Source organism: Thalassophryne amazonica, chromosome 9 (genome assembly GCF_902500255.1).
Source record: "Thalassophryne amazonica chromosome 9, fThaAma1.1, whole genome shotgun sequence".
Taxonomy (NCBI): Eukaryota; Metazoa; Chordata; class Actinopteri; order Batrachoidiformes; family Batrachoididae; genus Thalassophryne; species Thalassophryne amazonica.
The window spans coordinates 46,332,353-46,473,110 of NC_047111.1; the positions used below are offsets into that span (position 1 = coordinate 46,332,353).

At 41.6% G+C, this 140,758-nt stretch overlaps 2 protein-coding genes and 1 long non-coding RNA gene across 3 annotated transcripts in view; 1 reads left to right on the forward strand and 2 right to left on the reverse strand.

Moving 5' to 3' along the window:
• LOC117517074 (solute carrier family 22 member 5-like) overlaps window positions 1–2,348 on the reverse strand; it is an 8,797-nt gene extending 6,449 nt beyond the window's left edge. The window contains exon 1 of the mRNA XM_034177991.1: window positions 1,924–2,348. Coding sequence (XP_034033882.1) covers window positions 1,924–2,322 — 399 coding nt within the window. The 5' untranslated portion in view covers window positions 2,323–2,348. The remainder of the gene's footprint in view (window positions 1–1,923) is intronic.
• Window positions 2,349–20,461: 18,113 nt separating this feature from the next.
• On the reverse strand, window positions 20,462–118,130 carry slc22a21 (solute carrier family 22 member 21). The gene is made up of 10 exons (XM_034177990.1): window positions 117,653–118,130; window positions 116,980–117,083; window positions 104,533–104,687; window positions 104,235–104,406; window positions 99,279–99,405; window positions 72,758–72,855; window positions 56,670–56,884; window positions 29,112–29,294; window positions 25,437–25,572; window positions 20,462–20,681 (listed from the first exon to the last, which is right to left on the reverse strand). The coding sequence occupies exons 1-10, from the start codon at window positions 118,127–118,129 to the stop codon at window positions 20,588–20,590; spliced, it is 1,761 nt and encodes a 586-aa protein (XP_034033881.1). The 5' UTR covers window position 118,130; the 3' UTR covers window positions 20,462–20,587.
• Window positions 92,436–93,487, forward strand: LOC117517078. Its single transcript, XR_004562643.1, has 3 exons — window positions 92,436–92,594; window positions 92,852–92,944; window positions 93,081–93,487. It is a non-coding gene; the product is annotated as an uncharacterized LOC117517078 (long non-coding RNA).
• Window positions 118,131–140,758: the final 22,628 nt, after the last annotated feature.

Below are 140,758 nucleotides of genomic sequence, written 5' to 3' on the forward strand. Positions count from 1 at the left end.
TAAGAAATTCATCTTGAACAAAAATAATCTAATTACTTGTAACAAAATTACATCAATTTTATTCTTTTTTTTTTCAAAGTAAAAAAATCAATTTGTTTACATGGAGCTAAAAATATTAGATTTTTCCAATTTGAAAAAATTGAAACAAAGTAAATTAGGTGGCATATAGTCTTTAATACAACTTATCTTTTTAATTTGTGTGAATGTACATTTTTGTCTTGTGGGAATGTAAGATTTTGATTGACATTAAATTAAAATTTATGGTTTCAACCAAAGCTTAAATATAATTTGAGATAAGCTAAACTATTCAACTTATTTTATAAATTTCAAAGTAAAATCTTTCATTGGATTTAATTGTAAATCTCCATTTTATCAAAATGAAATAATTTGGTTGTATCAAAGTGAAAAATGAACCTTGTTCATTGAAACAAATAAACTTTTTTTATTTGAACTAATGCAATTTTTTGTGTTTGAGAAAACTAATATTTTTGGTTGACATTAAATCGAAATGTATGGTTTTAACCAAATCATAAATATACATTATGAAAAACTAAAAAAAATTAGCTGTAACAAATTACATCAATTTTTTTTTAAGTTGATCCAAAGTATCTCAGTATTTCAGTGTATGTTGATCAGCAAAATGCGAGAATTTTACTTGGAAACCAAATTAAAGTTGTATTAAAACCAACCATGTTGTATTTGTAGACAAAAAGCAGCCCATATTTCATCATAACAGACGGAGGAAGTGAGTGATCAGAGCACCGCGGCTGCACGAGCTGCTAGCTGATACGTTCATTGTGCCTCAGTCATTTCAAAGCATGCCTCGTTTCTGCTTAAAACAGCCTCATTTCTGCTTAAAACTGACTTCAGAATGATTTAAGAGGTTTTACTTTGTCATCTGATGGTTAATAATCCCATTAATCCATTTGATTGCTTTGGGTGAAGAGAATTCATCACTGTCGAGACAATCAGTGTCGAGATGGATGTGAAATTTGTATAAGTGCCCCCACGACTGTGAAGTTGCCAAGTTCACATGTGGCATGCCAGAGTGTCTGCTCCCCCCACAACACATGTGCATGTGGTTTGTGCACCCACCCCAACACATGGCGTGCATGTGGTTTGTGTGCTCTCCACAGGCGAGGCGCTGCTCATCTGATCACAGAGTGACACCTTGGTACCGTGTTTTGACAGACATGCGTCTGTGTGTGCTTGCTGTCTTCATGTGGAAATACATAAAAGCATATATTGCTTTTGCGATGGGCTGGAGAGCATGCACAGCGTGCACATTGACAGGCTGCCCCAGGTGATATGGACCATCACATCATGACACACAGCGGACTGAACACGCAGCGGTCTGGACACGTGGGTGGGGCGGCTGGACACACCGGGTTCAGTAGATATGGACATGATAGGAGAGCACTGCTCCATTCATGTCATTTCATGACTGTATGTCTGTGACCATGGGTCATGGGTCATCTACAGAGGAACAGATGGTTCATACTTGAATTGTCAGCTTGATAAGAGGGATTCAATAAAATGCGGTGTTTTTTATGGTGTGTGGTTTTATTTTTTTATAAATACGTCCATCTCATTATTGATTTCAGGCATTTTTCCGCACCTTTTACAGGCCAACGATGGTAGCGCAGTGATGAAGTTTCTGGCTGGCAATCAGAGCTTTTGCAAATTGCAGGTTTGAATCCCGTGGGAGGCATGTATTTTTTTTTTTTTCACAGCAGCTGCGCGATGTGATTACACATGCTCCAGCTGCACTCGTGCATGAAACCGTCGTTCAGACCTGCCTCCTTTCGGCTCATTGTTTTCGTGGTTTGCTCATACGAGCTGTTCCGCTGTGATTCTCCTTGATTTGTACCTATTAGTACTATGTGTGAAGGGACCCTTAAATAAGTGCAGAACATCACAAACCTCTGACACAGTGGTAGAAATGTAGATGCTGTGGTCGTATTCCCAGCCGTCCAGACAGCCTTCTTGCTGCACATTAGAAAGGTTCACATCAACACTGGGGATCAGTCCTCTGTCTGAGAAATTCTGGATCAGATCTAGTTTGTATCTGAAGCACTTGCTGGGCACCAGATCTCCGGTCTGACTGTCCTCCTCCAGCGGGATGCTGACATTCTTCCAGGCAGCAGTGAGGTTGGAGTGTGCGGGAATGATGCACCGGTGGAGTGGTGTGTCACTGACAAATACAACAGAAACTACATTGAGTCCATGTGAGAGGATGATTAAACCGAGGAGGAAAAACACCTGCAGCTGGAAAGGTCCCCACTCCCCGAGGAAGGCTGTGGCAGCCTCATAGTCCGTCATGTTTGCTGTAGGAGGGCAGTGAGGAGAGGAACACTGGAGTTTATATGGACATTCACCCCACCTCCACCCGCGACACATTACTGATGAATTTTAATGTATGAGCAATGCTTGACAAATGATTAACAAACCATTAATTAATAGCTTATAAATGCTTAAGAAATACATGTATCTATTACAAAGTACTCTCCATTCCAGTAGTATGTTTGCGCACAAAATGTTTGTTTATCAGTGACAATTCTGTCTGGCCAAGAGTGGTTTATACATGTGAGCTTTGAGCCCATTGTACTGTGTTCCTAAAGCTGGCAATTATTCATGAATTCAAGGTTAAGTGGTTCATTTCTATGTCCATATTTAGTTGAGCAAAACAAAAGGACGTTTCTGGAGTTGGTACATGTGTAAACAAGATACATTGTTCTTTCACATTTTGAGAATTAGTTCTGAGTTGACAAGGATAAGGATGGATTTCTTGTGTAAAATTCATGCTTTTCAATAACAGGTACAACTATAACCAAGGATAGCATATTTTAGTACAAATACACTTATTTTCAGTGTGGTCCTCTATAAAGTCAAATGCAAGATTAAAACAACACGGTTAAAAAAAAAGAAAAAGAAAAAACAAATGTGAACACAAGCGACATTACACAGTGGGTCAAATAAGTACTGAAAACATTACCATTTTTCTCACTAAATATATTTTGAATGGTGCAATTGACATGACCAGGTGTTAGTAACTAACGACCCAAGTAGTCCAAAACTGCAAAGAAACTAAACCATAGATGTCCATAAACTAGGTTTTGTGTAAAAATGTGAGAAAAAGTATTGAACACCTGAAGAAAGGGAGGTGCAAAAAGGCATGGCAACACTGTTGCCAACTCCTCAGTAAGGAAAGTCACTATTGGCTGTCATAATGGTTGCTAGAAGTTGCAAATTAATGTCATCACCTTAATGTGCATGTAATTGTTCTTGGCCATAGGAGAGAGGAATAATGTTGGGGGCGGGGGGGGGCAAAAGTGAGCAAAAAACACCCTAAATATGTTTAGAACTACAAATTAAATTTCTTCTGTTGATTCTTGGGCTTGGAACTGACAAGTGACCGAAAAAGTTACTTGAGGGTGGGAAGGGAGTTGTTTTCTTTTGTATTTTTTAAAGATTTTTTTCTTCTTTTACCTAAGTTTTCTTATATCTGGTATTTAATGCAGTGATTTATTTTTGACAAAGAAAAAAATCTGTCCAGAATTGATGTGACACACAGTCAGTCGGGATATTTATTTATTATTTTGCTGTTCTGCTTTAATTTTGTTGTGTCAGTGAAAAAACATTTAACACTTGGTTAAAAACAATTTATGAATTAATTTTATGTGGTTAAAAAATAAACATGCAACCAGCCTGGAACCAGCCTGTCTTGCATCTGTGTGAGACAATCAAAAGCACTCAGTGCAAAGGGCTGTCAGCCAAAGAAATGGAGTAACTCGCTGCTGGTTGGTGGCCTCCTGCTCCATCCAAAGCATCCCAAAGCACTCATGTCTGTTCCCATCCCAAAGCATGAGTGCTTTGCCCAGTGCCACAGCAGCTTTCACAACAGAGCCTTCAAAAATCACTGCATGGAAAGCCAAGGCACCAGCTTAAATCTATCAATAATTAGAAAGCAATCCTGCCCCTTGTCAGTGCAACTTAATACTGTTGTTTCAGTCTCAATTGATGGCCTATAAAAAGGTGTCTCATTAACATGTGTTACACAAGCAACATCTCATGATGGGTTAAAGTAAAGAGCTCTCTCAAGACCTTCATGTTATTGTTCCAAAACACCTTGATGGCATTGGTTACAGCAGGATTTCTAAACTTCTGACTGTTTCATGAGTATTGTTGACCACTGTTGGGGCCATAATCCCGAAGTGGAATGAACATCATTTCACCATAAATCAGCCATGACCAGGTGCTCCTCACATAAGAACATAAAAGAACATAGTCTGGTCAAATGAGATCAAAATTTAAGTCTTTGGATGCTATAATACACACAATGTTTGAAAGTCAAATGGCGCTGCACATCACCCCCAAAACACCATACCAATGGTGAAGTTTGGAGGTGGAAACATCATGGTGTGGGTCTGTATTTCCGCATCCTGCACTGGCAGACTTAATATAATTGAAGGAGGAATGGAAAAATGTACCAACACATTCTTTATAAAAATCTACCATTAATGATGAAAATTAAAAGAGGGTGGACATTTCAGCAAGACAATGTAGACTCATGGTTAATTGTACCTCGAAACTTGGGGCACCATCTATTGACCGAATGATTTTATAACAATGTTATAATATCAATATTTTTAGGATCATGGCAATAGGAATGGGTTATTGCTTTCGTGGTATTCCTTATTTGTGTTCTGATTTCATGTGGTTGGGTTTTCTTTTGATGGTTATGTTGTTGGGGCCTTGCTATTTGTTTTCATTGCACCTTTGATTGTGATCACTGTTTCATTTAGTTCTGTATCCCACTGGCCATTCGGTTTCCTTTCCAGTTGTTCTTGCCCTGAGTCACCACTGAGTGTCCCCCTGTGATCCTGTTTTATGTTGCACTTCACTCGACAGTCACTTAACGTTAATTAATTTTCTGTACATTGTTTTCAGTATGTTTATTCCTGTTATTTTCGGGGTTTCTGTTGTAGTATTTTCTGAGGGTTTCTTTCTTGGATCAGTTCTGGTTTTACAAATTTGGTTCTGTAGTCTATTTGGATTTATGTCATTTTCTGTTTCTTCTTTTACTGTGGTACTTGAGTTAGATTTACGTTATATTTATCTTTAGGCTCAGGTTTCATTTTCAGTCACCTTAGGTTCAGTGTTCACATGCTTTTTGTCCTTCCTCAGTTTCCTTAGTTACTGCACTTGTACTAAGTGGCTCGATTGTTTAAGTCCTCACCTGTGCTCGGTTCTTTGCCGTCTGATTCTCTCTCATGCTCTGAGATCTCTGTTGTTCCTGTGTTTTTGTGTTATTGCTTTCCCAGCCCCTCATCAGGTTTTTTCTTTTTCCCACTAAATGCCTTTCCGCCGTGGGTGTTGAATGCTGTTTTTTTTTCCTCTGTGTGGATTTTTTGACTATTGGATTTTCACCTGTAAATAAATCACTTTGGATTGGAACTAATCCTTTGAGTTTTTGCTGCCTGCATTCTCGAGCTTGTTTTCTGACTATTTACAATCATAACAGAATCAGACGGCCAAAATAATTATGAGCTCCGCAGGTAGCTTCCCTGACTTGGTGACTTTTAAAGCCTTTGGGGAGAAGTTCAGACTTTTCTTCAACTTAGTTGCAGGAATTTAAGAATGAATTACATCCTAGTCAGCAGGGGATTTATTTTGGTGTTGATTAATGAGAGATATTACTAATGACAGGGAATAGAATTAAATAAAACCACTCCACTCAGACTGTGACAAAACCGCAGCTTACTTTTGCCAGTGTGCAGGGTATTTCTCTCTGAAGTCAGATGCTAGCAGCCACCTTCTTCCACAGTCGATGACCCGTCCGTCTCAATGGCTCACTTGATGGACCCTGACAGAGGAACTCTGCCGGTCACCGCACGACTGGTGTAGCTGGTCACCAGGAGTCGTTTATGCGGTCAAAGCTTGTTGATCTTCTGATGGTGTTTTGAACCATTGCACGTGGCTCACGAATTTGCGAAACGTATCATGGTAGGGGAAGGTTCTGCCCTTTTTGGCTCTGATTGGTTAGAAGATGAGCAGTAGTAGAAGTCTGTTTTGAAACATTATCTCATGCTTGAGTGGACTGTATGTAGTATCACACCTGGCACATATTGTCACTGATGACAATATGTGCCGCAATGTGGCCATGAATGTCAACTTATATTGTTGTGGCAACAATATATGCCTGTGATAATATGTGCTGTAACACACACAAAGACTTGAAACATCTGGTGAAGAAAAGAAAATAAACAGAAAATTTAACAGAATGAAAAAGGTAAAAACTGCAATCGATCAAAACGTTATTTTCCTCCCAAAATGAGACGTCCTGCACTGACGTGCAGCAGCTGCCTGAGCTCAGCTCAGATGTATGGAGAGACATTCATGCCAAAATGTCTGAAAGGAAATGCTTTTGACAAAAACTACAGATTTTATTTTTATTTATGTCCAGAGATCATGGAATCCAGTGACCAATTTCAATAAATTTTTTTTGACATAGAAAACCTGTAAAGCCTACTTTTAGTACACAGATAATTCACAAGAGATATTGATAAGGAATCGGATCGATAAGCAGAATCAATAATGGCATCGATATTGATAAAATCTTATCAATACTCATCCCTATTCCTGTCCCAGGTCAGTTTCTCATCGATGTGAACTCCCAGGAAACGGAGGTCCCTGACCCTCTCCACACAGGTCCCCCCCAATGATAATGGGCTGAATGTCTGTTTTGTTTCTCGACTTCAGGAGATCTCAGATTGAAGACAAACAATGCACTCTCACGAGGATCCTGGAGGGGGCCTGGGAGCATGTCCATTCAGTCTGCATGTGCTTTGTGGACTTGGAGAAGGCGTATGATCGGATATCCCAGGAGATGCTGTGGGAGGTGCTGTGAGAGTATTGAGTGAGAGGGTCCCTTCTCAGGCCCATCCAATTTCTGCACTCACAAAGAGAGTGCTGTTTTCGGGTCCTCAACAGTAAATGGAGGACAATGGAAAAATGTTTCACTTTCTTCTGTCATCCATGTATTTTAAATGTATTTACAGTTATATGCAGTTACACACACACTTTAATATCAAGGTGATTTGTGTGTGAGTCCAAATGTAATTACCAAAGTTAGCTAATATTCGTAGCTTTTCCAAAAGTATTAGTCCTGTCAATGTTCCATTTTGGTGCTGTTCATCCTTGACCCAAAATACATAAGCATACCAAACACCAAATGTCAGCACACACACGTACACACTGCTGTAAACATGTGCTTTGAATTTGACAACCAAAGACAATGGCTGAAGACCTTAAAAGCACTACATATTTCACTCGTACAAACATGAAACTTAAGTCAGTCAGTCAATAACACTGTAAAACTAACCTCAACCACAGCAACATTTAAAACCTTAAAACCCTGAACTCCCATGGTGCATTGCAGCACAGCATCCATTGTTTATTGGTTATCTAATATTGTAAATTTCTCCAAAAATATTTATCCTATCAACTTTCCATTTTTTGCAGCATTCTTCCTTGACCCAAAATGTCAGCTCTCCCCGTTTTTTGCGAGATCTAAGCCATATTCACGCACACATACATACACACACACACGCGCGCGCACACATAGAAGCCACTTGGCTGTTATAATATAGATTAATGGTGTATGTCAACAGAATCATGTTATATTTTTGTAAATTGAACAAAACTGGATCTGGTTTGTTAGCTATTTGAAAGTATTACATTTATTTGTGAACTTTAAAAATCAGTTGGGGTTGTAATTTGCACCATCAAATTATATAAAGAGGTTACGACCAGGGGACCCTAGGACAAGTGAGCCATCCCTGCAACAAGTAGTGTTAATTCATTATGGGAATAACCCTTGAAAGTATTTCCGCAGTCCTACCCAGTTTATATAAAAAAGTAACTGTGTATATTTTATTGTTTTTGTTCATAAATGTTACTCATTATTTGTCAATTGTCCTCCAGACTTTTCTGCCAGATCTAATAATAGAATGTTATTAAAAGTATTTAAATCATACCTTGTCAACTCAGTTCAGTTCCTCAAAGTGACAAAGTTCAATGTCATTCATGCATTAACACCAGAAACTTTCTTCTCTCTTGCTAAACAACATTTCATGAACCTGAAACAGCAAACCTTAAATTAATGGTTAACTAGACATACAAAGTGAATCACAGTACAGGAGGCCAAAACTGACTTGAAACTTATAACAAGTATGAATTGTACGTATGAGTTTTGGTACGTGGTATTGCTGTCATGAATATTGGTATATTGCCCCTTGCATCAGTGGTCTCTGACCATTCACTTATTAAGTTTACATTTACATTACCGCGTTTAGTGGAGCAAAAACCTAGCCTATTACTGCGGCAATGCATTAAACCTTCAACTAGGACTGAACTTGAAGCGAGATTGCCTGGTCTTTTAGCTTCAACTTTGCAGAATGCTCAATCAGTGGACAGTCTGGTGGATGGTTTGAATTCGGTACTCAAAACTACACTTGATGAGATTGCGCCTCCTTTATTAAGGCCTTGCCTTCCCAAAGTGCAGTCGCCTTGGTTTAATGGTTTCTTGCGGAACCTCAGGCAGAAGGCTAGAGGTCTGGAACGGAAGTGGCGTAGCTCTAAATTAGAGGTGTTCCACTCTGCATGGCATGATGCAGTTGCAGAGTATAAGCACACACTATGGACTACAAAGCAGACTTACTATTCGGATTTGATCAGTAAAGATAAGCACAACTCAAAATTTTTGTTTGATACTGTAGCATTTCTTATCCATGGTCGGTCACCTGTTAGTCCTTCTCCGTTTATAGCTCAACCTTCTTGGAGTACTTTGAGAAGAAAATAGAAGACATTAGATTGAGCATATCAAAACATGCTTTGGCTAAATCACTGCACCCTGCTGTGGAGGTGGGTGTTAAAAATGAGGTGACATCTAGATTTACAGAATTTGATGCTATTTCACTAGACGCGCTAGCAAAGCTCGTGACATCTACAAAAAGCACAACCTGCCTATTTGATCCTATGCCAACAAAATTGTTTAAGGACTTGTGGCCCATTCTTGGGCCGACTGTGCTGGAAATGGTTAATCTTTCATTAAGCTCTGGTTCTGTGCCTGGGTGTTTTAAATCTGCAGTGATTAAACCAGTGCTTAAGAAATCTGGTCTTGACCCTGGTGTATTGAGTAATTACAGGCCGATATCAAATCTGTCATTCTGTTCGAAAATTCTGGAAAAAGTGGTCTCACAGCAGCTTGTAGACCATCTTACTGAGAATGATCTTTTTGAGCCACTTCAGTCTGCTTTCAGAAAACATCACTCCACAGCGCTTACCAGAGTGGTGAATGACTTTCTGTGTGCAATGGATTCGGACACCGCAATGGTTTTAGTGCGCTTGGATCTTAGTGCTGCGTTTGATACTGTGGATCATCGTGTTTTACTTGATATGCTGGAAAATTACTTTGGGATTACTGGAAGTGTTCTTGCTTGGCTGATGTCATACTCCCGGTCTGATTGATGTCCCCAATCAGACCGGGAGTGACATGTTTAGCCGCATGTTCTCCTTGAATTGCTGGCTGTCTGAGTGGTGTCCAAAAAATGAGGTGGGCTTCATTGATAATTGGCAAAGCTTCTGGGGAAAACCTGGTCTTGTTAGGAGAGACGGCATCCATCCCACTTTAGAGGGAGCAGCTCTCATTTCTAGAAATCTGGCCAATTTTTTGGGATCCTCCAAACTGTGACTGTCTAGCGTTGGGACCAGGAGGCAGAGCTGTGGTCTTATACACCTCTCTGCGGCTTCTCTCCCCCTGCCATCCCCCTATTACCCCATCCCCTGTAGAGACGGTGCCTGCTCCCAGACCACCAATAACTAGCAAAAATCTATTTAAGCATAAAAATTCAAAAAGAAAAAATAATATAGCACCTTCAATTGCACCACAGACTAAAACAGTTAAATGTGGTCTATTAAACATTAGGTCTCTTTCTTCTAAGTCCCTGTTGGTAAATGATATAATAATTGATCAATGTATTGATTTATTCTGCCTAACAGAAACTTGGTTACAGCAGGATGAATATGTTAGTTTAAATGAGTCAACACCCCCGAGTCACACTAACTGTCAGAATGCTCGTAGCACGGGCCGGGGCGGAGGATTAGCAGCAATCTTCCATTCCAGCTTATTAATTAATCAAAAACCTAGACAGAGCTTTAATTCATTTGAAAGCTTGTCTCTTAGTCTTGTCCATCCAAATTGGAAGTCCCAAAAACCAGTTTTATTTGTTATTATCTATCGTCCACCTGGTCGTTACTGTGAGTTTCTCTGTGAATTTTCAGACCTTTTGTCTGACTTAGTGCTTAGCTCAGATAAGATAATTATAGTGGGCGATTTTAACATCCACACAGATGCTGAGAATGACAGCCTCAACACTGCATTTAATCTATTATTAGACTCTATCGGCTTTGCTCAAAAAGTAAATGAGTCCACCCACCACTTTAATCATATTTTAGATCTTGTTCTGACTTATGGTATGGAAATAGAAGACTTAACAGTATTCCCTGAAAACTCCCTTTTGTCTGATCATTTTTAATAACATTTACATTTACCCTGATGGACTACCCTGCAGTGGGGAATAAGTTTCATTACACTAGAAGTCTTTCAGAAAGCGCTGTAACTAGGTTTAAGGATATGATTCCTTCTTTATGTTCTCTAATGTCATATACCAACACAGAGCAGAGTAGCTACCTAAACTCTGTAAGGGAGTTAGAGTATCTTGTCAATAGTTTTACATCCTCACTGAAGACAACTTTGGATGCTGTAGCTCCTCTGAAAAAGAGAGCTTTAAATCAGAAGTGTCTGACTCCGTGGTATAACTCACAAACTCGTAGCTTAAAGCAGATAACCCGTAAGTTGGAGAGGAAATGGCGTCTCACTAATTTAGAAGATCTTCACTTAGCCTGGAAAAAGAGTTTGTTGCTCTATAAGAAAGCCCTTCGTGAAGCTAGGACATCTTTCTACTCATCACTAATTGAAGAAAATAAGAACAACCCCAGGTTTCTTTTCAGCACTGTAGCCAGGCTGACAAAGAGTCAGAGCTCTATTGAGCTGAGTATTCCATTAACTTTAACTAGTAATGACTTCATGACTTTCTTTGCTAACAAAATTTTGACTATTAGAGAAAAAATTACTCATAACCATCCCAAAGATGTATCGTTATCTTTGGCTGCTTTCAGTGATGCCGGTATTTGGTTAGACTCTTTCTCTCCGATTGTTCTGTCTGAGTTATTTTCATTAGTTACTTCATCCAAACCATCAACATGCTTATTAGACCCCATTCCTGCCAGGCTGCTCAAGGAAGTCCTACCATTATTTAATGCTTCAATCTTAAATATGATCAATCTATCTTTGTTAGTTGGTTATGTACCACAGGCCTTTAAGGTGGCAGTAATTAAACCATTACTTAAAAAGCCATCACTTGACCCAGCTATCTTAGCTAATTATAGGCCAATCTCCAACCTTCCTTTTCTCTCAAAGATTCTTGAGAGGGTAGTTGTAAAACAGCTAACTGATCACCTGCAGAGGAATGATCTATTTGAAGAGTTTCAGTCAGGTTTTAGAATTCATCATAGTACAGAAACAGCATTAGTGAAGGTTACAAATGATCTTCTTATGGCTTCGGACAGTGGACTTATCTCTGTGCTTGTTCTGTTGGACCTCAGTGCTGCTTTTGATACTGTTGACCATAAAATTTTATTACAGAGATTAGAGCATGTCATAGGTATTAAAGGCATTGCGCTGCGGTGGTTTGAATCATATTTGTCTAATAGATTACAGTTTGTTCATGTAAATGGGGAATCTTCTTCACAGACTAAAGTTAATTATGGAGTTCCACAAGGTTCTGTGCTAGGACCAATTTTATTCACTTTATACATGCTTCCCTTGGGCAGTATTATTAGACGGTATTGCTTAAATTTTCATTGTTACGCAGATGATACCCAGCTTTATCTATCCATGAAGCCAGAGGATACGCACCAATTAGCTAAACTGCAGGATTGTCTTACAGACATAAAGACATGGATGACCTCTAATTTCCTGCTTTTAAACTCAGATAAAACTGAAGTTATTGTACTTGGCCCCACAAATCTTAGAAGCATGGTGTCTAACCAGATCGTTACTCTGGATGGCATTTCCCTGATCTCTAGTAATACTGTGAGAAATCTTGGAGTTATTTTTGATCAGGATATGTCATTCAAAGCGCATATTAAACAAATATGTAGGACTGCCTTTTTGCATTTACGCAATATCTTTAAAATCAGAAAGGTCTTGTCTCAGAGTGATGCTGAAAAACTAATTCATGCATTTGTTTCCTCTAGGCTGGACTATTGTAATTCATTATTATCAGGTTGTCCTAAAAGTTCCCTAAAAAGCCTTCAGTTGGTTCAGAATGCTGCAGCTAGAGTACTGACGGGGACTAGCAGGAGAGAGCATATCTCACCCGTGTTGGCCTCCCTTCATTGGCTTCCTGTTAATGCTAGAATAGAATTTAAAATTCTTCTTCTTACTTATAAGGTTTTGAATAATCAGGTCCCATCTTATCTTAGGGACCTCGTAGTACCATATTACCCCATTAGAGCGCTTCGCTCTCAGACTGCGGGCTTACTTGTAGTTCCTAGGGTTTGTAAGAGTAGAATGGGAGGCAGAGCCTTCAGCTTTCAGGCTCCTCTCCTGTGGAACCAGCTCCCAATTCAGATCAGGGAGACAGATACCCTCTCTACTTTTAAGATTAGGCTTAAAACTTTCCTTTTCGCTAAGGCTTATAGTTAGGGCTGGATCGGGTGACCCTGGACCATCCCTTGGTTATGTTGCTTTAGACGTAGACTGTGTTTCATAATTATTGTATGGCCTTGCCTTGCAATGTGGAGCGCCTTGGGGCAACTGTTTGTTGTGATTTGGCGCTATACAAGAAAAAAGTTGATTGATTGATTGACTTGTCCAGTCGTTCTTATTGTGTTCTGTTTAATAACACTACTTCTGGCCTTGGTAAAATTAATTTTGGGATGAAGTTGAGAAGTTGGTTGTCTAGTAATTTCCTACTCTTGAATTCTGATTAGACTGAAATGATGGTTCTTGGTCCAGCCAGACATTGGCATAATTTTGATCAGTTGGCGCTTAATTTTGGTTCATGTGTTGTGCATCATATGGACAAAGTGAGGAATCTTGGACTACTTTTCGATCCTACATTGTCTTTTGGCCCCCACATTAAAGACATTACAAGGACTGCCTTCTTTCATCTGCAAAATGTGGCGAGGATTCGTCCCATCCTGTCTATGGCTGATGCTGAGACTTTGATACATGCATTTATTTCTTCCAGACTGGATTATTGTAATGCTTTATTTTCTGGCCTGCCGCAGTCTAGCATTCGAGGACTTCAGTTGGTACAGAATGCTGCTGCCAGACTTTTGACACAAAGTAGAAGGTTTGACCACATTACTCCCATTCTGGCATCCCTTCATTGGCTACTGGTTTCTGCCAGATCGGATTTTAAAGTTTTATTGTTGGTTTATAAAATTGTTCATGGACTGGCACCTTCCTACCTGGCTGACTTGGTTAAGCCCTACGTACCTGAGAGGCCCTTGCGTTCACAGGGTGCAGGGCTTCTGTGTGTTCCGAGGATGAACAAAAAGTCTGTGGGGTATAGAGCCTTCTCCTACCGTGGTCCGGCTCTTTGGAACGATCGACCTGCTGTTATTCGGCAGTCTGACACGGTGGAGGTTTGTAATTTCTTTTTATTCTACTGTGTTTTACCTTTTTATTGTGCTTTTCTTGCTTTTAATTTTGATTTTAGATTAATTTGTGTTGTTGTGAATTGTGTGAAGCGCCTTGGGGCGACTTTGTCGTGAGTTGGCGCTATATAAATTAATAAATTGAATTGAAATTGATGAATTGCTTTTGGCAAGAGTGAAGGAATGTGGCTCAGCTGAAAGAAACCCAACTATTCCCCCCTTCTGGAAGGGAGGTTTTTTTCCGAGCTTACCACAATATTATGCACAAATATATGATTGGGCTTATTATTAATAAATCACTTAGAATAGCACACAGTCTTGAAATGTGAAAGAACGTATTCATACTCACCCTCAGCTAGTCATGCCCCACAATATGAAACCTACAGAATGATGTGATATGCTTTCTAATCTCCAACATTTATGTCTAAAATCTGATAATTTATCCAGGTCATCTTTGTACAGTGCATCTGGCAAGGATCACAGTGCTGCAGGGTTTTTTTTTCCCACATTTCCACACAATACCCCATAATGAGAATGTGAAAAAGGTTTTTTGAGTTTTTTTTTAAACTTATATACAGTAGTGTTCAGAATAATAGTAGTGCTATGTGACTAAAAAGATTAATCCAGGTTTTGAGCATATTTCTTATTGTTACATGGGAAACAAGGTACTAGTAGATTCAGTAGATTCTCAGAAATCCAACAAGACCAAGCATTCATGATATGCACACTCTTAAGACTATTAGTAAAAAAAAAAGTAGAAAAGGGGGTGTTCACAATAATAGTAGTGTGGCATTCAGTCAGTGAGTTCATCAATTTTGTGGAACAAACAGGTGTGAATCAGGTGTCCCCTATTTAAGGATGAAGCCAGCACCTGTTGAACATGCTTTTCTCTTTGAAAGAGGAAAATGGGACGTTCAAGACATTGTTCAGAAGAACAGCGTAGTTTGATTAAAAAGTTGATTGGAGAGGGGAAAACTCATACGCAGGTGCAAAAAATTATAGGCTGTTCATTTACAATGATCTCCAATGCTTTAAAATGGACAAAAAAATCAGAGATGCGTGGAAGAAAATGGAAAACAACCATCAAAATGGATAAAAGAATAACCAGAATGGCAAAGGCTCACCCATTGATCAGCTCCAGGATGATCAAAGGCAGTCTGGAGTTACTTGTATGTGCTGTGACAGTTAGAAGACACCTGTGTGAAGCTAATTTATTTGCAAGAATCCCCCGCAAAGTCCCTCTGTTAAATAAAAGACATGTGCAGAAGAGGTTACAATTTGCCAAAGAACACATCAACTGGCCTAAAGAGAAATGGAGGAATATTTTGTGGACTGATGAGAGTAAAAGAAGAATTACGCACTTTGTGACCAGTTCTTGAAATTTTGCATGGTGATAGGTATGGGCACAAGGTTCTCAAAAACCATCGCAAGCAAGTTGAGATCACTCTCTGGAGACCTGTTTGCATGAAATTCAACATGGCCGCTGCCAATAAAAGTGAACAGTATACTGCAGTTCCTATTTGCACTAGAACCATGTGTAATACCACTTTTCCAATGTTCTTTTTTGGGGGTGGGGGGGGGGGGGGCAAGGATTCCACTTCTGGTGTCATTTTTCTGTTTCAAGGTCAAAGGTCAAATTTAAGGAAATTCAGACAAAAATGACCCTAAATTACACTTGCATAGACATAGACAGATGATGTTGGGTTCAAGACCAGTGCTGGACACCAGAGAGTTTATCTTTTAACTTCTGGTTAACCTTGTTCCCACTTTGATTCCCACTTTGACCTTTGATATTTTGTCATCAGGCCAGTTGAGCTGATCTGTTTTAGAGATGCTTTGGGGGCACCTTCTGGAGATGTGAGATGCAATAAATTGATTAGGGAGTACTTGATATTGTTGATATTTCCTGGCATTGTTTTAACAATGGTCCTTGATCAACAGTGACTGTTTGTTGAAGCTTTCCAGGGGCATCATAAATTTTGGCCGGGAAATATTTTGAAGACTTATCGCTGTGTGAAAAGTCCTTTAGTCCTGGCTCTGGGGGTGTTTTCGTGTACATTTGTCTTTGAGAGCCAAAACTTGCATTTTCACCTTACCTATAATGAGGACATTCAAAAAAGCTTGGTTAAAATTTTTGTCTGTGGTACGCTTTTTTCTGCAGCGCCCAATTTTCAATTATGGTTCAGTGCTATTTGGCCAAAATTCTAGAATTCATATCTTACGGAATAACTAACAAGACGACAGTGGCATAGTAAATAAATTACCTTTACCTGTCATGTTTATATGTAGCATATACATTTGCACCATGTCTAGATGTCATTTAGAGAATATTTTGACAGCCTCCCTAGATACTATTTGTATACAAAAATAAGCCAGCTTTTGTGAAAAACATCCTTATGGGGTCCTTTTAATAAAAACACTTTCAATTTTTATTTTCAGTATACTGCAGGATCATTGAGGGAGTTAATGTGACCCAAAGTTTCCCCTACCCCCAAAAAACGGTATTTACCAAATTAGCTGACTAGTTCTAATTCATGGAATAATTGATATTGAAACTTGATTTTGCTATTAGGGTACAGGGTGTTGTTATCTGGAAGTTCACTGACACCATTTTAACCCCTTTCAATTTTGCCTCGTTTGCATTATTTCAAAATGGCTGCCAAAATGTCCTCCACATGGCCCCAGGAGACATGAAGTTGGTCTATGTCTAATACATGCATGTAAGGCCTAAGTTCCCCATCCATTTCCCTAGAGCCAAGCATATCCAAGACTATGCTGCCATCTATTGTTCTTAAAGTGACCCACATCTTGTAACCTTAAGCCATTCTATTTTTAGGAAGAAGCCATTTTCTTCTCTTTGTTTTGAAAGTGAAGTGACCTTGTCACCTTTCTCTAAGCTGTTGTATGTGCTATTACAAAGTAGATCTGATAGGTAAGTTTCCAAAGTAATAACAGATGATCTTATCTACATCATCACAGTCTGTTCTGACCTTTATGTATTTGTAAAGGCCTTCTTAGGATTCACAATGGCCTAAGTGGCCAAGAAGTGATTTCATGGATGTCTGGTGTGTAGGCCTATCGAACCCAAGCATATTTCACTAGTAGCCTACAACAGAAATAGATTATGTTTATGTCATTAGTGTATGGACACAGTGATCTCATCTAAATCAAGAACTGTACTTTTATTTGATTTCATAACAAGAAGGGATTCTAACAACTAGTGCTGCCCTCTTTTTTTGAGCTTTTGTACTAAAATTCCAATGGTTGGTATACAGTAGGAAACTGAGTGTGAGTCCACATCTTCAGTCCAACTTTGAAGAAGCTGACCTGCGCATCCCTGTTCATGTCCTTGACTGTCTTGAGAATGGACACAGAGTATGTATTGTGATTACGAGCGACACTGATGTGATTGTTGCCCTTTTGTACCAAATGCCTGTATTTCTAAGGAAAAACCTTCTGGAGCTGTGGGTACCTGCAGGAGTTGGAGACACTACTCGCTATGTGCCCCTTCATACTCTGTATGACAAACTTGGAAGTAACCTTTGTTCAGTCCTTCTGGCTGTGCACAGCCTTACTGGATGTGACATCATGAGCAAAATTGATACTAAGAAGGCTGTCTTAAAAGCTACACCTGAGGAGCTGCTGAAGCAATTTGGGGAGCTGCAACACCTTTCTGCGCCCATCATCAGTGATGCAGAACAGTACTTGGTGAAAGCGTTCAGACCAGGAAGTGACGCAAAGGATTTCTCAACTATGCGGGCAGAGGTTTTCCACCAGAAAAAGGATACTTCTCATCAAAATCTGCCTCCAACCAGCCAGGGACTTCTTCCACATATCAAACGAAAAAATAATGTTTTTGGATACAAAATGCTGTTAATGACATTAAATCATGTAGCAAATGTGTATGCTATGCCTAAACATGATAGATAAAGGTGATTTTTTCATTCTGATACTGTCTTCTTGTTAGGTATTCTGTCAAACCTGAATTCTTGAATTTCGACCCATTAGCCATGGACTGTGATGGCATAAATGGTGCTGCAGAAAAAACATACCACGGATGAAAATCTTGAATGTCCTCATCATATGTAAGGTGAAAATGCAAGTTTTGGCTCTCAAAGAGAAATGTACATGAAACCCCCCCCCCCCAGACTCCTTCAACTTAAGACACTCCTGACAGAGAAATGTCTGGAGAGTCAGTTCTTTGATAAAAGTGGAAAATTAAGGCAACTTTTGATTCTGTAAAGATGTGTCTGTGGCAATATTCATGACAGCCTTGAAAAAAATTTGATTTCAAATATTTTAATTGGGGGCAGCACTGTGGCTTAGTGGTTAGCACTGTTGCCTCACAGCAAGAAGGTCATGGGATTGATTTCCAGCTGTGGCGTTTCTGTGTGGAGTTTGCATGCTGTCGGGTCTTTATGTGGGTCGACTCCGGGTGCTACGGCTTGCTCCCACATCAAAAGACACGCAGGTTAAGTGGACTGGAAAGTTTAAATTGTCCATATGTGTGCGTGTGGGCGTGAATGTGTTTGTATGTCTACAACCTCAATTCCAATGAAGTTGGGACTTGTATAAAATGTAAATAAAAACAGAATACAATGATTTGCAAATCCTCTTCAACCTATAGTCAATTGAATACACCACAAAGACAAGATATTTAATGTTCAAATGATAAACTTTATTGTTTTTGTGCAAATATTTGCTCATTTTGAAATGGATGCCTGCAACACGTTTCAAAAAAGCTGGGACAGTGGTATGTTTACCACTGTGTTACATCACCTTTCCTTCTAACAACACTCAATAAGTGTTTGGGAACTGAGGACACTAATTGTTGAACCTTTGTAGGTTGAATTCTTTCCCATTCTTGCTTGATGTACGACTTCAGTTGTTCAACAGTCCGGGGTCTCTGTTGTCATATTTTGCGCTTTATAATGCGCCACACATTTTCAATGGGTGACAGGTCTGGACTGCAGCATGTGTTGCATGTCTAAGCATGTGTTGCTCCAAAACCTGGATGTACCTTTCAGCATTGGTGGTGTCATAACAGATGTGTAAGTTGCCCATGCTATGGGCACTAACACACCCCCATACCATCACAGATGCTGACTTTTGAACTGCTGGTAACAATCTGGATGGTCTTTTTCCTCTTTTGTCTGGAGGACACGATGTGCATGAATTCCAAAAACAATTTGAAATGTGGACTTATCAGACCACAGCACACTTTTCCACTTTGTGTCTGTCCATTTCAAATTAGCTCAGGCACAGAGTAGGCGGTGGCATTTCTGGATGCTGTTGATGTATGGCTTTCGCTTTGCATGGTTGAGTTTTAACTTGCACTTGTAGATGTAGCGACGAACTGTGTTAAATGACATGAAATGGTTTTCTGAAGTGTTCCTGAGCCCACGCGGTAAGATCCGTTACACAATGATGTTGGTTTTTAATGCAGTGCTGCCTGAGGGAACGAAGATCATGGGCAATCGTTGGTTTTTGGCCTTGCTGCTTACGTGTAGAAAGTTCTCCAGATTCTCTGAATCTTCTGATTATATTATAGACTGTAGATGATGGAATCCCTAAATTCCTTGCAACTGAATGTTGAGAAACATTGTTCTTAAACTGTTGGACTATTTTTTCATGCAGTTGTTCACAAAGTGGTGATCCTCACCCCATCTTTGCTTGTGAATGACTGAGCCTTTTGAGGATTCTCCTTTTATACCCAATCATGACACTCACAATTAGTGTCCTCAGTTCCCAAACACTTATTTAGTGTTGTTAGAAGTAAAGGTGATGTAACACAGTGGCAAACATACCACTGCACCAGCTTTTTTGAAATGTGTTGCAGGCATCCATTTCAAAATGAGCAAATATTTAAACAATAAAGTTTATCAGTTTGAACATTAAATATCTTGTCTTTGTGGTGTATTCAATTGAATATAGGTTGAAGAGGATTTGCAAATCATTGTATTGTTTTTATTTACATTTTACACAATATCCCAACTTCATTGGAATTGGGGTTGTATATGTGGCCCTGTGATAGACTGCCGTCCTGTCCAGGGTGTACACCACCTCACACCTTATGAATGCTGGGATAGGTTCCAGCCTCCCCATGACCCTCAATTGGAGTAAACAATTGAAGATGAGTGAGTGAGTGGGTTTGATTCTATGGATAACAATTCAATAGGTGGCCATAATTCCAGGTGGATCTATCTGCCATAAAATAAGTCAATGTGGATGTAAAAATGTCTGATATGAAGTTCTGATACAACTACAGAACATTAAATTTTAAACTCAGTTTTTTAGTTTCATAATTTCAGCATAAAGTGGGGTGGCAGGAATTTAAGCATGTTGGCCACTTCGCCCCCTGGCCACCACTTTGAGGCACCTTTGCAAATTTAATTTTGAGGCGTTATATACAGGAACAGCAGCACCCGCAGAGGGATGGACACACTGATGGAAGAAGTATAAAGAGGCTTCAAAAAAGAAAAAACAGCCACTCTGAGCACGGGACGAGCCTCATTGTATTCAACATGAGCAACATATGGATGCAGAAATCAGCAACTCTAATTGGTGGGATCATGACAATGAGGAAAAGGCTGAAAGCCACATGGGACAGCCCAAAAGGACATGGAATGATTTGGACAGTTCCCAGCATGGCGTGCGTGCAACAAGGGTAAAAAGAGGAGGAAAAAAATTTTCAAAGATTAATGTTAATTAACATCCGTTTCCTTCCTCTCTTCAAATTGCTGATATTGGACCATTTAGCAGAAATGCAGACATGGTGTTCGTCCAGCGATTGGCCTCAACTCAAAGTTGTGTTCTCCTTCTTGCTCACTGAAGACATCTCTTCATCATCTGTGGTCTGAGTGGTTTTGTAAGGTCTTTTCTTGGAACAGCTGGAAGAAAATAAACCACAAGTTCAAAGTGTGAAGGAATTAATCAAGTGTTTTTCTTAATGAACAGCAACAGATAGATATATAGATTATAATACTGCATTCATATATTACTGGTGAAAATAAGTAATTAAAAAATGTTTGTCATTATTGCAGGATCACCATCATTTGGAGCAGCAGACAACAGATAAAATGAAATGAGCCACAGTAATTTTGCACTGTTTTTAGTGAGTCAATATTTCGCGAAAGAAAATACAATGTTTTTAAGGTTTTCACAATGTTTGTTTAAAAAGAAGCACTTGCTCTGATTAATTCAAAAAATGTTAGCTTGTGATATTACAGCTTAATTTCACTCACAAATATCATCCTTTTTGGGGGGCGGGAGGGTTGAGCTGTTTTAAAAAAGGTTGGGACGAGTAATGAAAATTATTACTTGAATAGTTGTGTATCTACTGGGCAACTAAACTTAACAATAAATTAAAAATTGAAAGCAGTGGCATCTTGAAGCATTTAAATGTAGTAGTAAAGTCAAATTTAATCTTGAACAAAAACAGGAGCTTGTTGGTATTTAAAACTGATTTTAGACTTTTGTCTTCAAGATAATCACATTTCCATTATTCCGAATTAACCTATATAAATTCTATAAATTCAGCCACATGGGGTGTGCAGCCAGTACATTCTGAGTTCAGGTCCCAAGCCTGGATAAATGAGGGGGATTGCGTCAGGAAGGGCATCCGGCGTAAAACAAGCCAACCTAACCACGCAGACTAAGAATCGACGATACATCTGCTGTGGCGACCCCAAACAGGAGCAGCCTCAAGAAAGAGACAAAATTTTAGCTTCTTTGTCTTTTGACTGTTCCCGTTAGGGGTCGCCACAGCAGATCAATCGTTTCCATCTCACCCTGTCCTCTGTATCTTCCTCTGTCACACCAACCACCTGCATGTCCTCCCTCAGCACATCTATAAACCTCCTCTTTGGCCTCCCTCTTCTCCTCCTGCCTGGTGGCTCCATCCTCAGCATCCTTCTCCCTATATACCCTGGGTCCCTCCTCTGCACATGTTCAAACCATCTCAATCTCGCCTCTCTGACTTTGTCTCCAAACTGTCCCACCTGAGCTGTCCCTCTGATATGTTCATTCCTAATCTTGTCCATTCTCGTCACTCCCAAAGAGAATCTCAACATCTTCAGCTCTGCCACCTCCAGCTCTGCCTCCTGTCTTTTTGTTAGTGCCACCATCTCTAAACCGTACAACATAGCTGGTCTCTTATAAACTTTCCCCTTCACTCTTGCTGATATTCTTCGGTCACAAATCACTCCTGCCACCTTTCTCCATCCACTCCACCCTGCCTGCACTCTCTTCTACACCTTTCTACCACACTCTTCATTACGTTGAACAGTTGATCCCACATATTTAAACTCATCTACTTTCATCACTTCTACTAAGTGTAACTGCACTATTCCACTGGGCTCCCTCCCATTCACACACATGTACTCAGTCTTGCTTCTACTGACTTTCATTCCCCTGCTTTCCAGAGCATATCTCCACCTCTCCAGATTAGACTCAACTTGCTCTCTACTCTCACTACAGATCACAATGTTACCTGCAAACATCATAGTCCATGGGGACTCCTGTCTGATCTCATGCGTCAACCTGTCCATCACCACTGCAAACAAGAAAGGACTCAGAGCTGATCCTTGGTGTAATCCTACTTCCACCTTGAATGAGTCTGTCATTCCGACTGCGCATCTCACCGCTGTCACACTATTCTTGTACATGTCCTGCATTACCCTAACATACTTCTCTGCCACTCCAGACTTCCTCATACAATACCACAGCTCTTCTCTTGGCACCCTATCATAAGCTTTTTCTAAGTCCACAAACACACAATGTAACTCTTTCTGGCCTTCTCTGTACTTCTCCAACAGTATTCTCAGAGCAAACATTGCATCTGTAGTGCTCTTTCTCAGAATGAAACCATATTGCTGCTCACAGATCTTTACCTGTTTTCTAAGCCTAGTTTCTACTACTCTTTCCCATAACTTCATGCTGTTGCTGATCAACTTTATGCCTCTGTAGTTACTGCAGCTCTGCACATCACCCTTGTTCTTGAAAATAGGAACCAGCAAACTTCATCTCCACTCCTCAGGCATCCTCTCAGTTTCCAAGATTTTATTAAACAATCTGGTTAGAAACTCTACTGCCATCTCTCCTAGACATTTCCATTCCTCCACTGGAATGTCATCTGGACAAACTGCCTTTCCACTCTTCATCCACTTAATAGCAGCCCTCACTTCTTCCTTACTAATCTCTTGTACTTCCTGATTTACTCTCACCACATCATCCAGCCTTTTCTCTTGCTCATTTTCTTCATTCGTCAACAAGTCCTTTTCTCCTTCCTTACTATTCAACATCTTGTACAGCTGGCAATAAGCCTTTTCCTTCACTTTTGCCACTTCTCTTTTCGCCATACGCTGCATCTCCTTGTACTCCTGTCTACTTTCTTCAGCTCTCTGACTATCCCAAAAATTTTTCACCAACTTCTTTCTCCTGATGCTTTCCTGGACCTCTTCATTCCACCACCAAGTCTCCTTGTCTTCCGTTCACTGTCCAGGTATCATACCCAGTACTGTCCTAGCTGTCTCCCTCACCACATCTGCAGTACTTTTCCAGTTGTCCAAAATTGCTTCCCCTCCAACCAGTGCTTCTCTCACCTGCTCGCTAAATTTCACACAACAGTCTTCCTCCTTCAGATTCCACCATCTGATCATTTGTTGAGCTCTCACTCTCTTCTTCTTCTTTATCTCTAGCCATCCTACAAACAACCATCCTATGCTGTCTAACGAGACTCTCTCCTGCCACCACCTTACAGTCTCTGATTTCTTTTAGCTTGCATCGCCTATAAAGAATGTAGTTCACCTGTGTGCACCTTCCTCCACTCTTATATGTTACCCTGTGCTCCTCCTTTTTCTTAAAATAGGTATTCAAGACAGCCATTTCCATCCTTTTTGCAAAATCAACTACCATCTGTCCTTCCCCATTCCTATCCTTGATACCATATCTACCCGTTACTTCCTCATCACCTCTGTCCCCTTCACCAACATGCCCATTGAAGTCCGCTCCTATCACCACTCTTTCATGCTTGGGCACACTCTCCACCACCTCATCTAACACACTCCAGAAATCTTCTTTCTCCTTCATCACACAACCTACCTGTGGGGCATATGCACTGATGATATTCATCATCACCCCTTCAATTTCCAACTTCACCCTCATCACACTGTCAGACACTCAACCTCCAACACACTTTTAACATACTCTTCCTTTAAAATGACCCCAACACCATTTCTCTTCCTGTCCTCACCATGGTACAACTTGTACCCATCGCCGATGCTCCTGCTCTTACTTCCCTTCCACTCTTGCACACACAATATGTCTACCTGTCTCCTCTCCATCATATCAGCCAGCTCTCTCCCTTTACCAGTCATACTACCAACATTCAAAGTCCCCACTCTCATTTCCACCCTTCTAGTTCTCTTCTTCTCCCGCTGTTTAGAAAAGTTCTCCTCCTCTTCTTCGTCGTCTTCACCCATTATTATTATTATTATAATCGATTTTATTATCATTTATGTTCTTTTTGCTTAATTAACCAATCAAAACAGGGGGAGGTACAACTCCAATCCAACTGAAATTCAATTTATTATTGTAAAATTTTCTGAAGTCAAAATGAAACATTAAACTGAAACTGTCATTAACCCTATGGGGTTGAAGCCGTTGTACACGACGGCTGAGACCAAGCTTGGCTAAATTATAAATAACTTTTGAATGATATGAGATAGAAACTTACTTTTTTTTTTTTGCTGAAAAGTTAACTCCGCTGACTTTAGAGCCAACCATCGGCCATCTTTATACTCCTCATAGAAGCTGTGTGATGATGTGCGCAATGTGAGTGTCCAGTCGGAATTGGTTCACCGTCACATGGTTTTCCAAAATCCAATCGTAGGGCAGATTTACCTCACATGAAAAGCCAAAGATCGTTTTCAGGAGTGATATGTTACTAATTGGCCCCTTTGAATAGCCCCTGGGTGCTCCAATGAGTACATACTATTAGTATATATTCAGTGTGCCCTGCGCCATTATGCACAGCGATCAGTGAAAGCAGGAGCACAGGGAGAGCCCCTGATGACAATCTCACATGCTCAAACAAAGAGTGTGTAACTATCAGGATTGCTCCACTAGTTTGCATGTGAATGTTGCTGGATAACACTGTTGCTTTGTCTGCACTGTTTACCATATCAATGGACAACAAAATGCATAGACCATTTTGTATATATTGTTCAAAATGTGCATTTGTGTTTATTGTTTGAACCTTTTGTTGTATAGTCTTTGACACAAGACCTCAAATTACCTTTATAAAGTGTCAAAACAATTGTTATTATAGTTTGCTGTGTTTTGAATAAATGTGTGTGGAAAATTATTTTTAGCATTATTTTTTTCCTTGCCTATTTTTAATTGTAAACCTTTATTACACTTATAAAACACATCAAAAACATATATATTCTGAAAGCACAGGTTGTCCTGAAAAAACAGACATAAAACTTGATTGTGGGATGCAGGGAGAGCTGTTAACAGCAATAATAAAACATTTATGCCAGGCGAGTGAACTGTCCAAAAAATGCCCTGGGACCCAAGACGGCTAAATTCATACACAAACTTTAAAGCTAAGCTGTAATAACACTGCTGTCTGGGCCACTTACCTGGGAAACTGTTGCATGTGACTAATGGTCTCTAGCAGTGGCATTCCAAAGGTTTCAGGCAGCAGGAGAGTCAGCAACCCTGACAGAACTGTAAGGCTGCCGATCAGGATGTAGGGCAGCGAGACAGAATAATTTCCTGACACATGAAGATTGAGAAACCATCAATTGCATTCATTATGTCCTGTTCAGTGAGATTACTATTCAAAATAACAAAAAATAAGTTTTCACTGACGTGTGTGAATGTTGACAAGATAACTCATGTTACTGACTGGATGGATTTCTTTGAAACTTGTTGGGAATATTATTTGAATAGATATCTTGAGCTGATTAGTGTTGTGGTTCACATCCCTGTTGTTTGTCGGTTGTGTGTTTTAGTATCTAGTGGTGTGTTCTCAGTTGTTTGAGTTCTATGTTCTTGAAATACTTTCTGGGTTCATCCATGTGACTCTTTAGTAGTTTTATTTCTGATTTATTCTTTAAGTGTGTATCTGGTTTGGGTCTTGTTTCTAAGTTTTGTTGAGGTTTAGGTTTATTTCTAAATGTCCCGCTTTGGTTTTATTCTGTTGGTCTGTCAGTTTCACTGTACTTCCTGTTTCACTTTGACAGTCTTATTTCTTCTTGTTTGGTTTGCTTTCTTCCTGTCTGCACTCACGCTTAACTCATTCAACCATCAGTGCACCTGCAGTCAATTGGGATCACCTCCCAGTCTACTTAAACCCTGCTTTTGAGGTTTCTGGTTGCTGGTAGTCAGCTGTCTTTGCTATGGTATTTTTGTGTTTTAATGTCCTCCCAGTCTGATTTTGGGGTTTTGACCTGATTTCCTTTTGTGATGTTTGGCTCACCTGTTTCATTTAAATTTTATTTATTTAGTTTTTTTTTTACATTTGTGTTTTGAATATTTTGATCACCTATGTATGACCCTGGACTGCAAAAAACATCTGATTGGTTCCCTGCATTGGGTTCGCTTCAGAATGTAATCACAACAATTAAATTTTGGTATAGTTTGGTCAGGAAATCCTGGACCAAAAAAGAACTGGACCCGTATTCACAAAGCATCTCAGAGTCCTCTCAGAGAGCTCCCAACTTAGCCTAAAGATTCCTAGCAAGGAATCTTAGTCTAAAAGTGATCCAGGAAGTGTCTCAGAGCAACTGTGAGCAAGGAGTGGGCAGAAACGTTTATCTTAGTGAGGAGGCAGGGTTGACCCCATTGCTTGGTATGACGCTGTCTTCTAAGAGCTGTGATTGGTTGTCACAAAAAGGGAAGTGCATTCCACATTCATAGTTATGAACGTACAGTCTGAACTGTATTAAGAAATGGTTAATCATGAAAATAATTTGTCACAATGATGAAACTCAGCAAAATTAAATGAACTGTTACACAGTTTCAAAATGTTTGAACATACCTCACTCGCATGCTGATTATTATATTAATCGTTTATTGTTATGTTTACTCTCCATGCTGGTAATTGCACACAAACGATGTGTGAGAAGCCCTGGTATCTGCTGAAATCAAAAGAGAGAGCAGAGATTGCAGCACACAAGCAACATTCTCCTCAAACAGGTGAGTTTTAGGTTATGGCTGCTGACATTGTTTACTTTGATTGCATACTTTCTGTATGTAATTTGCATGTAATTTGCATTTTTCCCATAACCAGGTATCACACTGTTGTGATGACCTTCATCTTGGGCATTATTACATTGCTAAGCTGGGTGGGAACAGTAAGCTCATTCCTGATGAGATCATCCACAAACGCTATCCCTGCATGATCAAGCTGGTAGCATGTTACTGAATCACTGCCAGTCAACATACGGAGAATGTCTCTCCTTCTTCTCTGTCTTTCTGCGGTCTTGTCTGTTTCAGACACTCTTAGGCTTCTTAAAAGTCCTCCCTCGTCTTAAAAGTATTGCACCTTGGGAGCTCCATTAATGCCTAAGATGCTTTGTGAATAACTTTTATCTTACCAAGAGAAAATTCTAAGAAACTCAAGGAATTCTAAGATTTTCTTAGAATTACATCACTAAGAGCTACTTTTAGCTTTTTTATTTAAGAGCTGACGTAACGTGAATTTCTCCTCTGTGAGATCAATAAAGTTTATCTTTACCTATGCTTTGTGAATATAGGCCCTGATCTTTTGAAATGTTTAAAAGCTCCTACAGTGAAATCTGGTGGCCAAATAAATTGATTTTTTTCTAATATTATGCTCAAACACTGGAATTTTTTTTTCTTGTAACGTTTTGTGTTGATTGTGTTGATTTATAGTATCACATTATGGAGAAATATATTAAATTTTTATTCTATATTATTCCAATTATTGGAACACAAAATTGCTTTGGTAAGCTCATTCACCCTTGACCTCCTTACACAGGTGAATCCAATCATGACAAACGATATTTAAGGTGGCCATTTACAAATGTTTCCCATCTTTGCAACTCTCATGAGTGGCAACATAGGAGCCTCTAAACACCTCTCAAATGACCTGAAAACAAAGATTGTTCAACATCATGGTTTATCATGGCTATCTCAGAGATTTCAGCTGTCAGTTTTCACTGTGAGGAACAGAGTGAGGACACAGGCACACAGTACTAGTTAAGGCCTGAAGTGGCAGGCCAAGAAATATCTCAGATAAGCTGAAGCGAAGGATGGTGAGAAACAGTCATAGTCAACCCACAGACCTTCTCCAAAGACCTACAACATGATCTTGCTGCAGATAGTGTCTCTGTGCATTGTTCCACTATACAGAGCACATTGCACAAAGAGATGCTGTATGATGCTGTAATGCAGAGGAAGCCTTTTCTGCGTACACACCACAGTCGCTTGAGGTATGCTAAAGCACTTTTGGACAAGCCAGCTTCATTTTGGAATAAGGTGCTGTGGATGATGAAACTAAAATTGAGTTATTTGGACATAACAAGGGGCGGTATGCATGGCTGAAAAAGAACACAGCATTCCAAGAAAAACACTTGCTACCTACAGTAAAATTTGGAGGATGTTCCATCATGCTGTGGGGCTGTGTGGCCAATGCAGGTCCTAGGAATTTTGTTAAAATTGAGGGTCACATGGATTCCAGTCAATATCAGCAGATTCTTGAGAACAATGTTCATGAATCAGTGACAAAGTTGAAGTTGCGCCGGGGCTGGATCTTTCAACAAGACAACGACCCTAAACACTGCTCAAAATCTACTAAGACACTCATGCAGAGGAACAAGTACAACGTTCTGCAATGGCCATCTGAGTCCCCAGACCTGAATATTATTGAAAATCTGTGGTGTGATTTTAAGAGAGCTGTCCATGATCAGAAACCAACAAACCTGAGGTGTTTTGTAAAGAAGAATGGTCCGAAATACCTTCAGCCAGAATCCAGATTCTCATTGGAAGCTATAGGAAGCATTTAGAGGCTGTTATTTCTGCTAAAGGAAGATCTATTAAATATTGATGTATTTTTTTTCTGTTGGGGTGCCCAAATTTATGTACCTGCCTAATTTTGTTTAAAGAATTATTGCACACTTTCTGTAAATCCTATAAACGTCATTTCACTTCTCAAATATCACTGTGTTTGTCTGCTATCTGATAAATGTAACTGAAATTGCTGATCCAAACAACCAATGATTTATAATGGAAAATCATGGAAATCATCAGGGGTGCCCAAAGTTTTACATACAACTGTATCTACTTACTTAAGAAGATGATGTATGGGGCAGCTATGCTGCCTATCCTGGAAGCCATGCAGCAGGCACCTACAGCTGTCGTCCTCAGCACAGTTGGGTAGAGTTCGACTGTGTATGCACATAAAATGGAAAACGCTGTTGTCATGGCAAACTTCCCCATCATCTCAAGTGCTATAGCAAGGGAAATCAGACCTAAAGGGAATACAGAATGAACTTAATTGCAATTCATATGTACATTTATATGTTCAATGTGATACAAGTTGAAATGCAAACTTAACTACAACTCAACAATAACAGGGAAATGTTGGTTGATATATACATGTATGTCCTTCTTCCCACAACTCCAAAATACATGTCAAACTGGAAACCTTTTGACACTTGAAACAAGTGCACTGAACTGCTTGTTCATCACCCCTGCAGAAAGCAGCCTAACATTAAGCTTCTGGAATAGCCTTCCCAAAACCCTGATTTCAACCCAATTGAAAATTTGTGGATTATGCTTAAAAGCTGGATACATGCCAGGAAACAAAGCAATCTAAATGAACTCTACCAATCCTGTCAAGAAAAGTGGTTTGATATCCAGGCAGAACCTTGTTGATGGCTACCAAAAGGTTCTGGTCAAGGCGTACCTACCTAAAGGACATCTAACCAAACATTTATAGATGGATTCAAGAAGATCAAAAATAAATTCAAACTTGTGAACTCAGTTCTTGCTTTATAAATTCCTTAGGGCCCCTTTACACATAATACAAAGTTGGGGAAAGGGGCAGAACAGGCGACACAAGAAAAATTTGAGCCGCAGTTGGGAGGAACAGACGGCCGGACAGTACGACAGCCACGACCACAGAGAAATTGGTTGGATCCCATGGCGACTGATCGTACGATCATGTGCATTTGCACAAACAGTGCGGCCACGGTGACAGTTGTGATACCACATCACACCCTCACAGCAGCAGAAGCAATTAAATGTTGTACAAATGTCTATAAATCAAAGTAAATTTATAAGAACAAAATAATGAGAGACTACAGAGCATTATAAGAACAATGAATGTACACTGAAATGTAGGACAATCATATTACTGGGAATGATGTTTAATTGATGGATGATGACTTCATGCTGGGACAGCGTCTGAGCGAATTGAGGGCCCCTTCACACATCGTATGAATAAGTACAAGTCAGGGTGACTCACGGCGGAACAGCTCATAGTATGAGCGAACCATGAAAACGTCTAGCTGATGGGCAGGCATGAACGATGCCGCTGCAATGTATCGTGCATGCAGGAACACAATGCAAGCAGTTGCATGATGTGGTTCAATGGGCTCTCACAGGGTACACTCTCTTTTATTTTTTTACAAATTTTATTGGTGTCTTGCAGTTACAGGATAACAATGAAATCTTCAAGAGTTCCCTCATGTGTAACTGTGCAGCTTTTTTTCCTCAACCCAAGAACAAATACAAACGATCAATACGAACACGGGCAAGATAAAAAAAAAAAGGTAGTGAAAATTAAACAAAAACAAAACACACATCTAAGTTTTCAGAATTTTGAGCAATCATTTTCACATACACATCGATAAGACAATCATTTCAGACAGAGTGCTATTGCAAAAGTGAGGGCTGTATGTTTTTAAAGTAGGACATGAAAGGCTGCCATTGTTGAAAGAATTTTTGAGAAGAGCCACGAAGGGTGAATTTTATTTTTTTCAATTTAAGAAAAGACATAAGGTCTTTCCGCCAGGTTGCACTAGATGGCGGTGCACCACTCTTCCAAAGAAGGAGAATTTGATGGCGTGCAATTAATGATGAAAAAGAAATAATATTTTGGGGGTTTTTGCTTAACTTAAGATTCGTATCTGGGACGCCGAAAATGGCAATCGGGGGATCTGTCAATTTTCATACCTAAAGTCAATGAGAGGTGGTCAAAAAAGGATCTCCAGTATTCTTTCATCTAAGGGCAGAACCAAAATGTATGACCTAAGTCAGCAGGGGGCTGGGAACACCTTCCGCAGGTATCAGAGAGTCCTGGATAAATCTTGGATAGCTTTTGTTTATTATAGTGTGTTCTGTGAAGAGTCTTAAACTGAATCAGATTGAGTATGGCACAAGAAGAGGAAGAGTTAACGCTATGTAAAGTGTCATCCCAACAGTTATCTGACTGTAAAATGTGTATTTCCCTTTCCCAACTCTCTTTCTCTCTAATATTGTTTAAAGCTGTGGAAGATAATGATAGTAAGAATTTGCATATTGAGGACAAATGTCCCTTCGAAAGGTTGCTAACAGTATGAAACTGATCAATACCCGAGATAGATGGCTTTGAGGGAAAAGTTGTTGTGTTTGACCTGGCAAAATTTCACACCTGGAGATATCTAAAAAGGTCACAATGATTAAGGTTACACATGGAGCATAAAACTGAGGAATGCGCCGTCTTTGTAGAGGTCACCCAAAGTACTCACGCCATAACGTTTCCATGAATGGAACTTGGAATCCACTAGAGCTGGTTGAAAGGCATGATTATTGCAAATGGGTGTGGTTAGAGAATAAGACATCCAGTTAAAATGATGTCTGATTTGTTGCCAAATTCTCAGTGTGTGAATTACTATGGGGTTGGATGAGTACTGTCGAGGTTTAAAAGGCTAGGCGCTGCACATCAAGGCTTTTAGCGATGTGTTGTGGCATGAGCTGTTTTCAATGTGGCTCCAGCTACTTTCATTGCCAAACATCCACAATATAACCTGTTTATGTAACGTGTATGTTCACTGCCCAGTAATATGATTGAAAATCTGTAAGCCAAGTCCTCCTAGTGACCTTTCCCTTTGCAATAAAGACTTGTTCATTCTGGGAGTTTTCCTGTTCCAAATGAAACGTGATATAATTGAGTCCAACTGGAGAAAGATTTTTTTGGAAGAAATATGGGAAGACAATGAAATAAATAGAGAAATCTTGGGAGCACATTCATTTTTATAGTTTGTACCCTGCCCGCAAGCGAGAGAGGCAGGTTAGTCCACTTGCAGAGGTCCGATTTAATTTTTAAAGTTAAGATGAAAAATTCTCATCTATTAATGATTCAACAGAATTTGTCATATTCACACCAAGATATTTAAATTTAGTAGTTGTAACAGTAAATGGAAAATTTGCATGAGGTATGGTGCCAGCCAATTGATTTATGAGAAAACATTCACTCTTCTGTATATCTAGCTTATAGCCCGAGAACTCTCCAAAGGAGTTGAGGATTTTCAAAATTATGGGGATGGATTTTAGTGGGTCAGACACATAAATCAAAAGGTCATCCGTGTACAAGGATGCCTTATGCTCAGTGCCAAATCTATCAATACCAGAGAAATAATTGCTACTTTTGAATTTGTGTGAACTTGAACTTGTGTGAATTTCTCCACTTGTGAATTTCTCCACTGTGAGATCAATAAAGTCTTATCTTATCTTATCTTTTGAGAGCGACTGATAGTGACTCGATAGCAATGGCAAAGAGCAATGGAGATAGTGGACAACCCTGATGGGTTCCTCAGAGTAGAGGAGAAAAGGCAGACCATTGACCATTAGTCATTACACAAGCTTTGGGGGAAGTATAGAGCAGGCATATCAAATAAATGATTTTGTCCCCAAAACCAAATTGTTCTAATATAAAAAAAACAGGTAATCCTACTTCACGTGGTCAAACGCCTTCTCCACATCAAGTGAAATGACTGCCTCTGGGCAAGTTACGTTTTTGGGAGAATGTATGATGTTGAGGAGTCGTCGTATGTTTGTGAATGGATGGCGATTCTTAATAATTCATGTCTGGTCAGTGGAAATAATGGAGAGCAACACATTTTCAGTTCTGTTTGAACAGACTTTGGGGAGTATTTTTACATCTACATTGAGAAGTGATATGAGTCTATATGAAGAGCACAGAGTGGGATCTTTATCTTTTTTAAGAATCAATGATACGGATGCCTGGGTGAGTGTTTGCGGAACACCCTTTTGAAGAGAGTCCATATAATTTCAAGAAGTAATGGGGATAACTGTTTGGAGAACCTTTTATAAAATTCAGCTGGGAAGTCATCAAGTCCTGGAGATTTTCCACTCTGCGTAAGTTTGATAGCATAGTTATTTCAAATTTGGTAAAGGGGTTGTTTAAGATAATTTGATGTTCAGGCTTCACCATGGGAAGCTCAAGATTGGTCATGAACTGTTGCATTATATTTTTATTATCACCTGATTGAAAATTGTATAGATTTGTATATTTTTTAAAATGTCATTAGTATCATTAGGGTTATGTTTTTATGTGCCTGACTCATGTACAATTCCAGTAATTTTATGTGAGGCATGTTTTCCTTTAAGTTAAAGTGCAAGCAGTCGGCCCGCTTTTTCCCCATGCTCGTATAAGACTCCTTTGGACCTAAGCAGCATTCTTTCTGCATCTCCAGAAGATAAATGATTGAGCTCAGTTTGTAGGTAGTTTGTAAGTTTCTTCTGGATTAATTCTTGTGTTGGTCTATTAAAGCAGTGTTGATCAATTTACAGTGTTGAAGGTGGCACATTTCTTGGTAAGCTTGGTACTCAGATCCCGGAAGATAAAGATCTTTTTACCTTGGTAATGGAGTGGGCCTCGTTTCCTTGCCAGTGCGAGTACTTGCTCCTTTTGCCTGAGGCGTAAAAAGCAGATACTCATGGCTTGGGGTCGCTCTTCTTCACAGGGTTTTGGTCTCAGAGACCAATGCGCTCTCTCGAGCTCCGGGGGTGATGTGAGCAATTCATCTTGTAGCATGTCCACCAAAAATTTCCCCATAAACTGCATAGCCGAGCGACCCTCCGTATCGTCTGGCAAACCAATGATTCTCAGGTTTTTGCGACTGGAGAGGTTTTCGAGGTCGGTCCGTCTTTGATTTCACGTGTCTTTTTTCAGCCTCTAGGTGCTCGACCTGAGCTTCCAGGCTCGTCAGTCTGTCGCTGTAGTCCAAGCGCGCTGTTTCAAGTGACGCGTGGGCCACAGTCTTCCACAGCTGCACGAACAGCATTTAAAGTTGACGGTGACAGAAATGCCTGAATTTCCGATGAAATTGGCACTCTGTTTCTCTCAAGCTCTGCTTTCAGATCTGCGATTGTTAGCGCCGGGTTAGCATTGGGGCTAGCTGGAGCTGTAGCTAGTTTAGCCTCCTGAATGGTTTCTCCTCCTTTTCCCTTCTGGGACTTATTTTTGGACAACATCGTCTCAAGGTGTGTAGGTAATGTTGTCAAATACAGCGACGCATGAAAATTCACTCTTGGTAGTGTGTATTGAAAGTGGACAAAAAGATTGCCCGGGAGCTGCCTCCTGTACAACCACTCGACTCGGTCGCCATACCAGAAGTCACAGGGCACACTCTCTTTCAGCCGCTGATGTGCGCAAATAGTTGTAGCAACAGGTGTACGAGGCGTTGGAGGCAGCTACGATTTTACACGTATTGCATACAGTTCCTGCTTCATGTGCACTTCATGCACAATTCAGCGACATTCATACTATGTGTGAAGGAGCCCTGAGGAAACAAATGGATTCCTTTTTTGTTGTTGTTAAAATTTTCATTCCTGTTATAAGGAGCAGAAAATACAAGAATTAACATCCGTCTGTTCCTTTTTGTTCATGAACCATGCCCATGGAAGCAAACAAAGAATTAATTAAATGACATGAAATAAAACAACTCTCACTCTCAGATTTTTCACGAGTGCCATTCGAATCCTCCTTCATACACCATTCAGGCTCATTAAGGGGCCTTTAATGATGTATATTCTGCACAATCATTCCACCTTGGCAAAAGAACAGTTCAAGGACAACATTAAAAGCCCAAATTTACCTTGATATCCATGCCTGTGATGAATGTATGTAAACCTCCAACTGTAGGTCATGATCAAGTCGCAAACCAAGAATTACTCAGTCAGAATTACTTCAACGTAGACATGTACAGTAGTGTTCAGAATAATAGTAGTGCTATGTGACTAAAAAAATTAATCCAGGTTTTGAGTATTTTTTTTATTGTTACATGGGAAACAAGGTACCAGTAGATTCAGTAGATTCTCACAAATCCAACAAGACCAAGCATTCATGATATGCACACTCTTAAGGCTATGAAATTGGGCTATTAGCAAAAAAAAAAAGTAGAAAATACTCAAAACCTGGATTAATCTTTTTAGTCACATAGCACTACTATTATTCTGAACACTACTGTACTTACTCATCAGCATCAGCAAACTGAGTGAAAGTTCACTCACTACTCACTAATGGATCCACTAAACTTACTGGACTTGACCTTAACCAACAGACAGTCGGTGCAAGTACTGACCAGAGTAGTAGCCAAAACACATTACTGAGTGCATAGTGATGCAAATGGCTAGAGTACCTGCTTCCAAAAGAGAAGGTCTGCATTTAGAATATATAATTCCACACAGACAGCTCTCATTAAAGTGGTGACTGATCTTCTGCTTGCAATGGATTCGAACACCACTACGGTTCTGGTGCTGTTAGAGCTTAGTGCTGTGTTGGATACCACAGATCGCCATATTCTACTCAATAAGCTGGAGAATCATTTTGAGATTACTGGGAATGCCCTTACATGGTTGACATATACCTGACCAGTCATTCTCACTGTGTTTTGACCAACACTACCTCGAATGTAAACATGAAATCTGGGGTTCCACAGGGGTCCGTCACATGGCCCCTGCTTTTCTCCCTTTACATACAGTGGGGTAAAAAAGTATTTAGTCAGTCCCTGATTGTGTAGGTTCTCCTACTTAGAAAGATGAGAGAGGTCTGTAATTTTCAACATAGGTACACTTCAACTATGAGAAAAAATCTAGGAAATAACATTGAAGGATTTTTTTTTTTTTTTACAAATTTATTTGTAGATTATGGTGGAAAATAAGTATTTGGTCAATAACAAAAGTTCATCTCAGTACTTTGTAACATAATCTTTGTTGGCAATGACAGAGGTCAAACGTTTCCTGTAAGTCTTCACCATGTTTGCACACACTGTAGCTGATATTTTGGCCCATTCCTCCACGCAGATCTCCTCCAGAGCAGTGATGTTTTGGGGCTGTCGCTGGGCAACATGGACTTTCAACTCCCTCAACAAATTTTCTATGGGGTTGAGGTCTGAAGACTGGCTTGGCCACTCCAGGACTTTGAAATGCTTTTTACGGAGCCACTTCTTCATTGCCCGAGCGGTGTGTTTGGGATCATTCTCATGCTGGAAGACCCAGCCATGTTACATCTTCAATGCTCTCACTGATGGAAGGAGGTTTTGGCTTAAAATCTCACGATACATGGCCCTGTTCATTCTTCCCTTAACACAGATCAGTCGTCCTGTCCCATTTGCAGAAAAACAGCCCCAAAGCATGATGTTTCCACCCCCATGCTTCACAGTAGGTATGGTGTTCTTGGGATGCAACTCAGCATTCTTCTTCCTCCAAACACGATGAGTTGAGTTTTTACCAAAATGTTCTATTTTGATTTCATCTGACCACATGATATTCTCCAAATCCTGGGATCATCTGGATCATCCATATGCTCTCTGGCAAACTTCAGACAGGCCTGGACACGTACTGACTTAAGCAGGGGGACACGCCTGGCACTGCAGCATTTGAGTCCCTCTCTGCGTAGTGTGTAGCCTTGTTACTTTGGTCCTAACTCTCTGCAGGTCATTCATCAGGTCCCTCCGTGTAGTTCTGGGATTTTTGTTCACCGTTCTCATGATCATTTTGACCCCACGGGATGACATCTCACGTGCAGCCCCAGATCCAGGGAGATAATCAATGGTCTTCTATGTTTTCTATTTTCTTACAGTTGGTCCCACAGTTGATTTATTCACACCAGCGTGGTTGATTATTGTATATTCACTCTTCCCAGCCTCGTGCACATCTACAATTTTCTTACTGGTGTCCTTCAACAGCTCTTTGGTCTTGGCCATGGTTGAGTTTGGAGTCTGACTGTTTGAAGCTGTGGACAGGTGTCTTTTATACAGATAACGAGTTCAAACAGATGCCATAAATACAGGTAACAGGTGGAGGACAGAAGAGCTTCTTAAAGAAGTTACAGGTCTGTGAGAGCCAGAAATCTTGCTTGCTTGTGGTTGACTTATTTTCCATCATAATTTACAAATAAATTCTTTAAAAATCCTACAATGTGATTTCCTGGATTTTTTTTTCTCATTTTGTCTCTCATAGTTGAAGTGTACCTATGATGAAAATTACAGACCTCTCTCATCTTTCTAAATAGGAGGACTTGGACAATGAGGGACCGATTCAATACTTTTTTACCCCACTGTAGCATCCCTTGGGCACGTATTACGGCATTTTAGGATTACCTTTCATTGCTATGCTGATGACACTCAGTTATACATGCTGATAACTGCTGGTAATCTCATTCATATAAAATCCTGGATTGCCTTGCATCAGTGAGAAGCTGGATGTCTAGCAATTTCCTACTTTTAAACTATGACAAGATTGAAATGATGGTTCTTGGTCCAGTGAGACACCGGCATCAATTTGACCAGCTAATGATTAGCCTATGCTCGTGTGTCATACATCACACTGACAAAGTGAGGAACTTTGGGGTAATTTTTGATCCTATGTTGTCCTTTGACCTCCACATTAGAGATATTACGAGGACTGCTTTCTTCCACATGCAAAATATAGGACAAAATTCATCCCATCCTGTCTATGGCTGATGCTGAGACCCTGATTCATGCATTTGCAGTCCAGCATTAGGGGTCTTCAATTGCTTCAAAATGCTGCTCCCAGACTTTTGACAGTAAGCAGAAGGTTTGACCACATTACACCCATTTTGGCATCTCTTCACTGGCTTTCTGGCCCTGTGAGATCAGATTTTAAGGTTCTGCTTTTAACCTATAAAATTATTCATGGACGAGCACCTCCCTGCTTAGCTGACGTAATTAAACCCTTAATACCGGCCCGGGCTCTGCATTCTCAGGGAGCAGGACTACTTTGTGTCAGTCTGGTTACTAAAAAGACTGCGGGTCAAAGAGCTTTCTCTTATCATGCACCTGTTTTGTGGAATGATCCCTGCTTCAACACACCTGAGTCAATTAACAAGGTCATTACTAACACTCTGGAGAACTTGACTGCATACTCTGGAGGTAATTCAGCCATTTGATTCAGGTGTGTTGGACCAGGGACACATCTACAGTAGTGTTCAGAATAATAGTAGTGCTATGTGACTAAAAAGATTAATCCAGGTTATGAGTATATTTCTTATTGTTACATGGGAAACAAGGTACCAGTAGATTCAGTAGATTCTCACAAATCCAACAAGACCAAGCATTCATGATATGCACACTCGTAAGGCTATGAAACTGGGCTATTATTTAAAAAAGTAGAAAAGGGGGTGTTCACAATAACAGTAGTGTGGCATTCAGTCAGTGAGTTCATCAATTTTGTGGAACAAATAGGTGTGAATCAGGTGTCCCCTATGTAAGGAGGAAGCCAGCACCTGTTGAACATGCTTTTCTCTTTGAAAGCCTGAGGAAAATGGGACGTTCAAGACATTGTTCAGAAGAACAGCGTAGTTTGATTAAAAAGTTGATTGGAGAGGGGAAAACTTATACGCAGGTGCAAAAAATTATAGGCTGTTCATCTACAATGATCTCCAATGCTTTAAAATGGACAAAAAAAAATCAGAGACGCATGGAAGAAAACGGAAAACAACCATCAAAATGGATAGAAGAATAACCAGAATGGCAAAAACTCACCCATTGATCAGCTCCAGGATGATCAAAGAGTCTGGAGTTACCTGGAAGTGCTGTGACAGTTAGAAGACGCCTGTGTGAAGCTAATTTATTTGCAAGAATCCCCCGCAAAGTCCCTCTGTTAAATAAAAGACGTGCAGAAGAGGTTACAATGTGCCAAGGAACACATCAACTGGCCTAAAGAGAAATGGAAATATTTTGTGGACTGATGAGAGTAAAATAGTTCTTTTGGGTCCAAAAGCCGCAGACAGTTTGTGAGACAACCCCCAAACTCTGAATTCAAGCCACAGTTCACAGTGAAGACAGTGATGCATGGTGGTGCAAGCATCATGATATGGGCATGTTTCTCCTACTATGGTGTTGGGCCTATATATCGCATACAATGTATCATGGATCAGTTTGGATACGTCAAAATACTTGAAGAGGTCATGTTGCCTTATGCTGAAGAGGACATGCCCTTGAAATGGGTGTTTCAACAAGACAATGACCCCAAGCACACTAGTAACCAAGCAAAATCATGGTTCCAAACCAACAAAATTAATGCCTCGCAGATGTGAAGAAATCATGAAAAACTGTGGTTATACAACTAAATACTAGTTTAGTGATTCACAGGATTGCTAAAAAAGCAGTTTGAACATAAACGTTTTGAGTTTGTAGCGTCAACAGTAGATGCTACTATTATTGTGAACTCCCCTTTTCTACTTTTTATTTACTGATAGCCCAGTTTCATAGCCTTAAGAGTGTGCATATCATGAATGTTTGCTCTTGTTGGATTTGTGAGAATCTACTGAATCTACTGGTATCTTGTTTCCCATGTAACAATAAGAAATATACTCAAAACCTGGATTAATCTTTTTAGTCACATAGCACTACTATTATTCTGAACACTATTGTAAAAGTTGTAGCACACCAGCCCTCGGGGACTGGAGTTAAATACCCCTGCTCTTGGGGTTGGTAAGGTTAGACCTTACTTGTGTGAAGCACCTTGAGGCAGCTTTGCTGTGATTTGGCGCTATATAAATGAAATAAATTGAATTTAAAGTATGTGCTTCACGACCATCTCTGCTCCATTCTCCCTGTGCATTGGCAGTTATATCAGCAAGGGCATTCAGTGTAAAACTTGTACTAAATCAACATATGATAACTAGACTTCTGACTTGTATATTTTGTAGCGCTGTCTGTGCCTATTACCTGTCTTACACAGCCTAGATTTCCTTACTGAAGCCCTTATGTCTGGATTGCTCTTTATGTTCGACAGTCTGCAGTCTGAATTTGTATCTGAGATACATGCAGCCCCAATTCCAGAGAAGATGTTGTGAAAAATGGAAATAAAAACAGAATACAATGATTTGCAAATCCTCTTCAACCTATATTCAATTGAATACACTACAAAGACAAGATAGTTAATCTTCAAACTGATAAACATTATTGTTTTTGTGCAAATATTTGCACATTTTGAAATGGATGCCTGCAACATGTTTCAAAAAAGCTGGGACAGTGGTATGTTTACCACTGTGTTACATCACCTTTCCTTTTAACAACACTCAATAAGCGTTTGGGAACTGAGGACAGTAATTGTTGAAGCTTTGTAGGTGGATTTCTTTCCCATTCTTGCTTGATGTACAACTTCAGTTGTTCAACAGTCCGGGGTCTCCATTGTCGTATTTAATGCTTCATAATGCGCCACACATTTTCAACTGGCAACAGGTCTGGACTGCAGGCAGGCCAGTCTAGTACCTGCACTCTTTAAATACGAAGCCACGCTGTTGTAACACTTGCAGAATGTGGCTTGGAATTGTCTTGCTGAAATAAGCAGGGCCATCCCTGAAAAAGACATTGCTTAGATGGCAGCATGTTGTTGTCCATTCAGCTGCTCCTGTTTTTGTTCAGGGTCGCCACAGCGGATACAGCCAGATCCGCACTGGTATTTGGGACAAGTTTTAAGCTGGATGCCCTTCCTGGCACAACTCCAGTGTTACCTGGAGAAACTCACACAGGGGCTGGTGTTCCAAAGAGGTCTCCCATCCAAGTACGAACCACATCCTGTACTGCTTAGCTACTGAGATCTGATGGGATCAGGCTGACGCAGAGCAGACCAGCTGCTTGGATGGCAGCATGTGTTGCTCCAAAACTTGGATGTACCTTTCCGCATTGATGGTGCCATCACAGATGTGTAAGTTGCCCATGCCATGGACACTAACACACCCCCATGCCATCACAGATGCTGGCTTTTGAACTTTGTGCTGGTAACAATCTGGATGGTCTTTTTCCTCTTTTGTCCGGAGAACACGACGTCCATGATTTCCAAAAACAACTTGAAATGCGGAGTCATCAGACCACAGCACACTTTTCCACTTTGCCTCTGTCCATTTCAAATGAGCTCATGCCCAGAGAAGGCAGCCGCATTTCTGGATGTTAATGATACATGGTAGAGTTTTAACTTGCACTTGTAGATGTAGTGACGAACTGTTAACTGACAATGGTTTCCTGAGCTGTTCCTGATCCTGAAGTGATCCTTGACACAATGATGTTGGTTTTTAATGCAGAGCCAACTGAGGGATCGAAGGTCACGACCTTCCAATGTTGGTTTTCGGCCTTGCCGCTTACGTGTAGAAAGTTCTCCAGATTCTCTGAATCTTCTACTCAGAGAATCTGAAGAGAATATATTATTATATTATGGACTGTAGATGATGGAATCCCTAAATTCCTTGCAGTGGAATATTGAGAAACATTGTTCTTAAACTGTTGGACTATTTTTTTTCACACAGTTGTTCACAAAGTGGTGATCCTCGCCCCATCTTTGCTTGTGAATGGCTGAGCCTTTTTGGGATTCTCCTTTTACAGCCAATCATGGCACTCACCTGTTTCCAATTAACCTGTTCAGCTGTGGAATGTGGAAACAGGTGTTCTTTAGACATTCATCAACTTTCCCAGTCTTTTTTAGCCCCTGTCCCAGCTTTTTTGAAATGTGTTGAAGGCATCCATTCCAAAATGAGCAAATATTTGCACAAAAACAAAAAAGTCTATCAGTTTGAACATTAAATATCTTGTCTTTGTGGTGTATTCAATTGAATATAGGTTGAAGAGGGTTTGCAAATCATTGTATTCTGTTTTTATTTGCATTTTACACAACATTCCAAATTCACTGGAATTGAGGTTATACATACATACATACAGTAGTGCTCACAATTTTACATACTCTGGCAGAATCTCTGAAAAATGGTAAAAAAAAAAAATCTAAAAAAATATGAATGATAAAGTTTTTTTTAACTCATGGTTCATGGTTGTGTTGTGTAAAGGTGGTGTAAACAGTAGGAGAGCCTACTGGCGGTTGGCTCTCACTGCGGTATTGTATCACTTCCTGTTCCGGAACACAGTGGTGTTTTGCTGTATCTGATGGCTGTTTAATCTGCACAGTTAGATTGATCTAGTTAACTAGATAACGATTTGTTTCACAGTGTAATCTTCACGTGCCTTAACTAAAGCACTCCCTCTGCTGAATCACCTCTAAATTATTTACACATTATTCACTTTGTGTGTTTTTAGGAATCCGCTAGCTTAGCACAGCTACTAGCTCTTAGCCGGTTTAGCATGGTGGCTTCTCCTGTCTCTCCCGCACTTTTCTGCTCTGGGTGTGAAATGTTTAGTTATTCCTCGGCCTCCTTTAGCAGTAATGGTACTTGTAATAAGTATAGCTTATTCGTAGCTTTGGAGGCCAGGCTGGGCGAATTGGAGACTCGGCTCCGCACCTTGGAAAATCCTATAGCTAGCCAGGCCCCTGTAGTCGGTGCGGACCAAGGTAGCTTAGCCGCCGTTAGTTCCCCTCCAGCAGATCCCGAGCAGCCGGGAAAGCAGGCCGACTGGGTGACTGTGAGAAGGAAGCGTAGTTCTAAACAGAAGCCCCGTGTACACCGCCAACCCATTCACATTTCTAACCATTTTTCCCCACTCGGCGACACACCCGCCGAGGAACAAACTCTGGTTATTTGCGACTCTGTTTTGAGAAATGTGAAGTTAGCGACACCAGCAACCATAGTCAATTGTCTTCCGGGGGCCAGAGCAGGCGACATCGAAGGAAATTTGAAACTGCTGGCTAAGGCTAAGCGTAAATTTGGTAAGATTGTAATTCATGTAGGCAGTAATGACACCCGGTTACACCAATCGGAGGTCACTAAAATTAACATTGAATCGGTGTGTAACTTTGCAAAAACAATGTCGGACTCTGTAGTTTTCTCTGGGCCCCTCCCCAATCGGACCGGGAGTGACATGTTTAGCCGCATGTTCTCCTTGAATTGCTGGCTGTCTGAGTGGTGTCCAAAAAATGAGGTGGGCTTCATAGATAATTGGCAAAGCTTCTGGGGAAAACCTGGTCTTGTTAGGAGAGACGGCATCCATCCCACTTTGGATGGAGCAGCTCTCATTTCTAGAAATCTGGCCAATTTTATTAAATCTTCCCAACCGTGACTATCCAGGGTTGGGACCAGGAAGCAGAGTTGTAGTCTTACACACCTCTCTGCAGCTTCTCTCCCCCTGCCATCCCCTCATTACCCCATCCCCGTAGAGACGGTGCCTGCTCCCAGACCACCAATTTCAAGCAAGAATCTATTTAAGCATAAAAATTCAAAAAGAAAAAATAACATAGCACCTTCAACTGCACCACAGACTAAAACAGTTAAATGTGATCTATTAAACATTAGTTTTCTCTCTTCTAAGTCCCTGTTAGTAAATTATATAATAATTGATCAACATATTGATTTATTCTGCCTTACAGAAACCTGGTTACAGCAGGATGAATATGTTAGTTTAAATGAATCAACACCCCCGAGTCACACTAACTGCCAGAACGCTCGTAGCATGGGCCGAGGCGGAGGATTAGCAGCAATCTTCCACTCCAGCTTATTAATTAATCAAAAACCCAGACAGAGCTTTAATTCATTTGAAAGCTTGACTCTTAGTCTTGTCCATCCAAATTGGAACTCCCAAAAAACAGTTTTATTTGTTGTTATCTATCGTCCACCTGGTCGTTACTGTGAGTTTCTCTGTGAATTTTCAGACCTTTTGTCTGACTTAGTGCTTAGCTCAGATAAGATAATTATAGTGGGCGATTTTAACATCCACACAGATGCTGAGAATGGCAGTCTCAACACTGCATTTAATCTATTGTTAGACTCGATTGGCTTTGCTCAAAATGTAAATGAGTCCACCCACCACTTTAATCATATCTTAGATCTTGTTCTGACTTATGGTATGGAAATTGAAGAGTTAACAGTATTCCCTGAAAACCCCCTTCTGTCTGATCATTTCTTAATAACATTTACATTTACTCTGATGGACTACCCAGCAGTGGGGAATAAGTTTCTTTACAGTAGAAGTCTTTCAGAAAGCGCTGTAACTAGGTTTAAGGATATGATTCCTTCTTTATGTTTTCCAATGCCATATACTAACACAGGGCAGAGTAGCTACCTAAACTCTGTGAGTGAGATAGATTATCTCGTCAACAGTTTTACATCCTCATTGAGGACAACTTTGGATGCTGTAGCTCCTCTGAAAAAGAGAGCCTTAAATCAGAAGTGCCTGACTCAGTGGTATAACTCACAAACTCGCAGCTTAAAGCAGATAACCTGTAAGTTGGAGAGGAAATGGCGTCTCACTAATTTAGAAGATCTTCACTTAGCCTGGAAAAAGAGTCTGTTGCTCTATAAAAAAGCCCTCCGTAATAAAATTTTAACTATTAGAGAAAAAATTACTCATAACCATCCCAAAGACATATCGTTATCTTTGGCTGCTTTCAGTGATGCCGGTATTTGGTTAGACTCTTACTCTCAGATTGTTCTGTCTGAGTTATTTTCATTAGATACTTCCTCCAAACCATCAACATGTCTATTAGACCCCATTCCTACCAGGATGCTCAAGGAAGCCCTACCATTAATTAATGCTTTGATCTTAAATATGATTAATCTGTCTTTATTAGTTGGCTATGTACCACAGGCTTTTAAGGTGGCAGTAATTAAACCATTACTTAAAAAGCCATCACTTGACCCAGCTATCTTAGCTAATTATAGGTCAATCTCCAACCTTCCTTTTCTCTCAAAAATTCTTGAAAGGGTAGTTGTAAAACAGCTAACTGATCATCTGCAGAGGAATGGTCTATTTGAAGAGTTTCAGTCAGGTTTTAGAATTCATCATAGTACAGAAACAGCATTAGTGAAGGTTACAAATGATCTTCTTTTGGCCACAGACAGTGGACTCATCTCTGTGCTTGTCCTGTTAGACCTCAGTGCTGCTTTTGATACTGTTAACCATAAAATTTTACTACAGAGATTAGAGCATGCCATAGGTATTAAAGGCACTGCGCTGAGGTGGTTTGAATCATATTTATCTAATAGATTACAATTTGTTCATGTAAATGGGGAATCTTCTTCACAGATTAAGGTTAATTATGGAGTTCCACAAGGTTCTGTGCTAGGACCAATTTTATTCACTTTATACATGCTTCCCTTAGGCAGTATTATTAGACAGCATTGCTTAAATTTTCATTGTTACGCAGATGATACCCAGCTTTATCAATCATTCAATCAATTTTATTTATATAGCGCCAAATCACAACAAACAGTTGCCCCAAGGCGCTTTATATTGTAAGGCAAGAACATACAATAATTACGTAAAAACCCCAACGGTCAAAACGACCCCCTGTGAGCAAGCACTTGGTGACAGTGGGAAGGAAAGACTCCCTTTTAACAGGAAGAAACCTCCAGCAGAACCAGGCTCAGGAAGGGGCAGTCTTCTGCTGGAACTGGTTGGGGCTGAGGGAGAGAATCAGGAAAAAGACATGCTGTGGAGGGGAGCAGAGATCAATCACTAATGATTAAATGCAGAGTGGTGCATACAGAGCAAAAAGAGAAAGAAACACTCAGTGCATCATGGGAACCCCCCAACAGTCTAAGTCTATAGCAACATATACTCAACAAAAATATAAACGCAACACTTTTGGTTTTGCTCCCATTTTGTATGAGAGGAACTCAAAGATCTAAAACTTTTTCCACATACACAATATCACCATTTCCCTCAAATATTGTTCACAAACCAGTCTAAATCTGTGATAGTGAGCACTTCTCCTTTGCTGAGATAATCCATCCCACCTCACAGGTGTGCCATACCAAGATGCTGATTAGACACCATGATTAGTGCACAGGTGTGCCTTAGACTGTCCACAATAAAAGGCCACTCTGAAAGGTGCAGTTTTATCACACAGCACAAAGCCACAGATGTCGCAAGATTTGAGGGAGCGTGCAATTGGCATGCTGACAGCAGGAATGTCAACCAGAGCTGTTGCTCGTGTATTGAATGTTCATTTCTCTACCATAAGCCGTCTCCAAAGGTGTTTCAGAGAATTTGGCAGTACATCCAACCAGCCTCACAACAGCAGACCACGTGTAACCACACCAGCCCAGGACCTCCACATCCAGCATGTTCACCTCCAAGATCATCTGAGACCAGCCACTTGGACAGCTGCTGAAACAATCGGTTTGCATAACCAAAGAATTTCTGCACAAACTGTCAGAAACCGTCTCAGGGAAGCTCATCTGCATGCTCGTCGTCCTCATCTGGGTCTCGACCTGAGTCCAGTTCGTCGTCGCAACTTCGCACAGCCATTGAAGAGGAGTGGACCAACATTCCACAGGCCACAATTGACAACCTGATCAACTCTATGCCAAGGAGATGTGTTGCACTGCATGAGGCAAATGGTGGTCACACCAGATACTGACTGGTATCCCCCCCCCCCCCCAATAAAACAAAACTGCACCTTTCAGAGTGGCCTTTTATTGTGGACAGTCTAAGGCACACCTGTGCACTAATCATGGTGTCTAATCAGCATCTTGACATGGCACACCTGTGAGGTGGGATGGATTATCTCAGCAAAGGAGAAGTGCTCACTATCACAGATTTAGACTGGTTTGTTAACAATATTTGAGGGAAATGGTGATATTGTGTATGTGGAAAAAGTTTTAGATCTTTGAGTTCATCTCATACAAAATGGGAGCAAAACCAAAAGTGTTGCGTTTATATTTTTGTTGAGTATAACTAAGGGATGGTTCAGGGTCACCTGATCCAGCCCTAACTATAAGCTTTAGCAAAAAGGAAAGTTTTAAGCCTAATCTTAAAAGTAGAGAGGGTGTCTGTCTCCCTGATCCGAATTGGGAGCTGGTTCCACAGGAGAGGAGCCTGAAAGCTGAAGGCTCTGCCTCCCATTCTACTCTTACAAACCCTAGGAACTACAAGTAAGCCTGCAGTCTGAGAGCGAAGCGCTCTATTGGGGTGATACGGTACTATGAGGTCCCTAAGATAAGATGGGACCTGATTATTCAAAACCTTATAAGTAAGAAGAAGAATTTTAAATTCTATTCTAGAATTAACAGAAAGCCAATGAAGAGAGGCCAATATGGGTGAGATATGCTCTCTCCTTCTAGTCCCCGTTAGTACACTAGCTGCAGCATTTTGAATTAACTGAAGGCTTTTCAGGGAACTTTTAGGACAACCTGATAATAATGAATTACAATAGTCCAGCCTAGAGGAAATAAATGCATGAATTAGTTTTTCAGCATCACTCAGACAAGACCTTTCTAATTTTAGAGATATTGCGTAAATGCAAAGAAGCAGTCCTACATATTTGTTTAATATACACTTTGAATGACATATCCTGATCAAAAATGACTCCAAGATTTCTCACAGTATTACTAGAGGTCAGGGTAATGCCATCCAGAGTAAGGATCTGGTTAGACACAATGTTTCTAAGATTTGTGGGGCCAAGTACAATAACTTCAGTTTTATCTGAGTTTAAAAGCAGGAAATTAGAGGTCATCCATGTCTTTATGTCTGTAAGACAATCCTGCAGTTTAGCTAATTGGTGTGTGTCCTCTGGCTTCATGGATAGATAAAGCTGGGTATCATCTGCGTAACAATGAAAATTTAAGCAATGCCGTCTAATAATACTGCCTAAGGGAAGCATGTATAAAGAGAATAAAATTGGTCCTAGCACAGAACCTTGTGGAACTCCATAATTAACCTTAGTCTGTGAAGAAGATTCCCCATTTACATGAACAAATTGTAATCTATTAGATAAATATGATTCAAACCACCGCAGCGCAGTGCCTTTAATACCTATGGCATGCTCTAATCACTGTAATAAAATTTTATGGTCAACAGTATCAAAAGCAGCACTGAGGTCTAACAGAACAAGCACAGAGATGAGTCCACTGTCTGAGGCCATAAGAAGATCATTTGTAACCTTCACTAATGCTGTTTCTGTTGTGAAAGTGTAGTGACACGGACCCACAACAGGGGGCGCAAATGAACGGCCAATAGATGAGCCAAAAAGTAACAATTTAATGTTGTGAAACGTGCACAACGAATATACAGACAACCTCAGAATATAATTACAGTCAAATCACAAAGGTGACGTGTGGGCAGGCTCGAGGATAGAAGACGTCTGTCCTGAGATGAACCGGAACCACACGATTTCCTCCGCCACCGAACCCAGAGAATACTGGAGCCGCCAAGTCCCGAATTCCCAGGTGATCACCGTCCCCGACTGTCGGATCTGGTACTGCTGGCGAGAACAAAGACAGTCAAGTGTGGGTGTGTGTACACCCAGTAACAATAACGGTGGGAATGCCACCTCCACCTCTCACTCAATATGCTGATGTGTTTGCAGTGATCCCTCAGAGAAAAAGAGTGCCGTCCTGCACTCACTCAGCTTCCACAAAACAAGGAACCGGTACGCCTGCAAACACTCACAATGTACAGATTACAGATAAACACAAAAAGGCTGAGGATATTACCTACAATGAAGTACGATATCTTGGCAACGAGGTGGAGATGACGTCTGGTCTTTATGGAGTGTGATGATGAAGAATGTGTGACAGCTGTCAGGAATTAATGAGTGACAGCTGTCACTCCCGGCTGTGTCCGTGGCGGCAGCGCCCTCTCGTGCCTGAAGCCCGCACTTCAGGCAGGGCGCCCTTTGGTGGTGGGCCAGCAGTACCTCTTCTGGCGGCCCACACAACAGTTTCTGTACTATGATGAATTCTAAACCCTGACTGAAACTCTTCAAATAGACCATTCCTCTGCAGATGATCAGTTAGCTGTTTTACAACTACCCTTTCAAGAATTTTTGAGAGAAAAGGAAGGTTGGAGATTGGCCTATAATTAGCTAAGATAACTGGGTCAAGTGATGGCTTTTTAAGTAATGGTTTAATTACTGCCACCTTAAAAGCCTGTGGTACATAGCCAACTAATAAAGATAGATTGATCATATTTAAGTTGGAAGCATTAAATAATGGTAGGGCTTCCTTGAGCAGCCTGGTAGGAATGGGGTCTAATAGACATGTTGATGGTTTGGATGAAGTAACTAATGAAAATAACTCAGACAGAACAATCTGAGAGAAAGAGTCTAACCAAATACCAGGATCATTGAAAGCAGCCAAAGATAACGATACGTCTTTGGGATGGTTATGAGTAATTTTTTCTCTAATAGTTAAAATTTTATTAACAAAGAAAGTCATGAAGTCATTACTAGTTAAAGTTAAAGGAATACTCGGCTCAATAGAGCTCTGACTCTTTGTCAGCCTGGCTACAGTGCTGAAAAGAAACCTGGGGTTGTTCTTATTTTCTTCAATTAGTGATGAGTAGTAAGATGTCCTAGCTTTACGGAGGGCTTTTTTATAGAGCAACAGACTCTTTTTCCAGGCTAAGTGAAGATCTTCTAAATTAGTGAGACGCCATTTCCTCTCCAACTTACGGGTTATCTGCTTTAAGCTGCGAGTTTGTGAGTTATACCATGGAGTCAGGCACTTCTGATTTAAAGCTCTCTTTTTCAGAGGAGCTACAGCATCCAAAGTTGTCTTCAATGAGGATGTAAAACTATTGACGAGATACTCTATCTCACTTACAGAGTTTAGGTAGCTACTCTGCACTGTGTTGGTATATGGCATTAGAGAACATAAAGAAGGAATCATATCCTTAAACCTAGTTACAGCGCTTTCTGAAAGACTTCTAGTGTAATGAAACTTATTCCCCACTGCTGGGTAGTCCATCAGAGTAAATGTAAATGTTATTAAGAAATGATCAGACAGAAGGGAGTTTTCAGGGAATACTGTTAAGTCTTCAATTTCCATACCATAAGTCAGAACAAGATCTAAGATATGATTAAAGTGGTGGGTGGACTCATTTACATTTTGAGCAAAGCCAATTGAGTCTAATAATAGATTAAATGCAGTGCTGAGGCTGTCATTCTCAGCATCTGTGTGGATGTTAAAATCGCCCACTATAAATATGTTATCTGAGCTAAGCACTAAGTCAGACAAAAGGTCTGAAAATTCACAGAGAAAATCACAGTAACGACCAGGTGGACGATAGATAATAACAAATAAAATTGGTTTTTGGGACTTCTAATTTGGATGGACAAGACTAAGAGTCAAGCTTTCAAATGAATTAAAGCTCTGTCTGGGTTTTTGATTAATTAATAAGCTGGAATGGAAGATTGCTGCTAATCCTCCGCCTTGGCCCATGCTACGAGCATTCTGGCAGTTAGTGTGACTCGGGGGAGTTGACTCATTTAAACTAACATATTCATCCTGCTGTAACCAGGTTTCTGTAAGGCAGAATAAATCAATATGTTGATCAATTATTATATCATTTACTAACAGGGACTTAGAAGAGAGAGAACTAATGTTTAATAGATGACATTTAACTGTTTTAGTCTGTGGTGCAGTTGAAGGTGCTATGTTATTTTTTCTTTTTGAATTTTTATGCTTAAATAGATTTTTGCTGGTTATTGGTGGTCTGGGAGCAGGCACCGTCTCTACGGGGATGGGGTAATGAGGGGATGGCAGGGGGAGAGAAGCTGCAGAGAGGTGTGTACGACTACAACTCTGCTTCCTGGTCCCAACCCTGGATAGTCACGGTTTGGAGGATTTAAGAAAATTGGCCAGATTTCTAGAAATGAGAGCTGCTCCATCCAAAGTGGGATGGATGCCGTCTCTCCTAACAAGACCAGGTTTTCCCCAGAAGCTTTGCCAATTATCTATGAAGCCCACCTCATTTTTTTGGACACCACTCAGACAGCCAGCAATTCAAGGAGAACATGCGGCTAAACATGTCACTCCCGGTCCGATTGGGGAGGGGCCCAGAGAAAACTACAGAGTCCGACATTGTTTTTGCAAAGTTACACACTGATTCAATGTTAATTTTAGTGACCTCCGATTGGCGTAACCGGGTGTCATTACTGCCGACGTGAATTACAATCTTACCAAATTTATGCTTAGCCTTAGCCAGCAGTTTCAAATTTCCTTCAATGTCGCCTGCTCTGGCCCCCGGAAGACAATTGACTATGGTTGTTGGTGTCGCTAACTTCACATTTCTCAAAACAGAGTCGCCAATAACCAGAGTTTGATCCTCGGCGGGTGTGTCGTCGAGTGGGGAAAAACGGTTAGAAATGTGAACGGGTTGGCGGTGTACACGGGGCTTCTGTTTAGGGCTACGCTTCCTCCTCACAGTCACCCAGTCGGCCTGCTTTCCCGGCTGCTCGGGATCTGCCAGAGGGAAACTAACGGCGGCTAAGCTACCTTGGTCCGCACCAACTACAGGGGCCTGGCTAGCTGTAGAATTTTCCACGGTGCGGAGCCGAGTCTCCAATTCGCCCAGCCTGGCCTCCAAAGCTACGAATAAGCTACACTTATTACAAGTACCATTACTGCTAAAGGAGGCCGAGGTGTTGTGTGGGCCGCCAGAAGAGGAGGTACTGCTGGCCCACCACCAGAGGGCGCCCTGCCTGAAGTGCGGGCTTCAGGCACGAGGGGCGCTGCCGCCTTACAGGAACAGCCGAGGTGACAGCTGTCACTCATCAACTATGACAGCTGTCACCGATCATCTGCACTTCACCCCGGATAAAAGCAGGATGACGCCTCCACCACGTCGCCGAGATATCGTACTTCTTTGGAGGTAACTTTCTCTGCCTGCATATTGTAATAAGCGATTTCAAGAGCTACTTTGTTGCAGCTGTCTACCCAGAGGACCGGCGTGGGCCGCGACTGTTTCGTTCTACTTCCCACCAGATAAGTGGTTACTCAGATGCTGCACGAGTGTGTGTTAGAGGTGGAGGTGGAATTCCCACCGTTGTTGTTACGGGGTGTACACACACCCACACTTGACTGTCTTTGCTCTTTGCCAGCAGTACCAGATCCGACACGCTGAGACGGTGGCCACCTGGGGGACTCGAGACCTGGCGGCTCCAGTATCCTTCGGGTTCGGTGGCGGTGGCAATCCTGTGGTTCCGGTTCTTCTCCAGACGGACGTCTCCTATCGTCGAGCCTGCCCACACGACACCTTTATCCATTGACTTGTATTTATTCTATAATCTGCTGTGTGTGGTTGTGACATTCACAACAGTAAAGTGTTCAAATTTAACTCCCTCTATTGTCCGTTCATTTACGCCCCCTGTTGTGGGTCCGTGTCACTACACTTTCCCAACACGAGGAATAACTAAACATTTCACACCCAGAGCAGAAAAGTGTGGGAGAGACAGGAGAAGCTGCCATGCTAAACCGGCTAAGCGCTAGTAGCTGCGCTAAGCTAGCGGATTCCTAAAAACACACAAAGTGAATAATGTGTAAATAATTTAGAGGTGATTCAGCAGAGGGAGTGCTTTAGTTAAGGCACGTGAAGATTAAACAGCTAACAGATACAGCAAAACACCGCTGTGCTCCGGAACAGGAAGTGATACAATACCGCAGTGAGAGCCAACCACCAGTTTATCTATCCATGAAGCCAGAGGACACACACCAATTAGCTAAACTGCAGGATTGTCTTACAGACATAAAGACATGGATGACCTCTAATTTCCTGCTTTTAAACTCAGATAAAACTGAAGTTATTGTACTTGGCCCCACAAATCTTAGAAACATGGTGTCTAACCAGATCCTTACTCTGGATGGCATTACCCTGACCTCTAGTAATACTGTGAGAAATCTTGGAGTCATTTTTGATCAGGAAATGTCCTTCAATGCGCATATTAAGCAAATATGTAGGACTGCTTTTTTGCATTTGTGCAATATCTCTAAAATTAGAAAGGTCTTGTCTCAGAGTGATGCTGAAAAACTAATTCATGCATTTATTTCCTCTAGGCTGGACTATTGTAATTCATTATTATCAGGTTGTCCTAAAAGTTCCCTGAAAAGCCTTCAGTTTTGAATAATCAGGTCCCATCTTATCTTAGGGACCTCATAGTACCGTATCACCCCAATAGAGCGCTTCGCTCTCAGACTGCAGGCTTACTTGTAGTTCCTAGGGTTTTTAAGAGTAGAATGGGAGGCAGAGCCTTCAGCTTTCAGGCTCCTCTCCTGTGGAACCAGCTCCCAATTCAGATCAGGGAGACAGACACCCTCTCTACTTTTAAGATTAGGCTTAAAACTTGATTTTATTATTATTGATTTTATATGTGAATGCCATGAATACATTGCAAGTTATTATTTGAATAAAACCTGTTGAATTTTAAAACATTTATAAAGTTTGTTTCAAAATTCAAAAAATCACAAAAAAATTGTAGATACGAGGTCTGTCCATAAAGTATCGTACCTTTTTACTTTTTTTAAACTATATATATATATATATAATATATAATATATATATATAAGCCTCCGCGCGGCTTTCCATGACAAAATCTCTTGTTAAAAGTGAAATCTGCTGGAGAGTGGCTGATGTCCAGCTCTTGTGATAACCAGAGAAAGAGCACACGACGGTCTCGTATCCACAGAGCCATCAGCTCAGAAATGGTCCGGTGGGTTGTGCCGTGTCGTCGCAGCTCGGAGCGCGGCGCGCTGAGCGTCCTTAAAGGGCTCCTTAAAGCTGTACTAACAGACCTTATTCTCTGTGAAGCCCGTAAAATTTTCACTGAAAGCCAGATAAATTTTTCAAATAGTTTCCAGGTGCCAGTCTCTAACAGCTTCTGAAAAAATTCTGATGGAAAAAAGCCCCAAATCATTCCGCCATTTCCAGACAATGAAAATCCGACGACGGGGCGGGACCACTCCTTCCACAAGGCGTGCTCACAGGCGAATGACGTCACCGACAGGTGTGGAAAAACTCCCGCATGCGCACAAGGGTTCAAGCTTGTCTGACGTGAAAACATATGAATCAAATCCATATAGTTAAAAAAATAAATAAAAAGGTACGATACTTTATGGACAGACCTCATATATTGAGCAGGAACATTGCACGAGCATCATATGAACAAAGAATGAGCACAGGTAATGTTAGCATTCGAACATTCTACAAATGTTCATTTAATGTTCTGTTCACATGATGTTTGTGAACATTTGTGAATGTCTGTATAATGTTCATTGAATGTTTGCATGCAAACATTACCTGTCCTCATTCTTTGTTCATATGATGTTCATCCAATGTTCATGCCATGTTTGCAAACGTTCTCATGCAAACATTCAATGAACATTCAAAGAATGTTCATTTTCCGGGTGGGATGACAGTAATTTTAAATAACTTGTCCAAAATTAGTTTGGTTAAAATTTGAACCATACATGCCTCTGGATGACTTGGGTGATATTGCCAGCGTATCAGTATGGTGTCAAAGAAAATGATTTTTTTTTTTTTTTTGTGACCACTTCTCCTTTGCCTGCAGAGGATACTGGTTTCTCCTGAAAGCAGCTCTCTTCTGTTTGCAGAGGGTGGAACTATACATCTCTTAGCAAACTTTTAACAGATAGGTCTCAACTGAATTTAAATTTTAAAAATGTTTGCCGTTGTTCAGTTATCGGACGACAATTTATTAGAAGATAATTAGTCCGATAATGGTTTTTAAAGTTATCTAAAAAGATAATCCGATGTAGCGCTGCTGCACTTGTTCCATCATTTTCCTTGCAATAAAAATCCGCCCAGCGTGCTGCACACGTCCTCACTCAAATGCTGCTTGTCAGCAACTGACGCAATCGACAGGCGTGAAAAAATTCACGCATGCGCACCAAGGTTCAAGGTTGGCTCACGCAAGTAGGCTTGATTTAGAACCATCAGGTTTTTGCAAAAAATATAAGGTCCGATACTTTTCTAATAGACCTCGTATATATATATATATATATATATATATATATATATATATATATATATATATATATATATATATATATATATACTCAACAAAAATATAAACGCAACAATTTTGGTTTTGCTCCCATTTTGTATGAGATGAACTCAAAGATCTAAAACTTTTTCCACATACACAATATCACCATTTCCCTCAAATATTGTTCACAAACCACTCGAAATCTGTGATAGTGAGGACTTCTCCTTTGCTGAGATAATCCATCCCACCTCACAGGTGTGCCATATCAAGATGCTGATTAGACACCATGATTAGTGCACAGGTGTGCCTTAGACTGCCCACAATAAAAGGCCACTCTGAAAGGTGCAGTTTTGTTTTATTGGGGGGGGGGGATACCAGTCAGTATCTGGTGTGACCACCATTTGCCTCATGCAGTGCAACACATCTCCTTCGCATCATCCGTGAAGAGAACACCTCTCCAACATGCCAAACGCCAGCAAATGTGAGCATTTGCCCACTCAGGTCGGTTACGACGACGAACTGGAGTCAGGTTGAGACCCCAATGAGGACGACGAGCATGCAGATGAGCTTTCCTGAGATGGTTTCTGACAGTTTGTGCAGAAATTCTTTGGTTATGCAAACCGATTGTTTCAGCAGCTGTCCGAGTGGCTGGTCTCAGACGATCTTGGAGGTGAACATGCTGGATGTGGAGGTCCTGGGCTGGTGTGGTTACACTTGGTCTGCGGTTGTGAGGCTGGTTGGATATACTGCCAAATTCTCTGAAACGCCTTTGGAGACGGCTTATGGTAGAGACATGAACATTCAATACAAGAGCAACAGCTCTGGTTGACATTCCTGCTGTCAGCATGCCAATTGCACGCTCCCTCAAATCTTGCGACATCTGTGGCATTGTGCTGTGTGATAAAACTGGGAAACAAAATGGGAGCAAAACCAAAAGTGTTACGTTTATATTTTTGTTGAGTGTATATATATATATATATATATATATATATATATATATATATATATATATATATATATATATATACCTTACTGAATTTTCATGGAGTATTCCTCTTTCAATGAAAAATTGCCTTCCAATCAAAACCATTATTTTTCTCTTGCCTTAGATATTGTATGTAATGAGTGCATTTGAGGGACATAATTAGGGTATTGATGTGTTGCAGTCGGCGGGGATTTGGCAGCATCATCACTGAAAGAATACCTGGTGGTGGTGGGGGGTGGTGTCAGGCTGTCTCACTTGCGTATATTTGTCAAATCTGTGTGAGTGAATGTGGCGGTTTTGCTGTGGAGAGATGGGAGAATGCAATGGATGCCAAGGACACTGCTATATTAGTAGAGGAAGAGACTGAGTCTATGTACACCATTCATTGTTTATGTATTTCCACATGCAAACTGCCTCCTGTCAATTGGCCAGATAGGGAGAGCTGGTCACAAGGATGACAGACGGAGCAGGCGGTGAGTCAGCCACACACACACACACCTACACACCAACAGATAGGTGAGACCTCATGCACAGAAAGAGGAAGTCACTCCCATGCTAGATGCCACACCTAAGGAAAGACTTCAGTTTGCAGGTTGGCTTGGCCTAGTAGTCAGTCAATTAAACTCAGAAGGCTAGCTTAGTGTCATATCATATTTAAGAAAAGATGAGTGATGAGTTATGTCAATCAAGGAGTTTAAAAGTGTACAGTGGTGTTTCATACTTGCAGGTATTAACTGTATGATGAAGAGAAACAATCCTGACATGGTGATGGTGGCTGAGAGAGTCAGTCGTCTTGAACACCAGCGAAACATTATCCATGATAAAATGTCAGCAGGTATCTCAACCAGAGCTGACATGAAACAGTTGAAGAAGATGTTACCATGAAGGTTCGAAGTGTTCAGGGAAAGCCCATAGTATGAGAGAGCCACACTACCCCTGGAGAAAGGAAATGTCAAAGTTCAAATGAAATTGCATAATTCAAAATTTACTGTCAAAATGCATAACTGGATCCTACCAACAAACATTGACAGTTGAAAGATAACAATTATCTATATTACTGACGCAGATTTGTGTGCTGAGAATCCTTATGTTGATGACTTACACCGGTTCCTATGATTGTCTACCTCCCATTGAAGACAGATCAAAATTTGCTCTAAAATTGTTCAAAATGCTCTTAGTAATATTTAACCATGCTAACCGTGCTAATTAAGTGAAAACAATTTAAAGTCAAAAATTTCAAAAATTTAAATTGGATCAAACTTTGGTGAAAATAGACTAAAATGGTCCTGTACAGTTAAATCCTAATCGAGACCCATTTGTCAAAAGTTCAAAGGAAATTAAAAACTAGCTGTGCAAGTGACCTAACCACACTACCTCCATAGAGCAGGGGTATTCAACTCATTCCAGAAAGGGCAGAGAGGGTGCAAGTTTTCTTTGCAACCACCCACTCCACCAGGTGATTAACTGATTCCATCTACTCAAAGTGATGTTAATCACTTTGAGTTGAATACCACTGCCACGGGGTTTTTCATATTGTAACACCTGGTTAGGGATAAGGGGGGAAGAAACAGCTGAAATTTGCAAAAAAAAGTATGTGCGGTGGTCGGGAGGCGGCCGTTGATGAAACCTTATCATGATCATATTCAACCTCATCGGACATACAACCCCAAATCAGAAAAAAAGTTGTGATAGGATGGAAAATGGAAATTATATATATATATATATATATATATATATATATATATATATATATATATATATATATATATATATATATATATATATATATATATATATATATTAGGGCTGAAATAATTTGTCGAGTAACTCGAATAATTCAACTACAAAAAAATGTTCGAGGCAAACTCTGTGCCTCAAAGCTTCGTTTAACGTTGTAGTACATATGCCAGGCCAGTGTGTCGCACTGTAAAGTCCCCAGAAAAAAATAAATAAATAAAAGAAGACTTGAGCATAACAGCTAATCAAATTAGCTGTTATTATTATTAGCTGTCTTATCAACGATGATCTCACCCAACTCCGGGCCAAACTCATGAAGGCACTGAAGGACGATGCGGGCATGCAAAGGGCTTGGTCCATCGAGGGCAACTTATTTGTCGTAGTGAAAGATGGTGACAGAGACATCAAGAAGATGTATGACTCTCCAGAGGATTTACACAAGCTTGGCTGGACTGAGGAGAACGTTGATAGCCTTGGGATCTACTTTAAGTTTTAGGAGCTCGAGGCTTTATCCACGGATTTACCCACGACGATTAAATGTGAAACATCCCCGGACATTGTGCTTTTAGATCACGACTACTGTGCCAAACACAAGGAAAATCAGATTAGTCTCATTGGACTGAACGTATGTGGTTTACATTCTAAGTGGAATGAAGGTATTTTTGAAAAGTATATTGGCAAATATGATTTTATTGGATTAACTGAAACAAAGACCGACAATTTTGTTCATGTAATTTAAGGTATAACTGTATACAACTCAAAAAAGAGCTACAGAACATCCCTACATGGTATTACATTTTTATATAGAGAACAATACTCTAGGCTTATCAAGCAAATACATAACAGTGAATGTCTTCTGTGGTTAAAATTTGAAAAGGAAATAATGGGTGTAGAATGCATCATTGGTATTGTTTATATACCCCATGAAGGTTCCAAGTATTATAACCCAGATATTTTTGATACTAATGATTGTCTTGATTTACATACAAAATATGGGCTACCGTTCCTACTTATAGGAGACTGGAACTCGCGAACAGGCTTATTATCTGATTTCACATCAATAGAAGACCATCTCACTAACACATGTGGCCTCTCAGAAATGGTGATGAAATTTGAAATTTGTAATGTAAAAACCAACCTAGATGCCCTTGATATTTGCACTGAAAGGTATAATGAAGATAAACACGTTAACAAAGGTCATAAAATGATTGACTTTTGCCAAAGTGTAGGTGTGAATATTAATAGTTGATTTGGTATGGATCTAGGAACTGGTCAAACAACCTGTGACAAAGAAAGCACTATTGATTATGCCGTGGCAAGCCCGGAGCTATTGCCACATGTTTTGAATTTTGAACTAGACATGTTTGACAGACTTTTATCTGACAAACATAACCCCATTATAGTGAAACTCAAAAAAACATTCTTGCATTTATGAAGCTAGCTCAGACCACAATACTAGTTTAGAAGTGCCTTTGAAACAGACCCTTATTAAAACAAAATGGTTTGATGATTGTAAACAGAAATACATAGATGCTTTCAATGCTGACGATGTACACAAATTGTTCAAAACCATTGCTAATCTTGATGTATGTAAGATATGACTCAAGAGAAGATGGATGATTTTTCTCAAAACCTCTGTGATTTACACACATTTATCTTTAAACCAACACACGACACACGTCGTCACTAGAGAGCTGCGTGTCGTCAGAGCGAGCTGCAAAAAGTTTGTACCTGAGTTTTCAGAGGTGGTGTTTGTAGTTGCCATCTGCCACGCCGGTGTTTGCCAACCCGGACAGTGGGAATACCACCTCAACCGGCAACTTAGCCCCGCGACTGGACAGCAGCAACGTCCGAGGCCCGCTCAACGTGGTGAATTCACTGAGGCCGCGCGCTGCGTCATTAAAGCCGCGCGTCACGAGTGCCGCTTCCCCGAGGCCTCGTGCAGCCACCGCGGATCCATCAGCGCGGAAACACCGAGGCCGCGCGGCACCAGCGCAGTGCAGATCCATCCCGGTGACAAACAATGCAGGCTGTTAACATCGGCGATCGTCAAGCTGCCCATAAGCCGACCATGGGGCCTAAGAAGGTTCTGACAGCGGAGGAAGGTGACGATATTAAAAAATCTCTGGACTTTCTATCAGAGGAGATTTCTGTTGTGAAGCAGCAACAGAAATCAATCATGGATCTGGTGGAGGAGGTGAAGGCATTACGGCTCCAGAACACCGAGAAAGACCGGCATCTGGTGCAGCTGGAAAATAGAGTGGCTGAATTGGAGCAGTACACCAGAATCAACGACGTCATCATCACAGGTCTTCACATCAAACCACGGTCCTACGCACGGGTGGTAACAGATGAGAGCAGAGGGGATCTCAGTGAACAGGAGGTCAGCTCTGTGGAAAAACAGGTTGTTGATTTCCTCCTATCTAAAGGTATAGAAATGGATTTAAATAACATTGAAGCGTGCCACCCTCTGCCCCAGAGAAATGACGGTGATAAACGAACCGTCATCATGAGATTCATCAACAGAAAACAAAACAGCACTGTTAAAACAAGGAAGAAAACTGAAAGGGACAAACGTATTCATCAATGAACATCTCACCAAACGGAATGCCGACATCGCCAGGAAAGCACGCTTCTTAAAGAAACAGGGAAAAATCCAGCACACATGGACTTCAAACTGTAAAATATTCATCAAACTGAACGGATCACCAGAACAAGCAAAGGTTATGGCAATAAGGAACATCGAGGAGCTGGACAAATATGAACAATAGGTATGAGGACTCAAACACATCACAGCACCATGATGCAGACTGGAGCAACCCACTCATCCACATCATCTATACCCGGAGACAAGAGAGACATAATGACTAAGGATAATGATCCGTTTATTTCTGCCCAGGAGCTCTGTCTAGATACATTTAATTATAATAACTCTGCTAACCACCCCTTCGAATCTAAAAATGATCCTGATACCTTTTTCAGTGAGAATATTGTGAGACACCAGCTAAAAAAATGAAAAAATAACAAAGCCTGTGGAATTGATTATATTATTAATGAATTTTTAAAAAACAGCCCCGACAGTATGGAAACCTTACTACTTGATTTTTTAAAATCTTGTACACAGATCCCATGTGATTGGACAATAGGGCTGATCAAGCCATTATATAAAAACAAAGGATGTCCAGATAGCCCTGACAACTATCGAGGCATCACATTACTTAGTTGTATTGGCAAGTGTTTCACTGCAGTTATTAATGCTAGGCTAACCAACTCTCTTGATGCTATTGGAATTATTGGAGAAGAGCAGGCTGGCTTCCGTGAAGGTTACTTGACATTCGATCATATTTTTGTCTTACACTCGATTATCAGTCTATATCAACAGAAAAAACTAAAGGTATATTGTGCTTTCATTGATTACAAAAAGGCATTCGACTTCGTTGACAGATCCTCTCTATTGTCAAAGCTGATTGCACACAATATAAATGGAAAACTTGTCGCTGTCATTTATAATATGTATGAAAATGCTAAATCCTGTGTTGTCAACAACCATGTCAAATCCGATTTCTTCACCTGTAATATTGGTGTTAGACAGGGTGAGAACTTATCACCCTTACTATTTGCTATCTATTTGAATGATTTTGATTATTTTATAAGTAGGAGGTATGGTGGTCTATGAGAGCTTGCAGGCGACTTTAGAACACACCTAAGCGATGACGATATCGAGATTTATCTAAACATTTTCTCTTTATTGTATGCAGACGATACTATTGTTATGGCAGAAAGCGCCAAGGAACTGCAAAATGCTTTAGATGCAGTCCACACCTACTGCAGTAAGTGGCACCTTACAGTTAACACAAGCAAAATGAAGATAGTTATTTTCTCCAGAGGGAAGATAAGATAAAAACCAGAGTTCAAATTTGGTGGAGACGAGCTGGAAATCATTGATGACTATGTATACCTTGGCTGCAAATTCAACTTTAATAACCGTTTCCAAAAAAACATGGCTACACAAATTTCTCAAGCTAGACGTGCAATGTTTAGCCTACTGAGCAAAGCTCAAATATTGGACTTACCAATAGACTTACTATCTGAACTGTTTAATCAACTTGTCTTACCAATATTAATATATGGAAGTGAGATATGGGGACATGAAAACATCCAGGCTATTGAGACTTTCCACCAAACATTCTGTAAGAACATACTCAAGGTGCATAAAAATACCCCAAACTGTATGGTACTAGGAGAACTTGGTAGAACAAAAATCCAGCAAGTAATTGAAAACAGAATGCTAAATTTTTGGTTAAGACTGAAGTCTGGTAAAACAACAAAGCTGTCTTGTACTGTTTATCGTCTCCTGTTCAATATGTCAACTACTGGTGTTTATACATCCCCATGGATTCACAAAATCAAATCCTTACTCGACAATCTTGGCATGACCTTCCTCTGGCAAGAAGATATAAATCCCCTTTGGTTCAAAAACAGTGTTGCGCAGAAAATCAGTCATATCTTCCAGCAAATTTTTTTTTTGGTGAGGTAAATAATTCAACTATCTATACCTCATATAGGATATTTAAAAACAACATGATATGTGAACAATATTTAAATTTACAAGATACAAAAAAGGAGTCAATTTGACCAGATTCAGATGTAACATCAACAAGCTACCAGTGACAACTGGTCGCTATCTGAACATACCCAGGCAAGAAAGATTATGCCCTTGCATCACATTGGTGACGAATACCATGATATATTTGAATGTAACCTTTTTAATGAAGAGCGCAAAAAATATGTTAAAAAATATTTTATAAGTAGACCAAACACACCGAAAATGGAACAGCTCTTTACTTCCAGCAGTATCTCAGTGCTTTCCAATTTAGCCAAATTTTGTGCCATTTGTTATGTGGGCCGCTGCAGAGGAGGTACTGCTGGCCCACCACCAGATGGCGCCCTGCCATGCTGGCATCTTTTGGGCTCTGGAGGGCGCACTGGCTTTTTGATTTTACCAGATGCGCATGCTGTCAGCTGTTTTCCATCATCATCATCTTCACCATAAAAGCCTGGGAAGGACACCATAACTCTGCCGAGTTATCTGCTTACCACACAGGTAAACCTACTCAGCCATTTTGTGCCGTACGCACATTCATTGTAACTGAAGTCTTTGCAGTTGTGACTTATACTTGCAGCTTGTAGCCAAGTTTGTGGAAGTTGGAGGAGTTGGCGTCTCCACTCCTCACTTCTGACTTACTGAGTATAACATTTGACACTGCACATCCTCCAGTTTTTCCTCTGCACTCTGGGAGTATCTGGATTTATTCCTCCAAGAGGATAACTGTGTGTTGCTGACTGTTTGCTGGGTGTACACACACCCACCTTAACCTGTTTTTGCTCCTGCCAGCAGTACCGGTTTGACAGCCTCGAGCGGTGGCACCCTGGGGGCCCAGGACTTGGTGGCTCTGGTGTATTGCAGGCCTCCGGCTGGCGGTGGAACTTCGTGGGTTCCAGCTCTTCTCTGGATAGGCGTCTCCTACCCTCGGGCCTGCCAACGTGTCACCATTTTGTTATTAATTGGACTCAGCATGTTCGTCTTCTGTTTGCACTTTTGTTTGCACTTTTGCATAATAATTCCTATTGACCGCTCATTTACGCCCCCTAACGTGGGTCTGTGAATTCACTTTCCCAACAGGATAACTCAGCCACGTCATGGACTCTGAGGGGCGTTTACCACCTACTGACCGATCAATGGAAGTGCAAGGTGTGCAGGATCCACCAGGAGGGTCGCTGGGTGAGCTGCAGCAATTCTGTCTAACCTCACTGCTCGGTTGGATTTATTAACTGAGCAGGACGCTCTCCTCAGCCGTTGGATGGAGGCTCTCACCACACAGGTAGACGCGCGCGCGCGCCAGGTGCGGCTGCAGCCGCTCCCCCTCCAGTGGATCAGCCGCCAAACAGAGTTAATCCAGTGGTCGTTCAGAGGTCCCCCCCTCGTTGCCCGAAGCTTACATAAATCCCCCGGAACCGTATGGTGGTTGTGTTGAAACGTGCGCGGACTTCCTGATGCAGTGCGCGCTTGTTTTTTTCACTACGGTCCGTTATGTATACGTCTGAGCACAGCCGGGTGGCTTACGTAATTAATTTACTTCAGGGCAGAGCACGCGCCTGGGCTACGGCGCTCTGGGAATGAGATTCATGGGTCCTCTCTACTTATACTGAGTTTATAAGGGAGTTTCGACTGGTGTTTGATCATCCCAACAGAGGCGAGGCCGCTTCAAATATGCTGCTGTCAATGAGACAGGGACGGCGGAGTGCTGCTGATTATGCAATCGACTTCCGCATTGCGGCAGCGAGGTCCGGTTGGAATGCAGTCTCACTCCGCGCCGCCTTTGTAAACGGGCTGTCTCCGGCCCTAAAGGAGCATCTGGTGGCTAAGGATCAGCTGCGGGATTTAGATGGGCTTATTGATCTGGTTATACGCTTAGACAATCAGCTTGAGGAATTCAAGCGGGAGCGAGACGAAGGGCATGGCCGGGTGCACGCTGTCCCTCTCCCCTCCAGATCCGAGTTAGTGCCGTCCTTTCCCTGCTCCAAAGCCAGGGCTCTCCACGTTACACCAGCTCCCCCTGCTGACGTTGCTATGGAAACAAGCAGGGCGAAAGTGACAGTAAAGGAAAAACAAAGGAGACTGGCACGTGGAGAGTGTGTTTACTGCGGCTCGAATGAGCATACGCAGAACAAGGGGCCCCAGGCGGTTAAACAACAAAGCTCAACCTTAGAGACTGGGCTAAGAGTGAGCCATACAAACCACACGGGTGTCCCACGCAAATGCGCACAACTCCCAGTCACAATCCTCTGTGGGGATTTAACCCTTACCACTCCAGCACTGATCGACACAGGATCGGAAGGGAACCTACTGGATAGTAGGTGGGCTAAGGCTGTGGGGCTCCCTCTGGTGGCCATTCCTTCACCATTGAAGGTGCGGGCACTAGATGGCACCCTACTACCAGAAATAACACACCAGACACAGCCTTTAACCTTGGTTGTCTCTGGTAATCACAGGGAGGAGATTGTGTTTTATGTAACACCTTCTACCTCCAGAGTTATTTTGGGTTATCCATGGATGTTAAAACACAGTCCCCGGATTGATTGGCCGTCTGGGGTTGTGGCTCAATGGAGCAAAACCTGCCACCGGGAGTGTTTGAGATCCTCGGTGCCAGCTGGCGATGAAGTTAAAGAGGAGGTCAGAGTCCCTCCCAATCTCGCGGAGGTGCCGGCTGAGTATCATGACCTTGCTGGCGTCTTCAGCAAGGATCTGGCACTCACCCTGCCCCCTCACCGACCGTATGATTGTGCCATTGATTTGGTTCCAGGGCTGAGTACCCATCCAGCAGGCTGTACAACCTCTCACGTCCTGAAAGCGAATCAATGGAGACCTACATCTGGGACTCATTAGCTGCCGGGTTAATCCGAAATTCTTCATCCCCGTTAGGTGCATGTTTTTTTTTTTTGTGGGCAAGAAGGACGGCGGTCTCTGTCCATGCATTGATTATAGAGGGCTGAACGAGATCACGGTTTGCAACCGATACCCGTTACCTCTATTGGATTCAGTGTTCACGCCCCTGCATGGAGCCAAAATATTCACAAAACTGGATCTTAGGAATGCTTACCATCTGGTTCGGATACGGAAGGGAGACAAATGGATGATGGCATTTAACACCCCCTTAGGTCACTTTGAGTACCTGGTCATGCCGTTCGGCCTCACCAACGCCCCCATGACATTTCAAGCTTTGGTTAACGACGTTCTGCGGGATTTCCTGCACTGATTCGTCTTCGTATATCTAGACGATATCCTCATCTTCTCCCAGGATCCTGAGACTCATGTTAAGCATGTCCGTCAGGTCCTTCAGCAGTTACTGGAGAACCGGCTGTTCATGAAGGCCGAGAAGTGCGAGTTCCACTGCACCTCTCTGTCCTTGGGGTTCATTATCTCCTCCAACTCCGTCGCACCCGATCCGGCTAAGGTAGCTGTGGTGAGAGATTGGCCCCAACCGGTAAATCGTAGGAAGCTGCAACAGTTCCTAGGGTTCGCCAATTTTTACAGGAGGTTCATTAAGGGCTAGTAGTTAGCCCCCTTACAGCCCTGACCTCTACCAAAGTCTCCTTCACCTGGTCGGATCGGTGCGAAGCCGCGTTTAGGGAGTTGAAACACCGGTTTTCAACTGCACCAGTTCTGGTGCAGCCCGATCCTAGCCACCAGTTTATTGTTGAAGTGGATGCCTCTGACTCAGGGATAGGAGCCATGCTGTCCCAGAGCAGGGAGTCCGATAGTGTTCTCCACCCTTGTGCTTACTTCTCCCGCAGGTTAACCCCCGCCGAACGGAACTATGACGTTGGCAATCGGGAACTCCTGGCTGTGAAAGAGGCCCTTGAGGAGTGGAGACATCTGTTGGAGGGAGCTGTGGTCCCATTTGTGGTTCTCACTGACCACCGGAACCTGGAATATATCCAGACTGCTAAGCGGCTGAACCCCAGGCAAGCCCAGTGGTCATTGTTTTTCAGACGCTTTAAGTTCAAGATCACCTACCACCCCGGGATCAAGAACGTCCGGTCTGACGCCCTGTCCCGGGTGCATGAAGAGGAAGTTAAAGCAAGTCTGTTGGACCCACTGGACACCATCATACCGGAATCCACTATCGTCACAACCCTCACATGGGACGTGAAGGGAGTTGTTAGGGAGGCCCTGACGTGACACCCAGATCCCGGAGGTGGACCAACCAACAGACTGTACGTGCCACCAGACGCTCGGACTCCCGTGTTGGACTTCTGTTACGGTTCCAAGCTCTCCTGCCATCCGGGGGTGCGAAGGACTGTGGCAGTGGTCCAGCAGCGGTTCTGGTGGCCGTCAGTCGAAGCCGACACCCGGGACTATATCAGGGCATGCACCACCTGTGCCAGGGGCAAGGCTTCCCACCAGCCAGAGAGGGGGCTCCTCTAGCCGTTGCCTGTGCCTCGTCGCCCCTGGTCCCACATTGGAGTGGACTTCGTCACAGGTCTCCCTGCCTCCCAGGGGAAGACAGTCATCCTGACGATAGTGGACCGGTTCTCGAAGGCGGCCCACTTCGTGGCCCTCCCGAAGCTCCCAACTGCCCAGGAGACTGCAGACCTCCTGGTCTACCATGTCGTGTGTCTGCATGGTATCCCCATGGACATTGTATCAGACCATGGTCCTCAGTTCTCCTCGCAGGTCTGGAGGAGTTTCTGTATTATGCTGGGGGCCACGGTGAGCCTGTAGTCTGGGTACCACCCACAAACTAATGGTCAAGCAGAGCGGGCTAACCAGGACTTGGAGCAGGCCTTGAGATATGTCACCTCTGTGCACCCAACGGCCTAGAGTCAACACCTGGCCTGGATCGAGTACGCACATAACAGCCAGGTGTCATCATCTACCAGCCTCTCCCCATTTGAGGTCTGCTTGGGGTATCAACCCCCATTGTTTCCGGCCATCGAGGGAGAGGTCGAGGTGCCCTCGGTCCAGGCCCACCTCAGGAGATGCCGTCGGGTGTGGAAGAAAGCCTGTTCTGCTGTCCTGAAGGCCCGGACGCGGGCTAAGGACCATGCGGACCGCCGACGTGCCCTGGCCACAACATACCAGCCCGGGCAGGAGGTTTGGCTCTCCACAAAGAACATCCCTCTACAAACGGACTCCCCGAAACTAACCGACCATTACATTGGACCCTTCAAGATCCTCAAGGTGATCAGCCCGGCCGTGGTGAAGCTCCAGCTCCCAGCTTCACTGCGGATACACCCTGTTTTTCATGTTTCCAGGATAAAGCCGTACCACACATCTGACCTCTGCACCCCTGGACCGGCGCCGCCTCCTGCCCGAATCATCGATGGAGAACCAGCATGGACGGTGAAAAAGCTCCTAGATGTTCGTCAGAGGGGCCGGGGGTATCGATACCTGGTAGACTGGGAGGGTTATGGCCCAGAATAATGCTCCTGGGTGAAGAGGAGCTGCATTTTGGATCCCACCCTCCTGGCGGATTTCTACAGGGAACACCCCGAGAAGCCGGGTCGGGCGCCAGGAGGCGCGTTGGGGGGGGGGTCCTGTTATGTTGGACGCTGAAGAGGAGGTACTGCTGGCCCACCACCAGATGGCGCCCTGCCATGCTGGCATCTTTTGGGCTCTGGAGGGCGCGCTGGCTTTTTGATTTTACCAGGTGCGCACCGTTAGGCTGTCAGCTGTTTTCCATCATCATCATCTTCACCATAAAAGGCTGGGAAGGACACCATAACTCTGCCGAGTTATCTGCTTACCACACACTTCTGACTTACTGAGTATAACATTTGACACTGCACGTCTTCCAGTTTTTCCTCTGCACTCTGGGAGTATCTGGATTTATTCCTCCAAGAGGATAACTGTGAGTTGCTGAGTGTTTGCTGGGTGTACACACACCCACCTTAACCTGTTTTTGCTCCTGCCAGCAGTACCGGTCTGACAGCCTCGAGCGGTGGCCACCTGGGGGACCAGGACTTGGTGGCTCTGGTGTATTGCAGGCCTCTGGCTGGCGGTGGAACTTCGTGGGTTCCGGCTCTTCTCTGGATAGGCGTCTCCCACCCTCGGGCCTGCCCACGTGTCACCATTTTGTTATTAATTGGACTCAGCATATTCGTCTTCTGTTTGCACTTTTGCATAATAAATCGTTATTTATTGGAATTCTTATTGACCGCTCATTTATGCCCCCTAACGTGGGTCCGTGCATTCACTTTCCCAACACCATTATTATTAAAAAAAACTTAATGACGCCTTTTCTAGTCCTACAACATAATCTCATACTCAAATACAATACTGTCAGCCACATCATTTTCTCTGTTTATAACCATTTGTTTTATTCTTTTTACTTAGATTTTTAGATACTTAGATTTTCTGTAAATAAATCAGTTAGCAAGTAGTTAGTAACTCCTAGTCATGTATTTTTACCAAATCGTTTATGTCCAGATATCTCATTACGTGGCTAAAGCCATTCAATTTCTGAGTTTCATTTGTTTTGTTTTTGTAGATATGTTCTGTTTGTACATCATGACCTACTTCTACTTAAGATAGTCAATTACAGTTACTTTTTAATTTTTTCTTCACTGCCCGCACCTGCCTGTAACTGTTTGTCATCTCTTTTTATTATATTTTTATATTTTGTGTTATAATAATGTGATTACTGTAGTTCTCTCATACCCTACCAGGGGTGACTTTCAGAGAATAAACTATTGTCATTGTCAACTATTGTTATTGTCAATTCTTGTCATTGTCATAGCAACGATAGCTACCACTTTTCAATGCGACACACAGAGTAAAGTAAGGCCTTTTAAGAGAAAGACAGTCCACATTGATCATCTGAAATAGACTGACTGCGCATGTAAAGCGGAGCAGTGTGTTTCTCTATTTTTTAAAAACACACGGTCCGCTCTACATGGGGAGTGACTATTCGACCGGCTGCTGTCTCTCTGCCCGGTGTGAGGGGAGCCCCTCACACAGCTACAGATCTGTTCCCAGCCACACTGACAAAGTTTCTGAAAGAAGATCATCTCAGCAAAAGTCCACTCTTTCAACTGTGTTTTGCTCAGACTCTCACTGAGTGTTTCGCTTTATAATTTTCACTTTTTTGGGCAACACACAATGCTTCACAAACACTGTAATTTAAATAAAGTAAAATAAGAAAAACTGACTGCAAGTCTTCCATGTTCAACCTCCAGCTGAAATGCACCTGCTGAATCATAGAGAAAGAGGGATTTAAAAAAAAAAAATCAGGCAGGGACCCTGTCCACCAACATTAAAAAAAACTTAACGACACATCCCATCGCCCTTTCAGCAAAATGTCACGACTTTGGCATAAGGACATTGTGCCATTGCTTAGGGACTATTGATGACGTTTAAAAATGCAAAAAGTACTTTTTATCTCATTAATCGATAGAATGCTCTATTACTAAAATAATCGATAGCTAATTGCCTCATCCCAGATGTCTGTGTTTCCTCGTGCCGCTGACCCCTGCTCAACCATGACTATGGTTTTTTGCCTGATGCTGATTGTATCTCTGCTCCGCTGCTTGATTACCTGTGTACCGAATCTAGGCCTGGAAAAAAGACCATGTTTCCTCTTACACCTAAACCTAGTCTGGGAGTCTGCATCGCGGGTCCAGCCGCTACAGGTGCTGGGCAGTCACCCGCCCTGACACACAGCTGTGTCATCTGTGCCAAGCTGTATCACAAATACATGTGTTGGTGTCTGGTACAATGGGAAAAAAACATTGTTCCCTTATAGGCACAGCAGCATGTTGCCATAAACATGGGCTGTCACCTGACAGTAGTAGTAGTAGGAGAAGCAGAATATTTATGCAGATATGTTGGATTATTAGAGCTGGAGTGATGGCGCCAAAAGATCAAGCAATTTCTTGATCTCTGGGTATACTCTCTACTACTTACTCTAACTCACTCCAGAAAGATGATGATGATGATCATGATGATGCAAACGACAGATGTCCTGTTCTTATTTTTTGTTTTTTACTTTTGAATTTGGAAAGAAAAGGAGTTCATGGTTATTGATGATGCAAACCATTGAAATCAGCTTGAATTGTTATGAGAGTGGATGTGCCATTAAATTTATATTATTTATGTAGCACCAAATCACAACGCTCACAGTGCTTCACATGAATCAAGTCTAACCTTACCAGCCCCCATGAGCAAACACACAGGCAACAGTTGTAAGGAAAAATTCCCTCTGGTCAAAATGAGGAAGTAACCTGAGGCAGACCAGCCTCGGAGAGGTGACCCACTGCTAAAGCCATTCGGACAGTTACAAGGATTTTACAAAAATTTCTGTACAAACAAAAACAGAACAGCAACAAAAATAGTCATTCATCAAAAAGCAGTCCATTCAACATACTACAATGTTAAAATAAGTTAGGAGTGATCTTTGATCCTTCTGTCCTTTGAACAATTAGAGAAATTACAAAGCCCTTTTCCATCTGTGCAATATTACAAAGATTCATTGTATTCTATCGATGATGGATGCAGAAACCTTAATTGATGACTTTGTGCCATCTCGCATTTAATGAATATAATGTTTTCTGGTTTGCCACATACAAACATTTGAGGTCTTCAAATGGTTCAAAATGCTTCCACGAGAGACCTGATTAGGAGAAAATTTGATCATATTACTTTGGTCTTGGTCTCTCTTTACTGGCTTCCTCTTCATGGAAGGTCTGACTTTCAGGTACTCTGACTAACATATAAAATTTTTGCATTTAGTGCCAACATACTTGGCTGATCTACTCACATGTTGTGTACCAACCCATGTTCTGTGTTCTCAGGATAAAAGATTGCTATGTGTTCTGAAAGTGATGAATAAATCAGGTTTTCACAGACCAATTACTTATCGAGAACCATTTCTGTGGAACAGTTTGTACACTGGGATACGTAGACTGTACTGTCTACAGTACAGTCTACATATACTGTATCAGTAATCAGTCTACACATACTGTAGACTGATTCTGTGGGCATGTTTGAATCCAGATTCAATGGCCATCCATTTTCTTTATCATATAACTGATGTGAACTTAGGTGTTTTTAGTTCCTTTGTTAGCACTTTTTTTTGTTTCTTACCCTAATTTTGTATTTGTTTTAACATGTTATGTCTTAATTTTAATTGCTTTATTGTTGCTGAAGTGTCATGGTGGATGATCACCTCTTTGAATCTTGGGGCGAGTTGTGTTGTGATTTTCTGCTAAATAGAATTGAAATTAATCATGTTTGGGTGAATTATTTATTTGTAGTAGTTGGTTCAGATGATGTTACAGCTGATCTGTGCATCGCTCATGAAAGTATGGTTTGTTGCAGATTGACTCCAACTGATTGCAATGTGTCTGCGTTTATAAATTAGACACTGATTTTTTGCAACAATTGCCAATTTTTTTTCTGAGATTGAGTGCACTCAGTCCAAGTCAGACTGGTTGTTTGGGGACAAGACATCTGCCATCAAGGGACATGTGCAATTGCTTTATGTAGTATGTAGTAGCAAAAATAGATTATATATAAAAAAAAAATGTATGTACAAAACTGTGGTTATGATATTAATAAATAAAAGTACTTAATTATTTCACCAGAACATTAAATGTGGGCTTGCATCTTAGATGTACCTTCTAGCAAATTGTACATGAACTATCATGTCTTCTTTTAAGAAAATCCTCCTAGGGTTTTCGCACATACAAAGAATGCAGAGATGTTAAATTATGGTCCCGTTGCACAATATATACACAGCATAACCTCACATGGGAAAATGGTGTACTGTTTTTGTGTTTTTTTGTTTGCTGCAATCACCGAAGCAATTGCAAAAAGTGTTTTTTTTTGTTTTGTTTTTTTTCGGTTCCCAGAGGAGAAGGGAAGATGAGGCAAATCGGAGACGTCGTGTTAGCCTGCACAGCGAACCAGAGTAGCTACGTTCTCTCGTCTGCAAAACCGCCTCGACATGTTTGAGCTCCAGGTCATAAACAAACCCCAACACGTCTACTTTCCACTTCATTGTCACTTTTTTGTATTTTCACTTTGTTTGCATGTAATTTTCCCATAATTTCTGAGAATGTGCCGTGTTTCTGTCCACGGAAGTACAGAAATTACATCATATGCATCATATTTTACCCATTTAGCGCCTGCCCTCAAACAAGATTGCGCTGCCCAATTAAGATGGAGAAGCATCTCAAGGATGATCGGTGGAAACAGGATGCGCCTGAGTTAAATTTTGAGCTTCATGGCAAAGGCTGTGAATACTTATGTAAATGTGATTTTTTTTTTTTTTTTATGTATTTGCAAAAGTCTCAAAAGTTTTTCATGTCATTTTGGGGTATTGTTTGTACAATTTTAAGGAAAATCATTAATTTCATCCATTTTGGAATAAGGCTGTAACATAACAAAATGTTGAAAAAATGAAGCTCTGTGAATACTTTCCAGGTACTGTGTGTGTGCCATATATAGTGGGCACACTTGACTAAATCTGGAGTTAACAAAAAATAATAAGAAAAACAGGGACTCACCAGATCAACCACAGTGTAACAGAAATCCAACTGATGTTACTAGAACTACACAGGTCACAAATGTTGTTGGCTTGCTTTTCCTCAGTTTGAAGATTTGTCTGCAGGGGAAAAAATAGAACAATCTATATTTAATGAGCAGATCCAACAGCCCAGAAATGCCTGTAGAAATCACTGTAGAAAACAATCTCTGCATAAAGTTCATTGAGGCTTTTTCCATTGTCACTTGGGGTTGCCACAGCAAATCTCCTGTGAATGTGCACATTGAGTTGGCACAAGTTTTACACAGGATGCCCTTATAATATCCAAGCGGCCTCTGTGTGCGTGCATGTATGCCTGTGTATGGCTTCGATCATGAAACAACTCCTTTCCATCTGCAGCTAGACAAATAAATAATGCCATAGTGCTGTGTGAGTGACTATTCGCCATTCAGCCGGAGTCTGTGCCACCCATGAAAATCCACCACCACTCACGGGGCACTTAGAAAACGCAGGGCCATTCGCGCTGCCATCACGAGAGTAGAGTGCAGGCGACCACCACAGTCAGCCCAAAAAATACTCGAAATACATGGTCTGTTAGGGCCTCCATGCCACCAGGGGGCCCCCAAGAGCACTGAGAAATCATGATAAGAAATATATATATATAATTGAATTACTCAAATTAATCGATATATCATACCAAATAATTTGAGGTTTTTGATGGCAGACAATACGATTTAAAAAAATAAAGAAATCAAGGTTTTTCTCCTCTTGCGCACCTTTTGTCCCCAAGAGTTTCCATAGCTCCCCCCATCCCATTTACTTCACACAACAACAACATGGCTACTCTAACAAAGAGTGAGTGTTTAGTCAGTGATTTGGGGTTGCTGTGACAGACGGGGAACAAGTGACTGCATGCTGCAAAGTTTATCTAAAGCCTACTGCAACAAAAGGCAGCAGCACAACAAACTTATTCCAGCATCTAAAACAGAGGCATCCAGCTGAGTGGGAGAAATGCCACTCTTTATGAGATGGGGACATGTCCAGCTCTCCACAAGTTCTTTTATACTCACTCGACTGATAAGCACTGAAAGCCGAGATAGACATGTCCCAACGTGTCCTCTAACACTCCGAAACAGAGGTGTTCCTTTGTCTCGCATCATCAGCGAATCGGTCGTGACACGCGGCTTTCCATGACAAAATCTCTTGTTAAAAGTGAAATCTGCCGGAAAATGGCTGATGTCCAGGTCTTGTGATAACCAGAGAAAGAGCACACGACGGTCTCGTATCCACAGAGCCATCAGCTTAGAAATGATCCAGTGGTTTGTGCCACATCATCGCAGCTCGCAGCGCGGCGCACCGACCGTCCTTAAAGGGGTCCTTAAACCTGTAGTTAAAGTCCTTATTCTCTGTGAAGCCCGTAAAATTTTCACTGAAAGCCAGATAAATTTTTTGAATGGTTTCCAGGTGCCAGTCTCTAACAGCTTCTGAAAAAATTCTGATGGAAAAAAAGTCCTTTTCATTCCGCCATTTCCAGACAATGAAAATCCGATGAGGGGGCGGGACCACTCCTTCCACAAGGCGTGCTCACAGGCGAATGACGTCACCGACAGGCGTGGAAAAACTCACGCATGCACACGAGGGTTCAAGCATGTCTGACGTATAAACATATGAATGAAATCCATATAGTTTTTGAAAAAAAAAAAAAGGTACGATACTTTATGGACAGACCTCGTACTCTGCCCTGTGTTGGTATATGGCATTGGAGAACATAAAGAAGGAATCATATCCTTAAACCTAGTTACAGCGCTTTCTGAAAGACTTCTACTGTAATGAAACTTATTCCCCACTGCTGGGTAGTCCATCAGAGTAAATGTAAATGTTATTAAGAAATGATCAGACAGAAGGGGGTTTTCAGGGAATACTGTTAAGTCTTCAATTTCCATACCATAAGTCAGAACAAGATCTAAGGTATGATTAAAGTGGTGGGTGGACTCATTTACATTTTGAGCAAAGCCATTCGAGTCTAACAATAGATTAAATGCAGTGTTGAGGCTGTCGTTCTCAGCATCTGTGTGGATGTTAAAATCGCCCACTATAATTATCTTATCTGAGCTAAGCACTAACTCAGACAAAAGGTCTGAAAATTCACAGAGAAACTCACAGTAACGACCAGGTGGACAATAGATAACAACAAATAAAACTGCTTTTTGGGACTTCCAATTTGGATGGACAAGACTAAGAGACAAGCTTTCAAATGAATTAAAGCTCTGTCTGGGTTTTTGATTAATTAATAAGCTGGAGTGGAAGATTGCTGCTAATCCTCCGCCTCGGCCCATGCTACGAGCGTTCTGGCAGTTAGTGTGACTCAGGGGGTGTTGACTCATTTAAACTAACATATTCATCCTGCTGTAACCAGGTTTCTGTAAGGCAGAATAAATCAATATGTTGATCAATTATTAGATAATTTACTAACAGGGACTTAGAAGAGAGAGATCTAATGTTTAATAGACCACATTTAACTGTTTTAGTCTGTGGTGCAGTTGAAGGTGCTATATTATTTTTTCTTTTTGAATTTTTATGCTTAAATAGATTTTTGCTGGTTATTGGTGGTCTGGGAGCAGGCACTGTCTCTACGGGGATGGGGTAATGAGGGGATGGCAGGGGGAGAGAAGCTGCAGAGAGGTGTGTAAGACTACAACTCTGCTTCCTGGTCCCAACCCTGGATAGTCACAGTGAGTGAATAAAAAGCTGAGGTGAGGGGGCAGACAGCAGAGAGGGAGAAGCTATTGTCAGAGTTCCTGCTGCCCTCTCTCCTTGTGAGAAAGAGTAACAGTGTCTCCTTGGTGTCTTCTTTGTTGTCTAATGTTTATCTGACTCTGTTATAGGTCTAAAACTGATATTAAATTGGTCTTTCAAGCCGGATGTCAACAAACCTGGGGATCGTCGACCGGTGAGGACGGACTCCGTAAGAACATGGCCACGGCTGGGAAAAATCCCAAAAGACCCTTTCCGGGGCAGACTTCTCCCTAATTGGTCGACGTTCGCCAGGGTGAAGACATCCAAACTTTGCGTTAAAGAGGATGACCAAGAGTGAGTACTGTTTTCTTTGTAAAATTATGGGTGACTGAGGGTTACCATGTAGAAAAAAACATAAAGTTCTGGGAACCTCTTATAGGTACTAAAAGCGCTATATAAATTAACTGTCGGGTCGGTAAAACCTGCGGTGGGCAGACCGTGAAATTCTGGAAATGGTTAAACCCTCAATATTGCCCATGGGAAATATTGAAAATTAACTGGTGTGAATGTTACATGTGTGAGTAACACCTGATTGGGGGACAATGAGACTGGAAAGAGGCAATAGGCAAGGTTCACCCACCTCCTTGAGGTAGAAGTGCTGACAACTTTTCAGTTTGACCGTCCATCAATCAGTTTGGGAAATGGACAACAATCCATTCATTTAGATCTCCCTAGGAGATAAACCCCCGAACGGCTAAAATGGGGAATTGTTGTTCCTGTTGTAGGTCAAACCAGAAAAACAATGAGGATACCACACATAAAGATTATAAAAAAATGGAGACAAAACATCCCAGTTCAAGTAAACATTTAAAACTTTGGAAAAAGAAATTCCAATTCACGGGAAAATTGACGCCTGAACCAACAACCAAATTAGTGACAAAGATAAAAGCAAAACCAGGAGAATCAAAGAAAAAACAGAAAAAATTAGGATTAGAAAATGTGATTACTGATTATCATTATTATTAATATAATATAATTCACTGAAGTGTTATTATGTAGAATAGTATTCAAGTTTCTTTGGTTATTGTTATGGCCATAGGATACCAGGGAAAATGCATGTGAATAATAATATATGTATACATAGATAATTATAAACTTTATGGAGCTCCTAGATTAATTATGAATATTTTTGATGGTCCACTAATAGACATGTATGATAGAATAAGAATATGATAAGCTTTTATTTGTTTGCACAGATATTGATAAATATAATCATGATGAAACTACTCATTTCAAACCAGTCTTATATATATATATATATATATATATATATATATATATATATATATATATATATATATATATATATATATATATATATAATATGTGTGCTGGCCATTTGTGTCTGTTGATGGACCGTGGGGCTAGAAAATTTATAATGTTTCATATATATTTTCAGGCGCCTCCCTATATCTGTGACCTTATCCAGCCTTATGCCCCTGCCAGGGCTTTGAGGTCTGTGGACCAAAATCTGTTGATGGTTCCTTGCACCCATTTTGCAACCAGAGGAGAGCAATCCTTCCAGGCTGTTGCTCCCAGGCTTTGGAATGGTCTCCCGCTCTCTCTGCGCTCACTGGACTCTGTCGATACTTTTAAAAGCCAACTTAAGACTTTCTTTTTTACTCAAGTGTTTGCTTAGCTTTTAGGCTGCTCTGTTATCCTATGTTTGTTTTATGTTTTTATGTCTCGGCCATTGTCTGATGTTTTGTGTGGTGTACTCTGCTTTTATGTTGTGAAGCACCTTGTGGCTCTTGTCTTGCTCTTATAAATAAAATTTACTTACTTACTTACTTACTATATACAAGTAATGAGGACAATAGATAAATAATCAAATATTATGAATAAATGCATGGCTGAATCCCATATTAAAGATATTATTAAATAAGACTGTTGATGGGCAGTCAGTTGTCAAAAAATAATATGCTTCTCCACACAACATGTACATGTTGGTAAGAGGAAAATAATTAAGAAATTAAGAACAAATTAAGAAACAAACAATAATGAAAAAAGGAAAAAAAAGCTAAAAGGAAAAAATAAAAATAGATAAATAAAATATGCGAAGCAGAAAATAAAGCAAAAACACAAAAAAGACAAGGAGAGGTTTATTATAACAAAAAAGAAGATAATGAAACACAAACTGCACACAGAAGACAGCCACAAAATCAACCTCCCCTTGAGGAAACCGGACGGCCCTATCTGCCCTCAACCATAACTCAAGATGCACAAATAACTGCTCAAAGTCAATACCTAGATCTCAATCCAAGTGCACCTCCTCCCCCATATGGACTTAATGACAGAGGTCAAACACCTAAATTAACCTGTTCAGATAAAAAACAAAATGACCAGTACAGCCCTATGGCTCTTGGACTGGGAAGATATTACCACCTGTCCTGAGTCCAAAACGCTCGAACAACAATCCAAGCCTACCTGATGTATAAATATGTCCAATGACTGAGGAAGCAAATCCCAATGTATGTCAAGAACAACCACAAACAATATTGGTTTACCGTACCTGGACACAGGAAGATGTTAAGAAAGCATGTGAAGGACTGTGTCCATACAATGAGGATGTTGAACAATTTTTGACTGATTTGGATAACTCAGAAATTCTTATCATTTGAATGGGTTAAAGATGCAACACGTCTGTATGGATGCATTGGGAAAAGATTGGGGCCACATGCGAGGAGATTGGAATCCAGTGGCAGTGGGAGCAAATCCACAAGTCCTAGAACAAGGGGCAGCAGAGTTAGTGCAAAGATTGAGAGACCTCTATGAGCGTATCAGAACCAGGTTTCAGCGCAGACCAAATTATGCAGAGATAAGTAGAACAAAACAAAAGGATAGTGAACCGTTTGATGATTATGTTGTCAGAATGACAAAAGTGTTCAAAGCTAACAGCGGACTCCAAGAGGATGCTGATGAACAGGGCCCATACAAATAATTAAAAAATGCCATCCATGCAGGTTCCCTACCGTAAATACAACAGTGGGAAAATAAACATTTCATCAGCTTCCCTACAGCTAATGTGAGTGACTATCTGATTCATGCCACTCATGCAGAAAAAGTGACACAGAACAAAAAGAAACCACAAAGTGGAGGAAGTGAGATAGTATGTGACACAGAGGAAGTGTATTATGCTGAAAGAGGTAGAGGAGGTTTTCAGGGCAGGAATAGAGGACGAGGATGTGGAAAGGACAGAGACAATGTATACTCAACAAAAATATAAACGCAACACTTTTGGTTTTGCTCCCATTTTGTATGAGATAACAGTTTGATGACAGTTTGTGCAGAAATTCTTTGGTTATGCAAACCGATTGTTTCAGCAGCTGTCCGAGTGGCTGGTCTCAGACGATCTTGGAGGTGAACATGCTGGATGTGGAGGTCCTGGGCTGGTGTGGTTACACGTGGTCTGCGGTTGTGAGGCTGGTTGGACGTACTGCCAAATTCTCTGAAACGCATTTGGAGACAGCTTATGGTAGAGAAATGAACATTCAATACGCGAGCAACAGCTCTGGTTGACATTCCTGCTGTCAGCATGCCAACTGCACGCTCCCTCAAATCTTGCAACATCTGTGGTATTGTGCTGTGTTATAAAACTGCACCTTTCAGAGTGGCCTTTTATTGTGGACAGTCTAAGGCACACCTGTGCACTAATCATGGTGTCTATCAGCATCTTGATATGGCACACCTGTGAGGTGGGATGGATTATCTCAGCAAAGGAGAAGTGCTCACTATCACAGATTTAGACTGGTTTGTGGCAAACCAGGTCACTTTGCGCGAGACTGTACAAGTCCGCCAAGACCACGTACCAGACAGAATGAGTCAACATGACTAACTGACAGAGAACTGAGAGACAAACAGTATCTGCCAGAATGTGATGAGCATGTTGTAGAAGTGTACAAGGAAGAGTGTAGTGAAGGAGAATTGTACAATCTAGGAGAAATTTTAATCAGTGACACAGTGCCAACAAGTGGATGATTGGCAGGATATTAGCCAAGGAGGAGTGAAAAGTAAACAGATGGGCGCTACCAGATATAAATTGAACTGGACAGTGACAGTCACCTACATGGCACAAACAGTGAAGCATGATTAAATGCTCTCCACAGAGGAAGATGAGAAAGAATTCCAGGTTGTACAAGAAAAACTGTGGTCAAAAGGACCTGCAGATGTAGGACTAATGAAAGGGACAGAAGCAGTAATAATAAGACCAAAATCAGAATATCAGTCATGCATGTGACTAAAAACAGATGTGCCAATTCCAAATTCAACAACCATATTTGTAGATGGCTCATGTAGGAAAAATCCCGATGGTACTAACTCCTCAGGATATGCAATTGTAACCCAAAAAGATGTTCTTAAAGCAGAAAAGCTGCCAGACCATGTCAGCACAAGCAGCTGAATTAATAGTGTTGACAGAAGCATGCAAATCAATGGAGAACAACAAAGTTACAATTTATACAGATAACCAATATGCATTCTCAACAGTACACGTTTTCGCACAACACTGGAAAAATAGGGGCATGATAACATCTACTGGGAAACCTGTTCTACACAGAGATTTATTGCTTTTGCTACTGGAAGCTGTACAGCTCCCGGAGGCGATAGCAATATGCAAATGTACCGCACACACAACAAACCAAGACCTTGTCTTGTATGACAACCACTTTGCTGACGAAATGGCTAAAAAAAAGCAGCCCGACGGGAAGTGGTTACTTTCCAAATGACTGAACAGAAAATAGATAAAGACATCCTTAGAGACATGCAACAAGCTGCTCCAGAAAGTGAAAAAGCTTTGTGGAAATGAAATGGTGCCACACAGACAGACAATATTTATATGTGACCTTTGCAAAAACCAATATTACCTGTTGGGAAAGTGTAGGAACACGGACCCACAACAGGGGGCGCAAATGAACGGACAATGGAGTAAGTCAAAATAACAAGCTTTACTGTTGTGAATGTGCACAACGAATACAACCAATCACAGCAATGGACAACAGTCAATTCACAAAAGTGTTGTGTGGGCAGGCTCGAAGATAGGAGACGCCTCTCCAAGGTAAGACCGGAACCACACGGCTTCCTCCGCCACAGGACCCCGGGAATACTGGAGCCGCCAAGTCCCGAACTCCCAGGTGGCCACTGCCTCCGCGTGTCGGACCTGGTACTGCTGGCGAGGAACAAAGGACAGTTAGATGGGGGCGCGTTTGCACCCAGGACTCCGAACAGCAGGGAAGTTACCTCCACCTCTCGTTGGAACAGTAATCCACAAACTAAGCACAAATCCAAAAAGATACACTCCGTAGCTTCGATACGTTACCTCTCTGGTAGAAACGATATCTCGGCAATGAGGTGGAGGTGCCGTCCTGCTGATATACCCCACAGATGATTGCCGTCAGCTGTCTCAGGTGATGGGTGACAGCTGTCACCGTAGCTGCTCACGTGAGGCGGCGGCGCCCTCTGGTGCCTGGAGCCCGCACTCCAGGCAGGGCGCCCTCTGGTGGTGGTGGGCCAGCAGTACCTCCTCTTCAGCGGCCCACACAACAATTACCAAGAAGTCTATTTAAATGGGTGGCTATATTGAGCCATGGACCTTGCCATGCCTCAACAGGAGGGATGGCACGTCTAGTGGAACAGCACTATACAACCTATGCTTTAATAACTACTCAAAAAACTTTTGTAGAGCATGCTTGATTTGTGCAAAGCATAACTCACAAGGGAATGAAAGACCAAGAAGAGGACAATTCCCTACCCCTAAATATCCATTTCAAACCATACACATGGACTTTATTGAGTTGATACAATGTGAAGGGAAAAAGTACTGTTTAGTGATAATTGATGCATATTCTTAGTGGGTAGAAGTGTTCCCCACCAAACATGCAGATGCACTTACAGTAGCAAAAATTCTATGCAGAGACATCATACCACGACATGGCCTACCAGAAACCATATACAGCGATAATGGTACACAGTTTGTAAATTAGATAATACAATATTTAACCCAACACCTGAGAATCAATGCAAAAACACATTGTGCATATCACGCACAAAGTGCAGGACTAGATGAAAGAACAAATGGCACAGTCAAAAGTAAACTGAAAAAATGTATGGAAGAAACAGGAAAAAAAAAATGGGTTCATTGTTTAGATTTGGTGAAATTATACATGCACATAACACCAAGTAGTGAGACAGGCGTAACACCTTTCAAAACACCGTATGGTAGACCATACAGATTACCAGACCTACAAACAGTAGCTGGACCAGATGAGGAGGAGCAGGGGCTGGTAGATTATATGAAGCGTGTCCTAAAACACAAAGAAATAATACATGCTAACAAGATGCCAGACTCCTCTCTTCCTGTGCAGGAAACAGAGAACTCTATCCAGGTTGGGGACTGGGTGCTGATCAAAGCCATAAAGAAAAAGAACTGGTCATCACCGCGCTGGGAGGGGCCATATCAAGTGTTGTTGACCACACCAACTCCCATAAAGATTGCTGAATGCTCCTCCTGGGTCCATCTGCCCCACTGTAAAAGACAAATACAACCCCTGGCAATAATTATGGAATCACCGGTCTCAGAGGATGTTCATTCAGTTGTTTAATTTTGTAGAAAAAAAGCAGATCACAGACATGACACAAAATTAAAGTCATTTCAAATGGCAACTTTCTGGCTTTAAGAAACACTATAAGAAACCAAGAAAAAAAAATTGTGGCAGTCAGTAACGGTTACTTTTTCAGACGAAGCAGAGGGAAAAAAATATGGACTCACTCAATTCTGAGGAATAAATTATGGAATCACCCTGTAAATTTTCATCCCCAAAACTAACACCTGCATCAAATCAGATCTGCTCGTTAGTCTGCATCTAAAAAGGAGTGATCACACCTTGGAGAGCTGTTGCACCAAGTGGACTGACATGAATCATGTCTCCAACACGAGAGATGGCAATTGAAACAAAGGAGAGGATTATCAAACTCTTAAAAGAGGGTAAATCATCACGCAATGTTGCAAAAGATGTTGGTTATTCACAGTCAGCTGTGTCTAAACTCTGGACCAAATACAAACAACATGGGAAGGTTGTTAAAGGCAAACATACTGGTAGACCAAGGAAGACATCAAAGCGTCAAAAATCGAAAATGCACAACAAAACAAATGAGGAACGAATGGGAGGAAACTGGAGTCAACGTCTGTGACCGAACTGTAAGAAACCGCCCAAAGGAAATGGGATTTACATACAGAAAAGCTAAACGAAAGCCATCATTAACACCTAAACAGAAAAAAAACAAGGTTACAATGGGCTAAGGAAAAGCAATCGTGGACTGTGGATGACTGGATGAAAGTCATATTCAGTGATGAATCTCAAATCTGCATTGGGCAAGGTGATGATGCTGGAACTTTTGTTTGGTGCCGTTCCAATGAGATTTATAAAGATGACTGCCTGAAGAGAACATGTAAATTTCCACAGTCATTGATGATATGGGGCTGCATGTCAAGTAAAGGCACTAGGGAGATGGCTGTCATTACATCATCAATAAATGCACAAGTTTACGTTGATACTTGGACACTTTTCTTATCCCATCAATTTAAAGGATGTTTGGGGATGATGAAATCATTTTTCAAGATGATAATGCATCTTGCCATAGAGCAAAAACTGTGAAAACATTCCTTGCAAAAAGACACATAGGGTCAATGTCATGGCCTGCAAATAGTCCGGATCTTAATCCAATTGAAAATCTTTGGTGGAAGTTGAAGAAAATGGTCCGTGACAAGGCTCCAACCTGCAAAGCTGATCTGGCAACAGCAATCAGAGAAAGTTGGAGCCAGATTGATGAAGAGTACTGTTTGTCACTCATTAACAGTGTTGCCACAGTTACTTTGAAAAAGTAATCCAATTACTGATTACTGATTACTCCTTGAAAAAGTAACTTAGTTACTTTACTGATTACTCAATTGTAAAAGTAACTAAGTTAGATTACTAGTTACTTTTTTAGTTACTTTCCCCAGCTGCCGACAACAACCCACGTCAACATGACAATGATACCTGTTTTGTCACCCTTTCTTGACTTCAATGAAAACAAATACTTGTTTTATAAAAAGTAAAATAAAGACCTCTTTCTTGACCTCATATTTAACTGTTGACAGCACTGTAACAGTAAAACTTGCAATTTCAAACCTACATTGTTTATAAATGTAACTATTAAATTCTAACATTTTTCTAACATTTAAATTCTCTAAACATTTTACTTGTCGAAATTATTATTATTTTAAGCAGTATTAGTAGTTGTAGTAAAAAAAACAGCTTCAAAACTGTACCTTTAATCTAGGGGTGTTGTGGGGGAGGGGGGCACATCCTTTCCCCACGCCCCCATTCCATCTGGATTCGCCCCTGCTTTGGCATTTGAGCACAAAGAATGGATAACATTTACTTATACAGAAAACAGGACCAGATTTACAGGTAAGAAAGTTTTATTGTGTTTTCACATCATGTGGTCCTCAGAAAGAGAGTTTAGGTGCATTTGAGTGGAAAATAGTGTTAGTTGTTGACGCGTCGCGGAGGATCAGCTGTTTTTAACGAGACGATACGGAGCGGCTCAGCTCAGCTCTAAATAAAGGAGGAAAAAAGTATAAAAATGTCTTTGTAAAGCTCAGTGCAGGTGTGCTGATCACCACGCTTTAAGAGGTGAGGACGAGTCGAGCAGCTGCAAAAAAACGCGGATGAAAAGCTCACAGCTCACTTAAAGTGGGACGTTCAGTCGAACCCCGACCTCCTGCCCACAGACCAAGTTTAATGCTGCTATCGACCCACAATGAAAAATAATAGTAACGCACAGTGACATGGAGAAGTAACTTTAATCTGATTACTGATTTGGAAAGATTAACGCGTTAGATTACTCGTTACTAAAAAAAGTGGTCAGATTAGAGTAACGCGTTACTAAGTAACGCGTTACCGGCATCACTGGTCATTAAGTCCATGCCTCAGAGACTGCAAGCTGTTATAAAAGCCAGAGGTGGTGCAACAAAATACTAGTGATGTGTTGGAGCGTTCTTTTGTTTTTCATGATTAGATTTTTTTTCCCTCTGCTTGGTCTAAAAAAGTAACCGTTACTGACTGCCACAATTTTTTTTTCCTGATTTCTTATAGTGTTTCTTAAAGCCAGAAAGTTGCCATTTGAAATGACTTTAGTTTTGTGTCATGTCTGTGATCTGCTTTTTTTCTACAAAATTAAACAACTGAATGAACATCCTCCGAGGCCGGTGATTCCATCATTTTTGCCAGGGGTTGTAGTACAGATGTATGCACCACATCTGAAGGAAAACAACATAAAAAGAGTTCCTGATTCCTTCAGTCCCAAGCGTAGAACTGCTGAACTCTAATCGCTGAACTGAAAAGAAAAGAAAATACATGAACCATCATCATGTTCTTCATTAAGAACTTTGATGCAAAAATGGGTTGTAAACCATATGTGATGATAATGACTATGGTTATACTTACAATAGTCATTACTAGTATGATCTGGATGATTTAAGAATGGTGAGGAATGTTGGGATTTCTATCTATGGGCATATGCACATAGATATGATCCTAGATGTAGACTGTTCATATGTGAAGAATAAATGGAATATATCTTGACCAAAAACTCAGATAACCCTCAGGAGCACATCCTGATATTGTCTTTCAATACCACTGACCTACAAATAGATGAATTGTTTGAAATAGAAACATGTATCAAAGGTAAAGATAACAATTGGCTGTTAATGGCTGAACAAGCTGTAAAACAAACCAAAGGTGATTGTTTGATTTGTTCAGGACCAAGACCAGTTTTAAGAGTAGTACCAACACCATTAGAAACTAATCGCACTCACTGTTTATCAATAACGAAAGAAACTAATCCATCTCCGGACTGTGGAAAATTTGATGATCCTTTACCAGTAACTCTGAGAAATGCAACACCACCTGTCTTTGACAATAATGTCTACAGCAATTACACATGTTTTACTCGTAGTCTGGAAGCAAGCAAACCTCTAAAAGTAGGGGATATTTCCCCCACCTTGTGTAAAATCACACATAAATTGACCAATAATGACACTGCAACCAAGCTGCTGATCGCCAGAGCGGATGTATTGCGGTACTGTGGGACCCCACGTTTGCGAGGTTGGCTGCCACCACAATGGACAGGGACATGTGCCCTTATATCACTTATAATGCCAACCCCTGCCGTACCAATTCCAAGGGACCGGTTGCTAGGGTGGCATGTGGCCATTAAGATACACAACAAGTGACAGAAAAGGTCCTTGGATTTACCTGGAGTGAAAAAAAAATCTTCCACCTACATCGATGCCATCGGGCTGCCGAGAGGGGTGCCCAATGAATACAAACTGGTGGATCAGGTTGCAGCTAGGTTTGAGTCATTCCCGATTTTCAGCGCGATTTTTCCTATAATGGTCAACAAAAATGTAGATAGAATAAACTATATACATTACAATGTGCAGCACTTGACCAATTTTACCAGAGATGGATTCAAGGCTGTACATGAACAATTGGCAGCAACATCGTTAATGGCATTCCAAAACTGAATTGCAGTGGACATGTTGCTGGTGGAGAAAGGGGTGTGTGCACCATGTTTGGTACTTCCTGTTGTACAATAATCCTGAACAACACAGCCCCTGATGGATCCTTAACCAAAGCACTGAACAATCTACAAAAAATGTCTGAAGAACTAAAAGAGCATTCAGGAGTTGATCAAGACATGTGGGACAAAGCTTTCGGTGTGTTTGGGAAATGGAAAGGTTTGATCGTATCAACTCTGTTTGCAATTGCTATATTTGCTGCCATATTGACACTCTGTGGATGTTGTGGTATTCCATGCATAAGATCACTGTGTAACAGAATCACTGTAACAGCAGTAGAAGGTAAATCTGCAGAAGTAAGAGCTCTATTGATGAAACAAGATAATGATGACAGTGAACATGAAGATGAACCTGAAAATTATGACGATTTGTTATCTCAAAATCCTAGTAAATATTTGATGTGCTTTGAAGAACCACCTATGGATAAGATAATTATGATGATGCTGTTAATCTTGAACATCTGTTCAATAACAAACAAAACAAACATGACCTCTGAGTGTAAAATGTAATGTGTCTATAAAAATGATCAAGCTGTTGAAAATTTGAAAAACAGAAGAGACAGATTTGTGAGATAAGAATGTAGACATTATAATTGATAAACAGGAGGGAAATGTTGGAAAAATTGTACAAATGTGTTATCATTTCTAATGCCTTCCTTACACATAATTATTTATGGTGCATTGCCTGCAAGTTTGTTTCTTAGAAACCACAGAAAGATTCACTGAAAACTCTCTGTAATGCCTCTTTCACACTGGGGCTGCTCCCAGTTGCTCCCTGTGGCGTCATGACGATGCAGAAATTTCTGCGTCAGGTGCACGCAGCAGGGGGCAGAGTGGAGGTGAGAACGCAGCCTGCAGGTTCTCTGCACAGAGAAGTCAGAGTGCACAGTTTGGTTGCAGACAGACTGTGCACTCTGACTTCTCTTCTACTTGTTGTGCTGAGCTGCAGGGCTGCGCTCTGAGTTCTGTTATAGTTTATCTTTCCTCCCTTAACCGTGAGATGCACACGCACGTGCGTGCGCACGGACCATCCTTAAGCAAATGTGGAGATGTCTGGAGTTCTACTTGATGTTGACATGTCCTGGACTGTCCTTTTTTAACTGTGATGAGAGAGTCAGAGCAGAGAAAGGAACTAAATGCCTGCAGACATTTTTTTTCTTTCCTCCTTTGACCGTGAGATGCACGCACATGCGCGCGTGCGCGAATGGACCGTCGAGCAAATGTGGAGATGTCTGGAGTTTTACTTGATGTTGACATGTCCTGTCTCAGGACTAATGTCCTTTTTTTAACTGTGATGCGAGAGTTTGAGCAGAGAACAAGGAACTAATGCCTGCAGCCAGACTTTTTTTTTTCTTTTAATTGTTCACATGTGCGCGCGTGAATGAACGTCCATGAGCGGACTAGAGATGTCCAGACTTTTTACTGGTTATTTCTGGCAAGCATTCTGCTTTTTTTTTCTTCAGCGTGTAGTTTTTACTGCATTAAGTACACGGTATAAAAACAATCCTGCCTGATTTATACTGCGGGAACAATGCAACACAGCAGGAATCAGAAATTGGCTTCCGAGTCACGCCGTGTAACGCCTCTTTGCCCCGACTTGCGCTGGAACCACTTCCTTTCTGCGTCGAGCACAGGACGCCAAAAAAATTAAACAGGTTTAATTTTTCGGCGCCTGACTTGCTTCCTCCTTTGCACCCTCGTGCTGTTGTGGAGCCGAGCTGCATCGTCTCGGCACTGAGTAACTTCCACGTGATGTCGTCATAATCAAATCAAATCAATTTTATTTATATAGCGCCAAATCACAACAAACAGTTGCCCCAAGGCGCTTTATATTGTAAGGCAAGGCCATACAATAATTACGGAAAAACCCCAACGGTCAAAACAACCCCCTGAGAGCAAGCACTTGGCGACAGTGGGAAGGAAAAACTCCCTTTTAACAGGAAGAAACCTCCAGCAGAACCAGGCTCAGGGAGGGGCAGTCTTCTGCTGGGACTGGTTGGGGCTGAGGGAGAGAACCAGGAAAAAGACATGCTGTGGAGGGGAGCAGAGATCAATCACTAATGATTAAATGCAGAGTGGTGCATACAGAGCAAAAAGAGAAAGAAACACTCAGTGCATCATGGGAACCCCCCAGCAGTCTACGTCTATAGCAGCATAACTAAGGGATGGTTCAGGGTCACCTGATCCAGCCCTAACTATAAGCTTTAGCAAAAAGAAAAGTTTTAAGCCTAATCTTAAAAGTAAAGAGGGTGTCTGTCTCCCTGATCTGAATTGGGAGCTGGTTCCACAGGAGAGGAGCCTGAAAGCTGAAGGCTCTGCCTCCCATTCTACTCTTACAAACCCTAGGAACTACAAGTAAGTCTGCAGTCTGAGAGCGAAGCACTCTATTGGGGTGATATGGTACTATGAGGTCCCTAAGATAAGATTGGACCTGATTATTCAAAACCTTATAAGTAAGAAGAAGAATTTTAAATTCTATTCTAGAATTAAGAGGAAGCCAATGAAGAGAGGCCAATATGGGTGAGATATGTTCTCCCCTTCTAGTCCCTGTCAGTACTCTAGCTGCAGCATTTTGAATTAACTGAAGGCTTTTCAGGGAACTTTTAGGACAACCTGATAATAATGAATTACAATAGTCCAGCCTAGAGGAAATAAATGCATGAATTAATTTTTCAGCATCACTCTGAGACAAGACCTTTCTGATTTTAGAGATATTGCGCAAATGCAAAAAAGCAGTCCTATATATTTGTTTAATATGCGCATTGAATGACATATCCTGATCAAAAATGACTCCAAGATTTCTCACAGTATTACTAGAGGTCAGGGTAATGCCATCCAGAGTAAGGATCTGGTTAGACACCATGTTTCTAAGATTTAAGGGGCCAAGTACAATAACTTCAGTTTTACCTGAGTTTAAAAGCAGGAAATTAGAGGTCATCCATGTCTTTATGTCTGTAAGACAATCCTGCAGTTTAGCTAATTGGTGTGTGTCCTCTGGCTTCATGGATAGATAAAGCTTGGTATCATCTGCATAACAATGAAAATTTAAGCAATGCTGTCTAATAATACTGCCTAAGGGAAACATGTATAAAGTGAATAAAATTGGTCCTAGCACAGAACCTTGTAGAACTCCATAATTAACCTTAGTCTGTGAAGAAGATTCCCCATTTACATGAACAAATTGTAATCTATTAAATAAATATGATTCAAACCACCGCAGCGCAGTGCCTTTAATACCTATGGCATGCTCTAATCTCTGTAATAAAATTTTATGGTCAACAGTATCAAAAGCAGCACTGAGGTCTAACAGAACAAGCACAGAGATGAGTCCACTGTCTGAGGCCATAAGAAGATCATTTGTAACCTTCACTAATGCTGTTTCTGTACTATGATGAATTCTAAAACCTGACTGAAACTCTTCAAATAGACCATTCCTCTGCAAATGATCAGTTAGCTGTTTTACAACTACCCTTTCAAGAATTTTTGAGAGAAAAGGAAGGTTGGAGATTGGCCTATAATTAGCTAAGATAGCTGGGTCAAGTGATGGCTTTTTAAGTAATGGTTTAATTACTGCCACCTTAAAAGCCTGTGGTACATAGCCAACTAATAAAGACAGATTGATCATATTTAAGATCGAAGCATTAATTAATGGTAGGGCTTCATTGAGCAGCCTGGTAGGAATGGGATCGAATAGACATGTTGATGGTTTGGAGGAAGTAACTATTAAAAATAACTCAGACAGAACAATCGGAGAGAAAGAGTCTAACCAAATACCGGCATCACTGAAAGCAGCCAAAGATAACGATATGTCTTTGGGATGGTTATGAGTAATTTTTTCTCTAATAGTTAAAATTTTATTAGCAAAGAAAGTCATGAAGTCATTACTAGTTAAAGTTAAAGGAATACTGGGCTCAACAGAGCTCTGACTCCTTGTCAGCCTGGCTACAGTGCTGAAAAGAAACCTGGGGTTCTTATTTTCTTCAATTAGTGAAGAGTAGTGAGATGTCCTAGCTTTACGGAGGGCTTTTTTATAGAGCAACAGACTCTTTTTCCAGGCTAAGTGAAGATCTTCTAAATTAGTGAGACGCCATTTCCTCTCCAACTTACGGGTTATCTGCTTTAAGCTGCGAGTTTGTGAGTTATACCACGGAGTCAGGCACTTCTGATTTAAGGCTCTCTTTTTCAGAGGAGCTACAGCATCCAAAGTTGTCCTCAATGAGGATGTAAAACTATTGACGAGATAATCTATCTCACTCACAGAGTTTAGATAGCTACTGTGTTGGTATATGGCATTGGAGAACATAAAGAAGGAATCATATCCTTAAACCTAGTTACAGCGCTTTCTGAAAGACTTCTAGTGTAATGAAACTTATTCCCCACTGCTGGGTAGTCCATCAGAGTAAATGTAAATGTTATTAAGAAATGATCAGACAGAAGGGAGTTTTCAGGGAATACTGTTAAGTCTTCAATTTCCATACCATAAGTCAAAACAAGATCTAAGATATGATTAAAGTGGTGGGTGGACTCATTTACATTTTGAGCAAAGCCAATTGAGTCTAATAATAGATTAAATGCAGTGTTGAGGCTATCATTCTCAGCATCTGTGTGGATGTTAAAATCTCCCACTATAATTATCTTATCTGAGATAAGCACTAAGTCAGACAAAAGGTCTGAAAATTCACAGAGAAACTCACAGTAACGACCAGGTGGACAATAGATAATAACAAATAAAACTGGTTTTTGGGACTTCCAATTTGGATGGACAAGACTAAGAGTCAAGCTTTCAAATGAATTAAAGCTCTGTCTGGGTTTTGGATTAATTAATAAGCTGAAGTGGAAGATTGCTGCTAATCCTCCGCCCCGGCCCGTGCTACGAGCATTCTGGCAGTTAGTGTGACTCGGGGGTGTTGACTCATTTAAACTAACATATTCATCCTGCTGTAACCAGGTTTCTGTAAGGCAGAATAAATCAATATGTTGATCAATTATTATATCATTTACCAACAGGGACTTAGAAGAGAGAGACCTAATGTTTAATAGACCACATTTAACTGTTTTAGTCTGTGGTGCAGTTGAAGGTGCTATATTATTTTTTCTTTTTGAATTTTTATGCTTAAAAAGATTTTTGCTGGTTATTGGTGGTCTGGGAGCAGGCACTGTCTCTACGGGGATGGGGTAATGAGGGGATGGAAGGGGGAGAGAAGCTGCAGAGAGGTGTGTAAGACTACACCTCTGCTTCCTGGACCAAACCCTGGATAGTCACGGTTTGGAGGGTTTAATAAAATTGGCCAGATTTCTAGAAATGAGAGCTGCTCCATCCAAAGTGGGATGGATGCCGTCTCTCCTAACAAGACCAGGATTTCCCCAGAAGGTTTGCCAATTATCTATGAAGCCCACCTCATTTTTTGGACACCACTCAGACAGCCAGCAATTCAAGGAGAACATGCGGCTAAACATGTCACTCCCGGTCCGATTGGGGAGGGGCCCAGAGAAAACTACAGAGTCCGACATTGTTTTTGCAAAGTTACACACCGATTCAATGTTAATTTTAGTATAATGATGCATGGCGCAACTGGGCGCAGCCCCGGTGTGAAAGGGGCTTAAAACTGTTTGCATAAACATGATTGTGTGACCTGTCTGCAGACACATTGTGACATTGTTTTGCTTATCAGTCAAGCCATCCTTGAGGAAGTGCCCTCTGTAGAGACAGTGTGCTATTGTTTTTAATGTTTCACCACTCAGGCTGTCCCTGAGAGAGTGCTACCTGCAGAGACAGTGTGCTATTGTTTTTATTGAACTCCTGTGTATTTAAGTGAATAAAAAGCTGAGGTGAGGGGGCAGACAGCAGAGAGGGAGAAGCTATTGTCAGAGTTCCTGCTGCCGTCTCTCCTCACGAGAAAGAGTAACAGTAGCTACGTTTACATGGACACTTTATTTCTGATCTAATTGAATTCTATCCAATTGGTGGATCAGACTGTCCTGTTTACATGAACGTGCCCTAAAGTGATCCGCTTGCTGTGCGTGTTTACATGCACCGTGATTACGATCCGATTCAATCAGTGGAGCAATCCCATAATGCTTTGCGTTGTGACGTCTGCCATTTGTGACATACGCAAATAAGTTGTACCCGGAAGCCCGCCCATATAAACAATGGATTTGTTTTCTGGAGTAATTAAGATTACTGTTATTCTTTGCACATTTTTTTTGAAACTGCAGCATCAGAGGAACATGCTTCTTCTTCAGGACTTGTTCATAAAGAGACGAGCGCGGTGAAATGTGTTTTTACGTGATGTAGCACGGAGCACGGTTAGTAAAGCCGTAATGAAAACACCGACGGATTAAACAGCTGATTTACGAGCCAAATGAAAATGAAGCCTTGGAGATCAGACGGCGCTTTGAGGAAACGCATGATATCGCTCAAATAACTGACGGGACACATGCAGGTAGGTTATTTCTGAACGTCTGTCGTTTTCATTGACCCACAATCAATAACATCACATCTACCACTTTTATGACTTCTGCTAACTTTTTCTGTGGCTTTTAGGTAGAGCCCACTATGAAATCTCATTAAACTTATTTTAAACAATGAACTTTTTCAAAATATGACCATAAAGCAGTTTCATGGATAAATGAAACAAACCCTGTGAGGTGTTTTTACATTTCCTACTTCACTCAACTTAAACAAGTTGTTTGCTTTTAGATTTTGGAGCATCAGTTGCAAAATGGCTGGAGAAGCCCAAGATTCCAATGTTTTGTGCCATTCAGACCTTTGAGAGCTCATCAACTGCCAAAGGTACCTTTCAAACTTTTAAGAGAAAAAAAAAAGTCATATCCACTACACCCTGTGCTTTTTTTCCCTGATTTATTCTTAAGGATATAATTACTCATTAAACAAAAAAATTAAAAAACATAACCATTTTCTGTTTTAGGGTGTGAAAAACACTGACGGACTGAGCGAGAAGACTACACATCATTACGAATACAAATCAGTGGTGACCCTGCAGATCCACTCCTTGACTGGTTGCTGAAAGGCTTCATAAATTCTACACATATGACCCCAGAGGAGAAATCTGTTAATGTGAACTCAGCTCACTCTGTGTGACAGTAGAAAACACTTTAAGGATTTTGAAATTGAGGTGAAGGGTGCTACTGAAGAGATTTTCACTTCACCTTTACACCAGTTGTGATAACCTGCTTTGCACATCATAATTTGTCAAAATGAGAGGAACAAGGCAAGCAACAACTGGTTGGAGAACGCTGGTCACTTTGATGGCATCTTTCCTCAGGCTGGACCACAAGTCCGGATGCAGAGCTGTTCCGGCGGGAGCAGGACAACGATGGCATTTAAGGAGTACATGTTCAATTACGTCCCTCTCTGAAATGGTCATCTCCATTAATAAAAAAAAAATGACAAACACATTTTCTCTTTTTTTTTTTTTTTAATTAAAGTGAATACAGCTTTCTTCCGTACACATATATAAAATTAAAAACCTGGCAGGACCACAACAATCTGGTTAAAAATAAAATAGTGCTAAAAACGTTTATTCACTTACATCAAAGCTTGGCATTACTTATTAGACTGGCGTTACAGTGAAGTAAAACCAAACCCTAAAGGTGGCTCTTTGTCAGCAAAATAACAAGAGAAACTAAACATCAGGGCCAGTTTCTTATATTCAGATTCTACATGTTGTGTAGGCTGTAGTCAAAGCTTCCACTGTTATTTTGATTATTCTGAGTTTGTAGATGTGGCAGGTGGTAACTTGGGTCGGGTGGTCAGGTGGCTCGCTGTGATTCGTGATGAAATAGTGGACTTAGTAGAGGACCTAGCTGAGATGCATGCACATCATTTAGGAGAGGTTAACTCACCTGTTGCAGACTAATATGACCCCAATGAACAACTTGAGATATGTGCCAAAATCTCTGTCCAGGACTAACAGCCCAAAATGCCCCGCCCTTTTTCATCCCAAGTGTTACTTCATATACAGCTGTATTTTCTAAACAGCAGCAGCTAGAGATTTTTAAAGGTGTTGAAAATGACCAGTACATCTTTGGGAGGGCCAAAGAAAACTAAAATTTCTATTTTGATATTTTTAGAGAAAATGGCTAAAATAAGTGGGTCAACGTATTACCACCTATCCAAAGAAAATGAACATTTTCCAAATAGGCAATTTTTATTTTCAGTCCTACTGTTATCAATGGAATATGCATTTAAAGTGGAAAATACAAAACAAACCTATCTTTGGCAGACAACAGTATCTAGATGCCTTAAATGCTTTACAGATTATCAGGAACATCCACAACAGAAAGTTTAAGATACTAAATATGTGGTGATTCCAGACTGTAGGTAGGTCATTTGACCTAATTTTTTTTTTTTCTTAAAATATCAAAAATAGAAATTTTACACTCTTCTATGACCCTTCTAAACATGCACTGGTAATTCTCAGCATATTGAGTACCTTGGAAAATCTACAACCCCTGGCAAAAATTATGGAATCACCGGCCTCGGAGGATGTTCATTCAGTTGTTTAATTTTGTAGAAAAAAAGCAGATCACAGACATGACACAAAACTAAAGTCATTTCAAATGGCAACTTTCTGGCTTTAAGAAACACTATAAGAAATCAAGAAAAAAAGATTGTGGCAGTCAGTAACGGTTACTTTTTTAGACCAAGCAGAGGAAAAAAATATGGAATCACTCAATTCTGAGGAAAAAATTATGGAATCACCCTGTAAATTTTCATCCCCAAAACTAACACCTGCATCATATCAGATCTGCTCGTTAATCTGCATCTAAAAAGGAGTGAACACACCTTGGAGAGCTGTTGCACCAAGTGGACTGACATGAATCATGGCTCCAACACGAGAGATGTCAATTGAAACAAAGGAGAGGATTATCAAACTCTTAAAAGAGAGTAAATAATCACGCAATGTTGCAAAAGATGTTGGTTGTTCACAGTCAGCTGTGTCTAAACTCTGGACCAAATACAAACAACATGGGAAGGTTGTTAAAGGCAAGCATACTGGTAGACCAAGGAAGACATCAAAGCGTCAAGACAGAAAACTTAAAGCAATGTGTCTCAAAAATCGAAAAATGTACAACAAAACAAATGAGGAACGAATGGGAGGAAACTGGAGTCAACGTCTGTGACCGAACTGTAAGAAACCGCCTAAAGGAAATGGGATTTACATACAGAAAAGCTAAATGAAAGGCATCATTAACACCTAAACAGAAAAAAACAAGGTTACAATGGGCTAAGGAAAAGCAATTGTGGACTGTGGATGACTGGATGAAAGTCATATTCAGTGATGAATCTCGAATCTGCACTGGGCAAGGTGATGATGCTGGAACTTTTGTTTGGTGCCTTTCCAATGAGATTTATAAAGATGACTGCCTGAAGAGAACATGTAAATTTCCACAGTCATTGATGGGGCTGCATGTCAGGTAAAGGCACTGGGGAGATGGCTGTCATTACATCATCGATAAATGCACAAGTTTATGTTGATATTTTGGACAATTGAAAGGATGTTTGGGGACGATGAAATCATTTTTCAAGATGATAATGCATCTTGCCATAGAGCAAAAACTGCAAAAACATTCCTTGCAAAAAGACACATAGGGTCAATGTCATGGCATAGGGTCAATGTCAATGAGCAGATCTGATTTGATGCAGGTGTTAATTTGGGGGATGAAAATTTTCAGAGTGATTCCATATTTTTTCCTCTGCTTGGTTTAAAAAAGTAACCGTTACTGACTGCCACAATTTTTTTTTTTCTTGATTTCTTATAGTGTTTCTTAAAGCCAGAAAGTTGCCATTTGAAATGACTTTAGTTTTGTGTCATGTTTGTGATCTGCTTTTTTTCTACAAAATTAAACAACTGAATGAACATCCTCTGAGGCCGGTGATTCCATAATTTTTGCCAGGGGTTGTATAGCTGCTGCAGTTTAGAAAATCCAGCTGTATTTGAAGTAACACTCGGGACAAGTCGTACTTTTCGGGCTGTTACATGCTTGTCTCAACTAGGTCCTAGACTAACTTTGTTCATGTAAATGAGGAGCTGATGAGTAGGACTGAGAAAGGAGAGCCTGAAGACCATCAAAAAGTTGCCCTATAATGCTTTCAGTTGAGCGGATACTTTCTTCCATAAAGCTGGAAAAAAGTCTCTCTTCTCTTTCCAGATTCCTCTCATGCTGCTGTTGTATATTGTCCAGGAAAGATCTCTGCTGGGCTGACCAATCACCCAGGAGCTTGGCACAACCAGATGATGGCTTTCATTCTAGAAAGAATGTACGAGGTCTGTCCATAAAGTATCGTACCTTTTTATTTTTTTCAAAAACTATATGGATTTCATTCATATGTTTTTACGTCAGACATATTTGAACCCTCGTGCGCATGCGTGAGTTTTTCCACGCCTGTCGGTGACGTCATTTGCCTGTGAGCACTCCTTGTGGAAGGAGTGGTCCCGCCCCCTCATCGGATTTTCATTGTCTGGAAATGGCGGAATGAAAAGGACTTTTTTTCCATCAGAATTTTTTCAGAAGCTGTTAGAGACTGGCACCTGGAAACCATTCAAAAAATTTATCTGGCTTTCAGTGAAAATTTTACGGGCTTCACAGAGAATAAGTACTTTAACTACAGGGTTAAGGACCCCTTTAAGGACAGTCGGTGCGCCGCGAGCTGCGACGATGCGGCACAAACCACTGGATCATTTCTAAGCTGATGGCTCTGTGGATACGAGACCGTTGTGTGCTCTTTCTCTGGTTATCACAAGACCTGGACATCAGCCATTTTCCGGCAGATTTCACTTTTAACAAGAGATTTTGTCATGGAAAGCCGCGCGGAGGCTTCGTGCGTCACGACCGATTCGCTGATGAAGCGAGACAAAGGAACACCTCCGTTTCGGAGTGTTAGAGGACAAGTTGGGACATGTCTATCTCGGCTTTCAGTGCTTACCAGTCGAGTGAGTATAAAAGAACTTGTGGAGAGCTGGACATGTCCCAACCTGTCCTCTAACTGAAAGCCAGATAAATTTTTCGAATGGTTTCCAGGTGCCAGTCTCTAACAGCTTCTGAAAAAATTCTGATGGAAAAAAAGTCCTTTTCATTCCGCCATTTCCAGACAATGAAAATCCGACGAGGGGGCGGGACCACTCCTTCCACAAGGCGTGCTCACAGGCGAATGACGTCACCGACAGGCGTGGAAAAACTCACGCATGCGCACGAGGGTTCAAGCATGTCTGACGTAAAAACATATGAATGAAATCCATATAGTTTTTGAAAAAAATAAAAAGGTACGATACTTTATGGACAGACCTCGTATAATTTCAGTTAGCAAAGAAAAAAAAATGTTCCTCATGTTTTTCTCTTTGTGGATCTCTCAGTCATGTATTATACCAAAGAATCATCCTGCTTCTGTATTCAAATGTTGTAACTCATCCACACGGCTTTTGACTTCACAAAGCTCAAAACAGGAAAACAAAATGAAAATGAAAATATGTTTGTGTCTCAACTGTCTAAAGGATATTAACTGTCATATTCTGCTGGAATTTTGTAATATTACCATTTCTAAAAAATAAAGCACTCCAAATAAATAAATAAATATGCAGTGACTTTGAACGTTATTTTTTCAACAAACTCTACAGGAAATGTCAAGAACTCACTGTGGTCTTATTTTGCTGCATATTACTCTTTAAAAAAGCTCACTGTTTTGTCTGGAGCCTCCTCTGTGTGGTCTTCAGGTTGTGGAGATCTGCTGTCATCAATCTCCTCCGACGTGCTGTTTTACATCATCATCATCTGTATATATGAGAGCAGAAATTAACGTGATGCACTAAAGTGAACGAGGATAAAGAGTGTCGGTTAACTCGATGACAGACTGTGTTCATGCACTTTACTCCAAGAATAAACTTATGGGATAACTTAACATGAATCCCAAAGACTTGAACTAAAGCCACACATTTGGCTCAAAGTACGTCTCGTAAAAAAATTAAAAAGGAATGTTGAGTTAGCGTGATTTTATCAGGACTTACCTCCAGGCTTTCCGGTGTCTCGGGTGAACTTTCCTCCGGTGCAAAACCGACTTCTACTCCAGTGTGCTCCTTGGAGAGGGTCGACCCCCGATTATTTATCCATTAATTCATAAGTGAAGCTGGTTGGAGCCGCACCGCTTCTACTCGTTTAGCTTCTCCTTGTACAAAGTGCTCATTGCTTCCCAGCAGTTTTTAATTTGCTCCACTGACCTGCTAACTCCGGATACAAGTCTGTGCTGCCAACTTATGTCCGTCAAGCTTTTACACTTATTTTAAATTCTTTTAAAACATTGAGGAGTGTTGTCTCTTGTCAAGTCCAGCTCTGTTTTTTCTGTCGCCATTTCCGCGAACACAGAGCAGGAAGCATCACGTGGTGATGTGACGTAACAGACATGCGCAGTAAGGCTCCTCTCAGGCGGACAATCCGACGTGCCGTTTACATGGAACGCGATCGGGTTAAAAACAGGGTTACACCACCTCCTCTAACCCGATCGTAATTTCAATTGGATTGGGCTGTTCTAATCAGATGGAGCTGTTTACATGGCGTGATTTTGATCTGATTGTTCAATCTGGTTGTTCAATCAGATTACTTTTGGTCCATGTAACCGCAGCTAGTCTCTCCTTGGTGTCTTCTTTGTTGTCTAATAATCTGACTCTGTTATAGGTCTAAACCTGATAGAAGATAATGGTAATGTCATTTGGTTTTATTTTGCACACCCTTGCACATCTGTTCCAAATTTTAAAAACAAAAATGAAACAGGTTAACTTGTTTACAGTAAATGCAGCGTCTTGTCTGCTGATGTTACTTTCAAATCATTAATGTAATATGCCACACTTATACACCACTCTGCATTTACAAGTTAAATAGAACATTTTTGCACGTTTTCTACCCCTGTAAGGTTAAAAACAACCAGAATGACACGGGTATGATGTTAGCTAATTACAAATAAAGTGTGTGTGTGTGTGTGTGTGTGTGTGTGTGTGTGTGTGTGTGTGTGTGTGTGTGTGTGTGTGTGTGTGTGCGTGCGTGCGTGCGTGCGTGCGTGTGTGTGTGTGTGTGTGTGTTCAACCAACACTACTGAGTCACACTTAGGCCCTCACCTGCAAAGGACTAAAAATCGTGAGCGGTGCCTCAACTTTGTTCTTCTTAGCGGCACTTCTTAAAATGTCTTCAGCTTCTTCTCGTCTTCCCTGAGAGACCAGCCATCGAGGAGATTCTGGGATGAACCTGCCACATTACCCAGAAGAAGAGGTGACTCATAAATTCTGTCCACTTATACAGAAGAAATGAAAATAAAAACATATTACACAATTTTGTGTTTGTACTCATGAGACATTGCAAATACATAAACCCCAGTAAAAAGCAGTTACTTTATTAGTTAATTTATACTTGCTTTGTATACAAAGCAAGTATAAATTTTACACTTGACTTGTGGATGATGTGCCAATTGCATATTTAGGCCAGGCTAAGTAAAGTACCTAAGACTTCTCATTGATTTTCTCCAATTCTTACTATAAAATCCCAATGAATGGAAACTCAGTCAAATGGAATCAATAATCTGCAGCTAACATTCTGCAGCTATAATTTGCATTGGTCTCCACGTGGCACTATGTAGCAGGCAAACTGGTGATTTTAACATTGACCATACTGTAGAGCTGAATGTAATTCAATTTATTTCATTCTTATAGCACCAAATCACAACAAAGCTGCCTCAAGGCGCTTCACACAAGTAAGGTCTAACCTTACCAACCCGTAGAGCAAGCACACAGGCGACAGTGGTAAGGAAAAACTCCCTCTGATGATTTGAGGAAGAAACCTCAAGCAGACCAGAGTCAAAGGGGCAGGGTTGGGAGGGTTACTTTAAAAATGTATTCTGATACAGTTACGAGTTACCTGTTGAAAAATGTAGCCAGTAACGTAATCCAAGTACCATAATATTAAAGTAATGTAATTTGATTACTTTCAATTACTTCTGGATTACTCCAATATCAAATATGCTAATACAAACAAAAGAAACTAAATAGAAATAGTCTTGACCACATAGTACAGTTTATTAAGCAAAAATAAAACTGTTTCTTTTACATGGCATGCTCTGTTTTACTTCACATTATGAATTAAGAGCACCACAATATTGTTTTAAACACACCCATTGTTCACCTGCTAAATTTTCAACAAAAATGCCAAACAAATGAAGGATAATGAAAACTCAGGCAGTGTGCGGATTAATTTGTAATTAAAAGTGGCTTGCAGAACAATATACAAAACAAAAAAATTCTGCTACTTGTGTTGTGTGTTGGGGGGTTTGGCTGGACATTTAGGTGCTGTTTTCTTTTCTTTGCTCTCCAGGTGGTATGCAAACTGTTTTTTTTCTGTGGAGAAGATGCTGGCGGAAGAGTCCTTCACCCTCATCAGAACTATTGGCTGCACCTGTGGAGGATGTTCACGTGCAGGCCTAACAACTTGCAGCACCTGTGGATGATGCTCACGTGCAGACTTAAAGGCTTTCAGCTGAAGCAGATAATGAGATGGCGTTCTGCATTTAAGCCATGAGTGATTTGAGCAGAATTGCCGGGAACTCGACCTTGTGACGTTCGGTTGTGAGACGCCGAGGACCGCGCCAGGGTTTGACACATCGTGCCTGTGAAGGAGGACGGGTGAGGAACACATGCTGTCAGCACACATCAGAGGTGATTATGGTCTGAATAATCGTTAATAGTAATTTGGCGTTTTGTTACGCAGTATATTTGAACATTGATGAGAATTGTGCAGTTTGCTTCTCACTGCCGTGGCGTACGGATTGATGATCCTCCACCTGTTGTGAGAAGCTGCTCATTTACATAAGGCTTAAATTCAGACCTGAATGTGTTGCTGATAGTGTGTGCCTCTGAAGGATATTTGTTGTAGCTCTGTTGACTTACCTCACCTTTTCCGTCCTTCACAGAGTCAGTTTGTCGTATTCACCTGGGGGGTGTTCGGCGGTGAATCTGAGTCCAGAAGTGCCGGGCTTTGATCCATTTGGGCGCTGGAGAGCGCGCCGTCCTTCACCTTGCCAAGACAGCTGACTATTTATGTTGTACACGGATTATTGCACATGAGAGGGAATAAATTTGTTTCTTGGAACCGCTTTCTCGTTATTTAGCGCTGGGCCATTGTCAGATGCTGGTTTGGTTCTCTGACCCGCGTCAGCACATAACAACTTGTTCAGTAAACATAAAATTATCTTACGTTAGTCTTTCACAGGGCATTCGCACCATGTTTAACATATCAGTCCACTTATTGAACTTTCAAAATAAGAACAAAAGCATAATGAAAACCATTAAGTAAATACTGTCTAAGGAGGCGTGGTCCGCATTTTAATTCCGGGCAAGTTAGTGATTTGCGTGCATAGAAGTTCAAGAAACAGGTGGAATATGCCGGAAAGCTGTGCATGTTGGCAAAGCCACAAACGGAGGAACAAGGGAGACAATATTTCCTTCCATAAGTAAATGGTTTTTGTTATTCTTGTCACTTTGTCCGTGATATTTGGATGATAAACAGTTGTATGTCTCCTGCCGTACCTGTGTGGCCCGATGACACGGACCATTAACTCTTCACTTATGTCTAGTTGATATTTTCCACTGCTAGACCACTGTCTAGTTAAAATACTTGTCGTTAGTGATTAAAATTGTTTGACAAGACTGGGGATTTTTTTAATTTGCACTTTAAAATAATTAGATTATATTGACCCGCGCTGTGCTGCTCACAGTCACACCCACACATAGAGATGTGTACCCACACCACTGACTTCATGAATGAAACTCGGTCAATAAAGGATAATTGTGTAAAAATATAATATATATATATATATATATATATATATATATATATATATATATATATATATATATATATAAATGCATTGTAATGTTTTTAGGAGCCACGCTGCGTTGAACACAGCTGCTGCTGCAGGACGCCTCAGCTCAGCAGTTTGAACAGCGCAGATCCATGTAACTTTCAACACTAATATTTGGGAATGTGTGTGTGTCAGAGTAAGTTTAATACTTTCCTGACATAATTTAATGTAATTTAATTTTACTGGCTCGATATCCAGGTCAAAATGACATTTTAACACGTATTTTGCGAGCATTTTTCTGAGTGTGATCAGTCACAAATCTCCATTGAAAATGCATTAACATCCGGGAACTTCATCAATATTTTGCCCGGTTAGGAGGCGTCATGCTGTCCACATTTTCGTTTCAAAGAAAAAAATATATACAGATAATATCATAAAATGCATTAAAATTGTAATCCTACGAACTAATCCCCATTTTTACTAAATAGACCTGTAATCTGAATACGTCTTTTTTTCCGTAACTGTAGCGGAATACAGTTACCTTTTTTTGTATCCTAATTATGTAACGCCATTACATGTATTTCGTTACTCCCCAAGCCTGCAAAGGGGTGACCCTCTGCTTGGGCCATGCTGCCAACACACATAACAATACAAATACAGAGGAAATTTTGGGAGTCCATGCTGGTGTTCAGGATGGGAGGCAGAAGAAGACATCCACTCCCACTTCTGAATGGAGCTGCACCTCAAACAGAGAGAAAAAAAACAACAAATAAGATATTATTTGTTAGCATTAATTAGCATTAAGCAACAAGAAAAACAGAAGAAATACTAAGGTGATTGACGGCCACTAGCCCTAAGCTTCACTAAAAGACCCAAAATTTACATAAAGTTGAGGCTGCGACCTGCTCTGTTTACTAGTAAAATGAATTTAAAAGGGTAGGAAGCATAGTAACATACTATGCCAGTATGCTAGCCATACGAAAAGTAAAATAAGTGCATTTTAAGTGTGCACTTGAAAGTCTCTACAGAATCTGACTGTTTTATTGACACAGGGAGATCATTCCACAAACCAGGTGCACAATAAGAGAAAGCTCTGTGACCCACAGACGTTTTATTCACCCTAGGGACACAAAGTAGTCCTACACCCTGAGAACACAGAGCCCGGGCCGGTACATAGGGTTTAATTAGGTCAGCTAAGTAGGGAGGTGTTAGTCCGTGAATAATTGTATATGTTAATAGCAGAACCTTAACATTTGATCTCACAGAGACAGGACGCCAGTGAAGAGACGCCAAAATGGGTGCAATGTGGTCAAACTTTCTGCTTCCTGTCAGAAGTCTTGCAGCAGCATTGTGAACAAATTGGAGAACCCTAATGCTGGAATGAGTAAACCAGAAAATAGAACATTGCAATAGTCCAATCTAGAAGAAAAAAAATGCATGAATCAGGGTCTCAGCATCAGCCAAAGACAGGATGGAACAAATGTTTGCTATATTTTGCAAGTGTAAGAAGGCAGTCCTCATAATATCTCTAATGTGGAGGTCAAAGGACAATGTAAGATTCAAAATTACCCCAAGGTTCCTGACTTTGTCAATGTGATGTATGACACACGAGCCTAGGCTAAGTGTTAGCTGGTCACATTGGTGCTGATGCCCCACTGGACCATGAACCATTATGTCAGTCTTGTCAGAGTTTAAAAGTCGGAAATTGCTAGATGTCCAGTTTTTCACTGATGCAAGGCAATCCTCTCAGGATTTTATGTGGATGAGATTACCAGCAGTTATCGGCATGTATAACTGGGTATCATCATCGTAGCAAAGAAAGGTAATCCCAAAACGCCGCAGTATGTGTCCAAGGGGTGCTGTATAAAGAGAGAAAAACAGCGGGCCTAAGACGGATACCTGTGGACCCCATAATTCAAATATCCTGCATGTTGCTACAGTGCCCATCAAGGGCCATGGTGAGAATTTTATTTTAGAGGTAGCAGTTTTTATTTGAAGAGGTAGTGTGTTGTTGTTGTTGTTGTTGTGTTTTGTTTTTTTGTTTTTTTAATTCTGTGCAATACTGTCACAGCTCCTTCAAATATTGTGCCACTAATCTCAGGAGAATGTACAAATCTGATAAAAAAAAAAAAAAAAACAGTATTTTTGAAACTCTTGAGAGAAAAGATTTCAAGGAATGTGTATCAAGATGTATCATTACAAAACACAAAAGACACCAACCTACCACCAGCAAAGCAAAGACGGGAAGGTAGGCAGCATGAGGCCGAGGAGCAGCATCCTCCAGTCTCTGATCAAGAACGCAAACAGCGGCAGCAGCATGTAGCCAAGCGAAAAGAACAAACATGTTCCAGCGGTGGAAAAAACTTTTTGAGCCTGTGTGTTTAATATCTCTGTTCCTGAGCACACAAGATTAAAAATTAAATACGTTAAAAACCAGAGAAATGGACTCTGCCTGTTGTTAAAAAAGAAAAAAATGTAGCTATTTTGTGCATCAAATAATCCATAATACAACATACAGATACCTAGCACAAATGAAATCATATATTTAGAGGTTTGTCCGAACCCCACGATGAAGTACAGAAAGCAGAATACAGGCCAGGATGGAGCAAAGGCTTGGATGAGGTAGAACACGCTTTGTCCTGCCATGAAACCAAACAAAACTGGTTTCCTTCCGTACCTAAAAGAGATATAAACCAAAAGTCAATGTCAAAGTAAACATACTGCAATACACATATAAACATACATACACTGAAATTGTAGATCAATCAATCAATCAATTTTTTTATATAGCGCCAAATCACAACAAACAGTTGCCCCAAGGCGCTTTATATTGTAAGGCAAGGCCATACAATAATTATGTAAAACCCCAACGGTCAAAACGACCCCCTGTGAGCAAGCACTTGGCTACAGTGGGAAGGAAAAACTCCCTCTTAACAGGAAGAAACCTCCAGCAGAACCAGGCTCAGGGAGGGGCAGTCCTCTGCTGGGACTGGTTGGGGCTGAGGGAGAGAACCAGGAAAAAGACATGCTGTGGAGGGGAGCAGAGATCGATCACTAATGATTAAATGCAGAGTGGTGCATACAGAGCAAAAAGAGAAAGAAACAGTGCATCATGGGAAACCCCCAGCAGTCTACGTCTTTCGCAGCATAACTAAGGGATGGTTCAGGGTCACCTGATCCAGCCCTAACTATAAGCTTTAGCAAAAAGGAAAGTTTTAAGCCTAATCTTAAAAGTAGAGAGGGTGTCTGTCTCCCTGATCGGAATTGGGAGCTGGTTCCACAGGAGAGGAGCCTGAAAGCTGAAGGCTCTGCCTCCCATTCTACTCTTACAAACCCTAGGAACTACAAGTAAGCCTGCAGTCTGAGAGCGAAGCGCTCTATTGGGGTGATATGGTACTACGAGGTCCCTAAGATAAGATGGGACCTGATTATTCAAAACCTTATAAGTAACAAGAAGAATTTTAAATTCTATTCTAGAATTAACAGGAAGCCAATGAAGAGAGGCCAATATGGGTGAGATATGCTCTCTCCTTCTAGTCCCCGTCAGTACTCTAGCTGCAGCATTTTGAATTAACTGAAGGCTTTTTAGGGAACTTTTAGGACAACCTGATAATAATGAATTACAATAGTCCAGCCTAGAGGAAATAAATGCATGAATTACTTTTTCAGCATCACTCTGAGACAAGACCTTTCTGATTTTAGAGATATTGCGTAAATGCAAAAAAGCAGTCCTACATATTTGTTTAATATGCGCTTTGAATGACATATCCTGATAAAAAATGACTCCAAGATTTCTCACAGTATTACTAGAGGTCAGGGTAATGCCATCCAGAGTAAGGATCTGGTTAGACACCATGTTTCTAAGATTTGTGGGGCCAAGTACAATAACTTCAGTTTTATCTGAGTTTAAAAGCAGGAAATTAGAGGTCATCCATGTCTTTATGTCTGTAAGACAATCCTGCAGTTTAGCTAATTGGTGTGTGTCCTCTGGCTTCATGGATAGATAAAGCTGGGTATCATCTGCGTAACAATGAAAATTTAAGCAATACCGTCTAATAATACTGCCTAAGGGAAGCATGTATAAAGTGAATAAAATTGGTCCTAGCACAGAACCTTGTGGAACTCCATAATTAACTTTAGTCTGTGAAGAAGATTCCCCATTTACATGAACAAATTGTAATCTATTAGACAAATATGATTCAAACCACCGCAGCGCAGTGCCTTTAATACCTGTGGCATGCTCTAATCTCTGTAATAAAATTTTATGGTCAACAGTATCAAAAGCAGCACTGAGGTCTAACAGAACAAGCACAGAGATGAGTCCACTGTCCGAGGCCATAAGAAGATCATTTGTAACCTTCACTAATGCTGTTTCTGTACTATGATGAATTCTAAAACCTGACTGAAACTCTTCAAATAGACCATTCCTCTGCAGATGATCAGTTAGCTGTTTTACAACTACCCTTTCAAGAATTTTTGAGAAAAAAGGAAGGTTGGAGATTGGTCTATAATTAGCTAAGATAGCTGGGTCAAGTGATGGCTTTTTAAGTAATGGTTTAATTACTGCCACCTTAAAAGCCTGTGGTACATAGCCAACTAACAAAGATAGATTGATCATATTTAAGATCGAAGCATTAAATAATGGTAGGGCTTCCTTGAGCAGCCTGGTAGGAATGGGGTCTAATAAACATGTTGATGGTTTGGATGAAGTAACTAATGAAAATAGCTCAGAACAATCGGAGAGAAAGAGTCTAACCAAATACCGGCATCACTGAAAGCAGCCAAAGATAACGATATGTCTTTGGGATGGTTATGAGTAATTTTTTCTCTAATAGTTAAAATTTTGTTAGCAAAGAAAGTCATGAAGTCATTACTAGTTAAAGTTAATGGAATACTCAGCTCAATAGAGCTCTGACTCTTTGTCAGCCTGGCTACAGTGCTGAAAAGAAACCTGGGGTTGTTCTTATTTTCTTCAATTAGTGATGAGTAGAAAGATGTCCTAGCTTTACGGAGGGCTTTTTTATAGAGCAACAGACTCTTTTTCCAGGCTAAGTGAAGATCTTCTAAATTAGTGAGATGCCATTTCCTCTCCAACTTACGGGTTATCTGCTTTAAGCTACGAGTTTGTGAGTTATACCACGGAGTCAGGCACTTAAAGCTCTCTTTTTTAGAGGAGCTACAGCATCCATAGTTGTCTTCAATGAGGATGTAAAACTATTGACGAGATACTCTATCTCACTTACAGAGTTTAGATAGCTACTCTGCACTGTGTTGGTATATGGCATTAGAGAACATAAAGAAGGAATCATATCCCTTAAACCTAGTTACAGCGCTTTCTGAAAGACTTCTAGTGTAATGAAACTTATTCCCCACTGCTGGGTAATCCATCAGTGTAAATGTAAATGTTATTAAGAAATGATCAGACAGAAGGGAGTTTTCAGGGAATACTGTTAAGTCTTCTATTTCCATACCATAAGTCAGAACAAGATCTAAGATATGATTAAAGTGGTGGGTGGACTCATTTACATTTTGAGCAAAGCCAATTGAGTCTAATAATAGATTAAATGCAGTGTTGAGGCTGTCATTCTCAGCATCTGTGTGGATGTTAAAATCGCCCACTATAATTATCTTATCTGAGCTAAGCACTAAGTCAGACAAAAGGTCTGAAAATTCACAGAGAAACTCACAGTAACGACCAGGTGGACGATAGATAATAACAAATAAAACTGGTTTTTGGGACTTCCAATTTGGATGGACAAGACTAAGAGTCAAGCTTTCAAATGAATTAAAGCTCTGTCTGGGTTTTTGATTAATTAATAAGCTGGAATGGAAGATTGCTGCTAATCCTCCGCCCCGGCCCGTGCTACGAGCATTCTGACAGTTAGTGTGACTCGGGGGTGTTGACTCATTTAAACTAACATATTCATCCTGCTGTAACCAGGATTGTTGGTTATTATAGTTTGTTTGTTTTTTTTTTCTTCTCTTTTCTTTCTCCTTTCTTTGTAATGTTTTGACATTGTGAGTGTTACACATATTATTTATAAGCTCTCTCCATCCTAGTCTGTCATTTGCAACAGTGTCTCATTTACTCAGCACGTGAGTACTCTTCAAGGCATTTTTATACGTGTCTTTGAACCTCAGATTTGGTTGAGTTTCGTGCGATAGTTCATCATACAGAAGTGCTTTCACAGGTCTGTCTTAATCTAATCTGCAAACATGGCCAAACCAGCACAGTTGGCTTCTAATCAGTTTCAGTTCTATATCTTCAACACGTGCACATTCCAAGACTTTCTCATTGCTGACCAACTGGTCCCATTTAGCGTAGCAGACGCTGCTGGATGGTACACAGTTGTCTGACTTCATGCTGGTACAGTTGTGTGCAAATTTTATATACCCTGGCAGAATATTAGGTTTGGTTTTTTTTGGCCATTTTTCAGAGAATCTGATCACACAAAAGCAATTTGTTGTCAAACAACTGTGTTTACTGTTGGACGGTATTTCTCATAGCCATGTCCTCAGTCTATTTGATAACTTCATATCTCATGTGGGAGGAGGCGATGCCATGATGCATACCGTTCTCTGCTTACCATGCTACACACGCTACACGTTTCCTGTCAGTCTTTGAGTCTTCTGAGTTTGCTCCCCACATTAAACTACCGGGAAAATTGGGGAAACCTCCCACATTACTCGTTTTAAATCATAATGACAACAGAAACTACCAAAATGATCAAAGGTTTACATACAGCCTGTTCTTAATACTGTGTATTGCCCCCTTTAACATCAATGACAGCGTGGAGTCTTTTGTGGTCGTTGTGGATGAGGCTCTCTGATGGTAAAGCTGCCACTGAATATGTCTTAGACTTTATTTACATCAATTAAGAAGAAATACAAACAGCATGGCACGCTATGGTAAATCTGCATGGAGTTGAAAGTTCTGTAAAGCCGCGGTCCCACCAAATAATGAAGGATGAAGAAGAAGCCATGCACCCTGTTTTTTTCGTTTCTTGAGCTATTGTGGCAGCATAGTGGCTCAGAGTGGCTCTTAGAGGCATTATCTTCAGTTAATGAGGCTCCTCTCTGAGCATGGCGCTAATTTCAAGATGTTCAAAATTTAGCAACAACAGCGTGGCGCAGTTTGTGTTCAAGTTGCTGCGATGGCTTAGAGGCATTTGCGTGGTGCTTACGAGTCTGCAAAAAGTCCATTATCCATGCGCTGGGCACCTTCGCAGGACCTGAGAGGCTATTTTTGGAACAGCTCTCCTCTTGCGCACACAATTCCACCTGTTCTGTGCACTGGACTCTATATAAAATAATTATTTTGTAGTGGATTAATCATTTTCTGCCAAACCTTGGATGCTGAAAACACCTCTTCTAGAATCAGAGGACTGTTTCATCTGGACACTTTTTTTCCTCTCTTTCCTGCTCCATGTGGAATGTATTTTGAACAGCTTAAGGTAATTATTTTTAATGTTTTTTTATAGCTTGATAAAACAGTTCCTAGCTGTAAAAGTATGTCTGTATGTTGATGTCTGTTGTATGTAAAAGTATGTTGATTTAATATCTTGTTAATGGATCACATGAGCTCCGCTGTGTGTGCGCACTGAGGCAGTGACTCATCATCATGCTTCAAACAAGCATTTAGGTAGAACGCCAGCTCACAAAAGAATGATATTTCAGTCAATATTGGACGAACACAAAGTTAAAATTTGGGTGACTGCGTGAAAGTGGATGTGTGTTTAAAGCCATGGAAGATAACTCCAGTGGAGCAGCTAAGAGCAGGAGCTGTGTGGCAACACAGGTGGAGAGTGCGCAAAAGACCGATTTTGAAGACATAACACAAAGTTAAAAGTTGTATCATGGTGACTTGTAAGCTGCGGAAGAAATAAAGATATACGAGGTCTGTCAATAAAGTATAGGTCCTTTTTATTTTTTTCAAAAACTATATGGATTTCATTCATATGTTTTTACGTCAGACATGCTTGAACCCTCGTGCGCATGCGTGAGTTTTTCCACGCCTGTCGGTGATGTCATATGCCTGTGAGCACTCCTTGTGGGAGGAGTCGTCCAGCCTCTCGTCGGAATTCCTTTGTCTGAGAAGTTGCTGAGAGACTGGCGCTTTGTTTGATCAAACTTTTTTCTAAACCTGTGAGACACATCGAAGTGGACACGGTTCGAAAAATTAAGCTGGTTTTCGGTGAAAATTTTAACGGCTGATGAGAGATTTTGAGGTGATACTGTCGCTTTAAGGACTTCCCACGGTGCGAGACGTCGCGCAGCGCTCTCAGGCGCTGTCGTCAGCCTGTTTCAAGCTGAAAACCTCCACATTTCAGGCTCTATTGATCCAGGATGTCATGAGAGAACAGAGAAGTTTCAGAAGAAGTCGGTTTCAGCATGTTATCCGGATATTCCACTGTTAAAGGAGATTTTTTTAATGAAAGACGTGCGGGCGGATTGCAGCGTCGGCTCGCAGCCGCTGCGACGCTCCGCCACAGGAAAAACACCTCCGTTGGAAGCCTTAAGGACAAGTTGGAACATGTCCAGCTGTTAAACAATTTCTCATATACTCACTCCACTGAAAGCCATCAAAAGCCGCCTGGATTTTACAAATGGTTATCAACACGGAGGTGTTTTTCCTGTGCCGCCGCACCGCGTCGGCTGCGCGGACCCGTATATATATATATATATATTTTGAAAATGATCCACAGGTGTAGATAATAAAATGGCCACCTCATTCTGTATGCAGAATGGCACCGCGCGCAAAAGAGCGCTTTTGCAGAAATAAACAAACAAAGTTAAAAGTGGATTCACGTTGTAAAAATGATTGTGTTTAAAGCCAAGGAAAAAATAAAGCCAGCAAGCCACGGATGGAAAGGAAGCCACTTAGAAAGAGCACAGAGGCGGCTGTCCATGAAAAGACAACAGCAGCGCGCACAAAAGAGCGATTTTGCAGAAATAAACGGACAAACATAAAGTTTTGTGTGTTTAAAGTGCAGAAGAAAAGCCAGAGAGTCATGGAACCAGCGAGGAGCACAGAGGCGGCTCTCCAGGAACCCATGGTTCGGGTCTAGCTGGTCTGGTGCATTACAGGTGGACAGCAGCCTGGCGCACAGCGCACAACTGTGGAACTGTGCTGGAGTGTCTATTTTTGGACTGCGTTAAAAAAAAAAGAAGGGACATCTTTAAATGCTGCAGTGAATCTGTGAATTGAAAACCCACACTTTGAAGGGACCAGGTGTGGGAGGGCTGGAGGTTTGGACCAAACTCATGCCTAAACGTGCGCCAACATGGCATTATCATGGTGCTATCATGGCACTACGTGGATTAGTGTGGCTGATGCGAGCCATTCGAGGCTGTAATGACAGGTCGGTCGTGGCTCACTAGAGGCTGCTACGTGGCACATGCGGGGTACAGAGAGGCACATAGTGGCACCTTCATAGTGGATACGTGATAGATCAAAACGTGGGTCATTCTTCGAATAATCACCCCACACCCATGCGTGGCTCCTTCTTCAGCCTTCATTATTCTGTGGGACCGAGGCTTAAAACTGAGTGACTGTGCAAGAAGGAGAAGAGTGAGGCACCCAGACAACCCAGAAGAAGTTATCAGCTTATGTGGCTGTGACTGGAGAAATTGTGCACAGTGCAAATTTAGCTTCTTTTTTTTTATCCCCAATTATACATCTTCGTGATGAAGTGGTATAGAGGAGGATTTTCTTGAAAAGACGACCTGAAAATTTAGCTACAAATTGCCAGAAGATACATCTGAGATGCAAACCAAGATTTGATCTGTTTTGGTGAAAGAAAATCCTTCTCCGCTCTACTCCAAAAGAGTGGTGATCCAAAATGCAACATTTTCACTGTGCGCAATTTCTCCAGTCGTCATCACACAGCATCATCCACATCTACCACAAAAGCCTCCAAGCTGTCACTGATGTTAAAGGGGGATATGAAGGAAAAATCCACTGTTTACTTAGGTCTGAAGGATCAGCGTAATGAGGCCAGGGTCACTCCTGGCTTGTTTGTCTTTGTTGATAAAATACGTTGAGCTTTCCAGGTTCACAACAAAATATCTGATCATGACCCCGACCAGCTAAGGCTGTGTTTGTACTATGGCTTGTTTATACTATGGCAGGGGTCCTTCAGACGGCTGAGTTTGTAAAATCAGAAGGCTGTGGGATGTTTTCATGCAGTATCCGTTGGGGTCGCCTTCAGGTGCACCTATTTCCTCGTCAACTGCAATTAAATATCTCTGCATCGCACATGAGTCTCTGGTGGTCCTTGCTCATCTGTCTTATTTTTCTGCTGACATCATCATCATAAAACTTCCACAACAGATTGGCATCACGAATATGATCTCAACATAATAACACTGGTAAGTGCAAATTCTTTTTTCTGCCCTGCCATGATGTTTTTGATAAGATCTATAGGGACTTATGATGTGGGTTAATGTTAAATGGAATCAAATTTTCACTTTGTTTGATGTCAGAGGTCAGAGGCTGAATGAGCATATTTAATTTAAGTCCTAAGTGAAAGTACTGAAGAAATTCAAGTTGTTTGGGTGTTGTTGAATTAAATTAAAACACCACTTTGAGTGTGCAGTGGCCGAGATTAAAAGGAATTCCAGGAATTGTGATTAGGGGTAGATTCCTGAAGAGAGGATGGAGGGTCGTGTGTGGTGACATAACTGGTCGCTCCCTTCTGATCCTGGCCATCCAGGCAGTCTGTCTGCTTAGCCCATGTAGTGTGAAAATCATGCAGGGATCGCGATTAGGCTTAAGCTACTTAAGCTACGTAGTCTGGAAGTCACCAATTTCAGACAACAATCTTGTTGGGTATTTTCTCCTCCAAACATTCTTAAAACCTTTAACAAGACAAACAGAGTCAAGAACCACCAGTGAGACAGAAAGTCAAATTTATCTCGCGAGGAGTGCAGTCAGGCTGTACACCAAGGCTACACTAAAGTCTGGCCTGCGATCCTGCTCTTTTATTGGAGAAGCCCTAACCACATCATAAAACTTGTCCTAAGGGTGGGGGGGACAACGCAAGACAAGTTTCTTCCCATGACATAAACACATACGTCAATAAGTGCATCTGCGTGGAAAAACAGTTTCTTTAATCTTATCAATGGAGGTCAGCACATCCCGTTCGTCTGTTGCACTTATCATCTGTTCTGCATCTGCCTGGAGTGTCCTGTTCTTTATACTAAGCATCACATATACAAGGCCATAAATTCACAACGGTCAAAACAACCTCCAGTTCTTTACTCCCAGTTCAGACTGACCCCAGCATGCTAAAACAAAGTTGAATAACAAGTACATTCTCAGGGTTACTTTTAAGACAGGTGCATAACAGCACAATAACAGAACAAAGACAAAGGTACAAATGTTTAACAGTGATAAAAATATATATATATATATATATATAAAATCTTTAACAAATCTCTCGTCTGGTGAGGGAGGCTTGTGCAGACAGTAGGCCCTTTTCCATTACACAGATCTAGCAGTACTTGGCTCTACTCGTTTTTTTGTTTTGTTTTTTTGTTGTTGTTTTTTTTTTTGCTTTTCCATTAGGGATAGTACCTGGTACTTTTTTGGTATCTGCTCAAGCCGATACTAAAATGTGACATCAACAGGCTGCCAGCCAGTGATTGCTCAGAAAATGTCATCACTGTGTGGTGGTGTGGAGTGTGCATGCCCTCCCCTACCTGTGTTTGGAAGTTCTTGGTTGTGCGCACCTGGGTTGATTATGTTTCTGCGTGCACCTGGGTTCTGATTGTGTTTGATGTGAGCCAGGGATATAAATTCAGCATTGTTTTGTGGCTTTGTCCCTCTTTTACTTCCTGGTCTCTCCCATGCGGCAGCATTGAGTGGCTTTACATGCTGTGGTGACTGCGTGCGTTCATCTTTTTCCTTCCTTTTTGAAGCTTTGGGTGGCTCTTTATTAGTGGCTTGGAGTGCTGCTTTACTCCAAGCACCACTGCGGCTTACAGCTGCTGCTGTTCGCGGGCGTGTTTGGGTCACCAGCGTCTGATTTGGGGTAAGCGGCCGGCTTCGCCTTTTTTCGCCGAACCTGTGTCTGCCTTGTGCAGGGTCCTAGGCCTATCCTAGGTGGCGTTGTCAGCAACTTTGTCAATCTGTTGATATTAGGTCTCCAACCTGAGCGCCATATCGCTCTCTCTCCCACCCTCCTGCCACAACTGGATGAATCATGAGCGTGCTGTCCAACAAGACTCAAACCCACCATTTTTAACACTTCATTTAAGACCAGTTCATCACTGATGAACTCATCTCATCTGCTGTACAGCAAGTTAAGGTATGCAACAGTGTGGGGTCGTCGTTGCTGCATCTTTCGTTTCAAAATTCCCCACACATTCTCTATTGACGGCAGGTCAGGACTGCAGACAGACAAGTCCAGTACCCGTATCCTCTTCTGCCATGCCTTTGTAATGTGAGCAGAATGTAGTTTTGAATTGTTTTGTTGAAAAATGCAAAGACAGCCCAAGAAACGATGTTGTCTTGAAGGCAGCACAGGTTGATCTAATATCTGTGTACTTTTCTGCAGAATTGCTGCTTGGACAAGTGTACATTTTCTGTCTTCACTTTGTCTGTTCTTCAATATGTGTTTGTTAGTGTGTCCATGTCACCAGTTCTCTCTCACAGCTGATTCACATTCCAGTCACTGCACCTGTGTCTCACTACTTGCTACATGTCACTATTTGGGTGATTCTTTAACTACGAGCACTATTGGCCTTGTAAATGTAATTTCCACCACACCATTGCCTTACAATATAAAGCGCCTTGGGGCAACTGTTGTGATTTGGCGCTATATACATGTGCTCTGTCAGTTTATCTCCATAGAAATTACCCAAACAGTCTTTCATACAAACTGTTTAAAGGGACATTACAGTGTTGTGGTGGAAATTATGGCAATAGTGTGGGACAACTACATTTCGTTTAAAAAAAAAAAGAAAAATCACAACAGTTGTATGACATTGAATACCCCAATTATGTTTTGATTATTTTACTGATATTTTATTCAGAGATATTTTAAAACATTAGAAAAAACATTTCTTTACCATTCATTTTTATCATTGAAGATCAAAAGTCTGGGTGTGGGACAAGCACAAAACGGCAATATTTGCTTATAATGATGCTGAAAAATCAGTCTAAAAATCATAGACTACTAGAACAATTTTCTTAACACTTTCATTGTAAAGATAACTATAAAAGTGTGAAATTTCCCCTTTTTTCTGTTTTTCATACAATATGATCAAAGGACATAAGTGCCTGTAGTCTAAGAATCCCCCATTTAAGTTCGTTACTGGTTTCTCTTGGTTAGTCCTGCTCCTGTTGATTGTTTCCTCATTCCCATGATTCTCAGCTTGTTGTTAGTTTTTCCTCCATTCCTCCCTCCTGTCGTCTCCCTCCCAACTCGATCATTGACTCTGCCCTCGCCTGCTGTACTTTGGACTGTTTGGACACTCACTAACATTTATTGGTTAATAAATCACTTTTACCACATTCTCATGTGGTAACTGTCTGCATTCGTGGGTTCAGTTGCGTAGTTTACAAGAGACTCTGACATCACTTTCCACTCTGTTTTTCATCATGCTTCTAATTACAAATAAGTGATGGAATATCAGAGAATTCAATTGCTTCCCAAAATGGAGAGTCACTTCTAGTTTTAATCTCTGTTCTATATGATGTCAGCCTCACACTCAGTCTTACACCCTGGGTCACATGTCTGTATAGTTGTGCCAATTTTTAGTCTATCTGCTCAGCCCAGTCTCACTTTTTTTTTTTTTCGTGCTCCCATCACGAAATGAGTCAAATGTTTGACTGGGTTTTTCTTAACTCAATATTACTAACCCTACTCCTATCCCCAACCTTAACCATAACCTAATCATACCCCCCACCCCCCACTTCACTTTTAATTTCGTGCAGCCATCACGGAATGAATTAGAATGAATTTGTGCTGCTGTGATGAAAGTGAGGTGCTTTTCTTCACAATATCACAATCCAATAGATTAATGTATATTTCGTGCTGCTGAATCACATGCCGTGAGACTGGGTTGATCTGCTAGACTGGCTCCTTTGCCCTGATTGTGCTTCTGGGCTCTCTCACTCTCTCTCTGCGATTTGAACAGGCTCATTCGAAGTGCACTGTTACTCTGTTCAATCATCAGACTGTCACACTCCCATTAAACCCCCACAAATGTTAAAAATGGTGCTGTCAGCCTGAAAACACGTTATACTTTTTATTTTGTCTGACAGACACAGCATACTGTCAAAAGGAAGAAGAGGGAAAAATTTTTTTGATGAACAAGCTGTTTTTACCATGATCTACAAGCCCCCCCAAGTCTATCTGCTAGACTGGCTCTCTTGTCCTGACTGTGCTTCTGGGCTCTCTCTCTCTTTGCCTTTTCAACAGGCTCATTCGGAGTGTACTCTGTTCAATCATCAGACTCTTTCACACTCCCACTAAACCCTCATAAATTAAAAAAAAAAAAAAAATTAGTGCTGTCAGCCCAGTGTAAAACTTGTGCCAAATCCCAATGCAGATCTGTGGTGGATCAGCTGTGGTGACCCTGAAAACTGGGGGCAGCTGAAAGACAAAAGAAAAAAAAAAACCTGTTGCAAAATGCATGTCTCTTTGCCTCTCCAGAAAATCCTTAAAATGCAATGAAAATTTCCCAGAATGTTGCCTATCTGAGGTGATAACCTAAACTGCATTTCCCACAATTATCCTAAAACTCAAATAGTCTAAAACAGACTAATTGAAAATAAACTCAAATGCTTAAAAGGATTTTTTTATTTTAAATTTGATCATTCTGGCTATGAATGCATCTCAAAGTATTCAAATATTCCATAAACACACACACAAGCAATCATTACAATCTGTTGAAAAGTGGAGTGTTTAGCAATAAATTCAGAAAGACATGTTGGATAACTTCTTGTATTGTTTCATAACCTGTCAGAGAGCTGTCCTGAAATTAAGGCACCAATGAAAATGCCACAGTAGAAGAGGGAAGATGTCAGCGGTACTTTCCAACTCTCATCACATACCAGGTCCCACTGCAAAAACAGGGCAAAGAACCTCATACAAAACCCTGTGAAACTGCCGGCTACAAAGAGACGGACATATGTTGATCAGCAAAATACAAGAATTTTACTTGGGAACCAAATTGGAAATCATACTATTAAAGCCATGTTACAACAGTAGACAAAAAGCAGCCCAGATTAACTGTGTGTAGAGGCTTGAGCATGAAGTGGACTGTAACTGGGTGCAGACAAAGTGACCTTCAGGTAGCTGAAACTCAGTTCCTAAAGTTATGTAATGATTGTGGATAAAAAAAAAATAGTTGTGAATCTGTCTTGCATTTTTCTGATGCACTCTGGTTTATTTTACTTTTATCAGCTATATTATGGTTCACACAATCTAAAGACTTGGAAAAAATGATTTTTAATCTGGTATAGAATTTTTTTTTTTTAATGTTGCCTGGAGTGAGATATGCCCTTTAACATTTAGAATAATAATCCAAGTCTGTCTGAAAAAAATATATGGTTTAAATTTTTAAACAAGCATTTTTGATGACAGCTGTTTTTTTGTTTTGTTTTTTCTTTAAGTGCAGAACATCACAAACCTCTGACACAGTGGTAGAAATGTAGATGCTGTGGTCGTATTCCCAGCCGTCCAGACAGCATTCTTGCTGCACATTGGAAAGGTTCACATCAACACCAGGGATCAGTCCTCTGTCTGAGAAATTCTGGATCAGATCTAGTTTGTATCTGGAACACTTGCTGGGCACCAGATCTCCGGTCTGACTGTCCTCCTCCAGTGGGATGCTGATGTTCCTCCAGGCAGCAGTGAGGTTGGAGTGTGTGGGAATGATGCACCGGTGGCGCGGTGTGTCACTGAAAAACACGAAGGAGAGTACGGTGAGTCCGTGTAAGAGTATGATTAAACAGAGGAGGAAAAACACCTGCAGCTGGAAAGGTCCCCACTCCCCGAGGAAGGCTGTGGCAGCCTCATAGTCCGTCATGTTTCGTGTGGGAGTGCAGTGAGGAGAGGAACACTGGAGTTTATAAGGACACTCACCCCACCTCCACCCGTGACACATCGGGAGTCAACCAGCCATTAAAACCATGTTGTTTTATTCCACACACACGCTGACACACACGTCTCTCAGGACTAGATGAATACAGTAGATCTGCCAGTTGAAAATAAGAATAAGAAAGAACTTTATTAATCCTGAAGGAAATTGTTTTTGCCAGAGTGCCAAAACAGTAAACAGTGCTTTTTTTTTTCTTTTCTTTCTTTTTTGACAGTGAGAACAATGACAACATGTTTATGCAAAATGACTGACACTTGCACAAGATGTTGACAGTACTGCACATAGCTCTGAGTCACTGAAAAACTCTGATCGTTATGTATTGACCTGGAAAGTTTGGAGTCCCCTACTGGAGCTGTTGCGCTGGTGATCAAGCGGTTGAAGATGTGTGATGAGTGAGTGGGCAGACTCGAGCTTCTCACTAAAGCGCTCTTGTTAGGTTCCAGCCTAGTCAGGTTGTGTCTGGGGTTTGGTATGGTTTCTCTCTTTGTCCGCCTGTCCAGGGTTGTCCCCCTCTGGTGTGTGTGTAAGAGAGAGAGTCTGGTTTGTGAGAGTGTATGTGGATGCATAAATGGGTGTGTCCCGTCACACCTGTGTGTGGGTGGGTGCGCACTCTGAGTGTGTGTGAATGGATGAATGGGAGTGTGTCGTGTACAATGTATGTGGGAATGTGTGTTGCATGCATATGTCCTTTTGGTCCTTCAGAGTTGTCCTGGGCTATCTTACCCCCCCAAAAAAAGTTTGTCAGTATGTATGTTTGTTTTTTGTTGTTGCTGTTTGTTTGTCTTTATTGCATTTTTCACCTTTATCTCGCTGTGCAGCACACAGTTTACATCACTCTTGCAGCTTCACATATAGCAGCCAGGTACCTTTCAGTACACGAAAGGGTCAAGGTCAAAGGAAGATAAAACACTAAATTCAACGAAACAACTTTCCTGCAGTTGACAGTTTGCCTCCAAATTTGCCATGAACATAGTGACAGGCCTTGCTTATAAGCCATTGTCTGGGATTAGTGATTGACCTTGACCTTCAGGATTTTGCTTGAGGTCAAATGTCACCTAAATTGGGTCAAACTTCAGATTACAGTAAAACATGCTGTGTAATACACCAAATTAATATTTTATCATTACATTAGTACTAGCAGAATATAGTTATATGATTACAAATAGATAAAACTCTATCAGTAAAGTGTTCATTACAGCAAACTAGTGCTATCATACTGGGTTTGCTTATTATCATACTGTCAGTATAATAAGTCAACTGATTTTTGCAGGGTAGAGAAGGGTCTGTTCCAGGGACGTCGTTCTTTTGAATACATTTGATCTTCACGTATTGTGGGGTCACTTGCCATGTAGTTCAACACCAGTTGAGTTTGACTCATTCTTCATGCTACTAAAACTTGAAACCACTTTGCTGTAATATTTAGTGGATAAAAATGATTTGAACACATCTTTTATTATTATTATATTATTCTTTCCCCTGTCGAGCTGCTCGTCCAGTTAGAATCACACTATTTCAAATATGTCAATTTCATGCTACATTTATATTATTCTGTTGATTCCTATCTGCCACTCTTTATATTTATGACCTAGTTTGTACAAAAGAGATTTGAGAAAGGTGGCAGACATTATAGGCACCTCATTTTCATTATGTTTCTGTGCGTACTATCGTGTTTGTGTGTGCATGCGCTATATTTATTTATTAACTTGTTTAAATATGTCTTAATGTTTCAACTGTGTTTTAGTGTACAGCACATTGGGTCAGCTTTGGATGTAGTAAAGTGCTTTATAAATAAAGCTGGTATGGTATGGAACTGTGTGTTCTATACATATACTGTGGATATTTTATGCAAAACTAAAGTGGAGTATTTTCCATCACATATTTCAGGTTGTCAATCAGGTCTGTATATTTGGAAGGAGGATTTAAAGATACTTCACAATAGGAAATATTACTATTGTAGATAGCTATAGATACATACAGAAAGAATACCAATATCATTCACCCTCAATCAAACTGCTTCATCTGGGACCATAAAACATCCATGATATATAGAGTTTAAAGGTTGCTCTATCCTGATTGGGCCTTATCAAGGTTTTAGTTAATCAGTGCTGCCTTGTAGGAATGTTGCCTGTCAGGGGTGGGGGGAAGACATCCAACAATATCTTTTATCAAACACGTGAAAACTTTACTTACAGTGTATCATCAAACAACACAACAGCAGATGACTTGGCAAAGAATCAACAGTTATAATGAACTAGTCAAACAACAATTCCAGGGAGTATTTCACAAAACCGAGATGGTGCATTAAGATGGGATATTTGTGCAATCCAAGATTATTTTAGCCATGTTTCAGTTTCACAAAAAGAAATCAAACATAAACAACACAAAGTATGAGAGAGATTTATTCTGTGTGGCTGCAATGTTTCCTGACAATTTTCAAGGCATAGAGGTCAGAGATCAATATGTTGCACATTGTCTTAGGTTATTCTATAATGAGAACAGGTATTTGGCAGAGTGGTCACAGTATGTTAAACATTATTTAAAGCTGGTCTCCCACAAACAATTTGTGGCCCAGATTGACATCCCCATTCCATATATAATGTAATGTGTGTGTGTGTGTGTGTGTGTGTGTGTGTGTGTGTGTGTGTGTGTGTATGTATGTATGTATATATATATATATGTGTGTGTATGTATGTATATATATATGTGTGTATGTATGTATATGTATATATGTATATACACACACACACGGTGGGGTAAAAAGTATTTAGTCAGTCCCTGATTGTGCAAGTTCTCCAACTTAGAAAGATGAGTGGTCTGTAATTTTCATCATAGGTACACTTCAACTGTGAGAGACAAAATGACAAAAATCCAGGAAATCACACTGTAGGATTTTTAACGAATTTATCTGTAAATTATGGTGGAAAGTAAGTATTTGGTCACCCACAAACAAGCACGATTTCTGGCTCTCACAGACCTGTAACTTCTTCTTTAAGAAGCACTTCTGTCCTCCACCTGTTACCTGTATTAATGGCATCTGTTTGAACTCATCTGTATAAAAGACACCGATCCACATCCTCAAACAGTCAGAGTCCAAACTCAACCATGGCCAAGACCAAAGAGCTGTCGAAGGACGCCAGGAAGAAAATTGTAGATGTGCACCAGGCTGGGAAGAGTGAATCTACAATAGTCAAGCAGGTTGGTGTGAATAAAACTGTGGGAGCAATTGTAAGAAAATGGAAGACATACAAAACCATTGATAATCTCCCTCGATCTGGGGCTCCACGCAAGATGTCATTCCATGGAGTCAAAATGATTATGAGAAAAGTGAACAAAAATCCCAGAATGACACGGAGGGACCTGATGAATGACCTGCAGAGAGCTGGGACCAAAGTAACAAAGGCTACACATTAGGCACAGAGGGACTCAAATCCTGCAGTGCCAGGCGTGCCCCCTGCTTAAACCAGTACATGTCCAGGCCCTTCTGAAGTTTGCCAGAGAGCATATGGATGATCCAGAAGAGGACTGGGAGAATATCATGTGGTCAGATGAAACCAAAATAGAACTTTTTAGTAAAAACTCAACTAGTCATGTTTGGAAGAAGACGAATGCTGAGTTCCATCCCAAGAAAACCATACCTGTTAAGCACAGAGGTGGAAACATCATGCATTGGAGCTGTTTTTCTGCAAAGGGGAAAGGACGATTGATCCGTGTTAAGAGAAGAATGAATGGGGCCATGTATCATGAGATTTTAAGCCAAAACCTCCTTCCATCAGTGAGAGCATTGAAGATGCAATGTGGCTGGGTCTTCCAGCATGAGAATGATCCCAAACACACCGCTCGGGCAACAAAGGAATGGCTCCATAAAAAGCATTTCAAGGTCCTGGAGTGGCCTAGCCAGTCTCCAGACCTCAACCCCATAGAAAATTTGTGGAGGGAGTTGAAAGTCTGTGTTGCCCGGCGACAGCCCCAAAACATCATTGCTCCAGAGGAGATCTGCATGGAGGAATGAGCCAAAATATCAGCTACAGTGTGTGCAAACCTGGTGAAGACTTACAGGAAACGTTTGACCTCTGTCATTGCCAACAAAGATTGTTACAATGTATTGAGTTGAACTTTTGTTATTGACCAAATACTTATTTTCCACCATAATTTAAAAATAAATTCTTTAAAAATCCTACAATGTGATTTCCTGGATTTTTTTTTTTTTTTTTTCCTCATTTTGTCTCTCATAGTTGAAGTGTACCTATTTTGAAAATTACAGACCTCTCTCATCTTTCTAAGTAGAACTTGCACAATCAGGGACTGACAAAATACTTGGCGCTACTGTGTGTGTATGTGTGTGTATGTGTGTATATATATATATATATATATATATTATATATGGTCTGTGAGAAAGGTATCAGACCTTTTTATTTTTTTTCAAAAACTATATGGATTTGAATCACGTGCGACTACATCAGACAAGCTTGAACCCTCATGGGCATGCGAGAGTTTTTTCACGCCTGTCAGTTACGTCATTCGCCTGTGGGCAGGCTTTGAGTGAGGAGTGGTCCACCCCCCTCGTTGGAATTCCTTTGTCTGACTTCTTCCTGAGACTGGCGCTTTGCTTTATCAAAATTTTTTCAGAACCTGTGAGGCAGATCGAAGTGGACGCCATTCGAGAAATTCAGCTGGTTTTCGGTGAAAATTTTAACGGCTGAGAGATTGAGTCTTACTGTCGCTTTTAGGACTTCCCACGGAGCGGGACGCCGTGCTCTGAGGCACCGTCGTCAGCCTGTTTCGAGCTGAAAACCTCCAAATTTTAAGCCTCTGACCCAGGACGTCGTGAGAGAACAGAAGTTTCAGAAGAGCTCGGGATCAGCAGTTTATCCGGACATTCCACTGTTAAAGGAGATTTTGTAATGAAAGACGTGCGGACAGATTGGCGCGTCGGCAGGCAGCCGCTTGTGGCCCGGCGCCACAGGAAAAACACCTCTGTTGGAAGCCTTACAGGACAAGTTGGAACATGTCCAGCTGTTAAACAATTTCTCAGATACTCACTCTACTGAAAGCCATCAAAAGCCGCCTGGTTTTTACAAATGGCTATCAACACGGAGGTGTTTTTCCTGTGGCGCCGGGCCATGAGCGGCTGCCTGCCGACGCGCCAATCTGTCCGCACATCTTTCATTACAAAATCTCCTTTAACAGTGGAATGTCCGGATAAACTGCTGATCCACAGCTCTTCCGAAACTTCTGTTCTCTCACGACATCCTGGGTCAACAGAGGCTTAAATTTGGAGGTTTTCAGCTTGAAAGAGGCTGACGACGGCGTCTCAGAGCGCGGCGCGACGTCCCGCTCCGTGGGAAGTCCTAAAAGCGACAGTAAGACTCCATAATCTCTCATCAGCCGAAATTTTCACCGAAAACCAGCTGAATTTCTCGAATGGTGTCCACTTAGATCTGCCTCACAGGTTCTGAAAAAATTTTGACAAAGCAAAGCGCCAGTCTCTCAGGAAGAAGTCAAAGGAATTCTGACGAGGGGGGTGGACCACTCCTCACTCAAAGCCTGCCCACAGGCGAATGACGTAACCAACAGGCGTGAAAAAACTCACGCATGTGCACGAGGGTTCAAGGTTGGCTGATGTAATCGCACGTGATTCAAATCCATAGTTTTTGAAAAAAATGAAGGTATGTTTTTCTCACAGACTTCGTATATATGTGTATGTACAGTAGTGTTCAGAATAATAGTAGTGCTATGTGACTAAAAAGATTAATCCAGGTTTTGAGTATATTTCTTATTGTTACATGGGAAACAAGGTACCAGCAGATTCTCACAAATCCAACAAGACCAAGTATTCATGATATGCACACTCGTAAGGCTATGAAATTGGGCTATTAGTAAAAAAAAATAGAAAAGGGGGTGTTCACAATAATAGTAGTGTGGCATTTAGTCAGTGAGTGTGTCAGTTTTGTGGAACAAACAGGTGTGAATCAGGTGACCCCTATTTAAGGATGAAGCCAGCACATGTTAACATGCTTTTCTCTTTGAAAGCCTGAGGAAAATGGGACGTTCAAGACATTGTTCAGAAGAACAGCGTAGTTTGATTAAAAAGTTGATTGGAGAGTGGAAAACTTATACACAGCCCTTACCAAAAAGTAGTATATGCAAGTATGTTTCAAGTATACTTCTAGTTTACTTTTTATATACTTATAAGTACTATTTTTTGGTAAGGGAGGTGCAAAAAAAATATAGGCTGTTCATCTACAATTATCTCCAATGATTTAAAATAGACAAAAAAAAAAGACGCTTGGAAGAAAACGGAAAACAACCATCAAAATGGATAGAAGAAAAACCAAAATGGCAAAGGCTCACCCATTAATCAGCTCCAGGATGATCAAAGACAGTCTGGAGTTACCTGTAAGTGCTGTGACAGTTAGAAGACGCCTGTGTGAAGCTAATTTATTTGCAAGAATCCCCCGCAAAGTCCCTCTGTTAAATAAAAGACGTGCAGAAGAGGTTACAATTTGCCAAAGAACACATCAACTGGCCTAAAGAGAAATGGAGGAATATTTTGTGGACTGAGTAAAATTTTTCTTTTTGGGTTCTTTGAATGTTCATTGAATGTTTGCATGAGAACGTTCACAAATGTGGCATGAACACTGCACGAACATCACATGAACAAAGAATGAGGACAGGTAATGTTCGAATGTGAACATTACCTGTCCTCATTCTTTGTTCATGTGATGTTCGTGCAATGTTCTTGCTCAATTACCTACAATTTAATTGATTGTTCCTATTGAGAAAAAAAATTAAGTAAAACAAACTTGATAAATGTCTTAAAATTCAATGGGTTTTATTCCAGTAGTGACTTGCAATGTGGAATTCACATATAAAATCAATAATGGAGAAACTTCTGAAATCACTTAATTGATAACAGAGGAATTCATCTTTACAGAATTAAACATCATTGCTCAAAAAGCACATAAAATTAAACTTTACAAAAGATTTCTTAAGGGGTAAACCAGACGCTACTCCAAAAAAATGTTCAGACATAAGAATAAATCTTCTAGAAATAATAATGAAACCTAAAAAAAAAAAAACCTATTGATCTACATACAACTGATAATACACATTTTAGGAGCAAAAATAAATTCAACTTAAACATAAATCACCACTTGAAACAAAAACTACAATCTTTTAGACATCTACATACAATTAATAAAACCTATTTAAGAGCAAAACTCCGGACAGTTTTAACACAAACATTACTATCAATAAATTCCCTGAGAAAATTCCTATGAAAAAATATTCTACGTTTTTAATTACATAGATTTAAAGACTCAGTATGACATTTGTCAGATACGACAATGCAATTGAACACATTTTTAAGAGTGAAACTGAACACTTTAACACAATATTACAATCAATAAATTTCCTGAGGAAATTCATATGATGAAATATACAAAATTATTAATTTTAATTGTTTGATCCCCAGAGAAAATTTCTCTGGAAGTAAAATTAAATTTGATCAGAAATATTCCACGTACAATGCAAATTAAATGCTGCTGCTAATTTGCCCATAAGCTTTGATATTATAGATTATAAACACCCTCATATCATATAAATTACCCTCAGCCGTATGAGCAGTCTTCTTAATAATTACTTAATTGGTATCCCAGTGCTAAGTGTAATATATATATAATATGTGTGTGTGTGTATATACAGGTGGGGCCAAAAGTTTACATACCCTGGCAAAAGTTTAGTTTTTTTGGCCATTTTTCAGAGAATATGAATGATGACACAAACTTTTTTCCACTCATGGTTAGTGGTTGGGTGAAGCCATTTATTGGCAAACAACAGTGTTTACACTTTTCAAATCGTAATGACAAACACAAACTACCAAAATGAACCTGATCCAAAGTTTACATACCCCTGTTCTTAATACCATGTACTGCCTGTCTTTTGTGGTAGTTGTGGATGAGGCTGTCTGATGGTAAAGCTGCCGCTGAATGTTTTGGACTTTATTTACATCAATTATGAAGAAACTGAAACAATATGGCACTCTATGGTAAATCTGCATGGACAGTTCTGAAAAACTGAGTGAATGTGCAAGAAGAAGAGTGAGGAAAGCCACCAAGACACCCAGACAACCCAGAAGTTATAGGCTTACGTGGCTGTGATTGGAGAAATTATACACAGTGCAAGCTTTGCATTTTGTGTCACCAGTTATCCATCTTCACGATGAAGTGGTATAAAGAAGGATTTTCTTAAAAGACCTGAAACTTTAGCTACAAATTGCCAGAAGATACATCTGAGATGCAAGCCTGGATTTGATCTGTTTTGATGAAAGAAAATCCTTCTGTGCTCTACTCCACTATGAAGCTAAGAGTAGTGATGCAAAATGCAAAGCTTGCACTGTACACAATTTCTCCAATCAAAGCCACATAAGCCTATAACTTCTCCTGAGTTGTCTGGGTGTCTTGGTGGCTTTTCCTTGTAAATCACTGCAGAGGTGTTATCAGGTTGTGAAAACAGCGTTTTCAGTTTTCGAAGTGTTTTTCAGTAGCTTTTACATAATATATGATGGCCATGTTAGATTTACACAGAAATTAAGCTGTTTTGGAGTGGATTCTGCCATGTTGGATTCGCAGCCAGAGAGAGACCAGGCATCACGGTGCCTCTCTACTGTGACTGGCTGTCACCCCCACCAAAAAAAAAACAGATTTGCAAGATTGTTAGTTTTTCAAACCTGTAATCTGGGTCAGGAAAAAGTTCAGGATGGTCCCGTCTATACTTCTTTGATTCTGCTTGGAGGACATCTTCGGATTATGGCACAGTTGTAGAAATGATGGTAGTACTGTCCATTGATGTGATATATATATTGCAGCCGCCATGACAACTCTGTAAATTTGTGGCACGTCCCTGGCAAGGCTGCCTTTGACGGTTCCTGACTTGTCCTGCCTGCCACAGATGAACAGGAGCCATAACGTTCAAGCAGCCTCTGGCAATGATTGTTACTGTATCCTTCCCTTGTTCCATTCCAGGGGTGTATGCAGTTAAGGTATTGATTAGGGCAGGGGTGGGCATCGACGGCCGAGACACTGCAGGTTTTCCATGCAACCATTCACCTCAGCAGGTGGGTTGCTGATGAGCTTCTCCTCTGAACATAAACACCTGGTTGTCAATGAAATCATCTGCTGAGACGCCTGATCATTAATGAAATCACCTGCTGAGGTGACTGGTTGCACGGAAAACCTGCAGTGTCTCGGCCCTTTATGGCACATGATTGCCCACCCCTGGATTAGGGCATTCCTCTGGTGCCTGGTTTCCTTGTCCTCGCCATCAAGTTTGTCATTAGCACTCTTGAGCTGCAAGTTGAAAATTTCCTTTGTTAGTCACAAGCAATTATATATATTTTACTGTTCAGATACTGTATAATTTGAGCGGCATGGTCATAACTGGTACTCAACTCCTTATTGGACAGGCCCTATATTTTTAACAAGCTGTTTATACTGCTTCCAGAATTTTCTCAATTTAGTTATCAATTAGGTATACCACACAGGTGAAGGCAGATCAGACAAAAATGATTAATCCTCTGTACCCACTGCTATTTGTGTAAAGGGCCTTTCACACCACACGCTTTGGTCTAATCGGTCTAAAAAGCATTATTTTCAATGAAACGCATTGCTTTTTAGAGGCGTCTGAAGCGTCGCGTCAAAAGCCGAGCTAAACCAACGCTTCTGCCGGGAGCATGCGCATTCCTGCTTGTCAACAGGCTGACACGGTCAAAGTTCAACCCAATCCAACTTTTGCCGCTCCGAACTGCTTCACACTGTCCAATAGAAACGTGTCGGGTCCAAACATGGAAGACTAGTGGCAGAAACCACTGATCTCTACAAAACAGAAAGGTGTCACAGGACTGCTCATTTATACAGAGCAGTTTTCTGAAGAAAAATCCTTGCAAATGTTTTTTTTTAGCCTCAAAATTAATTTGATTGCAGTTTTAAAGGTTTTTCGTGGTTCGACGCACATACAACATGGCGATCACTCAGCTTTCCTCTGGAGAAAAAAAAAATCTGAGCGAAAGTCTCCGCCCCCTTGCCGTCAGGGTGTGGGAGGCGTTGACGCGACGCATTGCCTGATGTGTATAAAGCAAGCAATGTGAAAGGACTTTTAGTTACCGTATTTCCATAAATACAGCATGCTTCATAATACGAGGTCTGTTAGAAAAGTATCGACTTTTTTATTTTTTTTCAAAAACCTGATGGATTTGAATCACGTGTGCTTGCATGTGCAAACCTTGAACCTTCGTGCGCATGCGTGAACTTTTTCACGCCTGTTGATTGCGTCATTTCCTGGTAAGCAGCCTTTGTGTGGGACATGTGCTGTGCGCTTGGCGTTTTTTCATTCCAAGGAAAAAGACGGAACGACTGGAGCAGCGCCGCATCAAATTTTGCCAGAAACTGGGCGACAGCCAGGTGGAAACCATTTGGATGATTCAGACGGCTTTCGGTGACGATCCTCTGGGCATCACAGATTAAGGAGCGGTACAACCGGTTTAAAGATGTCCACACAATGGTGGAGAGCGAGCCACGCTCCGGTCGGCCATCAACATGCAGAAATGACCAGATCATTTCCAAAGTGAACGCTGTGGTGATGCGGGACGGTCGTGTGACTATCCAAAAATTGCGGAAGAGGTGGACATCAGCACTTTTTCGGTACATTCCACTGTGACAGAAGATTTTGCCATGAAAAGAGTGGCGGCGAAATTCTTTCTTCAAGCTTCTGACGGCGGAGCAGAAGCACCTCCGTGTTGAAGTCTCACAGCACGTTGTGACATGCCCACCTCTTACACAATTTCTCGGATAGTCACACGACTGAAGTCACCGAAAGCCGTCTGAATCATCCGAATGGTTTCCACCTGGCTGTTGCCCAGTTTCTGGCAAAATTTGATGCGGCGCTGCTCCAGTCGTTCCATCTTTTTCCTTGGAATGAAAAAACACTGAGCGCACAGCACGCGTCCCACACAAAGGCTGCTTACCAGAAAATGATGCAATCGACAGGTGTGGAAAAGTTCACGCATGCGCACGAAGGTTCAAGGTTTGCTCATGCAAGCACATGTGATTCAAATCCATCAGGTTTTTGCAAAAAATAAAAAGGTCCGATACTTTTCTAACAGACCTATTTTGTAAATCAATTTTAGTACCTTTAATGTATTTTTCCTTATTTCCAAAAATGCTAAAGATATTATGCTTTTAGAAAATTTGGCAAAATGTATGTAACTCAGGTCTGTGGGACTTCTGGATAAGAAGCTGCCATTGCAATCTGTTTCCATAAAAAACATATTTCTGGGAGCTGACAATCAGTCTGTATTGACTTAAATTATTTAGCAAAAATTAATATTACAGTTAACAGAGTGCATGTTTATGCAAGTTGCCCCAAGACATGTTTGAGTTAGCTCTCAGTTTATCACAGTAATCTTGAAATTATATATTCAGTAGGCCTGAGTAAATCATAAATCAACAAATTATTGGTTACCATGGTAACCAGAGTGTTTAAATCATTTCCTATTATTCATTCTACCTATGATTGCACACATAATTTAAATGGAGTCCAACATTAACTCTCTGTAGGCAGTAAATGATATTTAATGTTTTCCTGTAATATGAAATTTTACAAAATTTTAGAATATACATACTTTTATTTAGAGGCAAGCTTTACACATACAACATGAACATTATGTGAATGTTCGCAAACGCACGACTACTCTAGATCAAAATCACCAGAACACCGCAATCTATGACTCAGTGCAGTCAACACTGTCAACTGTTATATACATAGATACAACCCCACTTCCAATGAAATTGGGGCGTTGTGTAAAATGGAAATAAAAACAGAATACAATGATTTGCATTGAATACAACACAAAAACAAGATATTTAATGTTCAAACTGATAAACTTTGTTTTTGTGCAAATATTTGCTCATTTTGAAATGGATGCCTGCAACACATTTCAAAAAAGCTGGGGCAGTGGTATGTTTACCACTGCCCCAGCTTTATGTTTTGGTGATGTTGTTTTGGTGATGTAAAGGTGATGTAAGACAGTGTTTACCACTGTCTTACATCACCTTTCCTTCTAACAACACTCAATAAGTGTTTGGGAACTGAGGGCACTAATTGTTGAAGCTTTGTAGGTGGAATTCTTTCCCATTTGTGCTTGATGTACGACTTCAGTTGTTCAACAGTCCAGGGTTTCCGTTGTCATATTTTGCGCTTCATAATGCGCCACACATTTTCACTGGGTGACAGGTCTGGACTGCAGGCAGGCCAGTCTAGTACCCATGCTCTTTTACTACAAAGCCACGCTGTTGTAACACGTGCCGAATTTTTTTCACAGTTGTTCACAAAGTGGTGATCCTTGCCCATCTTTGCTTGTGAACAGCTGAGCCTTTTGGGGATGCTCCTTTGATACCCAGACACTCACATGTTTCCAATTAGGTGTTCTTTGAGCATTAATCAACTTTCCCAGTCTTTTGTTGCCCCGTCCCAACTTTTTTGAAACATATTGCAGGGATTTCGAAATGACCAAATATTTGCACAACAAAGTTTATTATTAACATTAAATATCTTGCCTTTGTGGTGTATTCAATTGAATATAGGTTGAAGAGGATTGGCAAATCATTGCATTCTGCTTTATTTACATTTTACACAATGTCCCACTTCATTGGAATTGGGGTTGTATCATGAATTATTTATTATTTTGACCTAGCCCCATCAGAGGACTTGGCAAAACTATAAAACCTTGGATGTCTATAACCAGTTTGTTTGTGGTTGGGTCGGTGAAAAAATATCACGGATTGTGGAGGACAAATGGAAAAGTAACGCTTTAATGTGTCCTGCTGCTCTGCGACACATGCAGGTAAGATACACGTTGAGTACTTTTCATACAAACCTTAACTTTCTTTAATAACTGTCATGGTTAAATCTCATACTCAGAATAATAGTAGTGCTATGTGACTAAAAAGATTAATCCAGGTTTTGAGTATATTTCTTATTGTTACATGGGAAACAAGGTACCAGTAGATTCTCACAAATCCAACAAGACCAAGCATTCATGATATGCACACTCTTAAGGCTATGAAATTGGGCTATTAGTAAAAAAAAAAAAGTAGAAAAGGGGGTGTTCATAATAATAGTAGCATCTGCTGTTGACGCTACAAACTCAAAACTATTATGTTCAAACTGCTTTTTTAGCCATCCTGTGAATCACTAAACTAGTATTTAGTTGTATAACCACAATTTTTCATGATTTCTTCACATCTGCAAGGCATTAATTTTGTTGGTTTGGAACCAAGATTTTGCTTGTTTACTCTTGTGCTTAATGGCCTCCTCCTCCAACTGTGATTTTGGTTCTTCAGCTGTTGTTACATTCCTGGTTTTAGCAGTCTTCCCCTGTAGTTTAGCATGTTTAGTTACTGTATATTTTTTTTTTTTTTTTTTTTTTTTTTTTTTTTTTTTGTCTGTGTTTAGGTCTATATTGTTAGTCCATTTGATATCACTTGGTATTCTATATTTTACTGTGTTTTGGGCTCTGTATTTGTTTCTTGGCTAGTAGGTCATCTTTGTTAGTCCAACAGTTATCACTTAGTATTTGTTTTTTCTACTAAGATATTATCATATGTTCCAGTCACCTTTGTCTGTGGAATCCTGCTCTCTGCTGCCCTCTGGTGTTTTATCTCATGTGATCACAACACTGTGTTCATTTGTTGGTATACTTAAACCACACCCTTGTCCTCTTAACATTGTTGGTCCATTGAATGCTGATGGTTCCATGTCCTTTGTCACCTGTGATTTATGCATCAGGTAGTAAGTACTGATTTTAGTTTTTGCCACTTTTTGTGTAACTCTGAGTTTACCCTTATCTTCTCACTCCCTGAATTCCTCTACCCCTGAATGGGTAAAAGTTTTTGTTGGAACAAGTCACCACTCTGGTTTCATGTTTTACTCACTGTTTGGAAGAAAATAAACTGGTGAATATTTTTTACTTCATGATGAACATTCAGGAAACAGGAAGCTGTGTTCAGGAGCCTTCTTCCTCAACATGGACTGACAGAGTGAGCATCACAGTTGCAATCTTTCCAATCCATGCCTTAAAGTGGATATGACACTTAAAGACAACATAATCTTATTACATGTAACAAAGGTTATATAATTCAGTCAACCTAAGCGTTTTGGGAAAATAGACACGATTCTCCCGTTATATATAACATCTGAACATCCCACCACTGAGAAATGTGCACGCCCCGTGACCAGCTTCCCGCTGAGCACCAAGCCTAAAATACGTTACTACATGTAGACCATATCGGCTTGCGCGCCTGCCGGCCGTTGTTTATACTTTTTTAGTGCCAGAAACTTTGATTAAACACAGCTCTCAGGGACTTGTTTGTTGATATGCCTGACCAGTGTGTCGCAGCATATTGCACAAACACAAGGGCGAAAGGTTTTAGCCTTTTCAAGTCCAGGCAGATTGATCAAAAGCCGCAGTGTTGTGTGATGCACGAAATGTCAGGCTGCCGCTCACTCGGCTCGCACACACGCATTTGCTCCTGACAGCAGACACTTTCCTTTACCGTCTCCATGTTCTCACTGCTCACAGGAACACCTAAAATGTCGACCCCAAATATGTTCACAATAATCTTGAAATGGTCAAGGAACTTGCGTAGTAAACACGGCGGCGGCATGTAAACACGACGGCAGCATGTAAACTTACTGTATTACTGTAATGCACTCTATTTTGGAGTCAGCCATTCCTCCCTCACACATCTCCAGTTGGTGCAAAATACAATCGCTCTCCTCCTAACTGGAGTGCGTAAGAGGGAGCACATAAGCTCCATCCTGGCCTCCCTCCACTGGCTGCCTGTGCATTTTAGAGTCCATTTTAATCTTTTCTTTGTTTTTAAGTCATTAAATGGTCTCACTCCCATACCTCTCTGAGCTCCTTCAACCCTATGCTCCTGCTCGGTGCCTCAGGTCAGCTCACCTGCTGCTCCTGGAGGTACCGAGGTCCAAACGGAAGCTCAGAGGGGACAGAGCATTTTCCATTGCTGCTCCAAAACTATGGAACGGGTTACCATTGAACATCAGACAAGCCTCCTCACTGTCCATTTTTAAAACCAGTCTTGCAACCCATTTTTACTCCCTGGAGTTTAACTCTGCATGAGACTCTGTTATTGTTTGTGTTTTATGGTTTGCTTTTATTCATTGTTTTGTTTTTAATTGCTTTTGAAAACAATGATGCAATTTTTCTGATTTTTGTTGCTTTACTTGATGTCTTTTTTTAATGTATGACACCTTGTTTTCAACTACCGTTGTTTTAAGGTGTTATATAAAGTTGAGTTCTGCTTGCACGTTCACAGTAGCAGATATAACCGGGTTAAAACAGTGTCCTGCTGTGGTACAGACAGCAGACGCCACACAAATCTGGATCCACAATGAGTTGGGGGTGAAGTGTGTCATCTCCTCTCTGTATGGAGCACTGAACTAAGCGGCGTTCACCCTGCTGGTGCACATCCATGAGTTGGTAGAAAGTCTTGAACCCGCTGAAAATAACATTTTCCCAATTTATAACAAGTGTCTGCTCGTAGGTGACCTGATCTGAATGAATGATGAGCCATCACTTTTGTGTGAATGGTCAGTAGTTTCATGATCTGATGCAACATTCATTTCACGCTATCGGTTCGACATTGTGCTGTTTCTGTATTTCACCCACCAAGAAATACTGAGTAAAATTATTTCTAGAAATGCACTTGCTGAGAGGTTTAATTAGCAATCAAGTACGTCAGTGACCGCTGATCATGGCCATGTGTGCAGATAGATTTACAATCATTACAATACAATACTTTGATGGCATGTAAAATAAAATGCGACATGTCTTTTAAAGCTTGGACTGTGCTCTGTCAGGCAGTGTCATTACGTTCCCATGTTGTCACCTTCCATTACGCCATGTGGGACAAGTTTTCACATCAATCCGTGAAGAAATCGTGTGTCTTCTCTCTGCATCAGCACGTCATAGTTACTTGCACCTGTGCATCATTAAAGTAATGGTGTCTGTTAACGGGTCACAGTATTATTGAAGAACTGTAATAAATTGTTTGTGTGTACCAGTAATCCTGACCCCGTATTTTCAATGTGACGAGCAGTTAGTCTGCTGTTGTGTATGGCAGCTCCAAGTGTTTTAAAACGGTGCACGATGTCTTGCTGTGTCCCATGGAGCAGTGGTGTCACAACAAACAAGAGCAGCACACCCAGAGACAGTTTTTTTTTTTTTTAAAGATATGAATGTTTTGCTTTCTTTCAGATGTGCACAAAAAGTTCTGAAGATGGTGAATGTGATAAAAGCACAGACAAAATCTTCTTACCTGTACATCAGGTAGTGCTTTCCACATAACAGGTGCATGTCCAGGTTGCGGCTCCGAGTCTGAGCACGGTATGAAAAAAATAAACAGTCAAGCTTTTAATCACAGAAATGACTCTGGTCCCACATGCAAGGGGTTTAATGGAAATACACTGCGTTGGGACAGGACATTTTATCAGATGTGAGTGAAAATCTGTTGTACAAAATCCGTTATACACAGTGTTTATTACATGGAAAACAATACAAAAACTTTGGGACTTTTTTGTCCGTTGACTGCGAATATGTGGTTTACACGATGACGGTTTTGGTGAGTTTCACTGTACATGGGAATGAATAATAAATTTACCTCTCAAAGATTTGACGAAGTCGCTTCCATCCCACAAGGCTGACTTTACTTCCCAAACTTTTTCTGTTCAGATCTGAAGGGAATCTGTACATCTTGAAGCCCTTGTGTCAATTTGTTCATCCAAATGCACAACAACCTGGCATTGTTGTTGGGAAAGTGTAGTGACACGGACCCACAACAGGGGGCGTAAATGAACGGACAATGGAAGGAGTCAAATTATAACACTTTACTGTTGTGAATGACACAACCAAACACAGCAGATTACAGAATGTGCAAAAGTCAATCAATAAAGGTGTCGTGTGGGCAGGCTCGACGAAAGGAGACGCCCGTCTGGAAACGAACCGGAACCACACGATTTCCACTACCACCGAACCCGAGGAATATTGGAGCCGCCAAGTCCCGAAGTCCCCAGGTGGCCACCGTCTCAGCGTGTCGGATCTGGTACTGCTGGCAGAAAGCAAAGACAGTCAAGTGTGGGTGTGTGAACACCCAGCAATAATCCTGGTGGGAATTCCACCTCCACCTCTCACTCAATACTTGCAGCGCGTCCTCAGAGGAAAAAGAGTGCCGTATTGCACAGCCTCCACAAAAGGACCGGAACTCCTGCAAACACTCACAATAAACAGATTCTCAATATTACCACAAAGGCTGAGGATATTACCTCTAGATGAAGATGATATCTCGGCAGTGTGGTGGAGGTGTCTTCCTGCTTTTATTCCAGATGTGGATGATTAGTGACAGCTGTCACGGATGATGGGTGACAGCTGTCACCACGGCTTGTTCCTGAGGCGGCAGCGCCCTCTCGTGCCTGAAGCCCGCACTTCAGGCAGGGCGCCCTCTGGTGGTGGGCCAGCAGTACCTCCTCTTCAGCGGCCCACACAACAGGACCCCCCCCTCAACGGGCGCCTCCTGGCGCCCGACCAGGCTTGTTCGGGTGGCGATGATAGAAATCGGCCAGGAGGCCCGGGTCCAGGATGAAGCTCCTCTTCACCCAGGAGCGTTCTTCGGGTCCATACCCCTCCCAGTCCACCAAATACTGAAAGCCCCGGCCCATTCGACGGACGTCCAAGAGCCGGCGAACTGTCCAAGCCGGCTCCCCGTCGATAATACGGGCAGGAGGCGGCGCCGGACCGGGTGCACAAAGGGGTGAGGTGTGATGCGGCTTGATCCTGGAGACGTGGAAGACCGGATGGATCCACAGTGAGGCCGGGAGTTGGAGCCTCACTGCGGTAGGACTGAGGACCTTGAGGATGGGGAAGGGTCCAATGAAGCGGTCTTTCAATTTGGGGGACTCGACCTGTAATGGAATGTCTTTGGTGGAAAGCCATACCTCCTGCCCGGGCTGGTATGCGGGGGCCGGGGACCGTCGACGGTCTGCATGGGCTTTAGCCCTCGTCCGGGCCCTCAACAAGGCCGAATGGGCGGTGCGCCACACCCGACGGCATCTCCGCAGGTGGGCCTGGACCGAGGGCACACCGACCTCTCCCTCCACCAAAGGAAACAAAGGGGGTTGGTACCCCAGACACACGTCGAACGGGGAGAGGCTGGTGGCAGAGGACACTTGGCTGTTATGAGCGTACTCGATCCAGGCCAGATGTTCACTCCAAGCCGTCGGGTGTGCGGAGGTCATGCACCGAAGGGCCTGCTCCAACTCCTGGTTGGCCCGTTCGACCTGTCCGTTAGTCTGTGGGTGATACCCAGACGAGAGGCTTACGGTGGCCCCCAGTTCCCGGCAGAAACTTCTCCACACCTGCGAGGAGAACTGGGGACCGCGATCCGAAACGATGTCTGTAGGTATCCCATGCAGCCGGACGACATGGTGGACCAGGAGATCCGCTGTCTCCTGGGCCGACGGGAGCTTCGGGAGGGCCACGAAGTGGGCCGCCTTGGAGAATCGGTCCACTATCGTGAGAATGGTGGTGTGTCCCCGGGACGGCGGGAGGCCCGTGACAAAATCCAGACCGATGTGGGACCAGGGGCGGTGAGGCACAGGAAGTGGCTGTAAGAGTCCCTGTGCCTTCTGGTGGTCCGGCTTGCCCCTGGCGCAGGTGGTGCAGGCCTGGATGTAAGCCCGGACATCAGTCTCCAGGGACGCCCACCAGAAGCGCTGCCGGACCACTGCCACGGTCCTACGCACCCCTGGGTGGCAGGAGAGCTTGGACCCGTGACAGAAGTCCAGAACGGCAGCTCTGGCCTCTGGTGGGACGTACAATCTGTCTTTTGGTCCTGATCCAGGCTCCGTGCCAGGGCCTCCCGGACGGTCTTCTCCACATCCCAGGTTAGGGTAGCCACGATAGTGGACTCCGGTAAGATGGGTTCCGGTGGATCCGACAGCTTGGTCTTGACTTCCCATTCATGCACCCGGGACAGGGCATCCGATCTTTGGTTTTTGGTCACGGGGCGGTAGGTGATCCGGAAGTCAAAACGGCCGAAAAACAGTGACCATCGGGCTTGCCTGGGGTTCAGTCGCTTGGCGGTCCTGATATACTCCAGGTTCCGGTGGTCAGTAAAAACCGTGAAAGGCACTCACGCTCCCTCCAGCAGGTGTCTCCACTCCTCAAGAGCCTCTTTCACCGCAAGGAGCTCTCGATTGCCCACGTCATAGTTCCGCTCTGGTGGGGTCAACCTGCGGGAAAAATAGGCACACGGGTGAAGAACCTTATCGGTTTCTCCGCTCTGGGAGAGCACGGCTCCTATCCCTGAGTCAGAGGCGTCCACTTCAACCACAAACTGGCGACTAGGATCGGGCTGCACCAAGACCGGTGCAGTCGAAAACCGGTGTTTCAACTCCCTAAACGCGGCTTCGCACCGATCCGACCAGGTGAAGGGAACTTTTGGTGAGGTCAGGGCCGTCAGGGGGCTAACTACCTGACTATACCCCTTAATGAACCTCCTGTAAAAATTTGCGAAGCCGAGGAACTGTTGCAGCTTCCTACGGCTCGTAGGTTGGGGCCAGTCTCTCACCGCTGCGACCTTGGCCGGATCCGGGGTGACGGAGTTGGAGGAGATGATAAACCCCAGGAAGGACAAAGAAGTGCAGTGAAACTCACACTTCTCGCCCTTCACAAACAGCCGGTTCTCCAACAACCGCTGCAGGACCTGACGTACATGCCGTACATGGGTCTCAGGGTCCGGAGAAAAGATGAGTATATCATCCAGGTATACGAAGACGAATCGGTGCAGGAAGTCCCGCAAGATGTCATTAACCAAAGCTTGGAACGTCGCGGGGGCGTTAGTGAGGCCGAACGGCATGACCAGGTACTCAAAATGACCTAACGGGGTGTTGAATGCCGTCTTCCATTCGTCTCCCTTCCGGATCCGAACTAGGTGGTATGCATTCCTAAGATCCAACTTTGTGAAGATTTTGGCTCCATGCAGGGGGGTGAACACCGAATCCAACAAAGGCAACGGGTATCGGTTGCGAACCGTGATCTCGTTCAGCCCCCGGTAGTCAATGCATGGACGAAGACCGCCATCTTTTTTGCCCACAAAAAAGAAACCTGCTCCCATCGGAGAGGTGGAGTTACGGATCAGTCCGGCAGCTAAGGAGTCCCGGATGTAGGTCTCCATTGATTCGCGCTCAGGTCGGGAGAGGTTGTACAGCCTGCTGGACGGGAACTCCACGCCTGGCAACAAATCGATGGCACAATCATACGGACGGTGCGGGGGAAGAGTGAGTGCCCGATCCTTGCTAAAAACGTCAGCAAGATCGTGGTACTCAACCGGCACCGCCGACAGATTGGGGGGAACTTTGACCTGCTCCTTAGCCTGGGAACCGGGAGGAACCGAGGATCCCAAACACATCCGATGGCAGGTCTCGCTCCACTGTACCACCACCCCGGACGGCCAATCAATCCGGGGATTGTGTTTCATCATCCAGGGGAACCCCAGAATCACACGGGAGGTAGGAGTCACAAAAAACTCAATCTCCTCCCTATGATTCCCTGACACTACCAGAGTTACTGGTGGTGTCTTGTGTGTGATTAAAGGGAGTAGGGTGCCATCTAGTGCTCGCACCTGCAATGGTGCAGGTAGCACCACCAGAGGGAGCCCTACCTCCCTGGCCCATCTGCTGTCTAGCAGATTCCCTTCTGACCCTGTGTCTACCAGTGCTGGGGCCTGAAGGGTTAAATCCCCACTAAGGATTGTAACTGGGAGTCGTGCGGCAATATGTGTGTGTCCCACGTGAATTTCTTGGCCCACCCTAAGCCCAGTTTCTAGGGGCGGGCGTTGGTGTTTAACCGTTTGGGGCAATTGCTCAATTGATGCTCCATTGAGCCACAAACAAAACACGCCCCGCGTGGAAACCTCTGTCTATTATGTGGTCTAAATGTGGCCCTGCTCGTGTCCATAGCTTCGTCAGCAGGGGGAGCTGTCGCCCCACGGGACGTAGAGGCCAGGGAGCGTGGGAAGGGCGGACCTTTCTCGGACCCGGAAGGAAGAGGGACGGCGCGCGCCCGGCCACGTCCTTCGTCTCGTTCCCGACGGCGTTCCTCCAACCGATTGCCTAATCGTATAACGAGATCAATAAGCCCATCTAATTCCCGCGGTTCATCCTTGGCCACTAGGTGCTCCTTTAGGACTGACGACAGTCCGTTTACAAAGGCGGCGCGGAGCGCAGCGTTATTCCAGCCGGACCTCGCAGCCGCGATGCGGAAGTCGACTGCATAAGCGGCTGCGCTCCGGCGTCCCTGTCTCATTGACAGCAGCACTGTTGAAGCGGTCTCTCCTCTGTTAGGGTGATCAAACAGTTCTGAACTCCCTCACGAACCCAGTGTACGTGTGAAGGAGCCGTGAATTTTGCTCCCAAAGCGCCGTAGCCCAAGCGCGTGCCTCTCCCCGAAGCAGAGTGATCACATAAGCTATTTTGCTTGCGTCTGACGCGTACATGACGGGACGTTGTGCGAAGACGAGCGAACACTGCATAAGAAAGTCCGCGCACGTCTCCGCACAACCTCCGTATGGCTCAGGAGGGCTTATGTATGCTTCAGGGGATGGTGGGAGGGGTTGTTGAACCACCACTGGAACATTTATATCCAGCACAGGGTCGACAGGAGGAGGAGCTGCAGCAGCGCCCTGAGCGCTCGCCGCCACTTGCGCGGAGAGAGCCTCCACCCTGCGGTTCAGGAGGATGTTTTGCTCGGCTATTTGATCCATCCGAGCCGTAAAGGCGGTGAGAATATGCTGTAGCTCACCAATCACGCCTCCTGCAGACGCCTGCGCTCCCTGCTCTCCCATTGGTTGTTCAACAGCCTGGTGATGCCCCTCGGAGTCCATGACGCTGGCCGAGATATCCTGTTGGGAAAGTGTAGTGACACGGACCCACAACAGGAGGCGTAAATGAACGGACAATGGAAGGAGTCAAATCATAACACTTTACTGTTGTGAATGACACAACCAAACACAGCAGATTACAGAATGTGCAAAAGTCAATCAATAAAGGTGTCGTGTGGGCAGGCTCGACGATAGGAGACGCCCGTCTGGAAACGAACTGGAACCACATGATTTCCACTACCACCGAACCCGAGGAATACTGGAGCCGCCAAGTCCCGAAGTCCCCAGGTGGCCACCGTCTCAGCGTGTCGGATCTGGTACTGCTGGCAGAAAGCAAAGACAGTCAAGTGTGGGTGTGTGAACACCCAGCAATAATCTTGGTGGGAATTCCACCTCCACCTCTCACTCAATACTTGCAGCGCGTCCTCAGAGGAAAAAGAGTGCCGTATTGCACAGCCTCCACAAAGGACCGGAACTCCTGCAAACACTCACAATAAACAGATTCTCAATATTACCACAAAGGCTGAGGATATTACCTCTAGATGAAGATGATATCTCGGCAGTGTGGTGGAGGTGTCTTCCTGCTTTTATTCCAGATGTGGATGATTAGTGACAGCTGTCA

Coding starts and splice junctions, on each gene's coding strand:
- slc22a21 (XM_034177990.1), bottom strand. CDS start 118,129: ATGTGTCACGGGTGGAGGTGGGGTGAGTGTCCTTATAAACTCCAGTGT. Junction 99,406..104,234: donor CCGTCTTTGCTTTGCTGGTG/GTAGGTTGGTGT, acceptor GTAATGTGGCAG/GTTCATCCCAGAATCTCCTC. Junction 25,573..29,111: donor CCCATACATCATCTTCTTAA/GTAAGTAGATAC, acceptor TTCATGTGTCAG/GAAATTATTCTGTCTCGCTG.